General features: G+C 38.5%; 9 protein-coding genes across 16 annotated transcripts in view; 5 read left to right on the plus strand and 4 right to left on the minus strand.

The window, feature by feature from the left end:
* The first annotated feature begins 3,627 nt into the window (after positions 1-3,627).
* LOC122656094 (protein SPIRAL1-like 2) lies at positions 3,628-10,881 on the plus strand. Of its 4 annotated transcripts, XM_043850530.1 has the most exons (4): positions 3,682-3,778; positions 6,375-6,387; positions 6,439-6,831; positions 10,557-10,881. In XM_043850530.1, the coding sequence occupies exons 3-4, from the start codon at positions 6,478-6,480 to the stop codon at positions 10,635-10,637; spliced, it is 435 nt and encodes a 144-aa protein (XP_043706465.1). In that variant the 5' UTR covers positions 3,682-3,778; positions 6,375-6,387; positions 6,439-6,477; the 3' UTR covers positions 10,638-10,881. The 4 variants fall into 4 exon arrangements, with proteins under 4 accessions (XP_043706466.1, XP_043706467.1, XP_043706465.1 ...); XM_043850531.1 differs by lacking the exon at positions 6,375-6,387 and having other exon boundaries at positions 3,628-3,778; positions 6,481-6,831; XM_043850532.1 differs by lacking the exon at positions 6,375-6,387 and having other exon boundaries at positions 3,628-3,778; positions 6,484-6,831.
* A 1,702-nt stretch (positions 10,882-12,583) lies between these two features.
* Positions 12,584-37,357, minus strand: LOC122656680 (protein GLUTELIN PRECURSOR ACCUMULATION 3-like). Of its 2 annotated transcripts, none has more exons than XM_043851294.1 (11): positions 37,133-37,357; positions 36,461-36,610; positions 35,692-35,859; positions 27,966-28,118; positions 27,080-27,232; positions 19,763-19,924; positions 19,455-19,679; positions 15,386-15,569; positions 15,183-15,279; positions 12,875-13,016; positions 12,584-12,604 (listed from the first exon to the last, which is right to left on the minus strand). In XM_043851294.1, exons 1-10 carry the CDS (start codon positions 37,347-37,349, stop codon positions 12,876-12,878), a joined length of 1,650 nt encoding a protein of 549 aa, XP_043707229.1. In that variant the 5' UTR covers positions 37,350-37,357; the 3' UTR covers positions 12,584-12,604; position 12,875. The 2 variants fall into 2 exon arrangements, with proteins under 2 accessions (XP_043707229.1, XP_043707228.1); XM_043851293.1 differs by having other exon boundaries at positions 12,875-13,019.
* LOC122656681 (60S ribosomal protein L39) lies at positions 24,470-44,045 on the minus strand. 2 transcript variants are annotated; one of them, XR_006332139.1, is made up of 4 exons: positions 43,901-44,045; positions 43,708-43,811; positions 43,499-43,600; positions 24,470-24,482 (listed from the first exon to the last, which is right to left on the minus strand). XR_006332139.1 is itself a non-coding variant. In XM_043851295.1 (3 exons), the coding sequence occupies exons 1-3, from the start codon at positions 43,901-43,903 to the stop codon at positions 43,552-43,554; spliced, it is 156 nt and encodes a 51-aa protein (XP_043707230.1). In that variant the 5' UTR covers positions 43,904-44,044; the 3' UTR covers positions 43,316-43,551. The 2 variants fall into 2 exon arrangements, 1 of the variants encoding a protein (XP_043707230.1); XM_043851295.1 differs by lacking the exon at positions 24,470-24,482 and having other exon boundaries at positions 43,316-43,600; positions 43,901-44,044.
* Positions 44,046-50,378: 6,333 nt separating this feature from the next.
* LOC122655785 (eukaryotic translation initiation factor 3 subunit M-like) lies at positions 50,379-57,665 on the plus strand. Its single transcript, XM_043850120.1, has 10 exons — positions 50,379-50,535; positions 51,276-51,405; positions 54,324-54,462; positions 54,566-54,778; positions 54,890-55,028; positions 56,339-56,489; positions 56,586-56,692; positions 56,770-56,867; positions 57,033-57,102; positions 57,412-57,665. Exons 1-10 carry the CDS (start codon positions 50,443-50,445, stop codon positions 57,499-57,501), a joined length of 1,230 nt encoding a protein of 409 aa, XP_043706055.1. The 5' UTR covers positions 50,379-50,442; the 3' UTR covers positions 57,502-57,665.
* Positions 57,666-58,382: 717 nt separating this feature from the next.
* On the minus strand, positions 58,383-66,682 carry LOC122655786 (RHOMBOID-like protein 12, mitochondrial). 2 transcript variants are annotated; one of them, XM_043850121.1, is made up of 8 exons: positions 66,295-66,682; positions 63,176-63,290; positions 62,794-62,913; positions 61,943-62,050; positions 61,268-61,312; positions 59,207-59,311; positions 59,071-59,112; positions 58,391-58,710 (listed from the first exon to the last, which is right to left on the minus strand). In XM_043850121.1, exons 1-8 carry the CDS (start codon positions 66,675-66,677, stop codon positions 58,621-58,623), a joined length of 1,008 nt encoding a protein of 335 aa, XP_043706056.1. In that variant the 5' UTR covers positions 66,678-66,682; the 3' UTR covers positions 58,391-58,620. The 2 variants fall into 2 exon arrangements, with proteins under 2 accessions (XP_043706057.1, XP_043706056.1); XM_043850122.1 differs by lacking the exons at positions 59,071-59,112; positions 59,207-59,311 and having other exon boundaries at positions 58,383-58,710.
* Positions 66,683-83,722: 17,040 nt separating this feature from the next.
* On the plus strand, positions 83,723-85,540 carry LOC122653599 (cytochrome P450 78A5). The gene is made up of 2 exons (XM_043847493.1): positions 83,723-84,702; positions 84,903-85,540. Exons 1-2 carry the CDS (start codon positions 83,746-83,748, stop codon positions 85,503-85,505), a joined length of 1,560 nt encoding a protein of 519 aa, XP_043703428.1. The 5' UTR covers positions 83,723-83,745; the 3' UTR covers positions 85,506-85,540.
* A 9,483-nt stretch (positions 85,541-95,023) lies between these two features.
* LOC122655921 (serine/threonine-protein kinase dst2) lies at positions 95,024-129,638 on the plus strand. The gene is made up of 18 exons (XM_043850309.1): positions 95,024-95,855; positions 95,996-96,084; positions 96,172-96,279; positions 96,411-96,518; positions 96,854-96,944; positions 105,859-105,911; positions 107,220-107,282; positions 109,565-109,609; positions 109,857-109,892; positions 112,221-112,276; positions 115,490-115,571; positions 121,741-121,875; positions 121,972-122,107; positions 123,152-123,305; positions 127,591-127,807; positions 128,490-128,690; positions 128,782-128,867; positions 129,407-129,638. Exons 1-18 carry the CDS (start codon positions 95,126-95,128, stop codon positions 129,504-129,506), a joined length of 2,490 nt encoding a protein of 829 aa, XP_043706244.1. The 5' UTR covers positions 95,024-95,125; the 3' UTR covers positions 129,507-129,638.
* A 1,851-nt stretch (positions 129,639-131,489) lies between these two features.
* On the plus strand, positions 131,490-133,410 carry LOC122656063 (pentatricopeptide repeat-containing protein PNM1, mitochondrial). Its single transcript, XM_043850493.1, has one exon. It carries the CDS (start codon positions 131,559-131,561, stop codon positions 133,167-133,169), a length of 1,611 nt encoding a protein of 536 aa, XP_043706428.1. The 5' UTR covers positions 131,490-131,558; the 3' UTR covers positions 133,170-133,410.
* Positions 133,411-136,477: 3,067 nt separating this feature from the next.
* LOC122657062 (cleavage stimulation factor subunit 50) overlaps positions 136,478-143,744 on the minus strand; it is a 12,650-nt gene continuing 5,383 nt past the window's right edge. Inside the window, exons 8-15 of one of the 2 annotated variants that reach the window (XM_043851823.1) lie at positions 139,674-139,725; positions 139,499-139,556; positions 138,491-138,591; positions 138,188-138,342; positions 137,675-137,783; positions 136,974-137,030; positions 136,717-136,901; positions 136,478-136,552 (exon numbers count right to left, since the gene is read on the minus strand). In XM_043851823.1, the coding sequence (XP_043707758.1) occupies positions 136,746-136,901; positions 136,974-137,030; positions 137,675-137,783; positions 138,188-138,342; positions 138,491-138,591; positions 139,499-139,556; positions 139,674-139,725 (688 nt within the window). In that variant the 3' untranslated portion in view covers positions 136,478-136,552; positions 136,717-136,745. Of the gene's footprint in view, positions 136,902-136,973; positions 137,031-137,674; positions 137,784-138,187; positions 138,343-138,490; positions 138,592-139,498; positions 139,557-139,673; positions 139,726-143,744 lie in introns of both variants that reach the window. The other variant, XM_043851822.1, reaches the window with a different exon arrangement.

Here is a 143,744-nt window from a genome sequence, read left to right on the forward strand (position 1 = left end):
CAACTGTTGTCCAACCAACGTGATAACGAACAACCCAACCACGCCTATACAAATAAGAGTATAAAACATTAGGTATTCCATTACTTATTTTTTGGTTTTTTTAGTAACCAAACAGTCTCTTACCGAAAGCATATAGTACTCACAAATCACAATCGATCCATTACCCCATCACCGTCATGCAGGCAAGTACTATAGCGAGACCTGTGGTCCTGTGGAGTATTAGACATTACTCTGTGTATTCAGTCCCTTTCCGAGCAAGAAAGACAACTCATTATAGATCATCAAAGCATTCCTTCGGATGGGTTAGTCTGGCACAAAAGTCTCATACCGGCAGCTTGGCCCAACTTTCCATGAAATTTAAGACTGTGTTTGGTATGCATGTTAAATCGATTTCATATTTTTTAATGATAAAAATAAGGGGTGCTGTTCTCTGTGCCGCAGCACAGCCTACATCCAGGCACATGGGGTGGGCACAATGACCACCCTGCCCCGCACAAGCTGCCCATGTGCCTGGACGAGGTTGCGCTGCAGACTGAGAACATTCTTCCTAAAAATGATTTATGTGAACTGGAGGGTGGGTGACAAGTTCACAATACTAACAAGAGCTATGTACCAATTGCAGTCTTCCTCCAAATGTTTAGCTTATAATTTCTAGTTCCTAATCTGGATGCTTCAGAATTAAGTTCCAAGAATCTACCCAAATGTTACACCCACTCATTTGGTTCTCGTTCTGGGCAATAATTCTAAATTAGAATCCCATTCTAATGTCTCCAATTATATAAAAACTACTATTAATTAATGAGTTTGTTGAAAAGAACTAGCTTTCAAATGCTCCACCGACAAAACATAGTCAATGGCAATTGATGTCCAAAATACCTTCCATCAACCCCTCAACTATTGAGTTGTTCATGTGCTTCATAGATTCTTACCCAAAAAAAAATGTATTTCATAGATTAAAATACCCCTCTCTTTATATTATACTTATATATATATATATATATATATATATATTTGATCAATGACAAGAGTCGATATTATCTTAGAGAAAATATAACATTAGTCTATTGATAAAAGATCATTGCCAATTGTACTATGTAGAGCAGCTCAGTCGTTGCTTCTTTGATTGTAGATCAGCTTGGGTTGGTTTTTTTTAAGGGAAAATTACATCCCCTTCCTTGTACTTTGTCAAAATTATACATTCCTCCTCTTAATTTTACCATCTTACATACGATTCTCCTGTAGTTTTTAAAAAATTACTAAAACCTCTCTTGCCGTCAGCAGCTGTCTGTTAAATGCTGACGTGGTATAATTAGTTTTTTTATAATACCCAAACTGACCCTGGGTCTTTGTGAAATGATCCATTTACCCTTTTGATTTAATCCCAAACTAACCCTTGGTCCATGTGAATAGACCATTTTACCCTCCGTTCTTTTCTTCTTCTTCTCCTACAACCCCTTTCCTGCAAATGGAACCCACCAAAATCCACTTCAATGGATTCAGATTCATGAAGTTAATGGTAAGATCCACTCTGGAGTACAGGGTGAAGATCTCATGGACTCTGGAGCTCTTATATCTGATCTCTCCTCTGTCATTATCTGAAACTGAAGAATTGTGAAGAGATGGAGGAGTAATTTCTGATGGCGAGATGGGCCTCCGATGGATCTCTTCTCCTTCAGATGCAGAAATACTACTCTATAACCGATGTTGCCTTGGAACTTAGGAAGGTTGCAGGGAAAAAAATGAAGATGAGAGAGGAAAGAGAAAAGAAGAAGATTGAGGGAGCTAAGGTTTTTTTCCCATCAAGAGGAGGACACTTGCAAAGCGCAAACACTGTTTAGGTAGCGAATGGAGCATGGACAACTTGTAGTGAATCCTTCACAGAGTCATTTTCGGAAGCACTAGGCTTTGATTTATGAGAACCACTAATGGATGTTTCTTGAGTTCCAAGTTGAAATGAGAAAAAGCAGGGGAAAAAACCAAAAAAAGAAAAATAAAAAGATTTGAGTCCCAACTGAGAAACTAAAATGTAGGCAAAAAAGTTGAATCTGAAACCTATGCAATCAGATTATGAACATGAATTACAACTAATTATTTTGCTCATGCCTGTAGTAAGAATTTAAGAATTAAATGAGACTTTTTTCCGTTTTTTTTCCCCTTCTAGTTTAAAGTAGAATTTCATGGAAAAACTTGAATTCGTTTTGCATTTCAAATTCTCAAAATTAGAGATCATCAACTTGTCGGAAGTCGGAACGATCGGTGTCTTTTATGACTGATTCTGTTTCCTTCTTTGGCGGTGGAGGAGGAGGAGGCAACAGTGGTGGTGGTGGTGCTGGCTGTGGAGGAGGAAAATAATGGGTGTTTTAAGGTTGAAGATGATGAAAAGGACATCATTGTAATTTTACTTGTGGTGTTTTAGAACAAGGGTAATATTGTCTTTTCAAATCATAAACTAACAGCACCCTAGCACCGTCAGTCATAAGGGGTCAAAATGTACAGTGAAAAAACCAAGGGGAGAAACATGTAATTAGGGCAAAATACAGAGGAGGGATATGTAATTTTCCCTTTTGACGGAAACACACTCTATAGTTTTTTTAGCTTGGCACTGATGCGTGTCTGACTCTCCAAATTAAGGGTGAAAGATCTTTTTGTCAATTGCACGAAATAATCGAATTTTTCCAAACAACGTTAACAAGAAGAAGCATGATTAGAAGTTTATAAATTGTATAAACAACTTACCTATTCCAACCTTTATTATCTTTCTAGCAGCATAGAATTTAGGGCTGCAACGGGGTTAGGTTGGGCTAGGCTTTATAGAACCCTAGCCCAACACTAAGTCCCCTTAGCTAGCCCAGGCCCAACCCAACCCTGATTCAGGGCTAGAAAAATCCAACTTGGCCCGTCCTCAGGATCGGGTCAGGCTGACCTTGATTGACCCTGATCATGGGGAGGGGGAAGCAAATGCATGGGTTGGAATGGACCGGAAAGAAAACTATCAATTTTACATAAAATAATTATGTAATAAAATGTATTATATAACTTATTATCTTCATATATAATATATTATATAATAAAATATGAGTGACGTTTAAAGTTTTTAATATATATATTATATCAATATATATTTTATAGTATAACTTAAAACAAGGTCGAGCCGGGCCAGGCTGTGCTTAGCCCGAAGCCTCAACCCAGACCCGACCCGACCCTATTTCAGGGCCAAAAACTTCGAGCCCTGACCCGCCCTTAGAGTCAAATATCTCAGCTCGGGTCCTGTTCGGACTCTAGGCGGCCAAGGGCAGGTTTTGGGCCGACAGGGCCAAACTTGCACCCCTTCCTTAGATCATGCCTTGTACATGTGCTTCCACCATGTCATTGGCCAACCTTATATCCCCTCCTCAATCAAGTCTCTCTCTCATCTCTAGTGCCCAAATTCAAATTCTTACTCGATTACAAATGTGAGATTAGGCAGAAAATACATTTTGTTGAGGTCACTCCCTCAAGGCCTCAATAATACATGTGAGAGACTGTGAGAGAGTAGTGCTTAAGCAGCTGACCACGTCAATGACCATAAATACCCTTCCTTATTAAGCCTTCCAAAGCGACAGCCTGACAGCCACAGCCACAGCCATAGCCACTTCACTCACATCTCTGGATCTCCCTCTTTATAAATCTCATTTTACGCTTTGCTCTGTCTCTTGTCTCACCTCTCTCGCTCTTTCTCGTCTCTCGCGGTCGCAGAGGGAAATCTCCACTATTCTCCAGATCAGATCCGAAGAACAAGGTACAAACGAGACTCTCGAGACTCTAGATCTCTGTTTCCACCATTTTGATTCATCTTTCTGTTGCGTTTATACTGTTGTTTTTTCCATCGAATCTCATGTAGGCATTCGTTCTGTTTTAGGTTTTTAAATCATGATCTTGTGTTGTGGATTCTTCCTGTAATGATGTTCACTGTTGCTGATCTGATGTTTTCTTTGCGCATTGTGACTGGATTTTGTAATTTTTTTTTCTGCGGAGGAATTCGACCATTGATATGCTTTTTCGGTTGATTACTGTGGCTTTGTTCCATTACCTTGTTAGATTCGAAGCTTCTCTTGGATTTTTAGGAGAAATATGGAAGACTGTGAAAAATGTGATTTTGTTAAATTGACCTAATGTTGCTTTTTCATGCCGTGGAAGTTATTTTTTTCGAGTCGGTGGTAGAATACATTCAAATTTCCGTGAGTCGGAATAAAGTAGTTTGTGCGGAGGTGGTAGAGAAAGCCAACCTTCCTCCTATGTCTCAGTAATATAAAAATGTGGTTTTGGTGGAGATAATTGAAAGACTGGAATGACTGGCAACTTTGGACTTGTCCATTCCTCCTTTTGTTGTATATGATCTCAGACACGGTTGATAATCTTCAATTTCATGGTGGTTTCTTAAATCTGTGATCTCTCCTTTTGCTTCTTAATAGAAAATGTTGTGTTCTGTGCGACAAAAATGACTGGTCTTTTAAGGAGAATATACTCGATCAAACCTGTCTGGCCACTGAACTGAAAAATTTTTGAATAATGGGAAACAGAGGGTTAAAGTGTAAAGTTAAGGTAGCATAATGCATGATGCCATTTTTTTTTCTTCATGTTTGTTATTTGCTGACCATCATGACCTTAACTGATGCTAATTTGACCTGTAATTTAAGCATCTAGAGGCAAAAATAGTAGTAATCTCATCCATACATTGGGAACTACCCTCTGCATTGGATGGGATCCCCATCTCACTGTAAAGCAAGATCTCTACTGAGCGTTATTTCTATGCACATTAGCTGAATGTTAAAGTAGCACAGTCACAGTCTGTGGGACTTTTTTTGTTTTTTTCTTTTGACCTTCAAACTAAACTGGGGATAACATTAAAACTCCCTTTTTCCAGTAAAATTTAATATGTTGATTATCAAACTTGAAAGGAGGAAGATATTACTTATATCTTTTGAATCTACATATGTGGTTTCAGTTACTGGTGTTTATGTACCTTAAATCTTTCAGAGTGCCTTTCCGACTTATTCCATCTTTTAGAGTTTGCTTCTATGCTTCTGTGCCTCAATTTGTTTTGTCCTATTTGATTTTCATTGTATTTAAATTACACTTCATTTCTTGATTATTGAGGTGCAGTCTTTACTTCTTTTATTGCCATGCCATGTCCATTAATTTTCATGCTAAAATTACTTGATGACAATATGGATCAAAGTCATGCCATGATATAATTATTTGTATATTTCTTCTTGCACACATAAGAGCTCACTATTTAAAGTTTAGGTTGCAGATAGGAAACCTTTTCTATTCTTTTTCAATCCTTCTTCTTCTGTCCTAGTTCTGGTTCATCTCCTGCTTATTCCCAATCCTGATTTCATTCTATTTCTAGCACTTTTCATGAAGGAGGCAAACAGGAACCTGTCGTATTCTTCTTCTTCCCCAAGTTCTTGTTGCTACTTGTGCTTCTGCTCCAATCTACTGTTTCTTGTACATGTGGACTCTACTTGTTCTGTAGGTTGGTGAATAGAGAATTGTGAATGCCAAACTCCATGAAACAGCCCCCTTGCTTTTTTTCAGTATAAAGTTCCCAGGTGCTTAAAAAAGTCTTATTAATTGATGTCCCCAGTTGGTTAAATTCTATGTTGCTGTGAAAGGCTGCATCGTGGTTTGTACCGTAGCTAGCCAATAAACACTTCCTAGCAGGTACAGTTCCATTACAGTTTGACAATGTTCTACCAACTCACTTAGTGGTATAACCCCTAGTAAATTTGCATATGTACCAAAAATTTTAAAATTACATATCGAATAACTTACTTTTAAAGCTTCATAAAGTTAGCTTATTTTATTACCTCTACCACATTATTTCTGTTTTTTTTTTTTTTGGGGGGATATGTTTGTAGTTAAAACTTATTGTTAATGTATATAAATAATATTCTTATTCTCCGTGTAACCGGACATGGTTACACAGATTTTGTATCTGCCCTTTTTTCCCCTCATGATCTGACGTGGACCAAATAAGACAAAGGGGCTATTAAGTTTTTAATTATGGTTTAATACCATTACTGCCCCTCACGCATGCGAAGAGCGGAAAAATTTGGTATGGTGACAGTCACAGTTTAAACAAAAGTGGTTACACAGAGCAAGAAACGAATATAATATAGAAATAGGCAAAAAATTGCAGCATTTAAGTGTATATAGGGTAGGCAGCATTGGACCGTATTGCGTCCCAATTCCCAAATACTTGAATGCCTAGGCTGACTAAAAGTAGACATCATGTATTGAGTCAGGTGTCCCTTGCTTATCTTTATCCATATTTGTACTAAGCAGATCACTCTTCCCCAGAATTATTTTTGTGCCATGTGCATTTACAGGATTCTTGATAGTGATATCCTTCCAATCTCTTACTTTTTCTCCCATCTGCCTATTATGCCTTGATCCTGCAATATTCTACTGGTGTCATGCATTGGGTTTTGAATGCAGGTCAAGGTTTCCTTCTATAGGACCAGAGGAACAGAAAGAAAAAAGAAACAGGAGAGGATGGGTCGTGGAGTCAGCAGCGGAGGTGGGCAGAGTTCGTTGGGCTACTTGTTTGGAAGTGGTGAGGCTCCAAAGCCTGCTGCTAGGCAGGCTGAGCCTGTTGCTAAGCAGGCTGAGCCTGTTCAGAGCCAGGGACAGGGTGCAAATAATGGGCCGCCCCAGAAGCCCACTGTTGCTTCTCCACCGGTGGATAACAGTAAGCTGATTCCAGCTGGCATCCAAGGGAACACTTCAAAAAATGCAAACAACTACTTCCGTGCTGATGGTCAGAACACTGGCAACTTCATCACGGTATGATAATAGTTGATATATTTATATTGGTTTTCAATTTTACCAGGATCCAAAGTCTAGAATAATTCAGTATAAATTATTTGGGCCTGAATCTGCCTGATGAACATGTTAAATTACCTTATTAATAAGAGTAAATTCTTTAGTGTTTGCTTAGCTTGTTAATGTATTACTGAATTGAAGAGTCCAAGAGTGCCTAAACAGAATCGAAAACAGAGAACAAATTTCCAGATTAGGGAGAAAACTTACGTAGCAGAATCCAACCAGCATATGGACCTGGAAATCAGGTCGAGTACTCCTTTTAGAGGGGGAACCTTTGCTGAAAATTTCAATTTGATTCAATGGGTGGATCTGACTTTATGTAGGAATTCTAGTACGACTAGGAAAGGGGCAAAACTGGCAAACAAAAAATCTGATGAACAATCAGTTTGCAGAATATTAAAAAACAACTCAAAGTAGGTGTTATGCTATTAAAATTAGAAGAATCAGAACATTATAAAGAGGGTATCAATCTTAGTATTCAACCCAATTAACAAATCCTACTCAAAGTAGGATTCTAACCAACAGTCTATGAAATTTAGATCTCAGAACAGAACTGGACAGTGAATAATATCAGCAAGACAATCTGAAATTAGAACAGAGGTCTGCTCCATAAAACTATCAAAATCTAACAATCCTAGAAAGAGTAGGTTTTCTGTAATTAGCCGATAAGTTTTGGAATTGAAAGCAGCTTTTGATAGAAGACAAGATCGATTGCTGATAGAAGACAAGATCGATTGCTGAATACTGAAAACAGAAGTTGAATCAAACATGAAATTCACCTTCACTCAGCAACTTAATAGTGATTCGACTGAAGTATCACAGAAATCAAAGAGAGACAGAATTGCAGAACAGAAACAGTTGATCAGTACCTTGAAGAAGAGAGAATAGAGAGCAGTGTACCTGGGCTTCATGCCGAAGGTGCTTGGTTGGATTAAACACCAGCCAAACCATAATCAATCACATGCATGGAAGAAAGCAGCAGCCTGTTTTTCACATCAAAATCGTTCGTGGGTGAAAGGATCCCCACACAAGCTCTTTATTAAAAGCCATAAATCAGTGTTCGAGTTGGTTTGGGAAGCCCCCTAGCCGACTCTTCTCAAATTTAAATTCAGCATTCCTCTTTAAATTTCAACTAGCCTAAATTGACTTTAGAAAGGTTGTGGATCCAACTTAAAACATTTGAAGAATAGACATAAATATGTAACTTTAATTGACCCAAACAAACCATTGGTTCAACCAAAACTGACTTAGTGTCTTAGACGAACTTAAAATAAAGACACTTAACTAACCTCGTATGCCTAGCCTCTACCCATATTTTAGGCCCATTACAAAGAAAACCCATTGGACTAAAGGTCCAACGCATATATAACCCAACCCAAGGCTTATTTCCATGAAAATAGGCAAGATTCTATGTTTTATCTACATCACTTGTATTCCAACTACTCATCTCCATAGTGTCTGGCAGATACTGCGTTTAAATGCTTGATATTTGAATGTTGTTATACTCATCCAAGTTGGATTCTACTAGATTTCTGGAGGTTATTTAATGTTCAATACTTAGTGTTTTCCTGTTATGAGTGAAGAGTTTGATTTCACATGTTGGCAGTAATGATATTTGAGGGAAAGACTAATGTCTCCCCCCTCCCCTCTCCCATTGTGTGCGAAACCTGAAGAGTGATTTTTGTCAAACTAGTAATTATCAGGAGAGGTCACATTGTTTTGTTCCGGGAGCATTCGGTTCTTGTACATGGTGAATCGATATTTAATGTTTATTGAGAAAATCTCTGAAGCTGTCTGATGCAGAGCTGAATAGGGTGTCGTACTGGTATGGGCCCTAAATTATGAGCCTGGGGTTTGAATAGAAGTGCTGGGTTTCATGAATCAGTATAGCTAAGACATTGACTAGTCAATGCACCATGGTTTTATATGGATATTGCTATCTGGTAATGCTAACACCAAGTTAGTCTATTACTGACTCGGGTGAAATTTTGTATATGCTTTTAACTGGAGCTGGCAACTTGAAATTTCACTCAATATTATATCTGTATGCACTTGTTCTTTGCTACACATGTCAAATATTTGAAATATGCTTTTCTCTTGGCACAGAATCTTATATATCTTTTCAATGAAAATTTTCAAAAAAAAAAATGCCATGTACATATTAATCGGGTATTTTTTCTTTTTAAAGTAATAAAATTGTAGTAATTTTAACTAAAGTATATGTCATTTGCTTCCTGATCTTGATGAACCAGTGATTATATATAGATGTAGGAGGATATATTATGTGGACCAATCAAATGGGCGTGCCCTATCTAGGGATGTAAACGGATCGGATTCGGCTCGGATAGTGCTATATCCGCATCCGCATCCGATTAGCTATCGGACGGATTCGGATAGTGCTAAACAGATACGGACACGGATATGGATCGGATATTTTATCTATTTACATGTAAATATAGTTTTTCGGATAACAATAGCCTATCCGTATCCGCATCCGTTTAGCTTTCGGATAGATTCAAATAGTGCTAAATGGATACGGAAACGGATTTCGGCTATTCATTTACATCCCTACGGCTATCAACAGAGACCCGGGCTTTCTTAGAGTGGGCTGGAGCATGTTACTAATTTTTACTGTCTACTCTTATAGGGTGGACCTCAGCGCAACGGTAAGGTTGTTGCTCCATTGCAACCTAGTGGTCACTGGTTCGAGTTGGAAAACAGCCTCTTCGGGAAGCAGGGGTAAGGCTGCGTACATGATGACCCTCCCTAAACCCTGCAGTGGTGGGAGTCTCATGCACTGGGTACGGCCTTTTATTCTCATTGGAGTCCCATCTGTATTCCTGTGGATGCTTGGTGAAAGATAACGAATGAGTTGGATCTTTCATTTGATCCCTCTTGTTTTTGTACAATTGAGGACACAAAGGGGAGTGCTTTTAAGGTTTTCATGTGAGACCAGACCACATTTAGGAGGATGCTGTACTCAAACTAGAGGTTTTCATAGTAGTAATAAATTCCTGAAAACAAAGTGTATTAACCACTTGGCTCCAGAGAAGCATTAGAGCCAATGAAAGCACCTCCTAGATCTATTGACTTTGGATGGAATTTGGTGCTATTCCCCTGTGGAACTCTTTTAACCTCGATCCAGAGCTCAGTTGTGGCAGAGTGAAACCATTTTGATTCTGAGCTGGGGTTAAGTCAAATATTACTGTGGAAACGATTTGTTAACATTTTAGAAGGTGTGGGGACATTTTACCTTGTATGCATACCATGTCTGTCTATAGGTAGGTCTATGCTTACTAGAAAGGTAAAAAGGTTAAAGAGCTTAGAACCCACACTCATCATTGCTAGGAAGTTGGGTTGGAGCTTGTGACAGCATCTCTCTCTCTCTACAGATACACAACACTGTAAAATCTGGAGTGATTCTCTTGTTCCAACAAGGGCAGGTTTGACCGATTGATATGCTTATTTCTTATCTGTCAATAATTGTATGTTCTCTGGTCACTACTGATCGTGGTCACTTGGATTTTATTCTTGGTTACCTTGCATTCCACCTGCTTAGCTGCATTTTGTTGCAAGTTTGGTTTTATTCTTGGTAACCTTACCTTCCACCTTCTTGACTGTATTGTATTATTAATAGATTAATCTGTGGGTCACCAACTTATCTGGAATGTTCTTCTTTGGTACAGGATCGACCTTCTACTAAGGTTCACGCAGCCCCAGGTGGTGGGTCTTCTCTCGGTTACCTGTTTGGTAATGGTGAAAATTGATTTCAGTGCCCCTCAAAGCATGGAGCTGCTTTACCGTCTGTCCAGGACCTCTAGTAGCTTGGAAGAAACAATATTTCATTCTCGTAGAGAATAGACTGTTTGATCATGTATTGTAATATATAGTGCTTTCTTGGTGGAACGTTTGTTGGTAGACCTGCTGAAGTGAGGGAACTTCTGAATTAGATGCAAAAACATCCATTGCAAGCTCAACCGTTGTATGAATGAGGTTCTATTTTCTGTTGCATAGTTACTCAAACTCTTAAGATTTCCAGAATCTTTTTTTCTTCATTTTAGAATTTCGGTTCCTCGTATTCTTTCATGTTTTTTTATTCTTTTTGTTTGGTGGTTGGTTGGTTGGGGGGCTGTGAATTTTTTTAGGTAGAACTGGTGTAAGGTTATTTATTTCCTTGTTGGCCCCCTGCATCAGTATTAATGTTGATGCATCTCCATCAACATTTGATTCAAACGAATATGTGAATGCAATTCCTTATGTGCCATGGCACTTTGTTCCTGTGTTGGTAGCGGTTTCACTGCATTGTTGAGTGTAAAGTCCCACCCACCCGCATTTTGCTGCGGATGGGTGAATCCTACTAGTGGATGGAGGAAAATTCTCTCGTAGTTCAGTTGTCTGGTAGGGGTGCATAATTGCAGTTTTTTCTCAGCACTAGCAATGCTTGATGTTTCCTTTTGCGCTAGTTATATTTCCCAGTGATGGGAGTGGGGCGTAAGCTGATTTGATGAGAATAGGATAAATTTAGATTTCAGTATGTGAAGGTCTCATCAACCATGATCTACCCTTGTTAAATCTGAAACAGAATAGTTTAATCCAATTTGTTCCCAAGTTTATCCCTTGTTTCTGTTTTTTTTTATAAATTAGTAACGGTAAAATTTTTACTGCAAACAAAACAGAAGGAATATTACGCAGAGCCTATCTTTGGTATCATTTATGTTTTAGCACTCCTATTGAAAACCACAAGATGCTCAAGCATCTTCTCCACTAGAAACCTTAGATTGAAATTTATACATCAACGTTAGAGAGTTTAAAAAAATAATGTTCTTCGATTTGAGATAAGTGGACAACTCGGGTGACTTTGACATCCCTTTTTTATTTTTTCGGTAAACAATTGGCATCCCTACTACCATAAAAGTAAGAAACAATGATAATTCTGTCCTAATCTAAAACCTTTGCAACTCATCGATTTTAAATTAATGGAATCCAAACTCCAAAACCTATGCAACTCATAATGTTCATAGGCCTTCAGAAGCCAACTACTTTTGAGCAGTTGATCAGGCTTTGTTGTTATTGGTTCCGTTTTATTTTTTCCTTCCCTTGCCATTCTCCTTTCTTGATGAAACTTTCTTCATCGGTTTTTTTTTATGCAAAGGTGACACTTTTCGATCGGTAGGCAAAAACTGCCTATGATCCTTGGTTTTGCTATTTGGGGCCAACAAATAGATCTAAAAGAAATAATTTGAGCCATACTATCTGAGCCATTCTATTCTGTTCCAATCATAAATGATCATTTGCTGGTGGAACAAGACCACATCCAACGGATTCTTCCTCCTGTAAACTCTTAACACCTACAAGTAGGCAATGAGGCCGATTGACCTTGTGAAGTGGGTTGAGGCCTGGGTGGTCTATAGTACGAGGGTATGTAATTATATGAAGAATGAAAAATGGCAATTTCAACATATGCAAAGAGAGAGAACAGAAAAATATACAAGAACTTCTAAAGATGTTAATGATTCCATGAGTTCAATGTAGTCTAAAATCTGTCCTCATATATAGTCACCTACTACATCTAACTGAACATGGTTGAAGGGCCGGAGACTACAATCCATATCAACGCCTGAGTATCCTAAATGATGTTCATCACCAACTGAGTTTCTTGATTGTCATGTTTGTAACTCTCCAAAAGGATTTGTTAGCCATCTGGAGCAATAACGCTACCTTGGTGCCTTGCCACCTGGTACAACGAAGTAGGTGAATTTTTCAAACACCCTGAATTACATTTACTAATAAAAGCATGATCAAACTAGAACAAGCATGAAATGTAACATGGTTGGTCTGGGAAAAGTTCAATCATCTGACCGGGGTTCTGGATTAACAGGGGCCTCATGTTAAGATACAAGAGGTTGCTCCACCAATTGGATGTAACCTTAGATGCACATATGCAGATGCTTAACAATTGGAAAGCATTATAGATGGACAAGAGATAAAATCTTATTGTCCGTACCTTAGTTTGAATTTGAAGTGACCATATTCTTGGCTTTAGCAGATTTCTCACAAGGAATTTTTGTGACGGGATTCAGTTGATTTTTGCCTTCATCTTTCACATTTGGAAGATTTGCCATTGATGCTTCTGGGTTTCCATGGACCTGCCAAAAATGACCACTTCAGCAAATATGATCTTAATTCCTCAATAAAGCATCAGTTGTTAGATTGATCGCAAAATAATATTGGTTAGAGCCATTCACTCAAGGTCATGAACAAGGTTTTAGCTCTAAGATAGTTGGGCAATTTGGATCCCACAGTGAACCTTGATGACTAGTTGAAATGAATGAAAGATGACCTACATGTTTTTTGAGTTGGTCAGCTTCTGTCTGCCAGGTAGAAAAGGCAAGCGTCTGTGTAAAACCATAGTAATAATGCTACTTGTGTTTCTCACCCCACCCCATGCCCCCCCCCCCTCCTCCTAGATTGGTGGGAGACCAACTAGGAGCCAGTAAACTAGGATCTGATAGGAATTGGTAATCCGATTAGGGCAAAACATGATTTTAAGTTAAAATTAGGGTTAGGGTTAGGGTTTGAGGTGTTGGTTATGCTAGGCAGGTGTAGGGGAGTCATCAGTGAAGGTCTTGAGATGTTTTGATAAGTGGAAGTGTATAAATGTGAATGGCAGCAGATTAGGGTTTCAGGTTTTTAGAAAGTGTAAAGTGAAGGGTTCTAGGTTTAATGGGGGAATTTGGGAGAGGGCTTTGGATCAAATTTTCCAAGTGTGGAGAGGGGCACTCGGCTAGGGTTTGATGGAGATTTGATGGTGGGAAGTATTTGGACAGAATATTAGGGTTTTGGGTTTTTGAAGAGAGAGATGGATTTTAGGGTCAGGATGGTAGGTTAGGGCAGCAAAGGGGATCGAGTGCTCCTATTGGGCAGAGGAGAGCTCAATCAGAATTTGGGCAGGAATGGCTGGGTGGTTAGGTCTGTGGGTAGTCTAGTGTTATGGGAAAATTAGGGTTGGGCTGTGGAGGATGAGAAGAAGAAGTATGGGGATGGGGATACTGTCACACTTACTTGCAGCAGCAGAGAGGGTAATTGGCAGCAGCTTGTTTGAGGATGAAACTTGAATAAAAATTGAATCTTTGAACTTGAACTTGAAAAAAAATCAGATCTTGAACTTGAACTTGAACTTGAAAGTATAACTTGAGAGGTCCCACTCGGGCTTCACACCGCAGAGTGTCGATTGGATCAAACACCAATCCCACCAACGAACCACCCGGGCTTCACACCGCAAGGTGTCGATTGGATCACACACCAATCCCACCAGCTTTGATCACACACACAAAGCAGATCTTCAATAGAAGAAAGGTTGCAGCAACTTGCAAGAGCAAATTTCATAAAACAGTGAGGGAAAGAGGAGCCCCACGGTTTGCCTTTGTTTATAATGGCCAAAGGCCTAAATTCCTATGCAGCCTAGGAATAGGAAATCCCAAATCCCAGGCTGAGTCTAAATACAAAATACTCCCTCTCTAAAACTTGTGGAGAGGTGTGGACCCTAAAATATAACTTAAGTTAAAAAGATTCTATTCTAAAAGAATATTCTAAAATCACTTAAATTGGACCAGTGGTTCAACCGGTTCAATTTAAAACACTAAAACATGAAAATAAACCGAGTATAGGGCTAATCCTGTATGCAACCTATGTACCCTATTTTAGGTCCATAAAAGTGATCTATTACAATGAAAATCATGGGATCAAAGGCCCAACATGTATATAACCTAACCCTAGATTTATTCCCATCAAACTAAGCCTCTTTTGGTGATGTATCTGCATCACCCTCCCCCCCTCAAAAAAAAAAAAAAGCTTTATGACATGCGGACATAAATGATAACTAATATGACATCCAACTTGGCAATTTGTATGTCATCATACCAAGCATTTTCAACATTTCTAACTATGAGCACCTCACCATGTTTGACAGAGTTCAACCGCAGCAATTGATGCATTCAGAGTCTTGAAATTGTTAAGACATATATTATGGTAGATTGCAATTGACTGGATTAACATAGCTGGGTCCATTAATGCAGGAATCAGTGAACCATGATTACAACAGCTAGCTGGGTAGGTATTTAAGTAGTTTGAGACTACAGGCACCATCTGTAGAACTACTAAAAGAAGCAAGCTGTAGAGACCTCCCAAGAGGGAAGAGGGGGGAGCATGAGACAAATCATATGGAATCAGGAAACATAACAAGCATTATATTGTTCAAATTCATCAGCAAGAGCAGTTTCAATTTGGAACTCATGTGATGTGGAACCCCTTACATGGACATCATTGGCCTGTCTGCAACATACTGATTCCTGGTTGAGTACGTAGCCATCACCCAACTTAACACCACCAGCCTCTAAAGCCATCCTTTTCCTGATATGAAAAGAAAAAAAGCATTTGAAGCAATTTTTAGAATAAGAATTGCTGATTGCAACCGAACCTATCAGAAGAAGCACTGTCATAATAACCATATCCTCACCTACTGTGGTAGTTATCAGCTACAGGGGAAAAGCTTGGCGTGTTAGAAAATATTAATCCACGAAGCAGCTTTCCATCAATGATAGTTTCAATGTTATGTCCATAACAGAAAGTCCCAGTAACCTTGGCTTCAAATATCTTTCCTTGAGAAGCCTCTAATTCATCGGACGAATGATTATGTTTGCCTGAATCATAATACAACTAATTAGGTACAAAGTTCAGAATACAATTATCTCAACACATAAACTGAAAAATTCTAGTGGCAGTAAGGTCAACAATCTAAACCTTTCACTGCAGGCTCTTAGATATCCTTAATGGACTAGTTCCTAAATAATTCGACATTCTATTACCTATTCTGAATCAGGAATATCATCACAAAAGTCATTACCACACATTCAAATGAGCAGTGGAACCATACAACAACCAAAGTACCAAAATCAAGGGTTTGCATCCACAAACACACTGGTATGATTGAAGTGATTTAACCACTATCAGTCTTAAGTTCTCAGATGAAAAACAAATACAACTAGATATGGGAAACAAAGAGCATGTTTGTTGTAGATACCACTCAATCTAGGTCAAAACCTTCCCAAATCAACCTAAACAGGTACCAAAAAACCAAACAGGCTCCTAAGCCATGGTTCTGCTCCATCTTTGGCTACTTCTGGCCTTGTCCTGCTCCAGTGTCCAGAAGAAGCACATTTCCTCCCACCTATGGCTACCAGTCATATAGCATACGTTGCATGGATTCTTTTAGAGTGAAATCTCTGCCTACATGTTTTAAAATTTGAGGCTAGTCTGATTATTTGGACCTCATTCTTTCTTCCCTTGTACTTACAAAACATAACACTTGCCGAAAAAATATAAGACTATAAAGTAGTGCTTACCACATATTATAAGTATTGGGGAAATTTCTCAGTCCACCATAGTCAACCTATATTTACCCAAACTCCCCTATGATAAGTTTCTTTTCTATCATCCCCAGTCAAGCAAACTTTCACCTCTTGATGCAGATTCATCACCAAATAGGGCTTGTTTGCTTAGGAATAACTCTAGGGTTGGGTTATATACATGTTGGGCCTTTGATCCTATGAGTTTTCTATGTAATAGGCAACTTTTATGGGCCTGAAATATGGGTAATTAGGTTGCATACGTGGGATTGGTGTTTGATCCAATCGACACCTTGCAGTGTGAAGCCCGGGTAGTTCATTCAAGCTTTCTATATTCTCCATTGCTGCTACATTCAAGTTCTAGTTAAAGATTCAATTTTTATTCAAGTTTCTCAAATCAAACAAGCTGCTACCAAGGGAATTCTGCAACAAAAGTGAGTTTGATTCATCCCAAGTTCCCAACCCTAACCTTTCTTCTTCTAATCCTCTAAACCACCAAACCCTAACATCTCCTCCATCTCTGAGCATCATTCCCATTACCCAAAGTACCCAGAACAAACCAGCCATCATACCACCATATCTGGATTGAATTTCCCTCTCACCCTAAGGAGAACTCTATCCAAATCTCTGCCCTAATTTCCCATCCTAAACCCTAGATTGCACCATTATTCCCTTTTCAAAAACCCAAAACTCCAGATTCCATCATTACTCAGTTTTCCCTTTATACCAGGGCAATACAAATGATTACCAGTTGCTTCTCCCTATGGTGATGCAAGATGGTTTTTGATTCATGGTAGTACTGAAAGAAACCAATACATCAGAACAAAAGAAAGGTATGAGAAAAACGATCTAAGTTGAGAGGTTATTAAAGACAGTGGAAATATGAGCAGTAATCTGGTCGCAGAAAAATGGTTGGTGCGATGAGAGTCGCAACAAGTGCGAAGAGATTGAGCCCACAACAGGGGGAGGAACTGGTTCTTGATTCATGGTTACTCACTTTCTTTTATTTTAATATCTAGAAAAATGTTTGTGCACCCCCTCCCCCACCCCTAGAAAAAAGAAGAAGAATATCTACAGGGATGATGCCTGAATCCAAGAAAATGCAAAGAATTGGGGTCATTATCAATCAACAAGTCAAAGTCAAAGTTCAAGTCCTCCGAGTTTGACTAGAAATTGGAATAAGGCAATCTACTTGTGCCCTATATAAGCATTTGATTCAGAATTTTAATCCAGTTTATGGTTACAACTTGGGAGAATATCAAGCATTTATTGTGAGTCTTTCTTCATCAATTCTCTTAGTTTTGCTTTCTAACTCAAACTTGGTCTTTTTTTTTTTTTTTTTTTTTTTTTTTGGGGGGGGTGTAAGTGTGTAACTAATGATTATTTTGAAACCTTGACTACAATGGTTATGACAAGAGTCCCTAGAGAGAATTTGATAAGTACCAGAGAAGAGAAGTGTTTCAAGTAAATATGTGGACATAATTAAAGATAAGTATGATGGTGTGGTGCATAGTTATCAAGGCAGCAAGGCGACCATGACGTTGGAGAGGGTTCAAAATCAAATGTGACACCAACAAGGCGGCAAGGCGCCCAAGGAGCCTTGATAACTATGGTGTGGTGACTAGTGTAAGAACTGTGGGGGTCAAGGTAGTGAATCCCCAATTACAATTGGATTACATCTAGGATCAGCTTTAAGCCCTTATTTGTTTGCGTTTATCATGGATGATTTAACCAGAGATATTCAAGATGAGGTTCTCTGATGTATGTTTTTTGCTGATGATATTGTTTTGGTGGATGAGACAAAAGCAGGGAGTAATGCAAAGTTGGAGTATAGAGATAAACCTTGGGATCAAAAGGTTTCAAGTAGAATGGAGTATATGGTGTTAACTTTAGTTACACTAGGATGGATAATGAGGTGATGAAAATTGATGAGAGGGAGATTACGCAAAGTGATTATTTAAGGTACATGGGCTCAATCATAAATAAAGAAAGTGATATAGAGGATGATGTTTCACAGAAAATTAAAATAGGATGGATGAATGGAGAGGTATGTTCGGAGTATTGTGTGATCGACATATTCCTTTAAAACTTACAGTAAAATTTTATAGGACAGTCACACGACCAGCTATGATGTATGGTACCCGGAATGTTGGGTAGTTAAGAAGAGTCATGTAGATAAACTCAGTGTATTGGAGATGAGGATGTTGAGATGGATGTGTAGCAAAACTAGGAAGGATAAAGCAAGGAATTATCAAATTAGAGCTGATTTGGAAGTAGCTCCGATACACGATAAGCTATGAGAAAGTCATTTGAGGTGGCATGGCCATGTTCAATGGAGCCCTTTGGATGCTCAAGTACGGAGGAGTGATTTGATTCAAGATTGAAGGAACTAAAAAGCCAGGGACAGACCTAAAATGACTCTAGTAGAAGTGGTGAGGAAAGACATGCATATCTTAAGGCCTTGTATCAAGTATGACCTCAAATAGAGCTGATTGGAGGGCAACGATCCATGTAGCCGACCCCATTTAGTTGGGATAAGGATGAGTTGTTGTTGTAAGAAAATGCATAAAATTCAGAGAATTATAAAGGCCCATAACCTGGTGTGCTGTTTGCTGTGAAAGTACACACCTAAATAAGATTCTACAGCATCTAATTTAAGCTCAGTGAGATGATCAATTTCTTATCAGATAATCGTAACAATTTATTACTTATGTTAATCTGTTTCCCCACGCCATCCTATCAGTTCAGAAAGAAATAAATCCCAGGCTGGGATCATTTTCTTGCAATTATTTGTTGGATTATATTATAAATTTCCTCAATGGGGCTCAAGGATCAAATAGTCTTAGCCCTCATATGGATGTGCACTATGCTGATAGCGGCTGGGGAGAGAAAACAGGGTTTCTTCCCTCAACTATCATACGTTACAAATTTTAATGTTTGACTTTTTAGACATTTTTAACATCTCATAACACCTATGTGTAAAGTTAACCTAAATTGCAAAAACTTGTAAGGACAAGTAGAAAAATTTTGAAGGGGTTTTAGTAGATGTACTATCACAGGGCATTGGTGCCAAGATGGCCCCAATCACACATCCCAAAACAGTGAATAAAAAAGAAAGTCCAGCATATAAATTTTCTTGTTACAAAGATAGAATAATGGTAAGACTGAACCAGCTCTTACTTGCTTGGCCAGAAATTGGCACTGGTGCTTGCATTTGTATTGGCATCTGCATTGGAGCAGGCATGGGCCGGTGCAAATCAGGCATTGTCCCATGCTGGGGAACTTCTTTATCATTAACTGGTTGGTTTGCTGGAAGATGCTGTTCTTGACACTTCCTCTTCAATTCTTTTTTGAGCGAAAATTTCTCTTGCTTCTGTCCATCTCGCCCATTTTCCATTGACATTTCTATTAATATAAACTGTAATAAGACATTTGCTTTATAGGACTTCACATTATGTTAGAAATAAACATATGAGAAAAAGGTAAACCTGTGTGTAAATAATAAATATCATGCAGGGCCTCAAGATCCCGATTGCAACCACCTATGAACACAAGAGTACCCTTCTGTGGATCTAAACAATCCCCAGCAACAGAAAATCTGGCAGTAGGCCCCTGGCCGGCAACCGTCACCTTGGTCCAAACCCCACTAACTATTTGAAGATTTTAAAAAACAGGGGCAAAAAAATAATTGATTGTTAGAAGCATTGGTATTGTAGAATGCTTAAGAAAATGGAACCAGCTAGTGGATAGTGGATAATCTATCACGAAAAAATTACTGAAAAGACTACATTAATGTGAACAACATTTTGATACCTTCAGCTTTCAACTTCAGATGTTCAGACTTTAAGAAGAGAGTTTTCAAGAAAACTGAAAAAAAGGGATGAGAAAGTATATGCTCTGTACCTCCTACCTAGTACACATTCTCAAACACCACAGAAGAAAATTATTAAGAACAACATACAGCAATCCTCAGGGAGATGACAAGGAAGGCCACAATAGTGTTACACAACTCACACATGCACAGCGGTAGGTTGGGTAAATTCTTCATGAGCACCAGTAATGAGATCTTTATAAGTACCAAAGGCATCGGTTCCAACAGGAAGGGTACAAAATCCATATCGAATCCAAAAATTTCCAAATATCAGAGGCTAGATCTTCAAAACATGTTTAATGTTTAAACATAGTTGTCCCGGCACAATGGAGCAACCTTACCGCTGCGCCGAGGTCCACCCTCTACTTTGGGGAAATAAATATGAAGTTTAAAAGAAAAAAAGTAGAAACAAGAGAAGGGGACCTTGAGGAAAGGCAATATAAGCATCATAAATAAAAAAATGCTTTCTATCAGCTTGGTTTTGCATTCCCCAAATACACAAAATCCATGCCTATTCCTTGCTTGGAAGGCCCATCTTGGTGTTCACTAGAAAAAGATCTTTCCTGGCACACACAATAGATTTTATCTATCTGTGACAGGAGTCAGTCTCCAAGTACCTTTCTCATCTAACCGGTCATGCAGGATGAACCTCCAATAGAGTAGTTGTGAATAATTCAAGCAGCAACAGGGTTGCAATTACTCAACTGAGGGAAGAAATCACCTAACCCGAATCTCCCATTGGACAGTTATTAAATACTCAAAATAATTGTACAACTATTCATACCACTGACCAGAATCACCTATTCATTAGTAAGGCCAAACTTAAACTCTAGGTAAACTTCGAATAAATTTCCAAGTTGATCAGCATGTATTTTGTATCGAATGCCTAATTGGACATGTATAGTACAGCTTGGCCTTTTAATCTGTAAATTTTCTGACTTATGAGGGGAAAAAGATTACTATGCAAGCTAAGAAAGCTCACCAGTTACTAAGAAACTTCCGTACAAAAGTACATTAAGAAACTATTTTTTTTAACTCATTAATGGCATTTGGAAACTAAAACCATGACGTATGGACACAAATATGGAGTGTTTGACAAAGCAACCATCAGAAATCTACATAAGGACATTATAAAAATATAACTAAATATAACTAAATAAATAAAAATTATTTATACGCACATTTATATATATTTTGAGTCTTCAAATTCATAGAGACACAAATTTTGAGCTTAAGTGAATAAATATATATACAGTATAGGGATATATAATTAGCAGTCTAAAGCATAAGGTAGGCAAATGTAAATATAAAGATTTAAAAGGATACAATTATAAAATTTGAAAACATTATTGTCATTGTTCTCTGCGGTTCAGGCAGAGCAGGCACGAGTTGCAGCATCTTCCGACTTTGACCTGCTGTGACACTTGATCTGCAGCAAAGTTCAAGGTCCATCAGTTTTTTTTTTTTTTTGGGTGAATTGTAATGTAGTCCTAGGTAGGAGTAATCCCACTAAGAACCAGGGTAATAGGATCTCTTAACAAGGCTGGCCGATTGGGACAGCTTAGGCTAATTAGGGCAGAATTAGGGTTATGGTTAGGGTTTCGACTTAGGGTTTTATTTGGTAATGATGTGCAGAATTTTATGAGTCTAATGGTATAAGTTGGATCAAATTTGGTTGAGGTTGGAATTCTAGGGTTTTGGGTAGGATGCCTTATGAAAATGGACTGTTTGTAAGATCTAGGGTTTAGGGGCAGATTTTAGGAAAGAGGTTTATAGGGTATTAATGGGCAGGTCTAGGGGGTTATTTTGGTATAAAGAAGTTAGGGTTTGGATGAGTTACAAAATTCTGCAATTTAGGGTAGAATTGGATTTAGGGTTTTAGGGTTCTAATGGATTAATGGAAGGGGTGATAATAGGAGTAGATGGAGCTTAGGTTAGAGGATTAGAAGAAGAAGGTTAAATGCTGAATTAATAAACTACTTACTTGAAAGATTAAATCTTCAATGGTAGCAGCTTTGAAGAACTAGAAGAAGGACCTCCCGATCTACAAGATGCAAGGAGTCGATCGGAGTCCACCAATCCCTTCACCTTGATATTACCCACAAGGTAGCCTTGATATTACTCACAAGGTTCACTCAACAGAGCAAAGCAGCAGCTATGGCAGCAAACAAAAGCTTTTTCATTAATCAAATTCGTGTGTAATGCTGGCCTCCCTTACAAGTTACAAACTTATATAGAAGACTCAAAAATAGACTTAGACACTAAAAAGGAATGGCCTAACCTTATCCCTAACCTATTAGGCAACTTAAACTGACTAGGAAACTCAAATAGACTCAAAATAGAGTCCTAATGACTTAAAAACAACTTAAACTACTTAAAATAAAGAAGATTCCCTAGTAGCCAATAGGATATAAGAACCTCTTAGCCAATAGGATCACTTCACTTAAATTAAACCAATTGAACCAATTGGATGCAACCAATTTAAACCGGTTCAATTAAAAACACACAATAAAAACAAAGTATTAGGCTAATCCCGTATGCAACCTATATACCCCTATTTCAGGCCCACTAAAGTGGCCTAATACATAGAAAACCCTTGGGAACAAAGGCCCAACATATATATATCCCAACCCTACACTTATTCCCAATGAAACAAGCCCTATTTGATGATGAATCTGCATCAAATTGTCCATCAGATAAGTACTCTCATCGAGAGATCTAATCTTCTCCTCTTCTTCTTTATGTCCTATCATCTTGATGCAGTTAAAAGTTGGGTTAATTAGGGTTGGTTTTGTAATTTGATGTTTATTTATTTTTCTTAAGAGTTAGTTATCGATAATGTCAGCAAGTAGAGTTTTAGTTATTTTGTAATTTTTATTTTATTTCTGTTGATGGAGTCATAGATAGAATTAGAATTAGAGTCAAATCCCATTTCAGTTTTAGGATTGGATTAGGACTTCATTGTTTGCTTCTATATAAGAGATTAAGAGTATGTAAGCCAACAATTTTGAGTTGGATTTTTGGAATTGAATGAAAAGTGCTTACCTTATTTTGAACTCCTCTCTCGTTTCAGGTGTGGTTTCTTCCATTCCTCTATCTCTCCGTCCTCCTTTATTCTTCTTTCCTTCCTCTATTTCCTATTGTCCTACCATTACCTGGCTTATCCCTGTTCTGTGATTGAAGGTTTCATTAGCACTCAGTTTGATTGAACTCCTTCAAGAGCATCCCATTCACCTCGAATTTTTGGTCGAAGGTGATCTTAGTAAAGGTGACCCTAACCTCAGAGTTTAGTCCCCCAAATCACCTTCTGCTCCAAGGAATCAACTAATTTTGTGCCTGAACTTGTAACAACTACCGCCTGGTATTCCGGTAGTATTTGCAGGGATTTATTTGAACAAACTGGTTGCATGTAATCAGTAGCTCATCGAGTCTCTGAACTCCTCTTAAATTTACAGCTCAATCGGAACCCATATAAGTGAGTTCCTCTACCAAACAGCAAGTTGGCTTATCACTGAGGGATATGGTTGTGAGGTTGAAGGAAGGGTTCTTCGATTTGAACCCCAAGTTTTTGTTATTTACCATTCTGCCATTATGTTTAAGTTTAAGGGTTCTTTGTTTCTCGTCTTTCTTAGTCCTAATCATTCTTCATAATTATGAAATTGCCATTGATCTCAATATTTTAAATTTTATTCACATCTGTGGGCCCATAGCGATCTAATTTAAGGGTTTTGGAATGCAGGATTGCATCATATCTGAGTCATCTTCCTTTCTCCTGCTTCTTCATCTTCTTCTGTGCAGCAACACCACGGATCAGATATGTACTTCTAAATTTCTGCACATTTCCTCCTCCCCTCTTTTTCTTCCCCAACTAGTTGCCACCCATTTTTCATTTTTCCCCCCTCCTTTGACCTGCGTGTCCAGCCCCATGTCTGTACATTTTGACACCTGTGTCCATGCCAGACACATTTTGACATTGGAAGGGGGAAAAAAACTCCCATACCCTATGCTCCCAACATCATAGACAAAAAAACTCATCAAACATCTGCCAATTAGTCTGTAGGCAATTGAAGCTAACAAACTACAGGTTCCATGCAGCTATAAAATTGATGCATAGATACTACCTTAGTAAATAGAGCTATTAATTGCTAACTAATGGGTTCAAAAGGACAAGACTAAACTCACTAAAGGGTAGGGCTTGCATATGAGCAAATGGACTGATGAATTATAGCCTTAATGGCCTAAGCTAATGTAAGACCAAGAGTCGGGCAGAAAAAAGGGGGTGGGGGTGGAAGAAGCTCTCCATTCCTGTAGCCAGATTTTCCAGAACTACAAGAATCCTTAGAATGAATTGATGGGCATAAAGATCTTAATGGGATGGACTGATGGGTTTAATCCATGGGCTATGTCACTGGTAGCCTCTAGTAGAAAGCAACCAAAGCACAAGATATCGTAGCCCAATACCAAAAAAGAGTTCCCTTGCTTCTAGGCCTAATCCCAAATGGTGAGATGTCTAAAATTACATGTGTTTCAGGCTTGCAGCCCTAACCACCACAGAAAGTAATGTAAAGTTAGGTATGGAATAACCTAACCCCAGATAGGATCACAACACAACCCCCAAATAAGGTACTGGTTTCAGACTTTATAACAGTATATGTACATGAACCCAGTAGTAGGTAATAGTAGGTTGTAACAGGCTTTAGAACTCCCTACAATAATCAACACATGTAGCAAATAATCCCAGCCCAATAGAACAACAAACAGCATCCTAAACAGGTCTGCCGCAGGGCATAAACAGGGTCAAAACCAGAAATCTCTAGAACTCCATATCAGCAATCATCAGCCACTTGATGGGCCTCAATGGCTCAAACTCCCATCGAGTTTAGGCCCTAATAGGGTGGTTTGGTCCTTCAAATCTCAGCTGATTCTAATGGTCCGATGTAGAGATATGAACAGCTCTTGATATTAGAAAGTAAATATCAGAAATTAGAAAGTAATACGTTGCAGACAAACCAGCCGTCAGATCTCCATCAAATCAGTATCGAAGAGAGGGTTTGATGCATGGATTCAAGCCTCCAAATATCAGCAACTGATGGGTAGATGCTCAGATCAGAGAAATTGATGTAGTAGCAGAACCCTTGAATAAAACAGAACCGCAGGTGTATGTATGTGTTCTCTGATCAACAACCAAAACAGCAGCACTGGGCAGTATTAATGTAGTAAAAGTGATGATCAGCAGCTTCTGTGGAAGGCTCGATTGGGGTCTCAGGTGCTCAGAAATTAGAAATCAGTATAGGGCTGAGATGGGTTTCGATTGGGAGAAAAGAAGGGATAGCAGGGGAAGTCTATCTCAGCCACGGGTATCACACCCAGAGGTCTCTCACAACTCCATTGCGCAAGTAACAATCAATTTTCTTCATTTATAAATCGTGGGGAGGACCCAAGAGGTCCATTACATATATAGTAGAAACTTTTCAAAACTGAGAATAATTTTTTTTTTTTTTTTTTATTTTAAAAAAAAAAAAAGGGAAACAAACTAGAAGTCGCTTACAAGGAAAATTGAGATTTGATCCTTAAGAAACTAAAATTCTGAGCTAAGTAACTAAAAGCTAAACTAAATTAGGAAAGAAATAACAAGAGATAATCAGCCAGCTGTCAATATTGGGCCCACAACAGTGACAACACTGTCCACGTGAACAGTGTTTTTCGTCCTTTGATATACATCAGAAAGCACCACTAGACCCAAAATGCATGGATTCTCTACAGGACAACCTTTTAAAACTAAGCTTGATGGTGATAATTATAAAGCAACATTAACAACCACCCTAGAAATTTTTTTTTTTTAAAAAAAAAACCGAAGAATAACAGGAGGATCAAATACCAATCAAATATTCCCCAGATTGGGGCTATTATTTCCCAAATCTTTGCAATATTTCAAAAGATTATTAAATATAAAGATTTGCGAGTAGTGTTCACATGAAGCATAGAAATAACCTTAAGCTGAACCTCCTTTTTTTTTTTTTTTTTTTTTTTGGGGGGGGGGGGGGTAGTTTCCATAATTTGTAGAGAAATCAGTTCCTAAGTCAAAACCTACCTAAATGCTGTTCCTTCCCCACCCCCCTTTTTGTCGTTTTCTTAAAATTTCTACACATTTTTGCAATATTTGTAAAGATTATTAAATGGAAACATTTGGAAGGAGTGTTTACAAGAAGCTTAGAAGATCTCTTTGAGCTTATCTCTTTCTTTTCTTTTTTCTTTTTTTTTTTGACTAAAAATTTTCCTCAGATTTATTGCATCTAACTTCATTACATGTAAATTGTTTTTTGGTAATATTGATAACACTAAATAATTATAATAAAAATAAATAAATATTTTTTAAAATATATAAATTATAAGTAAAGCAGTAAATATCTGTAATATAATGGCAAAATCATATAGACATTTTCAATTATTAATTTGAATGAAATTTGTGAGGGCAAAAATGAGAGATCAATTTGGAATTATATCACACAAAAGTATGAACACAAGTTGATCTTTTTGGGAACCAAATAAAGTAAAGCATTTATCAAACTTTGTGATATTAAGAAATAATTCATTTTGAAATTTACAAGAACAAAAAATTTCCCCGATATTAACAATATTGAAAGACAAGAAGTTCCAGCAAGTTCATAACTCCAAATGGTTAGGGTCATACCCCAGAATTTTTTTATATTTCCATCGATGTCAAAATTTCAAGCCTTGGTGTTACTGTTACGTTTGGGATACACCACAATCTCGAAAATAAAATCCACAGGCTTCATAATACATGTATTATGAAGGAGTACAGTTTAAGTCAACTTTCCCCAATGACTCAATAAACTACCACGGTATGATGTCCAACCTTTCTTCTCAGAGACGCACAAGTAAGGAACATGAACCATTAAGCATGAATACGTACCTACGTCAAGCATATGAATGTCACCATATAAATTTCTGGCATCAGCAAATCCTCCAAAAACGAACAGGCTTCTACCAAGAATAACAGTTGAATGGCCAGCGCGAGGTGGTAACATATGGCCAGAAGTGCTTAATTCCCTCCAAACTAGAGCATCTGTTGAAACCCACCAATGACAATTAAACACAACTCAACTCCACTCAGCCTTATCCCAACTGAATGGGTCAGCTACATGGATCCTATTTTTCCAATCAGTTCTATTCAAAGCCATAAAATATTCCAATCTTAAGCTATAGATGTCCTTCCCCACCAGTTCTTCTATGGTTATTTTAGGCCTACCCCTAGCTCCTTTCGCTCCTTCAATTTGTAATAAATCACTACTCCTTACTGGAGCATTCAAAGGCCTCCGTTACCAATGACAATTAAACTATGGAAAAATGGTAAATCTGACCATTGGATACCTAGAAGATAGTCTGGATATAGAGCACATGTCAAATTTTAGATCCAAATTCAATTTACATACATGGCAAACTTTTATATTTTTCAATGATCAGTGTTGCCACATGGCCAACTCCGTTTGGGCTGAAACTTGACATTGGGGGTTTACCTGTCCATAAAATTCCAGCCCAATCAGATCTGGCACATGACAGGAGTAGGCACCCGACCATGGCTTGGTTATGTGGTTCACCAGACCAGAAAACCTTCTCCCTTAAACCATATAGAAAGATGAAAATACCAAATTCACTCAGCTCTCTGTTCAATATTGCAAGCAATGAGAAATTTCTAAAACAAAAGTATATTTTTTTTTAATAAAAAAAACAAAAATATATTTTTATCATCAATGTTCATCTACACAATTTAAACATGGGCAATAAGCAAAGGCAGGCACCTGTATCAAGTATGTGGACATCCGACAAATAACAGTCAGATGAATCTTCTCCACCAATTACAATAATTTTGTTCTTCCAAGATGAACAAGTATGACTATCTCGTGCAGAAGGTGGATTTCCAGATGTTACAGCCTTCTGCCATACTAAACTCTCTGCAGATTAACAGGAGAATTGAAATTAGGGGGAAAAAATAAAAGAAAAACAAAGTTAATGCCCGAGTTGCTTTCTAGAATAATCTATATCAGCGTCAATGGTATCAAATAAAGATGCTTTGGTTTCTTCAAGAGAATCTAAAGCAACCACTCAAACCGTCAGAAAATAGAAAGAACAGAATATGGAAAATAAGGTGCAGAATGTTAGAGGAATTGATTATAGAGCAAATTTATACGTTCATTAAACATTTTGGTTTTTTCAAATGGAAGATCACCCAGGTGGTTGCTAAGTATTAGATCCCCAACAGTCCCTCTTGTACAGTTACGTCATCTCACCAACCATTCGTTGCATTATTATGTGCATGATCCAAGAACATATCCTCAAAATTAAGGGAGAGTGGACAAAAAAAAAATGGAGCTCGTGCTAATCAGGACCATCAAAAAAGTGATCACATGAGAGAAATATGCTGCACAAATGAGTACTGCTTGGTGCTAAGCCAAGTGGCCAGTGAAACTGACTCGTACCAAATTATTGGTGTACCACAGTACAGTGTTTGAATATAACGAGGGTTCAGAACACTGTTGAGAAGATTTATTGATGGGAATAACCAAGCCAAACCCATTAAGATGTCATAGTTCCAAAAGTCAGTCAAAGCTGATTTTACTTGGTTGACTTCCATTCCGGTGGAACTGAATTGACTTACATAAATTACAGAACTTTAGTCAGCTTCAACCAAAAACTGTCTTCAATACAACACAACAAATTTTGGTGGAAGTTGGAAGTACGTATTTCTGCCAAAATTCAAGCTATCAAAGACCTATTTTAGAAAACACCAGTAGTACTTAGTAGTCTATTATTTTCATCATAAGCTTTTTACTATACCATGCATTCAGGAATCAGGATCATAGCATACACATCATTGGATCTGGTTACCTGAAAATCACCAAAATGCTCTAAGCTATCAATGGAAAATAGAGATCAACATGGAACCCAATAACAATCAAGTCGATCAACAAAGTGTAAAGTGTTTCCTATGTAAACCCATTGGCTTGTTGCACTTTGCCTCTAAAATGAAAAAAATATATATATCCTTGATGCACAGATGGTGCAAGGTGGACAAATTGGGATCTGAATCAAGATTGTTTTGGCCTAGAATGGGTTTCTCCATGTACCAGACACATCAAGGTCAATTAACCCTAAAAGTTAACAAATGTCCTGTCATATTTACGATACAATGAAGATCATAATCATCGGTCCAAGGAGGGTTGGGTGATGCACCTGACACATCTGGGTTCATTGAGCTACAAAATGACCAAATGACCCTAGCAAATGAAGCTAAAAATAAAATCTAACCAAGATCACGATGGTCTAGGAATAGTTACCAATATGCAAAACATATAATTGGAATCCATTAATCTAGAAAAATGGCCAAAAAGCCCAAGTAAAGTTGAAGTATGAGTGTACCATCAACCATGTACTATTAGATGTACAACAAAGGAAATTCACAAAGCTATAAACTTTTTGATGTATGTATTATCTTTTATGTAATGCTTATCACTTAAGGGGCGTATCTAATGTGGGGCTAAGTCAATGAAGTCCTAGTCTATAGTAGGATCACAGGTTTCATTAACATTAGGCTTAGAAAGTAAGTTCAGCAACAGAGGAGCGAGGAATACTCAAACAGTAGGCCATTACTAACAACTGCAACAGTCTATTCTCAGGTCTGAACAGAGGCTACTAGAGGCACTCGATCACATAAAACCATAGCATATTGGAACCCACTGTTGGTTGAATAGAGAGGTCTCTAAAACTCAGAACAACATCAAGTTACCCAAATACTAAGTAGCTGACTTAGATGGCCAGATCCTTTCAGAGGAAGGTAGGCAACCTTGAGATGATGAACTCTTCAAAATTCCAGCCAAGGTTAATGGCTAGATCTTGAGAAAACCCAGAAGTTCCAAAATAGAAAGTAAGAATAAGAATCAGTAACTGTATACCTCAGGGAGATCCAGACACTGGACGACCAAGAAATTATAATCAAAGGTGGTCCACAACAAGAGGAATATCATGTCAAAACCTGGACTCGGTCAACTGGCTGGAAGCAAAGAAAATCACCATGAAGTTTGTTTTCCAGGAAACCAGATTGGAAGGTGCCGCAAGGAGTATTCTGGCTTCCAAGGCTTCAGTGCATCACCAGGGTTGATGGAGCATGCAACAGTACATTAAACATTCTCACAGTAACTCTCAGTAAACCTCAATTGCATTGGAAATAAAATAGAAACAAAAAGAGAAAATGGTAAAGAAGAAGAGGGAATAAGTAGGATATGCAGGTATCTCACCTACCGTAGAGAAGGTATCCCACCTATCTCTACAAGGGCCTCTCACCCAAGCTGTCTCTCACAGCAGCTGCATCTCACAGGCTTCAAAGCCAAGCTTTCTTTCTTTCTTTTTTCCCAGACTCAAATCATGGCAACTGCATTGGTCCCTCCTTTTATTTATAATGAATAAAACCATTACAAGAAAAATAGTAACTTCTTATGTAATGTAAACCAGTCACAACTTACAAGTGATAACCAGTCCACAAGAGGATCGCAAACTTCAGGTCCAGCAACAGTAAATACTTTGATTGGTTCTCAAATTTGCAGGAAATTTCGGAACAATAAAAAAAATTTGAAGAAGGGAAGAAGAAGATAGTGTAGTCTCTCTTAGACTCGGGTCTCTCACCCACAGCCTCTCACCATATTTAGGTCTCTCACCATACTCTCTCTTAGAGCAAAGCACAAAGCTATGCTTTTTTTTCTCTTTCTCAATATCATTAATTTAAATTTGTGTACAAGGCTGTAGCCCCTTACAAACTTATATAGAAGACTCAAAAGCATACTCAAACACTAAATAGGAAAGACCTAACTCAATCCTGAACTAATAAGGTAACATAAATTGACTAGGAAACTAAAATAATAAAAGAAACGGACTTAAAACAGGACTCTAACTAAACCAATTGAAGTAATCTCGTTTTCCTGCTTTCTACCCATATTTTAGGCCCATTAAAGTGGCTCATTACAAAGAAAACCCATGGGATCATAGACTCAACACCTACATAACCCAACCCAAGGCTTATTTCCAATTCCAATAAAATAAGCCCTTTAGATGACTTACCTGCGACACTATGGCTAAAGTTGCATTACAAAATAAAAACTACTAAAATAGTAACTGAAATAGAAACTAAATAAAATCTTAGCATTGTCATTAACTCCCAAAAGAGAAACTAAATAAAATAGTAATCAAATCTCTTCATAATCTTCTCCTTGCACAGCAGATTTGACAACTCTATATCAGCTGGAAAATACTCCACACAAGGAACGCTCTAAGGGCCAAATAATGGGCTGAAAAACTTGCCTCTTAAGTGGAACAAAGGCTGGATGGTTGGACTGGATCGATGGGCTGTTCTGAACTCTCTTTTGGTCCTTTCCCTCTCCAAGTTTCAATCTACATCAGTATCAGATCCGTAGACATATAACTTCGAGAATGAACCTTAAGTGCTCCAAACATACGTGAAGTTATCCCAATAGATGTTGATCTTCTTAAATCATAAAGATGATTCTCTTGCTTTTGTACTGATTCCTAGATGAGATTGGTATTTTCTTGCTTTAGTAATGATTCCTAGGTGAGATTGGAGCTCATTCCAGCATTTCCCCAAACTTGTCTAAAAGTTCCATCAGTTCCACGGATTTCCATGATTTATACATGATCTCCATAGACATCGAAAAACTTCCATGATGTGCAAACAGTTCCACAGAAACCAAAGTTCATACTGAGATAAGGGTTTAGTAATTTATTTAGACAAATAGCCACAGGATCAAGAGAGCTTTACCCACAATATACCCACAAAGAATCCTAAATCGTCACATGGATTGCAGCACAACTAAAGGAGCTGGCTTTGGAGCGAATTCCCTGTTAGTTTTTGCTACCTAACCTATTCAAGTCTGCATGTGCACCAGAGAGAAAATCAAGTCTAAGATTTTAAATTGGGTTCTCAAAGAAACTTTAGACTGGTAGAGATTTTTTATTTTAAGAGGGTCCAAGTATGCTTCAGAAGCTTCTATTTCATGTTAAAGATATTTTTATTGCTGTCTAGTCAGGACTTGTTATGGAATCTCAGGTCGGAATTTTCTATTGCGATTCAAGTTTCTTAGAGTCTCAATGGCTTGAGAATCAATATCAGAGATCAGATTGCTCCTGGGTGACAGTGACCTGATCATTCTGGACTGAACAATCCAAACAAAGGATCAACCAACCAACGAGAAAAGACGAAAGGTGGATAGCCCAATCCATTGTATACAATAGATTGAAGAAGTCCTGTCTGATACCAATCCAGATCGCACCCAACCCATCAAATAGAGAACCTGTAACTCCTACCATGCATCTGTGTCAAAGTAGGCAAATCTCATGTCAACCATCCCAAAGTTCATAGCTGCTGTTAAAGGATGAACTAGTTTCCTTGAACTCTTGCTTCTGTCAGTGGGTTTTTTAGACATTTTTTTTGTTGAAGTTTTTCTCTTCTGAATCCCTTGGTTGAGATTTATGCAACAGTGGTTCATTAATCAAGAATAAGAAGTCCATTCTTCCACTGACAGAATTCTCTAGTATTAGATTCAGTTGTCTCGTATCTAAAATTCTGGGGTTCTTGGTTCTATCTGATAATGTCATGTAGTAGTTCTATTAGTTATGGTCCCTGAACTTGAATCTAAATGGTTATCACAGATTCCAATTACTTCTGTCACACTTTTTATTATTTTTCTTAATCAACAAGCCAACATCCCCACGTACATAAACCCTATGACTCAAAACCCTTATTGATATACCAAAGCATTAGATTTTATCTCTGTTAAAACTCCAGATATCAGAACTCATATCACTCCCTTTAGCAGTCTATTTAAATTCCCTGAATGCACACATGACACCTCAAAGCTGGACTCTTGGTCAAATTAAGATATCTCAAATGTGCCCCTTGTAAAGAATTGAGTCGAAAGGCAAATGGACTTGGCATAGGGAGTTAATCCAATGTTGATTGGACCACATCTCCATCCAAATGAAAACCTACCAAAGGTTACTGTACCTTTATGTCATGCAAATTACAAACAAGGAAATGTAAATGTGGCAAAGTCCCCTGCAAAATCTGAGTGCGGAAAAATGGCTCATTGCTCATGCAACTCATGAGTCAATATCCCTCAAGGCTCACAGAAGACAAGGTTATAGCTGATAATCAAACAAAAATTACTAGATAGCAAAAAAATTTACAAAACTGGTAGGCATAAATTATTTACACTCACAAGTTACCATGTTAAAAAGATTTACCAAATCCCCATATGAGTAAAAGAAGCTAAAGGAACAACCTAAAATACCCCCAACATCCTTCCCTCTCCTCTTTTCTTCTTCTCCGATAAAGGAACACCATCCCAACCCCCCCCCCTTCCCTGCAACCCTGCACCACCACCCACCCCCTCCCTCCCCTACAAACCTGCCCCACCATGGGGCTTCTTTCTCTCTTATTTTTAAATTGTCGCTGCCTTGTTTCCCACCCAAGAATCTTTCTCTTTATTTCTGATTTTTTTTTAACAGGTTAGTTTTAGTCTTGTGTTACTGTTAATGAAGTTGTTTTAAGTATTCGAAAATCACACAACAACAACAACTCAGCCTTATCCCAACTAAATGGAGTCGGCTACATGGATCCTTGCCCTCCAATCAGTTCTATTCGAGGTCATACTTGATACAAGGCCTAAGCTATGCATGTCTTTCCTCACCACTTCTCCTAAGATCATTTTAGGTCTACCCCTGGCTTTTTTAGTTCCTTCAATCTAAATCAAATCACTCCTTCGTACCAGAGCATCAAAGGCCTCCGTTGAACATGGCCATGCCACCTCAAAAGACTATCTCGTAGCTTATCGTATATTTGAGCTACTCTCAAACCAGCTCTAATATGATCATTCCTTACTTTATCCTTCCTAGTTTTGCCACTCATCCATCTCAACATCCTCATCTCCACTACACTAAGTTTATCTATATGATACTTCTTAACTGCCCAACATTCCGCACCATACAACATAACCGGTCGTATTATTGTCCTATAAAATTTTCTTTTAAGTTTTAAAGGAATACGCCAATCACACAACACTCCAGACGCACCTCTCCACTTCATCCATCCCATTTTAATTCTCTGTGAAATATCATCCTCAATATCATCTTATTTATATATGATTGAGCCAAGATACCTAAAATAATCACTTTGTGGAATCTCCCTCATCAATTTTCACCACCTCATATGGAAGCTAAACAACAAAAACAAGGGGAGTGGATTTTATTTCTTAATTTTAACGACAGATCAAATCGTTGTGATAGAAAAATGATTATTGTAAATTCAGAAGCTATTATTCAATTTCAACACACTAAATTTTCCAGGAAATTGGGTTTCTATTTGTAGCAGATGTTATCGTCAACTATGGTAATAGCCCTTGAATTAATCAGAGGATAGTTTACAGTTTCCTATTATACAGGAATCTGTAATCCACAGAAATAGATGCTATTAATATAAGCCAAATGCATCCTCTTGGCAAACTGGTCGAAGGTATTGCTGGTCAAGATTGTCTCTTCTTCGTGACTTTTCATTCATTGACAAGTTTCAAGCAAGAGAGTTTCTCGAAAAAGTGTATGCTGGAATGAATAGAGTGGATTTGCTAGATTTGCCGTCTCTTGTTTACCAGCTTCTGGTCTTGGCTTCAAAGGGGTTTCAGAGAGAGGCGATCGAAGCGATTGTGAATTTCAAAAATGGCTTCATTGATGCAAATTTTAGCTGCGGCAGCTCAAATGATTCATGGGCTGTGGCATCATTGGTTACTTCCTCCCCGGAACCTCCACTGAAGAGGAGAAGAGCTCAAGAACAGCAGATTTGTGTCTCTTCGAGCTGGATGGGGGCAGAGGAGCATAATGGGGCAGGTTTGCAGGGGAGGGAAGGGGTAGTGGGGAGAGAGCAGGAGAGGAGGGAGGGGGTGGGTGCGGTGGTGATGGACCGGTGGTGGTGCAAGACGGGTTTACAAGTTGCAGGGGAGGGGGGAAGGAGGAGGGAGAGAGTGGTTGGGGTGGTGTTCCTTCCTCGGAGAAGAAGAAAGAAGGAAAGAGAGAAAGATGTTGGGGGTATTTTAGGTTGCTTTTTTAGCATTTTTTTACTTATACACGGATTTGGTAAATCTTTTAACATTGTTACTTGAGATTGTAAAACATAATTTATACCTACCTGTTTTGTAAGTCTTTTTGCTATATGGCAGATCTAGGCAATTCCCCAAAAATTTAATGCCGTAATCCAAATGCTAAATATTTTTGCTATTTTTATAAAGGCAGGTAGAACATGGTAATGGAAAATATATGCTTTTAAACAGAGAGAGCGAAAGCCCCATTACATAGACTGTACATTTCTTCATAAGAAGTCTAGATTAATCCCAAAACCATATCAAAGAGAATTCCTTTTTACATAAGCACATTAAGTTTAATGAACAGCTGACGCTAGAAAGATAAGCTTACCTGTATCCAAAATGTAGAGATCATTATAATATACTTCATATGAACTCTGCCATGATTTACCACAGCCTCCGAATATGAAAAGCCGTTTCCCAACGAGTGCTGCACTATGTCCTTCACGTGGTGTCGGTCCTTCCCCATGTACTCTTGGACACATCCATGTGTTGGTCGCTACAAGCATGATTCAACTCATTAAGATACACTATGTTTTCAAAACATTTTTTCAATTCATGATGGTCCAAGGAACTCTCAGGCGTCCTAAGCATCCTAACCAACCCAGACCCCATCCTGGAAGGAAAATGCCCAAAAAACATGGGATGGTGACAACCGTCAAGCGTCATGGATCCTGTCCCAACATCCCGTTTGAACACCGAATATAAAAAACTGGTGGTAAGAAAAAAATAGACGATGGAGATTTTTTTTTAGTGTCTAAAAAATTTTAAAAAAAATATATGAACACAATTTGCCCCAAATATGGAATAAATAACGAAGAAAAGGCAAACATAAACCACAAGGCTTGCACCATTTAAAGGTCAAAGAAACATGATATATTAGCTGCTTAATTTTTTACAGCCTTCTCCAGTCAATCTATCTATGCTTTTTTTTTTTTTTTTTTGGGTCAATCATAGACCATGTCCTAGATCTATTAAAACCATTTAATTAGTCCTAGGTTTATCTCTGAAGATGAACACAGAGAAGAACTACATTTTAACATCAAGCAAAATCTTAATGGATTTATAATAAAAGAACTGATTGTAGAGAAAGAGATTACATGTATCTAGGACGAACAAATCCTTAAGAGGATTCTTCCCATCTGTACCCCCAAACACAAACAAGTTGTTTTCAATGGTGGTACAACTATGACTGTCCCTTGGAGACGGGGCAATGCCTCTCATCGTAGGCTTAATCCATACCTGCTTAACTGCACGTCATCCAGAAGCAGAAGTTAGAATTGAAAACAATATCCATATGAACATGCAAAATGCCACCTAAGCAAACATTTAAAAAAATAAAACCCTTCATCAACTTTTCTTCAAGGCATCCTTCTGCAGAAAACAGGCGGGAAAAGAGACAACTCTTGAGAGTAGTGCTCTTAACAAAAACTCGCTAGACAAGACAGACATTATAAGGCTAAAATGAATCAACAGATACCCAGAAGAAGATCCTGTGTAACAGAGTATTGATGCTAAAAGCATTGGAAGAGATGAAGCGAAAAACCTAGAAATTTTTCCAAAACCCACGAACACTAACCACAAGAACGCCACTAAAAAAAATTATTCAGGAAATTCACAACTACCCAACCCTGCCCAGTGCCAACATCGTCACTACTTCAAAAGGAAAACATGTGAATGAATGAGTACCATTTCGAAATTTTAAAAAAAAATGCAGATATCACAAGATGAAAACATCAATCAATAATCTCTAAAAAATTAAAAACGCTCACCAGAATCAAAAATATAGACGTCGTTTGTTTGGCAGTTATCTGGACCATAACCACCGAAAACATAGAGGAGTTTCCCTCCATTAATAGCATTGCAAGAATGTCCCCATCTTCTTCCAGGCCCAACGAACTCAACCGGAAGACCCCCAACAAATCTACTATGTTCAGGATGAGTTTCTTCTGTCAGTCTCTCGCTTACCTCCAACTTCTCCCACCTCATTGTGATTACAACAAGTATGAGCTCTTCTTATCTAGACGACGCAAAAGAAACAGCATTCAACTATAGCCAGTCCATGCAAAGACTCGCGATTACAAGTGTAGAATCCCGTTATTACCAGATGGGTAAAGGGCAGGAAAAAAAAGAGGTGAGAGAGAGAGAGAGAGATAGGGAGAAACTGTAATCCCTGTGCTTGGCGAAGTTAAAAAGGTTTAAGGGCTGAGATAGGAGGGAGTATGGAAATTAATAATACGTGCTGCTCTTGTACAATTGGTGGATTTTGTTACAGCTTACAGATCTTCTTCTTTGATATTTTTAGAAGCGATTTTAGCAATACTTTCTCTTTGGTTATTTGCGCTTATATCATATACGATATATGTTACAATTTAACGATTGTCAAAAATACTTTATGGGAAAGACAACGCCATCTGGTCGCGCAGCGCACGACGTCTTTACACACTGACATAGGGGTGCGAAAGAAAATGACCAGGGGTGTGACGGTTATTTCACACAGGGGCGGAGTGTCTAGCATGATCGAGTGGTGTTCTTTCTCCCATAGTTTATTTAGTTTTCAATATGAAAGAAAAATAAAGAGGTAAGAGGGATTTTTGAGCAAACAACATAGGAGTATACCAAGAGGTGCGCCAAAACAACATCTTACATTTGAAGGCAGCAAGGCCATTTATGTGAAAAGGAGAGTAATAAATATAGAGGTCTTAGTGTACCCTACCCCAGCGGCTGAGAGAACCTTTTCCCAACCTTTTCTCAATTGAAAAAACTACGTAAGTTTCCCTGATCAGATCGATAACTTTCATCATATGGAAAGGTCAAATGGCAAACCCGACCCCTATACCTAGGAGATGGTCTAGATATTTTGCATGTCAAATTTCATATCTGAATTCAATCATTTATTTCCCAAGCAATGCCACGCCTTTCCATATTTATCAATGCATCCCTCGATGGTCCCTTGAACCTATGTCAAATTCATAGATTTTTCAATGATTTGTTTTGCTACATGACTAACTTTATTTGGGCTAAAACTTGACATATGAGCAAATGACCTTAAGGTCTACCTATCCACAAAATTTCAATTCAATTTATTACATGACAAAAATAGGGACGTGACCGTGCTTTGTTATGTAAATCACCAAACCAAAAAAACCCTTCTCCCGTAATTTTTTAATAGAAATTGAAACTTATCAAGTTGTGAAACAGTAGACCGAAAAAGGTTTGGTCTCAATGACACAAAGTTGCAGTGTCTAAGATCCACAAATAAAACTATTAACTTAATCTGAATCGATCCAATCAAAGATCGAAACGCAGGGCACATCTGGGAGAGCAAGTGGTGGTGTCTTTTATATGGCCCTCTCTATACCGGTGATGACTCTATCTATATTTTCACTTTAGGGCTTACTTATCACTCTAGTTTTAGCTGCAATATTTCATATTTATTTGTGCACCGCTATAATTGTATAGTTATTGAGTGAACAAGAAGGTTAACCCACTAGACCTTACATCGATTCCAACCTCTCTTCCATATTAAACTAAAGAATTGAAGATCCCATTTGTATCTAAAGGCTTCTTCCTATGAACTACTTCTCTTATAAAAAGAGACTCAAGAATTAAAACCATTTGAGTCCGAGCAATAATGCTGATCCAACTGCTCTTACCTGTGATCCTGTTCACTTATGGTTCAATTGCTATCATAGGTTGTTTCTTCTATAAGCCATGGCCATTGTTAGGGACTGGCTTAGCAGTCTCTTGGCTCTACTTGATTGCTCATCGAAGGAGGAAGGTCCCACTCGAGCCCTTGTGGTGGCAACTTTTGTTTCTGGTCTTTCTGTTCTTGTTAGATTCCGGCAAATTTACTAGACATGATATCTCTGTGATTTCTTCTTGGCTTGGCCTCTTCATGTTGGTCTTCCGTTGTCTTCAGGAATTGTTGCTGATTTTGATTGATTGTTTTGCTTTCTATTTGAGTGGCTCAGACCCACAACAAGAAATATCATTAATGGATCTACCAAGGATCTTGGAAGTACCAGTGTTCTTCATTGGTAATGGATTAGCAATAATGGCTGAATCTTTTCTTTGTGAAGGGAGTATTCTGTGGAAATTGATAGGAGGGTTCCTTATGACATCAGTCGGTGAAACCACATTCTATCTCTTTACCCACTACTAGTACTGTTGTCCCCATGAGAAAATTAATACTCTGTCTCACAAGTGGAATGAAATCGTTAACAGTGGAAATATTTTATGGCCTAAGTTTAAAGTTTTTAAGGGTTTTATCTTCAAGAAACCATTGTTCTTCACTAGTTCCCACCTCCATTAATATTTCTTCTTCAATTCTGGTGATGGTTTTATATGGCCCTCATGTAGCAGTGATAACTCTTTATCTTTTCCTTTGTCTAGACTCTAGATCCAGCTGCAATATACATTTTCTTGTATAGTAAGGGTTTGATTCACTAAAGACAAGCCGCACTATGGACACATGGATTTCAACTTAGGATCGAGTTTTCCTTCAGCCATAGTGAATTGGAATCCATTTACCGAGGCAGGTTCATATGTCATGAGGGTATTGGGAGGGTATTTTGGAGAAGATACTAAAACCTAGGAGTTTGTGAACCCTAGGATGGTGGCTGAATGTTCATCAGGTCGTGGAGGAAAACTTCGTCCTAAAATTAATAGGTGGGGTCAATTGATTAGTGATGATGACTTCGTCTTTTCTTTATGAAGGGAGCAACATTTGGAAATGAGGCGTTGTTTCATACGTGGGATGCAGGGGCCACATCGCACGCGCCAGTCAATGAGATCGCACAATGTGACACAGCAGGGGGCAGAATTTCCACCATACATGGGGACAAGGCGGTCATTCCAGCCCCTGCATCCCACGCAAGAAACATTCTCTCTTTGGAAATTTATAGGAGGAATTCTAATGACATCAGTTGGTGAAGCCAGTGTCTATCTCTTCTCCCTCAACTACCGTGGTACTGATAGGGTCCAACTTCCACTATCTTAGATTAGATATAGAATCTGTAGCTGCCCGAGGTCAAGTGCCCAGGTCTTGGCTTCTTGTCTGAGTATGCAATTGTGCAAATAATTTGAATGTACTTAGTTGCATTTCATGTATGCTTCTTGAATAGATAGCATATCATCTTGTTATCATGGAGTACGATTTCTCCAATTCATCAATAAAATTCCACATATTTCAGCAGCATTTCACCGTCTCTCTCTCTCTCTCAAACAAAAAGAACAATATCTATGGGTCATGAGAATCAAGATATCAAAAACAGAATCAGGAATCGATCAGAGTCGATTCCAATCTGGATGTCAAAAAACGAAGTAGAATAGCAGGAATCCGACGAATCGGTCAAGGCCAGTTCCAATCTGAATCAGCCGATTCCAGATTCTTAAAACCGTGACGGAATGCATTGCATTGCAAAAAAAATATCTGATATTCCCTTTTTTGTGTGGGGTTTTTTTATTTTTTTATTTTTTTTTGGTAAAGAGTATATTTATTCAACGGAAAGCCGGTTACAAGCAATGGCCTCAGTCAGGCAAAGCTGGGAGAGCCAGGGAGTGGAGCAGGGCCAAACAGTCCTAAACCGAGAGGATTGGCCTTTCCTAGCTAAGGTATCAGCAATGCCATTAATAACCATAGGGATGTGAACAAACTGACACTGATTGGGGGGGGGAGGGCACAAAGAGATCTAAAGTCCTCCACAATAGGACAGATTTCAGTTGGAGGGGTTCTTGAAGGATCAGACAGGAGTTGATTTACGTCCAACGCATCTGCTTCAACAATAAAACGAAAGACTCCTTGATTCAGCACGAAGAAAACACCCGATCGAATCGCCTCAATTTCCCCAGCTAGGAAAGAAGGCATATCAACCCAATCAGAAACAGCGAAAACAGGGATACCATTATGGTCTCGACCAATGAACCCAGTGCCTCCATGCGTGTCTCCAGGGATAAAGGTGGCATCAGGGTGGGTTTTTTTTATATGATACCTTTTTTGACTAGGTTAATTTTGTTTCTTTTTACCTCATTAGTGGAGGTTTGCCCCCAATGAAGCCTGCTTGAAAACTTCTGGTTTTCCCGAATTGTGGGTTTACTTCCTGATCTTATTGGGTGGTAAATTTCTTTCTTTCGATAATGGAGTTTACCTTACTACTAAAGAAAAGACCAAAAAGGATCATTTTCTGTGCAGACCAAGAAGGCTACAACAGAGAAGTAACACATTGTGGATAGAGAGCCTCGTAACAAATTCCCCAGCAGAGTTGACAGACAAGGCATTTCTTCCAGGGATTTTAAGTATGAGTATCAGATCGACTGATCGAGTAAACCAATCCATGATTCCAACTCATAATTCCTCAATTTCATCTCATAGTTCTAATAGCATTCCATTCAATGAGCTACTTCGTGTTTTGCCAATACGAAGTTGAACAAATTTACTACATTAATGTGCTGCTGCACTGGGGCAAGGCTTTGTTGAGATGAATGCAAGCTGGGCTGCAAAAGCCGGAATGCATGCATGACTCTCAGTTTGATCCACTGCCACAAGACATTCACATGCAGCAGCAATTGATCTCCTCAACAACGAAACTAAGAAAGAGGCTAGACCAAAACAAAAATTTTAAGACAAATTTAAGGAGGATTCAAACCAGTTTCAAGACAACCATCCAGTACAGATTCAAGTTTGAACTAAATCTAGTAATAAAATTTCCACAAGAAAAAGAATCTAAAATTAAAATCAAATCAGCTGATCCCGATCCGGCCCTGGCCAATTCTGTATGAAAACTAAGTTTTCAAGGCGATTCTGGGTTTTTAAACACTGAACTAAAATAAAACACACCTGGACCTCTAATTTCAATCAAAACAGTAATGCTTTTGAGTGAAAAGATGAGCAATTTGCCCAGTTCATATTGGCCTAACGATCCAATATACACAGGCAACATACTGGACAGGCTTGCCACAATTTCATTTGAGATCCCCTCACTGGTTTTGACTATAGCAGTATGCTTTATCCACACAAGTGACAAGTTCCTGAGAAACTATACCATGAGTTCCAACTTCCAAGGATCCTCATGATTATTGAAAAGAAAAACTCATACATAAGTCCAAACTAATGCCAAGACCAAATAACAGGGGAACCTAAAGCTTCATGATCTTGTAAGAATATGAAAATCCACTCACTGTGTGCACTGTGCAGATCTTTTATACAAAATTTTGAACACCACAACTTTAAGCCCCAAAATATGTCTTGTAAATAAATAAATGGAGATACAGATCATCAGTTACCTGATGAGAAGGCCACACAAAAAAGATGGTGGAAAGCTTGGTACAATAAGAAATCATCCATGGTGAGATGGCATTGGCACTGTACAATACGAAATCATTCATGGTGAGATGGCACGGGCAATAGCTAAAAAAAAACCACAGGGAGATAGAAAAGACTGTGAAGTAGACCATGGATAGGACAAATTCGAACAGACCAGATGAACTTGAGAACTGTCTCACCCAAGGGATAGTTCAGTACTACATGTCACATATAAGTTTTGAGACAGGGCAGATGAACAATCCCTGACTTCCCTACAGCATTGCTAAAACAATGGCATTAAGCACATCCCTAGCCGGGTAGATAGTAATCTATGAAACTAAATGATGATAAAGACTTTCAATGCGTTTCAGACTTTCAGTTACAACAATACAGTTATTCGACAACCGTTTTTCATCAGATAGAACTGTTTAAGACATGATAAACCGTGGATTTGAATATAGGCCAAAGAAGGAGATCAATGATTTGACGGTTTGAGCACATAACCAAAACATCGCAGATCTACTTTAGATTTTGACCAACAATATCAGGTGCATCTTAAGAACAATAGCCAATTAGTCTAGCATCATGACCTAAAAGCATAGCTACAGAATAAGGTATTAAAAATCAAAGCATATCAAACAAGAAAGCAAAGCTAATCAAGCAGAAAATGCGAATATATGAACATTATGAAAGCAAAATATGATCTCAAAAGGAGTATCCACTTAAAATCGCCCCAAAATTACATAGATAAGAAAGGTCTAAATGAAAATCCAATAGATCAGGGGTACACAAAATCAAAAAGTGTCCCTGTCAGTTTCATCATGTACTGTAAAACCTAATTCAACCAAGGAACCAAGAAAAAAAAAAGAGAAGAAATCCGCATCGACCTCAAAACCCTAGCTTAGTACGGCGCCAGTGCCTGCGTTTCGCGTTATACCTGAAACAATGTGAAAGCAGAGATTGTTTGAGAAAATCCGTAGATAAAAGGGAAAATTAGTTAGATATTCAAAGAGACATAGATTATAAGAAATAACGAAAAGCAACCTGATAGTGTTATCGGTCCTCATACGGATCCAGTGAGGGATGGGCCTGTTCTGCCTCATCTTCTTCGCCAGCTTCTTCTTGATTTTCAAAGTCTTGTGCGACGGCTGCAAAATCAAACAATCTCAACTCAATCAACTGTTGTATCAGAGAGAGGGAGAGAGGAGCAGAGAGAGAGAGAGGGAGAGATATTTACCATTTTCGCTCCTTGTTCCCTACCGAGCTCGGCGACTCTGTGATGTCTTCGTTAATACAAGCCTACAACAACGAAAGGTGATAATAAAACCCTAACGACGCAAGGGCAATAATGCAACAGTCGCGCTGCTGTGATATCTCACCGTGGTCTTTCCCATCTTGACCGTTCAATCTTCAGACTTAATCTGCAGACCTGTAGGATTAAAACATCGTATAGTTTCAGACACGTGTCACATATCTATTGGTGTTCAAATTTTCACATATATGCCAATGTAAACACCAACAGATAATCCTCAGAAAATATAAGGACACCCCCTCAACTATGGCCCGTTTTCATGTACCCCATCTTTAAAACTTCTCAAACACACCCCCTCATCTATTGAAAATAAGTAAATTAGTCCATCAAACTAATTGCCGGTAGTTTTAAACGTTAATACTCACCCAACCATTTTTTTAGGACCAAATTGCCCAAATTAAAAGTTTGAAGATGAAAAGACCATTTAGGGGTAAATACTATAACGAGAATGCTGTACATAATCGTCCATTTCTGATCTTTACCTGCCTGATAAGCCGGGGCCCACTGACCATCGACCGATTCGTCAACATCACATGATTGGTGGGTTCCTTTCAGATGATGGGACAGATGTCGATCAAGATTGGCATAACAATCTCATCGTAATCCGTCAATGGCACAGTGTCATAAGTGTGTGACACTTGATCATTTATACAACTCGGAGTCGGGAGGATCTTTTCCTTGTACTACTACTATCATGAGAATGGAACAAAAAAAAGAAGGGGAAATATAGGGACATCTAAAGGCAGACTAGGGGGGAAAAAGGCATGATTTGTATTTAGTATTTACCCCTAAAAGGTATTTTCATCTTCAAATTTTTAATCTGGGCAACTTGGTCCTAAAAAAAATGGTTGAGTGAGTATTAATGTTTAAAACTAACAGCAGTTAGTTTGATGGACTAATTTACTTACTTTCAATAGATGAGGGGGTGTATTTGAAAGGTTTTAAAGATGAAAGGGTATACATGAAAACAGGCCATAGTTGAGCAGGTGTCCCTATATTTTCCCCTTTTTTTTGGCTAACTATCTAGAAGAGACTGCCCAAGGGGACTTTACTCACACACACTAGAAGGGTAGGGGGACTGATAGGGAATGGGGGGGGGGGGGAGGGGAGGGGCACAATATAGACACACTCACACATGTATCAGGAGTCGATCCACTGACCTCCCCTTGTGCCTGCTCTTCAAGCAGAAGCTGCAAGCCAATGCACACACTGGATCCACCCAAGAGAATTACGTGAGAAAGCATCCCACGACGGTGTGCGGATCTTTTTCACTAAAAAGGTAAAGGGAAAATGATTTTCGTGCGAGAACGTGACCCTAGACACAAAGGGGGTGAAAAATTTGTCTCGACCTTGTGAAAGGCGAAAATGCCAACCTTGTTGATGTTTCTGTGTGTACTCCCATATAGTGCCTTGTACATGCAGGGGTCCCACTCCCCCCTCCCCCCTCCCCCCTCCCCCCTCCCCCTCCCCTAAGAACTCTTCCCCATAAGTAAATGAGGTCCTCCAAGCTATTGTTATTTTCATATAAAATAGGGAAGAAGAACAATATTGCCTGATCGCATGGCCCCTGCACTAGCGCAAGTGGCTGTGTATAGGTGTAGGCCCGATGCAACTTGCAACATTTTTTTTTTCCATATAAAATATTAGGGACTAGATCGACATGTTGCTAGGGTATAATGGAGTCTCTCGTGCAAGTACCTTTTCAATATGTTTACTTCTTCATCTCACTTATTAGGGTTTGATTGGTTCTTTGCTTGTTCTAATGGATGTCACTTTGGTGGAAGGAATCAATAAGAAGCTTCTCAACGAGGTGTTGGTGGTGCCGGTGGTGGAGGTAGTGGTGGCAGTGGCAGTGGTAGCGGCAGTGGAGATGGTGGTGGTGGCGGTGGTGATGCGGGTGGTGGTGATTCATAAATATCAAGTTTGTATCGTGCTCATTTTTTCTTTTAGTTTGTGTTTTTTTTTTTGTAGAATTCCCTTTTTGTGTTTCACAAAATTGTACCAAATCTGTTTATTTTTACCTTTCAATAAAAAAACAATATTTTTGAACGTTTCCATACATACCATAAGAAACCAACAAAGATGCATAAGAGAAAGGAACTTCCTCCACCACCATAGGCAAAACATTAAGCTTCGAAAACATTCAGTAGCTCGCCCATCCCATGAAGCCCACCTGCAATAAACCCATAATCTTTAGGAATCCCTTTGAGCATCATTTTTTTATCACCAATCTTATCAATATTCACCAGACTTCCTATCTAATAATAAAAAAGGCAAATTACATGCACCTTCCTGATGTTTGGAACAATAACAAAACACCCCTTTAGTTTCACCTTTTACCACCCCTTGGATGATTGGGAGGCTTACAAATAATCCCTTACCGTTAAGTTTAAACCATTAGGTGTAATTAAACATTTGAAAATAGCCATATTACCCTTCAATTTTTGCCATGGACAATTTTATCTTTATAGAACATAACCATAGTCCAAACCCTATCCCTTTCTTCTTCAGCAAACTACGAAGTATCTTTATCATCGTCGGTGCAACTGTTGCCGCCATTGAATTGTATTAAACGAAAAAAAAAAGGGGGACAGTCGAAGGCCACCATGATCATGGCTGCCGTTTGAAGTACCTTAGCAGGTGTTGTAGACACTGATTTTTGTCACCACTCTCGATAAGGATAACAATGGGACACGGAGGACGGGCGACGCACTTTCCCCCTTCATGGACCCCAAAACACCTGGCCCATTAAGCCCAAATATCTTCTAGAACCCCAAAATGGCCCATTAAGGCCCAAAAAGTGAAATGAGGGGGACCACACTGTCCACGACACCGTGGATAGTGTCCCACGGCACTGAGGAGGGGGCCCACGACTAAGGTGTACTGTTCCATGCCATCGGGAGGGTTTTCGACATCAGATTGTTGACGTCGCCCACGGTGCCGTGGAGGGCTTTTCTGGCCCAAGGGTGGGGCAACCCCCTCTATAAATAGGAGGGTCCCCCTCCCCTCTAGAGACAGTTTTCTCAGGTAGGGAGACCCTCCAGAGCTGGTTTTCATCCCCTATTCCCTTTTTCCGCCCTGATTTCCCGCTGTGAGTGTGTGTTCAAGTGAAGTTTCCATGCGTGGGTAGATCCTTCGATTACCCACCCCCTTTCCTCGTTCGAATTCGTTATTTTGGTCGTGCATGGGTCACGAATGAAACCCCCTGGACCACAGTTATTCTGTCCGTTTGTCAGTAGTGAAAACCACCAAAAAGGAACCGTTATTCTGCCCAAGGAAATCGGCGTCGCTCCATTCGTCCGTCTCCCCTGAGCCGAGGGAACACATTTCCACAGGTATAATAACTGCATTTTTATCGATTCAATGTAGTCCTTCATTGTTTTGTCGTTTTAATGTACATATCGTAGATATAATGTAGTATATATAATGTGACCCTGTCGCGGTAAAAGGGGAGAGAGTATTTGTCATTTGGTAGCATCTATAACAGAGAGATCGGTTTCGGCCGGGCGAGGTGGGTGCCTAACACCTTTCCACACTCGTAACCTGACCCCTTACCGAAACCTCTAGTCTGACCATGTGGAGTCATGTAGCCCGACTCCGTTCGTAAGGGACAAGGGCTACACTTATTGGGTCCTAGGCCTTAACTCTAGGTAGCGACTTCATTTTTCTTAATATATGATCCTAACCTCCGATGTCATTCTCATACATTGACAATATTATCCATACAATCATCTGTCGCCAACGAGGCTGTGGAAACCTCGTCACGACGAGGACCACGGTACTTACAAGCGCATATTAAGGCCCACAAAGATTGTGCAGCCATGACCGAACGTAGCCGCAAGAGATCAATCATCAGTGGTCTCGATCCGATCAGACCAACAATCCAACATAACCTTGAATCAGTCAATAAAAATTCTGAAAAATTCCAACAATTATTTAAGAAAAGGGAAAGAGATACATATTCAATCAAATACATCTTTCGAACATCAATTTACAAAGATCCATGAAAAAAGATCAGAGAGATGATGGGTGTCTAGAAGCCTAAAGGATTTTAGGTTTAGAAAACTCAGTTGAAAACTAGAGTTGCAATAAAAGGGAAAAAGACCAGATCTAGAAGAAATTAAATATTTGATGATCAGCAACTCAGATTGAAGGGAAATGTAGGTCGAATGTCTGATTTGTAGAGGGGAACAACTCTTCAAAAGATGAGTCTATCCAATGGTTTGATATGTACTAATAATGATATCCTATTAGGGTTAGGATTCTTTAAAACAGAATTTTGCATTAGAACGACGATCGGTCACTAGCGTCAAGTTTGTCGGAGTCACGTTATTGCTCGCCAGAATCATGGAGGTTGATTAACATCGGCAGAAGCCGGAATCGGTGACTGAAAATCACAAAACCCCCCCTGCGTTTTCTGATTTTTCTGTTTTAGATGGAGGTGAATTTGTTTTAGGGGTTTTCACGTGTGGAGAAGAATGAGAATAAGGGTAAAATGGTACTTAAAATAAGTCACTAAACTAAAATGATAAGATGATCCTTTTTACTTTAAAAACTAACAACTCACTAACATCGAGAGCCATGGGGGTAAAGCGTAAAAAGTAAAATTAGGGAGTGTTATTATTATTTCAAACATCAGGGAGGTGCATGTAATTTGCTAAAAAAACCAGACTAGCAACATATTTTTTTTTGGATGATGGAGATCTGAAAGATAAAGATAAGATATTAGTATGCAAATTAACAGAAATCCAACAACATACGCATGGAACTCATATTGGGTTCAAGAGCGGCATCTAAAATCTCTGGGAGCTTATAGCAAGAAATTTGGGAGACATATTAACAATCACATGAATCATCATTCACAAAAGCAACAGATAAAGAGTCCACCTTAATCAAAATATCCCCAAAGGAAAGAGGGAGAGTGAAAATCCCTTCAAAGGAGGAATTCACTTCGCTCTTGGAGAAGCACTCAAAAGTGCAATGGTACATTTTGCCACAAATTTTGCGAACCGTAAAAGCCTCATACTTGTGTGTGTGTTTGCGTTTATTTGCATTCTGTGACCTGAAAGGTAAAAGGTTGGTTAATTCCTTTGAGCTGGCGTGTACGTAGGGATGTAAATGGATATTCGTAAATCCGTATTTAATTTGCGTTCGTATCTGTTTAGGAGAATCCAAATTCGTCCGAAACTAATCGGATACAAATATGATAATCTCCCTATAAATATGATAATCTCCCTATTCGATCGATTATTATCCGATTCGTTTAGTAGTCCGACGATAATAAAATATCTAAAATATAACTCTGTGTTTGTCTATCCTTTTAAGTTACCTTATTGGATTTTGTTATCTTATTTTTATAAATTTATAAATTAAGATAATATGATTCTTTTTCTAGATTTGCTATTGGTTTATATATATTGTTTTATGCAATGTGATACGTGGAATTACATATCTATTAAAAAATTCAAAATGAAAAAACGTAATAGAATAAAAGACTAAGAAAAGTAGAAGAAAGGGTAGTTACTGAACTCTCTAGTCTCAACCCTAACCCTCGTCATAAAAACAGTAAATATGTCAATGGATAGTCGAAAAATTGTATTCGATCCGTATTCATATCCATTTAGGAGAACCTGTATTCAAAAAATCACTATCCGAAAATTATCCGAATCTGTCCGAAAGTCGATAGGATATTATCTGAATCCGTCCGAAAGCCGATAGGATATTATCCGAATCCGTCCGAATATAATCGGATACGAATATGATAATGCCACTATCCGACCGAATTCGATCCGTTTACATCCCTACGTGTACGTTTGACCAAAAGACCAGAGTTTTGCCAACTCCCTGGTCTAGGGTTGTAGCGATGCAAATCGTTATCTCCTCCAATTCCTCACATAGGAGTAGAAATGACTACCCTACCCTTGCCTGATCACACTGCCCAAGGTGGGGTAGGGTGGTCATTTCAGCTCCTATGTGAGGAATTGGAACGGACAGCCTCGGACACGATAACACCCAGCCGAGCCTTGGCTGTATGCCTGTATTGCGATCCACGATAAGCCCAGTGTGGTTGAATGGGTGTTTGCCAAATAATGAAGGGCATTTCCGACTTTCACTATATCTTATGTATTTTTTTCCTTCCCCACACCACAAAGATCGAGACAATAGGTATTGATTGGACGGCTACGATTGGAGAATGATTACTTAGATATTAGTAGACGGTGATCACCGTCTATAAAACTACCAGACTCCTTGTATAAACTATGAATCAGCTTCGGTGACCATATCGTCTATAGTATATGCTCCATCGTTCTACACTATAGGCCTTATTACCGTAAAGCTCCTTAAGGCAAACTTCCTCTCTTAGTTCTGTTGACGGCCTAGGGTTTTGTTGCTATCGCTGTGTGGTGTTTGCAGCGAGGAACAAGACGAAAACCTAGGGCTACGAAGTTCTCCACTAAGTATCTTCAATGGCGACTATTGTGGTAACATCGGAGGAAGATCCGGCGCTTTCTATTGTTCGTTTCACGTCGGAACTTGCTTGGGCTGATGCCGGACCGGAGGTACTAAATCTTCTCTATTTTTATTTTTTTTGGGGGTTGGGGGGGGGGAATATATTTGTTGGTTGCTCTGGTAGCAATTCAATTAACAACTCGCACACAAAGCCGTAGATAGTTTAATTCTATCCGCTTCTATGTTTGTACTGTTTTAGTTTTTCTGTTTGTTATTCTAGAGTTTGGTAGAAAAACAATGTTGTAAGAAATCACTTTGTTCTAATACTTCTTCAGATTAATGGTTAGATCTTTCAAAATTTGACCCTGTTAGTGGTGTTGGTAGGGTAACATCATAATGACAAATAAAACGTTTCGTATAGTTAATTGTAAAATTTGATTCACTGCTAATTACGTCCAGTGCTGGCGAGTATTGTGTAACACAGATGAGGATGATGGTGTGAGTTTCTGGTATTTACGTAGTGGATGGATGAAACAAAAGCAGCTTACTTCTGCTAGTTTTTTGAGGATGCAAACTGGGAACGGGTCTTTAGTTATAGAAAGAGTGAAATTCCTGTGGTTTGTTTCAAGAACTTAACTAGCATATTCCAGGCATATACCTGTGTTTGAGCTGCAAATCACCGAGAGCAAAATAAGATGTCCTGGTTTCGGTGGTCTTGCACTTTCGATCATGCCATGTCCTTGACATAGTGGTTATGTGTACTGATTTTATGCTTTTCGCTGGCTGTGTTTTAATTTGGGCTGTTGTGTAGTTATTTGTATCTGACTTTCCTGTTTTCTTTGTTTTGTAGGTTGCAGAGCCACAAGTTGCTAGATTATGCATGGAGGCTCAAGAATGCATAGTAATGGGTAGATGGTTGGACTTGGCTTCTCTTATGCTTACTTCAGCAGACTTGATATTTTCAAAGGTGTCTGAAAAAGGTGTGGGAATTATATTGCATAGGTTCTTATTTTTTTGAATGAAGTACTTTTTTTTTTGCATGAGCTTTGTTCCTACTGGGTTACTCTTTGCAGTGCTTCGTATTGTTGTTTATCTTCCCCTCCCCCTTTTCTTGAGTTGTCAATTGTCTATGGGTGACACATGATAAAACAACTAGATGTTGATGACTGGTAGAGGAGTTCCCTCGGGAACTGTAAAGATTAACAAGGGTTTCACTTCCTTATTTCTTGAATTGTCTAGAATGAACACAAAACTTGGGTTTTTTCTCCAGTCAATCTCTTCACAGAACAGTAATATGCAAAAGATGCTTTATCTGCAGTGTATTCAATTGTAAGTTTGGTCACTAATTGATTAAAGTGTTTAACTGCCTGACTTAACCCTGGTTGGGATGACATAATTAAATGGTAATACCTGGAAATTTTTGTGTGTGTGAGAGGGGGGGGGGTTCTTGTAGATCAAGAGAGGTTCCAACACAAGTATTCATGCCGGAACATGTCCAAATCTTAGTTTAATGGGTTATATGGGCCATGGCTAAGAATTTTTATGTTTTTAAGTGTAATGGGTCTATCTTCAAAAGCTCATATATAAGGAATATGTGGCCCATGCGAATTTAAGTAGTTAGTTGTATCTAGTCCTCTAGGCGGAACTCAATGCAACAGTAAGGTTGCTCCATTGCGACCTAGTGGTCACAGGTTCAAGTCTGGAAACAACCTCTCTTCAAAGCAGGGGTAAGGCTGTAATGTAGTCCTAGATAGGTAGGAGGCCTACTAGGAGCCAGATAACAGGATCAATAGCAAAAGGGGTTGCTGGTTTGAATGGACAGCACTAGGTTTTAGGTTAATTCTAGGGTTTAGGATGGGAATTTGGGAATGGGGTTTATAGGGTAATAATGGGCAGGTCTAGGGTGCTTTTATGGCATATAAATAATAGGATTTGGGGAGGTTTTAGAATTCTGCAATTTGGACAGAATTGAATTGCAGGTTTTAGGTTTAATGGAGTGGGGGAATGGAGGGGTTGTAGTGGAGACTAAGGGCTAGGTTTAAGGTCGAGTGTAGGGAGAGGTGTGGGGGATATAGGCTGGAAGTAGGGTTCGAAATTGATGGCTAAATCTGGAGTTATGAGGGAGTCCTAGTTGAGGTAGGAGTTGCAGGTTTAATGGGGAATTAGGGTTTGATGGAGGGAGGGGGATGTGGATTAGGTTAGAGGAAGAAGGGAATAACTAAATTAACAAACAACTCACCGGATCTGCAGATCTACAGTAGCAGCAAGTTGAGGAAGCTTGATTGAAGAAGAACAAGGACCTCCCGATCTACAAGATGCAAGGAGTCAATCGGAGTCCACCAATCCCTTCACCTTGATATTACCCACAAGGTAGCTTTGATATTACTCACAAGGTTCACTCAATAGAGCAAAGCAGCAGCTATTGGTAGCAAACAAAAGTTTTTTTATTAATCAAATTCGTATCTAATGCTGGCCTCCCTTACAAACTTATATAGAAGACTCAAAAATAGACTTAAACACTAAAAAGGAATGGCCTAACCCTATCACTAACCTATTAGGTAACTTAAACTGACTAGCAAACTAGAATACTAAAGGAAATAGACTCAAAACATGGCTGGACTTATAGAATCCTAATCCAGCCCAACTTACATCACATGACCAATTAAGTTGTCACATGATCACTTAACCAAGTCACATGATCATTTAAATTGAACCAATTGGATGCAACCAATTTGAACCGATTCAATTAAAACACATAAAAATAAACTAAGTATTGGGCTAATCCCGTATGCAACCTATAAACCCATATTTTAGGCCCATAAAAGTGGCATATTACATTAGAAACCCATGGGATCAAAGGCCCAACATGTATGTAACCCAGCCCTAGACTTATTCCTAATGAAACAAGCCCTATTTGGTGATGAATCTGCATCAGGCTGTGTACATTATGACCCTCTCCAGACTAGGCAATGGCAAGAGCCTCGTGCACTAAGTACACCCTTTTTAGTTGTATCTAGTTAATAAGTTAGTTTCATTGTTAGTTGTGAAAGACCTTGAAGATGTTAAGTTCATTTAGTATCTTGAAAAAGTTTCAATGTAAGTCCTTGGTAATGTATGGGTAATCAAGTCTAGGAGGAAGTTTTAATGATGGTCTAAAACATCCCAGCCTCTCTATAAAAAGAGTTGTCTGTAAGCACATTTTGAAGCAACTTAAAAAGTTGAATGAAATTTCTGGTTTTATGCCAATAGCTGTGAGATGCAGTGGAGCCTGGTGACTAGTGAGATGCTTGGTTGCTTGGCGAGATGCATTATTTTGGACTGGTGAGATGTTAGTCAATTTCTAGGTTGGAGCTTGGGAAGTGTTGTAGAGAATTCTGTTCTTAATACTGGTTTGTACCTATATGTGAAACTGTTGCGAATGATCTCTCGTTGGTTTTATGGGTTTGAGATCGATTTTGTATTAGGGGGATTGATATCGTTTTTATAGGGCTTAACATGTGAATAATGCTCTTATCACTTCTGTGCATGAGTCGTGTAAATACCTTGCATATGCTAACATGGAGGATTCCATATATAGGCAGTGTAGATCCCTTACTTACATAATGTTCCTATTATGGAATATGGAGGGATGTTGCTCGCAATCTTGACTATTCATCTTATGTTGACATCTAGCCTTAGCCTTCGTTGGATCAATATCTGACCATTTGTCATACTGCTGAGTTTTCTTTCTTCATTATCCCTCGAATTGGTGTGTAGTATAATTTATCTCAATATTATAATGCTGTTGGTAGAGCTTGTGACCCTTGTTCTTATCAATTAATTTACCCGATTCACTGGAATTTTTTTTTCATCATTCAAACGTTTGTTCTGTTTTTTTTTTTTTTCTTTTCGGTTGCAGATCTTGAGTGCATATTCACCATTATCTGTAGCCTTGTCACAAAACCTGAAAGTCTGGATGAAGCGTTGGAGATGGCAAAGCTTATATCCGCAAAAGTTACCCAACAGGCAAACGACAAGCCTGCATTACGCTTGAAGATGTAATGGGAATAAATACTTTTCCTTTGGGTTTCTTGTTTTCCCCCTTTCTTTGTCCTTTCTTGTTTTATTGTCATTGATGTCTTATATGGCCTCTTGATCCAGCTTATTCAATCTGTACAATCTGTTGGAGAATCCATATAGCAAGTTCTATGTTTACATGAAGGCCCTTAATTTGGCTGTCAATGGCAAAGCCACTGAACACATTATACCTTCATTCAAAAAGATGGATAGCTTCGTGAAAGAATGGAATATTGGGACCTTTGATCAGAGAGAGCTCTTTCTTACCATCTCTAATATATTAAAAGAACACAAAAAGTACGTGTGAATGTGAAATCTATCTGATCTCTCCCCATTCACCTACACATATTATGTATATTACAGCTTTCTTTGTTACTCTAACATTTGTACCTATTATTCTGATCTTAGCTCTGCAAAGGATTCATTTTCCTTCCTGACCAAGTACTTGACGACTTTTTCGGGTGAGGATGCATATACAATGAGTGAAGCTAAGGAGGAAGCAGTGCGTGCTATTGTAGAGTTTGTGAAGGCACCGGATATGTTTCAGGTATCTCATTTCCCAGTTTTATTGAATAATGAGGGGCTTTTATGAGAGGCATGTATCTTATATAAATGGTACATAGGGCTATAGTTCAGCTAATTTCAACAGATTCTCTAAAATTTCCTTAATTATGTTCTAATTTCTGCTCCACTTTTTCCATTTGCTTGTTTGAGTCTGGAATTCTAAAATTTCAACAGATTCTCTAAAATTGCCTGAAGTTTTGCTATCCTAGAAACTGTTAATTTGCTCTTCTAGCTCTGGCGTGTCAATTCTAGATGCCTGGACAACCTCATAATTGTTGCCTCTGGGTGTGCATGTGATCTAAACTATATATTAATCAAAGCTAAAGGGCATGTTGGACCTGTGTTCAATCTTCTTCTATGGCTCTCATTAACCAGATTGTTCGATTAGTGTGGCACATATTGGATGGGGCTGTGCTGCTTACTCTCTGAGCTGACCTGACCAAACAGCCTCATATTGTGCCAACTATAGGCATTTCATGTCTAAAGCATATTACTGTGGCTTGTGTTCAGAAGGGTTGTATATTGGTTGTGGTTTTCAAGGCATCACCTTTGTACTAAATTTACACCTATGATTAGCTATAACAGTTTCTGGATTCAGTTGATTATTTCTTCTGTAGTTTTTTTGGTTTGTGAATCTACCTGTCATACACTCAGGGATAACCATGGTACAGGTAATAGTGGAGACAGCTTTCCCCACCCCCGTTGTTGGTTTCAGTATGAACCTTAACAAGTTAGAGATGGGTTTGGTATTCAAAAAATTCCCAGGAACCCCTTCTTTTGCTGTGGGGTCCCACCCTAGCTACCTTTGTAATCTTGGTATGTGGCTTCCATTATTCATGCTGTAGGATCCAAAGAGATAAAATGCGTTGGATTTGTTATTTGAAAATCCCACACATTTTCCATCCATTCATCCATTTAACGTATTATTCTTGTATCAAATTGATATGAACTTTTTCTTCTTCAGGATGTTTCACTGTTGTTGTCATAGGAATGGGGTTTGGGGAACAAGGAAAGGGAAGTAAAATGGAAATAATTCAGGAGTTTGTTTCTAACAGAAGAATGTGCCTGCTACCCAAAAAAACCTTTTATTTGTTGGTAGTATTCATATTACAATCCAAGGTCATGAATTAGATCCTAGCTTATTCTCATTGCACTCTGTGATTCTCAGTTTGACATGTTTATCTCCTTTGTGTTTCTTATATATTATATAATGTCTCACTTGTTGGATATTGAAACGTCTTTCAATTCGTTATCTCATCCTACCCCCCCCCCCCCGGGGAAAATTACTTGCAGAGTGATTTGTTAGACATGCCTGCTGTGGGGCAGCTGGAGAAGGATGGCAAATATTCATTGGTATATCAGCTGCTGAAGATTTTTCTCACACACAGGCTGGATGCCTACTTAGATTTCCATGCAGCAAATTCCACTTTACTGAAAAGCTATGGTAATTCTTTCTTTTTAATGTTGTGAGTTTCTTGCGTCCTCGCATGTGAGGGAGAGAGAGTACTGATTCTTTTTTGCTTGGTCTATGTACTCATAGGTCTAGTCCATGAAGACTGTATAGCAAAGATGAGGTTGATGACGCTGGCTGATCTTGGCTCTAACCATGGAGAGATTCCATATGATCTCATCAAAGACACACTTCGGGTTCTTTTTGTTCCCTACTTGTTTGGTTTTAGCATATTTTCAAAATTTTTCTTATTGGGGTCTAAATTCTTTTCCAGGTCAATGATGATGAGGTGGAATTGTGGGTTGTGAAGGCAATAACTGTAAAACTGCTTGACTGTAAGATGGACCAGATGAACCAAGTAGTAATTGTAAAGTGAGTTCATTATCTTCTATTTACCCCTTCTTTGTTTTTAGTCTTTGCTTTTATCTAATAGAAGATCTATTGGATTTTTCATTACCTGGCCATTTGTTTCTTCTTTTGATTGCCTGACCATTTCAATTCTTTTTCTTTGGGGGGTTGGCGGTCGGCTTTGTGTAGTCGCTGTACGGAGCGTGTGTTTGGGCTGCATCAATGGTTAGCACTTCGATCCAAACTCACATCATGGAGGGTAAGGAAGTTCCCCTGCTGTTTCATCTTTGTTGAATCTGCATTGTTATGACTCAGAGCCGAAGGAAGATTCAGTCTTTTAGTGTTTATCTTTTAGTCCAGCCCTGGTGTTGTCCCAGCTCATCACATTTGTTCTGTTCAAATGGGGAACGGGCTGTGGGGCTGTTGCTGGACCTCTTTTTGTCTAGTGTTGGTCTCTGCACTTGAGACCAACTTAATCTAATGACTAGTTAATGAGCCGGTGAAGACCTAGATCACACTTGGTTCCTACTAGTGCTTGCTGAATCTTTGTCTTAATGTTGCTTCTCAGGGTAATATTGCAAATGTTATAAACACCGTCCAAGCTAACAAGGGAACTGAAGATGGCACACAGGCAATGCAAGGTCTTGCAATTCGTTGAGAAAATTTCTGGTCGAAGGCTGTTGGTTTTTGATATCTGCTTTAACCCTAAAGCTGTCGAATTTTGATATCGGATTTACCCCTTTTTTTGGGTCATAGATGAGTTCTTGACTATTTATTGTACTAATTTCCATTTGTAGTTTCGAGCTGTCTAAATATTGCTGAATAGATCTATTGCAATTGATTTCGTGGGTCTATAAATTTATCAGAATTTCTATTTGTAGTTCCATTTGTATGTTTTTTCAAGTAAACATTCTTTGCTTTCTGGACCCTACTTGAACACCCCCTGCATTTGACCCTTTTTTTCAGGTAGGTCTTGTCTTTATTCAGTCACCGTTTAGGGATGATGTCATGGATTATAAAAATCCTAAATGCCCAAATTACCCTTCAAAGCTAGTGAAGTGACCATTTTACCTCCTACACTGAGAGCTCAAAGTTTTTCTTAGCCAAAGAGACAGACTTTGGGATTTATTGAAGTCTAAAACCATTGATGGAGGGTGCAGGGAAAAAGGTTACGTCGAATCAAACAAAGCAAGTAAAATTTTGCACGCCGAAACAGATGGAGGGTACAGGGAACAAGTAAATTATAAATAAAATAAGGGGGACAGTTCTCTGAGCAAGTATGGTACATTATATCGCACATTGATTAATTATTTTTTTAAATCATTGTTTTTCGCCTTGAAACAATTTATTTGGGGAAAAAGGTCATGTGGCCTGTGTGGCTGCTGCACTTAGACACAGAAGCGTGCGAAAATACCGTGCATCATATGCAAGTTTTAGATGCCCAGTGTACACCTTAGGATACAACCACCAAACTTCTCCGATAGAGGTGTCATTAAGACACAAATCCAATGCCCTTGCTCAAAATTTGGCAGCGTATTACCACTAAGATTGTCTTGCTTGTTCTAAATATGTAGACTACAAGGGCAATGGAAGGAAACTAGAGATTGAGTTGTATGATGCTGCATTTCAAGTAAATTTCTTTTCTTGGACAACAAACAAAACGTGATGTAAAATCCGTCTACACTTCAATGAAATGTTGGGTAGTCAACTAAGGATGGGGAAAAAACCCAATCACTGAAGCAAGGGAAAGTTAGAGGCAACGACTAGAGGAAGAAGATCATATCCATCGCTTTTTAATCCGGGCCCATGCTAGAGCAGCAACAACAGCACCTCCCAGGTGGGCTGAACCTGAGATTTCACTATTCCCCTGCAACATTAATATGGTACGAATTTAGAGCCACAAAAATCAAATGGAGCACTCTTATGAATGCACTACTCTGGCTATGGCGCATACAGAAACCTGATGCCAGGATGCTTTAATGAGTAAAAACACAAACATTCGGATGACTAAGAGGCATCTGGGTAGAACAAGCTGCACATTTCCCTACAGTCCCTATTGAAATGATTGAAAAAATGGAGATGCTACTTCTCTCTCTCTCTCTCTCTCTAAAGGGGGCTATAGAAAGAGATCAAAGTTCTCTGTCTCTCTCTCTCACTCCAACGGGGGCAATAGAAAGAGATCAAAGTGATGCAGGCATGCAAACAACATCTGCATTCATCCACGTACCTCAATTATCCTCAGTATATCTTTTCCTATTAAAAATGCGCCCTGAAATTGATGAGGCAGAGAAATTTACAGGAAGAATTATATCTGCACCTGAGCATTACTTCATATTTAACTGAAACAAAGAAAGCTAACTTACCAGTAACATTGCTGGAACTGGTATGATGAATTCGACATAAAGGGTGGCTGTTGGAAAGAGAAATATATCAAGGAGCATAATAGCATTCACAGCCCCACTCGCACCCTGTATCATGTCAAGAGACATGATAAAATCACAAGTTAATCAACATTTCACTTTTAGGAAGAACTGGTAAACTGTGCACCAAAGAGACCATTTTTTGAATTCCTCCATGCTGGCCACGTCGTATTTGTACCATGCTCAAAAGGGATACTGACAAAGTTTTATGGCCAAATGTTCTCTGTGCCGCCTGCGCCCAGACACATGGAGATGGGCGAAATGACCACCCCGCCCCCCTGAATGGCCAGCCCATGTGTCTGGGCGCAGCCTGCGCTGCTGCACAGAGAACATCAGCCCTAGTTTTATATATAGGTCTATACAATCTTCACAAAGATGCTGTGTTGGACAACCTGTATCTGTGTTCAATTTCAGGTTCAAAGAGGTGGGGGGGCGAGAAGGCAGCCAGACTAGATGCATATTATGCTGCATATGTAGAACCCCTCGATGAAGGATATATAAATGGGGATATTTCTGTTAGTCTCCTAAACCTAATCTATATTTACCCAAACTCCCCTATAGAACACTTCTTTTCCGATTCCCCCAATGAATCAAGCTCTCACCTCTCCTTCTCCCCTGGCCTTTTAAAAGACCCAAATTACCCCTCAATGGCATATTTTCACTATTTTTCCACTTCAGCTCTAAATCTACCTCCTAAGTACGTATTAAGATTCACTGTATATTATATAATTATTAACGATATATTAACCCTTTCTATATTTATTTATTCACTGTGTACATTATGACCCTCCCCAGACCCCTCAGTGGCGGGAGCCTCATGCACTGGGTACAGCCTTTATGGATACCTGAATCACATGGTACACATTCTCTAAAATTTATCAGTGAAGCAGTGGACTAAGTAAAGCATCATATTATTCTAGTATGTACTTGGGGCTAGATTAATATGTAGATAAAAAATATGGACGTTAGAATGAAATATAGGCATTAAAGGATATATCATTAATTATTCTATAATACATAGATCATCTTATTACGTACTTAGGTGTAGATTTAATGTTGTAGTGGAAAAATAGTGAAAATCCTTGGCTTCTTGATCTTTGTAATCAGGATGCCTCGAGCTCCACTTGCCCTCCTTTGCAATAAAATTTCTTCTCATCAAGAAAAATAGTGAAAATGTGCCAATCCAGGTCTTTTAAAAAGTCGGGGGAGAAGAAGAGGTGAAGCCTGATTCACTGGGAGGAATCAGAAAAGAAGTGTTCTATAGGGGAATTTTGGAAAATATAGGTTAAGTTTAGGAGACAGACAGAAATTTCCCCTATATACATTCACCAAAAATATGGTCATCCAAACGCATGTTAAATATGAATCCTAAGGATGAAAACGTTATGCATAATACCTGACAACATACATGAATTTGAGCTTTTCTGCTTTAAAAAGTTAAGATCCGTTAGGAATTACACAAAAGATGAGAATGTGTCAACGTTAATGGAAATCATCTTACTTCTCTTATGATATCGCATTTCTATGTGCAGCATAAACCCAGACTATAATTAATAACTAATAAAACCTATGGAATGCATATGAATTTCTGTATGCTACACAAACTATAGGTTATAACCAACTATGGTGTATAATAACATACAAAGAATACACAAAGCCCCTATGAATCGCCCATTAGTTTTGATATCCCAGTATGAGGAATCATACATACATATCAATGTTAACTAGTTAAATGAAGTTATATATGCATATTTTATGTGCAGTGGCTTGGTTGGGTTAAGCTGGAAATGTTAAACACAAGCCAAATATTATTTTTGGTTGAATAAGGCAACCTGGACCAGGCAGGTTAGCTAGGTTGTTAAACAAATGCTCAACTCTAGAACAATCGAACTGCTATATAATGGTAGGTCGTTCAATCAGGTTACGAATTGTCCCAATGTTTATGTATTTACCTAATTGAATGAAAACATTAGTTCAATAGAAAAAGGATGAAAAGAAACAAACCAGTCCTGGAATTCTCTTAGGATCAATGCTCCACATTCCTGGGTTCTGCACAAAGGAAAATAGGAAGACAGTAAAAATGATGTTGCCCCCAATTCACATTTTACCTCAAGTACAAGCATCATGACCATAAAAAATCCAGAATATGCCGAGGCTTTGTCAGGAAAAGAAGAATGGAGGAAAGTAAAATTACACCCCAAAACAAAAAAATTGGTGGCCCACAGAGGAAAATGTATAAAACTGGGAAAAACTAACTTCTGTACCCTCCCCCCCCCCCCCCGCGGCAAAAAAAAAAAAAAACACTGGTTAACAAGAGAAATCAGTATAAATTCTTTCAGACTTGTAACCATTTGTAAGTGCTGCTGCTGTACTGTGAACCTTTCTGAGAAAATCAGCTTCAGTAAACTTAAATGGAAACTTTGACAGTCAATGGCAAGGGAAAACAGAGATATTGGAAAATTGGGGAGAGGGGGGGGGGGGGGGAGGGGTTGTCAGAATCTTCGTTGTGCATCAATCCATGGAGAAAATCACATTCTGGTGGAAAACCATCTTACTTTCCAGCACCTTTTCAGAACCAGACAGCCTGAAGCTAATGAATGCTGACTTTATCTTCATAGATAGCCAGCCTCTCTTTGAAGAGAAACAAGGATCTACTTGCTTTGAGATTTTCTTTCATACCTGGGGAGGGGACATAAAGGCATGGTGCACCAAGAAGAATATTGATCCAGTAAGTGCACCAGCTAGATACAACTTCAACAGGAATTCTGGTCCAAAAAGCCTTCCAATCTGGTAAATGCAACTAAATATTAGTAACCAGAATTAGTAGTCTGATTAAAAAAGGTATTCATTCATGAGGGGCATAAATGATCAGGCTAAGTATTGTTTGGAATGGAATATAGCCCATCTGCCAGTTTTTTAATCAGGGCATGGAAAAGGATTTGGAAAAGATCTGATCAGTTGACAGCCCTACCAGACAGGCATACCGCATATTACCACCCCTGACTACAAGCCACAGCTTTAGCAATGACTGTTTCTTGCCTCTATAGCTGACCCTTATTATGATTGGTCCATTCACTGTTTGAATATGGGCTAGTTATTCGGCCTGTTACTTTTCAAAGAAAAATAAATATCCAATTCTCCCAGTTCAATTGGATGGTTAGGTCCTCTACCTAAATCCCTTCTACTGCAGATTCTAGGGGGAAAAGTTGAGTTAGATATACTTGTGGGGACAATTATCAGAAAATGGACAACTCGCTCACATTTTGACTGGAAAAAGGGGTGGGGGGGGGGGGGAGCAAGGGCAATAATAAGAGAGGTCCCTGAGCAAGTTCAGACCTATCCACCTCTCTCAGTCAGGTCATTGCAGAAAAAGCCCTTTCAGCCGGGTTCTGGTACCCCCAGGTTGACCCAAACTGCAAGGGAACAGTTTTTGGGTGTGGTTCAATTGACCAGACCAAGTTTTATAACTAACTATTAGTAGAAGCAGAAAAAAGACCCAAAGTGAGTTATCTGAGAAAATTCATTCATACAGTTTGTCCAAAGAAATAAAGACCAATCATGTTAGAAACAAGATGTCCGATATCCTTATGACTGAATGCAGAAGTGATCAATGTGTGTATACGTCCACTGGTGACGTTATCCACTGAAATCTGCACAAATAATACCAAGTCAGAACAATACTTCAGCACATCTTTATGACGAGAACAAGACTAAGCAGCGCCAAATTCTGTTTAAATATCTTTCAGGAGTTAGCTTAATTAAGGTACAATAGCATAATTATAAAAAAGAGAAAAAATTTAACTTTTTTCAGTTTTCAGGAAGAAAGTATTTTTCCTAAATGAGTACATACTTAGGTGCTTCACTACTATTTGGAGAAACTTATTTTACAATATAATTTCAATGATGACTGACCATAAAGTGCTTCCTCATAAATGTAGGATCAGCAATCCTCCATAGCATGAAAACAGCAGCATTAGCTACAATCAAACCCAAAACAACGTTTTCGGCTGTTGGTAACCATGATCTCCTGTAAACAAGAAGTGACAATAATGACATCAGATTTAAGATATACTAGTCCAAAGTAAAACAAGAGAAAATATACTGATTCGTTAACCGAACAGAACAATAAAATATTTGGTTTTCAGGCAAACTGGCAATAATAGATGACACATATTCAGTCTTTAAACTCAACTCAATTCAATTAAGCATTATCCCAACCAATTGAATCAGTGATGTAAATCCTATTTCGGCATTCAACTCTATTTAGAGTCATGTTTTTTTGTTAATCCACAGTCATCCATATCTTTTCTCACCACTTCTCCCTAATTCATTTTCACTTCACACTTGTTCTTCTAGCTCCCATAATCAGCAACATAGCATTCCTTACTGGCGCATTTAAAGGCCTTTGTTTTACATGCCCAAATTACCTCAAGTGACTTCCCTAACTTATCGCCTGTTGGAGCAATTCCTAAATTACTTTCAACATGTTCACTTGTAATTTTACCATTTTAGGTTTGCCAGTCATCCATCTTAATATTTTCGTCTAAACACTCTTATTTTGTTTATGCTTTTTTTTCTCTTTGCCGCTCAACATTTAGCTCAATACAGCATTGCCTGTCTCAATGATATACCTTTTTGCATAAATCTCGAACATTCACCGATAGTCTTTAGGGTTTAGAAATAAATGCAAAGTCATTCAAGCAAAGCATACTATGAGACAAAAAGATATTGGATACACCTTACACACAAATGAGCTTCCAATGCTTCTACTACAAACTTCTCTAGCACTTAGCTCCCCAATATCATATCAATCCAAAAGTAGAGGTACAAAAAAAATTATTCTGCATTTCCATCTGTTTCTAAAGCATCGCCAAACAGTACAACTTGAAACATGCAGAAGCAATCTGTTTGGGGGACATATTACTTTCTGAAACATTTATTGCAACATTTAGAACCCATGTGTTCTGCATAAACCCACACCAGAGGCCCAACTGAAAAGCACAAATCTATTCCATAAAGGTGGGGAAGAAACTACCACTGACAGTTTCATAAATAAGAAATCATACTAACGGAATTTAAGCTTGCTGTAAGCCCAATTATTCTCAGGAATTTGTTGGCAATAATAGATGCAAAGAATTGTTTGGTGAAAGTTGGTGTTCTGCTAAGGTAGAACAGGTCTCTTGTACATAATATGAATGAACTGCTTATTGTTGCAGAGGGAGAGAGATTACCGACAGCATAAGATTCCAATGAACCCATAAAAATCTAGAACCTTTCTGTTGTTAGTAATCATTCACTCTTGGGGAAATTTATCATTAATCCATTAATTGTCACATAGCAGCTGATGGTGCATTTCAAAAATCTTGGATTTCATGTTCGGTCTTGTATCTGTTTCTTTTTTTATGTGGTCTGTAGCACATCCGGTCATTCTTTTTAGTCATCAACAGAAAAAGAAAAGGAAAAGAGATGTTAGGACCCTGAATACACATATCAGGAGCCAGCTTTGGTAATGTTTTTGACCTACTTTATTCTAACAGGGAAATATCTGATTTTTCATATCATTCAAGCCTGACCTTTAATTGATTTGATTTAAGTCATAGATGAATCACTTGCGATGGGTGTAAATGTTAAACCAACCATATATAAAAACTGTAAGACAGTACCACCAAGTGACATGCACATTGAAACAAAAATATTTGACAGATCATAGAATGCTAACTATTTTTAATTCAGAAACCAATTAGCAATTAATTCATAACTCAGTCCCATGCTTCACAGTGAAATATGTTATCCAGGATTACCATATTTCTGTCAACCTTCTAAAGGAAGGTGTCAAGTTCTAAATACACCTACAGAGCTTTCATTTAGACAATCCCTTCTTTAATCGCTGCATTTTTCAAATTCTTGCAAGATATTTGAAATGTTCAAATTCTTGCAAGAGTGCCAAAACGAACAGAAAAAAATCAGAGATGATTACATTTCACTCTTGAGTTGCATATGTCTATACTCTTGGAGGTTTATTCTCTTAAGACAACTCAAATTAGATTGCAGTTAGTATAAAAAGGAAATTAATAAAGTTTGGGCATTATTTAATTGCAAATAATCAGTTAACCCTTTAGTTTATATGTTTTCTCATCCATCTCATGCCAGGTCAATACTCTGTGGAGCATGATTGAGTGAGTGACACTAATTAAGGAAAAGGAAAAGGGTCTCATCCTTAAGACAGGATTATTTTGGATTGATTCTTCTACCTCAATATATAGGATTAAAATCCTGGTTGTAGAACTATCCTGTCAATAACCAAGATAAGAGTTCCCAGATGCCAATCCCATTCAAATGGGTTTATCATGTCCAAGAAGGTTAAGAGATTGGTTGCTTTTTGTTAGTACGGAGAATTTTTACCAAAAAGATGAAAAATTGGAGAGAGAGAGAGAGAGAGGGGTCATTGGCTGCTTTTTAATTTGAACAGAGAACAGCTACGGCTATTTACCAAGGATATGACAAAACGAAAGAGAAAGAGAGAGAGCTAGCTAGCTGCTTTTCCACGGTACCGAGTACAGTTATGGCTGTTTATCATAAAGATGGAAAGAATGAGAGAGAGAAAGAACTGTTTTACGTTGTTCACAATCATACTATGACACGTGTTGTCCTTCTGTGTACGTTCATATCAGTCGTGCATTTCCAAATTCTCGCGAAGAATTTCGTTCTCGGACGATTATTTGGCCATGACTCGAAACCTGCACATTACTGAATCCTTTTTCTTTTGCCTAAGCCTATTTTCCCTAATATTATTAGTGAAAGTTCGTCGAAAAATAATAAAAAGATCAAAGCCAGAAATTAAACATGTATAAAATGAATTTGGCTCACTGTAACAGCGAAGCCTCTACTGAAACAAAATAAATTTAAGAGAAAAATGAAGGATCAGAATGGATCAAATTTGGAGCAGTGAACAATATGATCAAATATCAAGAACTAAACCCTCAAGTTGAAAACAATAATAAGAACTAAAATACAAAAACAGGGTAGGGTACCTTGATGAATTGAAATTGAAGGAAGTTCGATTGAGTTGCCGTCCACGAAGCTGAGCTTTGAAGGATTGAACCCAACGATCAAACATGATTCGGCTTCGAATTTTGTCATGGGCACTCGATGCCATTTGTTTCACAAGCGCTGGATTCGCCAGAAAGTAATAGATCTTCTCCGACACACAATGTTGGGAGCGCCATGAAGGGGTAGTAGAACTGAAGCTGAAGGAATGGGGTTGAGAGAGTGTAGACTGTTTTGGGCATTTCTCGGCGATAGACGTGAAGTTCTTACAAAATTGAGATTGGGAGGAGGAGGAGGAGGAGGAGTGGGAGAGCTTTCTGGGGATTTCTGAGACAAGTTTGAGTTTGAAAGAAAGGACTCTCTTCATTTTTATTTTTATTTTTCTTCTATGTATAAAATGTTCTAAAGACAACGAAAAGCCAGAGATGGGAAATTTGGCTATTAAATAGTAGTAGTAACCGCTCGGTTGGTCCTTTTTGCTTACAAATTTGCAAATTCTTCTATCAAAAGTTTCAACCTCCCGACCCGAGTGACTACAGATGGGTCACACCACACCGCAGGGACACATACATTGACGCTGATGGACTTTGGTGCAGGGTTTGAAAAACTCGGACAGGTCCGATTATGCAGGGATTCTAGGGTTTAGGGGTATTTTAGTCAATTTCAGAGTTTCTATCTGAATCTCCATTTTACTGTTTTGGTACAATAACAAGGGAGTCTGGAATGACCACCCTACCCCTGCCTAAACACTCTGCCTGGGTGGGGTCCACCAACCCCTATTTAGAGGAATTGGGGAATTGAGCCGGGTAGAGAATTGGGGAATTGGGTTAGATCTTTATCACCTCCAGTTCCCTGCCCGGCTCAATTCCCTAGTTCCTCTAACAAGGGGGGCTGGAATGACCACCCTACCCCTACCCATACCCAAACACTCTACCCAGGTGGGGTCCACCACCCCCTATTGGATCTTTATCCCCTCAATTTGCCTGCCCCTCAATTTTCTCAATTCCATCTAATAGGAGGGTAGAAATGATCACCCTATCCCCTGCCCAAACATACTACCTGGAGTGGAGTCCACCTCACTCTATTAGAAGGAATTGAGAAAATTGACGGGCAGGTAAATTGAGGTGATATTTTTCCCGGGGCAAAAAGTATAGTTTTAAGGATAACCTTGACTAGGGAGTATAAGCCCATTAGTGTATGTAGTTACCCCTAATTTCCCGCTTATTTTTACAGCCTCAGGTTACTTCCTGAGGTTTGGTCAAGTTGAGAGAGAAAGAAAAGTGATAGTGCTAGGGTTTTATAATCAAATCTGAAATGTTTTGGAATTTAGGTACATAATCTTGCTAAGTAGTGGTTACAAAGTTTTCATTTTAGTTTTGATTTAATTTCAATTCCCTTTTCCTTTTTCTTCTGAAACCAAACAGACGCATGGCAATTGACAACAGTTGAAGTATTTTGATTGCAATCTTGTGTGTTTGAGCAAGTCCTAACTCCTATGCTTCACGAGATAGCAATTGTTTATATTGATGTGAACAGGTGCGACATACATCTATCCATGCTATTAAACATTCCATAAAAGAATCAGACAAAACCCACTCACCTTGTCTATAAACTTAGTGATTTGAAATCCAAATTTCAACAGCCGAACCATTCTTTCTTTCTTCGAGCCCAAGTCTTATTAGAATCAGAATCAGCAAGAGAGTGCTAATTAAATTGGATCACTATATGCACTCATGAAAGGATTTTCAGCCTTCCCATTTATATTGATTATGTGATGAAGGTGCTTTTTGTTAAGGTAGTTTGATCCGAATAGGGACACAACCCTAGAAACCAGGATCTACATAGACCATTCACGCACACACTCACATAAATAATAGAGAACAAGGATAGAACCACTAACCTTGTTTCGCATCTATAGTGATGATGATCGCAGCGAAAAATAAAGACCAAGGATCTAGGTGTTTCCCCTCTATTCCTAGAGTACTTGACTTTATGAGAATACCGAATGCACAAGGATGATGAATACTGAACATCTCCCTCACTTTCTAGAATGCACTTCTCAACAGAGAATAATTAGTTGTAATGGTTAGAGGGAAGACTTAGCTCTCTTTATATAGTAATTCCTAAAGGGCCTCACTCATCATAGTCCCAATAGAAATCTATTTACCCACACTAAAGTCAGTCCACATAGGATTCCTAATATAACCCAATGACCCCCTTAATTAGACCAATACTATAATTAGTCTGAATTTTAGGTTATTTAATATTAGTCCACAATAGGATTATTAATTCTATTCTAAATAGAATTCTAACACTTTTTGCATTCTAAAGTTACTACTGGTGGTTTCTCTTGCCATTTTTATTACATAGGACATATTTGTTTGATTTGGTTTTACCCTAACAAAGCGGGAGAGGGTTTGCTTCACCGACAACGTGCAGTTTCATGCTTTGAAAGAGGGGCATTATAGGAAAACAAAAAAAATAGGGAGGGCAAATGAGACATTTTACAGGGGGTATGCTATAGTAATCTGTGTCTTGTGAGGGACTCCACCATGCAATTTTGAAATTAAACTGACGTTGTGCAAATCTTTTACACTTAACAAATAATCTTTCAATTGCATAGGACATTGTGGTTCAGTATCATTGTATGTATAGGAGGACCTTGGTTTGGGTGTTGGTTTTAAGCTCAAGCCCGACTTAAGGTAGAAAAACTTGAGCCCAATCCAAGATTTTGTTATATTAAAAGAAAGAAAATTTTCGGATTTTCAAATGGGGCCCATTAGCCCATCAATAAATGTTTTGAGAAATTTATGGACCTAGATAGGAAGCCCGTTAAAAAAATGCCCATAAGTGATTCATTAAGGACTGATTGACATAATTATGGACTGAAATCACATAGCCTGATTGACTCGATAATGAACCAAACCAAACCGAATCAATTAAATTGCTTATATCACGTTTGGTATGGACTGATCAAAGATATGCTTTGGTCAAGGTCTGACCTTTGAAGACTGATTAGATAAATGGTCCGGTCATGGTCTTGAGGCTTACAGTGGTGTGGACCAGTTAGGCTCAACCGAAACCAATGGGACTAACCGGTTGACACCCCTACAATCAGAGCTTTTTGAGTTAAGATTCTTCCCCTTCCCCCTCCAATTCACTAGAGAGTATTTTAAATTTTCTTTTGATTATCTTTCTTGCAATTAATTTTTGGGAAATTTATGCATACCCCCCTGAGGTTTGACGAAAGGATATTTTTACCCCCTAGGTTTGGAATATTCTACGTACCCCGCTGAGGTTTGCAAATGGTAACAGATAGGTCCATTCCGTCAGTTCAGGACTAACACTGTTAAAAAATAAACTTGAACTGACGGAATTGCCCTTACCAAAAAAAAAAAAAAACCTGCAACTCATCTTCCCCAAATCGATTGGGAAGATGAGTTGCAGGTACATACAACTATACAAGGGGAGAAACTAGAAAGGGAGGAAGCCACTGCAATTTCACTATTGCTTATTGGTTGGATTATTGAAGAAGAAGAAGAAGAATGAGGGTTGGAGGGAGGGGTGAGCAAAGCCTTCGCTTGCGGTCATAGATTTCATCAATCTTAGCAAACCCTTCTCGCCCCACTTTCGAGAGATCAGCCCTTCTCTGATATGCCATCTATTCTAAAAGAAAACAAGAACTTTCAAACTAATTAGTCTTGAACGTACACCACCAAGGCCTCCCTGCAACTCATCTTCCCCAAATCGATTGGGGAAGATGAGTTGCAGGTTTCAAAACCCTTTCAACCCTGCAACCCTCAGTTGTGCTGTCGATTCTGCCCTAGAAGAGTAGGAATACCTGATGGTTAGATCTTTAGAATAGGACAGAATCGATTCTGCCAGAAAAGTGCCAAAAAAGTGAGGACCGCCTACCAGTTAAGAAAGTATAAATTACTATGCAACAAATTCTTGGATCAGGGCCATATTGATGTTGAGGAACCCTTGCTGATTGATCTTCCAAACCCTATATTATGGGACTGATCTGTTGGACAGATTTTGGAATTAATTTCACTATAAAAAAATTGCCAAAATTTTTCAGAAAACAGAGCATCGCAGAGTTCAGTTATTTGGGGCCTTCTTCTTCCTCCATCTGCTTCTTTGTTAAAACTAACAAAATTCATCTTTTGTTCTTCTCACCAGAGATGTTTCATTAGAACCCATGGATGGAGCAATCAATGGGGATACCTGTAACTCAGGTCCAATTAGGAATCAAAGCTCGTGTTCTCAGTGGGATCGATTTCAGTATCTCAAATCCTAGGGTTTCTACAAGGACTTTTGCTAATCAAACTTCAATTTCTCAAACCTAAGCGGTGGCCCCTTGCTTTCCTACAGCTCAATTGGGTGAGATTAAGTTGGGTCTTAAAGCATTAGGGCATTCCTTCATCTGGGTCTTGGGAGGAAAAGAGAACCAGGGGCGATGGCTTCCAACAGGGGTTAAAGAGAAAGAATGGAAAATGAGAAAGAAATGGACCTCGACCTGCCAAGGCTCCCATATTGATTGTTTGAAATCGAACTCTGTTAATTGGGGAAATTCTATTGGGGGTAATTCTCAAGTGTAGCTGCTACATAGTTCCTCTTCCCATCGAAAAACCTTGAAAGGCCGGCGCCTTAGTTCTGCCCCTCAGTGGCCGGTTTTCGCCTTTAATTTCTGGAGCTCCACAGCATCCATCGGGCTTATCCTCAATTGTATCCGCTCCACAGATCTTCTTCCCAGCGAACAACCTTGCAGGCCGTCGCCCTAGTTTAGGTAAACGTGGTTTTCACCTTTGATTTCTGAGTTCGAAATCGAACTCAGTTAATTGTTCCATAACTGCAACTCATCTTCCCTTCCCCAAAATCGATTGAGGAAGATGACTTGCAGGTTTTTTATTTGTAAGGGCAATTCCGTCAGTTCAAGTCTAATTTTTAATAGTGTTAGTCATGAACTGACGGAATGGACCTATCTGTTACCATTTGCAAACCTCAGGGGGGTACGCAGAATTTTTCAAACCTGGGGGGTAAAAATATCCTTTCGTCAAACCTCAGGGGGTATGCGTAAATTTCCCTTACTTTTTAAACTTTAGGGTTGTGATTCTTCCCTTTTCCTACTTTTCTCTTAAAACAAACAATTACACCATCATACTAATCTAGGAAATTAGCAAAAAAAAAGGACACTAAGTTAGAGTTTGGTTTGCATTCTAGGTCGATTTCGTATGGATGATAAAAATAGTTATTTTTATTGTTCGAGAATACGAAATCGACCTAAAATGTATACCAAACACAGCCTAAATTCTAATAGACCTAACCTAGCAATTCTTAAGAAGAGACTTAAATCTATTACTGTATTCTGGTTTTTATTCCCACAACCAATGGTCAGCCCACTCTCTCTCTCTCTCTCTCTCTCTCTCTCTCTCTCTCTCTCTCTGTGTCTATGAATGATAGAGGTTGTGGTCCATTATTGAAATTACTAAATTAACTTGTAACTTTGCACTTGGAATGTGTTCAATTTGGTTAAAGTTTTTTTTTTTTTTGGGGTAAAAATTTGGTTAAAGTTAAAGAAAGGAAAAAAGGAAACTTATATGGATGAAAAGGTCTAGGCCCTTTTTTTACCAAAAAAAAAAAAAAAAAGGTCTAGGCCCCAACAACAGCTAAAACAGTAGGGACTTTGTCCAGTAATTGGGCTTTTCTTGGTGAGTTTCAGACAAAAAATAGGAGAAATAAATGCGAACAAAAGCAAATCTTAATGGATGCATTAATGAGTACAAGAGAAAGATGCAGAAACCCTTCTAACTATGATCTTATTAGGAGGAATAGGAAACAAAATCAGCACCACAGAGTCACAATTACAATTGAAGGAGCAGAAGAACAGAAAAAGATGAGATTTTTCCTTGGATGTTCTTCTAACCCACCTGACCAACACGGCCCACGCACTTAACTCCCAAATAAAAGGCCTGCTATGCTAATCCTTGGGCCCGCTTGTCTCTTCCATGGCCATGTGAAGCCCATAGACTCCATTAATTTTAAGCTCAAAACTACCTCTGAAAAATGCACCCATCTCCCATGTACACAGTAATACCAACTACCAGCTTTGAGATTTCTAGGGATATCTGATTTATTTATGATTGACCCCAGATATCTGATTATTTTAGATATTTACAGGGATCAATCATAAATAAAGAAGGCGATATAGATGATAATGTTGCTCAAAGAATTAAAGTGGGATGGATGAAATGGAGAGGTGCATCTGGAGTATTGTGTGATCGACATATTTTCTCAAAACTTGAAGGAAAATTTTATAGAACAATCATACATCAGGCTATGATGTATGGGGCAGAATATTGCATGGGTAGTTAAAAAGCGTCGTATAAATAAACTAAGTGTAAATTAGAAAGGATAAAATAAGGAATGAATATAGTAGACTTGATTTGAGAGTTGCACCGATACATGATAAGCTCTGTGAAAGTCGTTTGAGGTAGCATGGTCATGTTCAACAGAAGCCTTGAGATGCACCAGTATGAAGGAGTGATTTGATTCAAACTGAAGGAACTAAAAGAGTTAGAGGCTAGCCTATGACCCTAGCAGAAGTAGTGAGGAAAACCATGCATATTTTAGGCCCTATCTCAAGTATGACCCCGAATAGAATTGTTTAAAGGGTAGAGATCCATGTAACCGACCCTATTTAGATAGGATAATGTTGTTGTATCCTTTTCTTTGTACTATTATTATTAATATTTGGCTTTGCAAGGATCCATGTGGCCGATCCCATGTAATTGAGATAAAGTTGAGTTGTTGTAGTCAAAATTACTAAGGGTTAAACCATCTTAGACAATAGAAGAGAAAGGCCATTGCATTCTCCCCACCACCTACCCCAACTTTAATATTTCAGTTATATTTCTCTACCTAGGCATCAGACCAAAAAGGTATATCTTTACCAGGGCATGCAAAATGTGTCACTGTACTTTCCACTTAGAGGAGAAGGGTTTTTTTGATAGCTGCCATGTGATGGTGTAGTAATTGACACTCATAGGACTTTTTTGTTTTTTTGGTAGGGGGAGGGGGGGGGGGGGGAAGGGTTGGTTAAAACAGAACTGTGTTGTCTACCTCAAAATTTATGAAATGTAAAATTCAGCAACAATGCAATTCACTATGTGGGTATCTTAAAGCGTAGAGAAAAGTTAAAAGAATGTAGTAAGTCCATTTGGTAAAAGTTAGAAAAGCATATCTTGAATAGTATCTCTTGACAGACCCTATAGTTCTACCAATATATAGGGGGGGCGGGCGGGGTTTAGCCATTGCATAGAGAGGACACCACCCTAGGAATTAGGATAGTGTACATCCCCCCATCACGGCCCATCTCAAATATATAGTTCATCGTGCATAACATTTATATCAAGGTATTAGGGAGAATGTTCTCTGTGCCGCAGCGTAGTCTGTGCCTAAGCACATGGGCAGCCTGTGCAAGGGGACGTATAGGGTGATCATTGTACCCACCCCCATGTGCCTGGGCGCAAGTTGCACTGCGGCACAGAGAACAACGTCCTAATTACTATTTTTTTAAAACCATTTTTAAAGGTTTACTCCACCATGTAACCAAGTAACCAAGTCACCAAGGTTATTGGAGCTATAACTTACAATAGAATAGAGTGGATGATTATAACTCATGATCACTAAACTTTGAGCATTATATAAGCTCTCATTTAACAAAAATTGGGGTTATTTAGCTAAAATTTTGGTTCTAGGATTTATATTTGTTTCACTCCATGGAAAAATACATGATCGTGTCTTCAACCGTTCGATGGAAGATAGGGGCAGATGTGTAATAACACTTTAAAGATGTGAATTTACACTAGTCATGTAAATTGTAATGTCATGTTAATGCAGTATTATAACAATTCTTTTCTATCAAAAAATATCGAATCATTTTTGAGAATATAATCTTGACAACAGCAAGTAGACAAAACAAAAGTGACAAATATTTTTAGGAGAAAAGTATTCTATTGGAGAGTGTACTGTCCATGCTCAGACACAAAAGGAGTGAAATGTTACGATCATATTTATCCCACATTGATTGTATGAGAAACATAATGTTGGTTGATGAGTTCTTGGGTTCCCTCACCTTGTAAGCCGGTTTATAGGGTTGAATTCTTTCAAACTCATATCAGTGGTATCAGAACTAGCACCACATCTTACAGCTGCAATTGTGCGACGTGGGTGGTAACGTCGATATTGAGTGTTCAACCATGATTAGTAGCTAGTGCAAAGTCAGCCCATGTGGACGCCGGACCTGCAGATCGAATATAGAAAGGACTTGCTTCTTTGTAGCTGAGCACCCAAATTGCATAAATGAGTAGAATAAGTGGAAATCCCCCCTCCTAGCATTGCTTTAAATAAAATATTAGAAGAATTTACAAGAACAGGAGGCGGCTGCAACCACCACATCTTAGAAAACTTAAAAAATAGACTTTGATTATATACTAATACTAATGCTAGTGTTTTATCCACTAACATCAGTCTCTATCTAGATTAATCTACTAATCCAAATCTAAATCTAATCTTAAGCATTACCATATTTGCGTGGCAGTCCTCCCTCCTAGCAAATAACATTTCTAGACATAGTAACCAGTTGACTAAAACTACCATTTGTTCTTTGTTATTGACAATAATAGAATAAATTTGGATTAAACAATTGGAATTAATTTTAAACTTACTTCCGTACATAATATAATCTTACTAATTCTGTCCATAATAAGATCTTATTCTAATTGTTTGGTAATGAAGATCTTATCTTAATAAAGCTCTATCTTTCTTTAACTAAATATCTAGTCTAGTCACTACTCAGTGTTTTTATTGAAGGAAAGTCCACAATTTGCATGTAAATGAGTGATGCTTAAGCTAAAGGTCACTCTCTTAGATTAAAATCTTAAATCCAAATCTACTTTTTCAAGTACGCATTATGCAAAGAGACAACAAACGTTAAATAAAACGATTGATTCTTCCAAATAATAAGAAGGTAGTTCAAATGTTCAATCACAAGGGTCCGGATAGGTAGAAGTAGAACATGTCGCAATCCTCCCTCCTACTAATATTGGAGGTTGGATCAGGTTATCGTATAAGAACCATTCTTGTACGCTAGATGATGCACATATGGAATCCACTCACTCTCTTGGATTCTATATGTGCGCAATCTAACATACGAGAATGGTTCTCGTACTAAGCATAAACATTCTCCTAATATTGCTCTAAAAGTAGAATCTAATAATTGACTACAAGTGTGTTTAGTCATTGACAATAGACTTTTATTCAACATTGGAAATAAATTTACTTGAATGGCATTCATGATAAGATTAATTAAGAAGATTCACTTGAAATTCATAATACATACTTAAGCTAATAGGGAGTGAGTGCTTATGATATGGATGGATGGGCTAAAGTCACCAGACCCATTTCCATTATGGAAATTTGTCATTAACATCACTCTCAAAATGAAACCTTAATTCAAATCTAACCTTTAGAGCATATGCGAAGAGACAAATGGCAAAAACAAAATGATTTATTGTTTTGCCACGTGACTGACTTACGATTTGATTGAAACTTGACGTTTTAACCACACCCTCTAATTCAAAAATAACAATGAAGGTTTATTTTTGTTTTTGATGCCTTTATGAGGATTAGGATTCTTCTAAAAAACTATGTCTAAGGTATAGCAATGAATTTAATTAGTCATTTGCCCTTTCAGGCACTCCAAAAGATATCAAAACACAGCCTCATATCATAATATGCTGAAAATGTGCACTCAACCATAAGCTCGTACTCCCTAAATGTTGGGTATGTTGTCGAGCTGTCCAATCATGTGTTTGTCTTTCTTCTTTCACAGTAGGGTTTTAGAAATTGGTGTCGATTTCTATTGATATTGATCTCGATCGTAGGTTTACCCCTATTTTTTTCAAATTTTTTTTTTTTTTACATTTTTATCCTTATCCGTATCAATCCATTGATTCAGGGTCGACTAGGAATTAGTAACACAGTCTCCACCCCTATCAATATGAATTGACTGATCCAGTACCGTTTCCTCTAACCATGTCTCTTAATAAAATGATCCCTACCCATGGTTGCCTCTCCCTCCCATGTGTCTCCCGCCTTACTTGGAGTAGGATGCCCCTTGCTCTCCCTAATATTACTTTTGGAATGGAGGATCACACTGCACCAATGACTACTTGCTGCTTGCCTCCATGTATTTCATATGTATATTTTTTTCGCTTCCAGCTGTCACAAACTTTCTCTATTGATTATAAATAGAAGGAAAGGGTTCTTTGAACATGAGGCATTTCCTATGCCTATTTCAATAAATATTTTTTATTTATTTTTTCAAAGAGAGATAACAAATAATAAAATATTCAATTACATTAGTCTTTCCATTTCCTTTCTTTAGATGTCTAGTTGACCATATAAAATATAGCTTTTCTTTATTAAATGATCCATTTAGGGTACACCATCTTGGGATGGGATCTATGTATCTTCACCTTAGAAAAAACTTAAAAAATAACTTCAATCATTGACTGGGTGATTTGAAATGGACGAATTAGCTAAGGATTCATGAGTTTGGGAAGTGGGTCATGCTAGTAACAAAAAATAGATGGAAGTGGCATTCTTCCTTCTTCACTTGGGTTCTTCAATGGGAGTAGGAGTACCCAGGCACTGTCTTCATGGGTGTTTTGAGTTGTTTTTCATCTGTGCTTTTTGCAAGCTCATAACATGAAAATGTAAATCTTCAAGTTATCTTTTCGTTCATTAAAGAATCAGGTCAATCAAAGATCGATTGAGAGAGATATGGTCGATTGAGTTAGCACTGATTGAAGATGATAAGCAACTTAATCGAGTATTTGTCCAATTGGTTTAACTAGACAAATGGATTCGAGAGCATTGGAGTAAGTAGGTTGAGCATATGGTCTGACTGGATCATTGCGGGATTATTTTTTTTTTGGGGTGTCCTTTTGATTGATGAAGTGGATTCAAGAATTCAACCAAGGGTTGTTATAAATGTTATCTAGGGTTTGTGCTGAAGACTCAAGAAAGATTCTTTTGCTTTATTGCTCCGGATTGAAGCCCGGCTTGCATTGAACAGAAGATAAAAAGGGAAAGGAGTATAAAAATGGAGCTCAAAGCATGAAACACATGCGAGCTAGGTTTTTGCCTATTGCGAAATGTTTCTAGCACGGTTTTAGGTATAAGCATTGGATTGATCGTAAATCGATCATGATTCGAGGTATCAATATCGGTTCATCTATGCCAATAAGTATCAATTTAGTAAATGATCGATCCCAATATTGTGTTGATACCGTATCCTGATACAATAAGGACAAGAGGTAGAATAGTAAAAAAAAAAAAAACATTTTTTAAGAAGAATCAGGGGTTTATTTTTCTAATATGGCCGATCCATGTCGATATTGTATCCGTTTCTAAGTTAATCGATACTATGCATGAAAACTATGATATTGAGATCGATACCGATCTGATATTGGAATGTATTGATGGTAGTGATAAAAAAAAAAGTGGCATCTAACACATGGTTTAAGGTATCGATATCGAATTACCCGATACAATCTGATTTTAAAGGTCGATACAGTATTGGTGGGATGGTATGAATAAGGAGTAAAATAATCAGGAAAATCCATTTTTAAAAAAACCTAGAGTTAAATTTGTTCGATACAAATAGTATACAACCGATCTATGCCACTACCGTATCAATATCGTATTGAATTTGAAGATCGGAAAACCCGATCCGAAACCGTGCCCTAAAATCATTATCTAGCAGTCCCAACAAGAGACCACTTTGACATCCACTGCGCAGCCGTAGCCGTAGCCGTAGCTCCTTAAAGGTGTCTGATGATTCTGCTTAGAATCTTTTTCGAGATGCAAAAACAGGGCAGTCTAGGGAGGGGTTTTGTTATAGGCATTAGGCAAAGCTGTTCCATCACATTATCCAATAACCAATACCAGAAGCAAAAGATTTCTGTATAGTTGTACCATAATGACATCCTCTCCTGTTTCCATTAAATAAAAGCTTCACCTATAAACTATGTATAGCTACGTAGGCGTACGCAACATAATTAAACCCGCTGGATTAGAATCTTCTTCTCCCTGGATTAACAGTGATGGGTGTACTGAAAAGACGTTGCTTCTCAGAAGCACTGGATTTATAGCACCACGGGGCACGGGGGGTGACTCACATTTGTAGCTCACCTCGTAGGTATCACATTACCCATGCAGCACTACCTCTACCATAATACCGACCTGTGTACAGCTGGCACTAAGTATCCGCCAAAAGTTGGCGAACCTGTATGTACGTGCTCTCTAGCCCTTTATGCTACACGTGGATATATGTGGGCCAGGGGAGGAGATTGATAAAATCATATTAACGTAAACAATTGGTCCAACTGACACCGAAAGGATCTTCTCATGCGTCCAGGGCGGCGCCTTAAGCCTTACAGGAACGAGCAGCAGCACCAGAAGAGGTCCCAGAGAGCGACTGTGCTGTGACCACCTGTAAAAAGTGGATGCGCTTTTTTCTCGGTAATATGAAAAGTGGATGCACTTTTTTTTATTTGGTTGACACGTGTAATATAAATTAGGGTTCCAAAAAGATCTTTGTGCCGTTGAGACTTTTCAGATTTTTCCTACCAAGGGTAAGAGAGTCATTTCATAAAAATAAGGAACAGAGACACACACAAGGACATAAATGTTAACCAAGGTAAGGGTTACTCACAAATCACAATCTTTACTTATTCTTTGATGCATTTCTCTTGTCCTTTTTTGAAAAATTGAAAACCATTGCCATCCATGCATCGATCAAAGGTATATCTTGAAATATTTATTATAATAAGAGTATGGAAAAAGAGTGGCACGCGGTCGGATGTCCATCTTGTGTCTATCTCTCTCCCACCACCATGGAAAGGATCATCGTATCTCTTCCATCCCACTCTGTCCATTGGTCAAGGCCACCCGCATATTTGGAGCGAATGACGTGCTCAACCTTTGCCTTAACTGTATACAATTCAAGTACAATGAAGAGTTATTTTTTTAACCGATTGAGGAAAAAAGAAGAATAATAATGGTAGTGATATTTCAAAAAATTGCATGCTGCTACAAATATTCATTTTCTTCCCTATCATTATTCCAACAAAAACACCACATTTATAATGCATAGTCAGCCTAAGTTATCCTGATTCATTTACGGGACTGCAAAGTGGAGACAATTGATAATAGAAGTCTAGCTTATCCCCGTTAACCAATAAAATCCATTTGCCATAAAGATACTAACTTGAATAAATTTTATCAATATGAAGACCAATTATAGAGAAAAAGATATGCATGGTTTTGGAAACCTCATATCGATGGCCACAGGAATAGAAGTTCTGCAAAATGCTTTGTCTATTATGGAGGCTTTCAACCCAGAGAACGGATCCAATTAAGTTGTTATACGTGATTGCTGCTTAGATTCTCTTTAGCTGGATTCCTATTAAGGGAGAAAGTTCTCTGTCTGAGAGTGTAGCCTACGACAACACTCCCATGAGTCTATCTCTCTCCTCCCCATATGAAAAGACACTTCTGCTCCCTTGTTTTGAGGAAGAGAGAGATAGACACATGTGAGTGCTAGCGTAGGTCACACTCCCAAACAGAAAACTACTTCCCTTCGATTTTATATTGATAATAATAATGATGATGATGACGATGACGATGATGATGATAAGGGCTCTCTTTAGTATGATCATTATCATCATCATCATCATCAATGTTGTTGTTGTTATTTTTTATTATTTACCATCACTTTTAATATTATTTTATCATTATAAAAAATTTAAGTATTTATACATTATTATTATTATTATCACCATTGTATTCTTATTATATCATTCTCATTCTCATTATAATAATAATTATTATTATTAGAGAGAAAGTTCTCTGTCCGGGAGTGTGGCTTATGCCAACACTCCCAAGAGTCTGTCTCTCTCCTCCCCATTTGAAAAGACACCTCTATCCCTTTGTTTTGAGGAGGAGAGAAACAGACACATGGGAGTGCTAGCGTAGGCCACACTCCCTGGCAGAAAACTACTTCCCTTATTATTATTATGTTGATCCCTACTAAATCCCTCAACTTTTTAAGTCATTAATAAATAAGCGATTCCAATGTTGGGTGATCTATATATTGACTAATGACTTGATACTTTTATAACTCAAATAGGTAATAGTGTTTACCAATAAATTTAATTGGTGTATTGGCTAGTGTCATGCTACTGTGCTAAACTGTTAGTTGCTTAAGTGATTTGACCCCTCAGTGATGACTGTCTATCAACTCTGAAAGGGATTATCCATAAACAAATAATAAACTAGAAAAGATCTAGTAATAGATCTTAATCCTTCATGATTGGCACCTCTTAAGTTGGTGTGAACCAGCCTTAGAAATTGATCATATGAACAAGCATAGAAAAATCTTGCTATTATATGCCCAAATATTTATTTATCTTTATGTACGTCGTTCTCTACATTTAAATTTAAATTTTGTATCACTTTCAATATACATTATATTAATATCCAAACTTGTTACAACCACCACATCAATACATAGAATTCCCAATTTCATGTTCTCCCTTTTTATTATGAGAAACTTGTCATTCCTTGTAGTGTCTATAAACATCTTCATGCAAAAAAATGAGAAAATGTATAAAGAGGTAATTTCCCTTCACTCACAATAAACGAAGAATTCCTTCGTCGATGGGTTTGGGTGTTTTGGGATGGGTATCGAAAATTGTTGGGAGGGCAATATGGACTTCAAACAGTAAGGGACATAGTAGTAATATAATCCTAGCACGAGCCTAGTAAGTTGCGATTTAGCCTAAGTCTTTCCATAAAGAGTAATTTTATTGAGAAGTTCCCATAATAATACCTTTCTCATCAAGAATTTACAATAACTGAAATTTCAAATGATGTGCACGCCAAACGAGATAACTCAATTGGCTTAGGATTCATAATGATCTGGAACATCGAATCCAGTCTTCTTTGCCAACTAGATTCTTTCCTTGGTTATCAGTTGCATATAACTAGCTAATGCTGTTGGGAATGCCCTTGGCGGATTCAATCTTCTCTTGATGGAGTAACTTGCTTACAGTGCTTTGGGGCTCTCTCCACACAGAGCATCAATCGTGAATCCTATATATGCCTAGATATATATATAATGATATGGAAGGGGATTGTCAAGTGAAAAAATACCATTTGATTCGCATGTTGTAGGCTCAGAGAATCTTTACTCACACATAATTGAAATTAGAGAAGTTCATCTTGAGCATGCAATAAATTTTTGGGAGAGGGTTCCTTATACTGCTCGAATGCAGTTTCAGGCGAATAAGGGAGCCTCCTTTGGAATTTGACAAAAGGGGGAGGGGCATCTATGGACATATCATCTGAACAATGATATATGTGTACAGAACTTTTTTCCAACTTCGGGAAAAAGAATGCTACACTGCCTTTGTACAAATTTATTTATACTATTATCACACATAATAAATAGTAGGCAAGAGAAAGATAACCGGTCGTGTAAGCCCCTGCATCAACTCGGTAGTCAATGAAAGTGTGCACATACGCATTGGTTTGGATGTGATTTTCGATTTCATTGGAGGTTGAATGTTTTTTCATGCACAAAGGCATTGGTTTGTGTCTAGGTGCAGAATATCAATTTAGAACCAAAATCGAAAATTGAAAACCCGCCATTGAAAAACTGAACCGAATCAAAGTAAATCGATTTGGTTTTGGTTTCCAAAACTATAATCTTTTATAGGTTCGGTTCGGTTTCAATTTCATGCCTAAAACCGTTAAACCAAATCAAATTACCTATTTTCAAACCGAATAAGGAACTGTATAAAATCATATTCTTTTTCAAAATTTTAATCAAATGTGGATGATAAATTCTTTTCCATTTTAGTGTTTGGGAAAAGTTTGGTGGACTATGATCTTAACAAATAAGGATTTTTTATTGGTTAAGATGTAAAAAAGTTAGTCCAAACATTTAAAATATGACCTAAACCGAATATGAAAACAAATTAAAACTCACTAAGAAATTGAATACAAAAATGAATAAAAAATCCAAATCGAACCGAAGATTCAGTTTTTTGTTTTGAAAATGTATTCCTATTTTTGTTTCGATTCGATTTTGATTTCTGTATTTTTAAACCCGAACCAAAATCAAACTGAATAACTGAACCGATTGACACCCTTACGCTTTAGCAACCGATTAGGGTTCTTTTCCCTTTTGCCTCCCAAAAAAACCAAAAATTAGATTAGGGTTATTTTCCCCTAAAAAGGGAGACTCACAAGACCACAATAACAAATGTACCTGAGAGTCGCATTTGCATGAAGGACCCATGACTTCAAAAATAGTTATTTTCAGAGGTCATACATCAAAGTATCCGATGTCTTGGACTACGAAGAAAGAAAGATGTAACAAATGGACGTCTGTAGCTTTAGGAGAAAAGTTTTCCCGGGGGGGTTGGGGGGGGGGGGGGGGTGTTGGATTAGAAAGTGAAATGACCACCTCATCCTAATGAAAGACAGAAATCCCCCATGATGCTCTAGCATGTTTTCTCATTGGCCTCCCTTATGTGCAGGGGCCACGCTCCCTTACAAAGAATACTCACCCCTGATTAGTGTACGCAGACTGCAACGCACCATAGTTTTCCTCTTAAATAAGGAATAGTGGCAGAATCATAATTCTAGAATAGAGAGAGATTTTCCAAAATCGAAGATACGCAGAGGCGCTCTATAAACTTCAATAAAACATTTTACCAAAAAAAAAAAAAACTTCAATATAACATAGTAGCGTCAGGGGCATATCTGTCAATTAGATAAATCAGGATTTTCTTTTTCGTAGAAGGTAAAATGGTACTTCTACCCAAAAAAACAAAAACAAAAAAGGTAAAATGGTACATAGTACATACCGTAAATCAGTGTTGTCTCCTAAATTAATTTCGGGTGTTACCAAAAAAAAAGAGGAGAAAATCGGAACTCGAGCCACGCCAAATAAAAGACTTTTCTGGAATCTGACAAAATAGACAGGGGTTTTGATGACATTTCACTTTTCACATAAACATTGATAGTGTGCAATTTCATTTTTGAGCTGCGTTATACAAAATCTTTTCTTTTTCCCTGAAACTTTGGCCAAAAAAAACTTCGAGCCTTTTTCAAACCGAAACCCTCCATTTTCTATTTAATCCGCCCTTCCACTTCCTCACGACTCATGTACTAGCTGCTCTCCGCCTCTCCCTCTTCTTCCGTAACACACACACACACACACACCTTCTCTCTTTCTCTGGGTGTTGTGCTGTCCCTCCTCCTATCTCTTAGCTACCAACCTTTGAGCTTCAAAAATGTCTTCCGCTTACCAGCTTCTCTTCTTCCCCCAAACTGCTTATTCATCTGTTCTCAGCATCGAAGTGGTAGCTTGTGCACTCCTTTTGTTCATGCTCTTTGGTTTCTGGTTTGCTCCAGGTGGGCTTGCTTGGGCTCTCTCGAAAGCTCAAGCTCGAATGGCAATCCCCGGACCATCTGGGTTTCCTCTCCTTGGGTTGGTATTCGCCTTCACTGGCCCTGCGACTCACCGTGTTCTTGCTAAGCTCTCCCAAGGGTTCAATGCCCTTCAACTCATGGCCTTCTCTGTGGGTTTCACTCGTTTCATCGTATCAACTCACCCGGAGACTGCTAAAGATATTCTTAACAGTTCGGCCTTTTCTGATCGACCTGTTAAGGAATCTGCTTATGGTTTGCTCTTTCACCGAGCCATGGGTTTCGCTCCCTTTGGGGAGTATTGGAGGAACTTAAGGAGAATATCGGCTACTCATTTGTTCAGTCCAAAGAGAATCGCTAGTTTTGGGACTTCCCGGAGTGAAATCGGTTTGAAGATGGTTGAGGAGATTAAGACTTCGATGGTGTTGAAGGGAGAGGTCGAGATGAAGATGGTTCTGCATTATGGATCGCTCAACAACGTGATGATGAGTGTGTTCGGGAGGAGTTATGATTTCAAGAAGGGTGGAGACGGGTTTGAACTGGAGAGAATGGTCAGTGAAGGGTATGAGTTACTTGGGATCTTTAACTGGAGCGATCATTTCCCTATTCTGGGTAGGTTGGACTTGCAGGGAGTGAGGAAAAGATGCCGAAAACTTGTCTCTAAGGTGAATGTGTTTGTGGGAAAGATAATTGAGGAGCACAGGAGAAGGAGGGTTAATGGGGTTCTGGGTGATGATAGTGTTGGTGATTTCGTCGACGTTCTGCTGGACTTAGAGAAGGAAGACAGGCTCAGTCAGTCAGACATGATTGCTGTTCTTTGGGTTAGCCATCTTCTCCTTCAATCTATTTTCCTCTCTTATCTCTGTTTTCCTTTTAATCATTATTGTAATTTGTTTTGCCTTGCCCAATATCTTTCTAAAGTTCCATTTTCCCATTTTAGATGTGTTGGTGATTTCTGTTTCATCTTTTATTATTTACAGCTGTGACTGATTAAACCCACTCTGTGATTTTGTTTTTACAGGAGATGATTTTCAGAGGGACAGATACTGTAGCCATTATTCTGGAGTGGATTATTGCAAGAATGGTGCTGCACCCAGAAATCCAGTCTAAAGCCCAATCTGAAATTGATGCTGTTGTGGGCACTACTCGTATAGTATCAGATTCTGATCTACAGAACCTCCCTTATCTGCAAGCAATAGTGAAGGAATCCTTGAGAATGCACCCTCCGGGTCCCCTTCTCTCATGGGCCCGACTTGCTGTCCATGATGTTCACATTGGGAACTACTTTGTCCCTGCTGGAACAACTGCTATGGTGAACATGTGGGCGATAACCCATAATGAAGCTATATGGTCAGAGCCCAATGAGTTCAAGCCTGAGCGATTCATGGAAGAAGACGTGAGCATTATGGGTTCGAATCTGAGGTTGGCACCTTTCGGGTCTGGGAGAAGGGTCTGCCCTGGTAAGGCTATGGGTCTTGCTACTGTTCAGCTCTGGTTGGCTCAGTTGCTTCAGAACTTCAAGTGGGTTCCTTCTGATTCTGGTGTGGACTTGTCCGAGTGCCTGAAGCTTTCTCTTGAGATGAAGAATCCATTGGTATGCGGTGCTGTTCCAAGGAATGTTTGATGTTTGCCTTGATTCTGGGTCTGTGGTTTCTTTTTTGATGGGTGTATGGAAGAAGTTACTTACTCTACTTAGTTGTAATAGATGGATTAAGATTGGAACTTAGGTTTAGTGAAGAAAAAACTTGCTAGTTAATTAGGTTTTCTTGTTTTGAGGCTTTTGTTCTGGGGCCTTTTTTACCTTCTTCCACCTTCTTTTGTGTATTGCTGATGCTGCTGATATGGTGGAATGTGGATGTTGGGTTGGGCTCATGTTTCATTATATACAATGCCAACTTGCGACTGATTTTCTATATTGACAAGTATTTCTCTTCAGATGTGATGGTAAATGGATCTTTAATTTGTAATTTTAGCTATCAAGTGGTCATGGGTTTGAGTCTGGAAACAGTCAAGTCTCTTTGCGAAAGTAGGGGGAAGGTTACGAACATTATGATCCTCCCCAATAATGTTCCTCCCCAGACCCTGCGGTGGCAGGACCCGAGCGGAGCCTCGTGCATTGGCAATTGGGTATTCCCTTTTAGTTTGAATCAATAAATTTTCAAGTATCACTTTAATACCGAAACTTGGAAAATGGAGATGAATGTTTCAAAGTTGGTCTGCTCATCTGTTTTGCTCTTTTATATTCAAAGTTGGAAGTGGGACATGAATGTTTCAAGAAACAGAATGACCTTTTTGCTGATTATGCATGGGTTCTACTGTAACTTGTCCAACATAAAAAAAGGGTTACCACCTTCTCTGAGTAAAAGCTTTACGTGTTGCCTTACTAAGTTAGCTAATTGGTGAATGGTGGTGGCCTTGTGGGTTGGCTTTTTTTAGCTGATCACGGCATTCATCTTATGCCCAACCTTAATATCACTTCAAGTCTTTGCTACTGTTTTAATTAGATATCGCATGCTCTGAATCAATTTCCTTATTTCATTGTGTATTATTACTCATGATATGATAGCTGTGCCTTCCTAAGTAAGTAAAAGTGAAAGAAAAATATGGTTGTGTTCCTCATGATATGATGCCTATGCCTGCCCTAGCAAGCAAAAGTGAAAGGCACCCCAAAAAAAATTCTTGGTGTTCATATTGGGGGGCTTTTGTTAGGTGAAGGTTTGGACATGTTTAAGTATTTATCATTCATCCAACATGTGACAATCTACATGTCAAGTCAATGTAAAAAATTATGCTTGAAGTGAATGAATGAAAGCTGATACATTGTATTTTTGTTTTGCCTTCCCATGTTGAATGTTCTACCATTTTAGGGTTGAAGAATTTTTAATGAGTGAAACCATTCTCTATATATGTTTTTCTTGTTTAATCAATTGATCGTTAATCCTCGAATTGAAAACCTTGATTGCAAAACAACACGAAATCGAATAAAGTAGAAACTTTGATCTACAAGAACAAAAGAGATGGCAACAATTAAAAGGATCAAATTGGAAAAATTGAGCAATGAAGTAATTCAACTTCTTCACACTTTAGAAAGTCAAAATAAAGGACAGAGAGGAAAAAGAAAAACTAAGAAAAGAGAAAGAAGAAACTATAATATAATTGATAAGAGTAGCATGAAGCCATGAACCCTAAAGATTGTTGTAGGAGTGTTGTTTGAGAATCCTGAAACCCTAAAGAATTTCAGACAAAAATAACCTTGCACAATCAGACAAAATGAGAGAGAGAGAGAGAGAGATGGTGGCAGCCGGCTAGAGGTAACGGGGCAGTGGGGGAATCAAGGCGGAGCTCACTGCGGGTGATTGGTTGGGAGGGGTAATTAGGGGTCATAAGGTATCAGGGGAGAAAGGATGGAAGTTTTCTCGAGGAGTTAGAAAAGAAATTTTGAATAGGAGAGTTTGAATAATTACAAAGCAAGTATAGAGGACTGATAGAAAATTTCGCTTAAAACAACCACCTGAGTCAAATTATTAACAAAATACCATAGCAATGTATTAATTTTTTTTTTTGGGGGTTAAAGAACGCCACCTGATTGTGTCCAAGGTGTGGACACTATGCCTAGACACAACTGGGCATGAAATGACCGCCCAGCCCTTACCATGGCACTTGAATTTTCTGCCCTGGAATGGGGGCTGGGTGGTAGTTCCATGCTCAATTATGTCTAGGCGCAATGTCCACGCTTTGGACACGACCGGTTAGCGTTCCTTATCCTTTTTTTGTTTTATTTTGGGGGGGGGGAATCTATATAAAAAACCCATTTCTTTAAAACAATTACTGGCCAGAATTCAACAAATTGGCAAAATACCATGAGATCCAGAGTTTATTTTAATACTCCTTAACACAATTGAGTCTCTTAATTGGTTTTGATTCTTCATGAGATCTCTAATGTGGTGCCATAATGGGGTTGATTGAGGGAGTACCTGATCTCTTAGAAAGTGAAAGTTAAGAAAAGGAATTAAGCCCTATACAGCCCTAAAATTAAGCACATGTTCGCACTCACATGCCTCAATTAACCATTGGTTATATGATAATATTATATCCTTATTACTTTATATATGCTTGCATGCCTTTGTGCTCCTTTATCCCTTGCAAAACCTTTTGAATGAAACATAGTTGTTTAATTATTCACTAAACATAATATGATTCATCAGTTTTAGGGTTTGTGGTCATTAACTAATTAATATGAGCTTTTTTCTTTTGATTTGCCCTTTACAGTACAACCACCAAATGATTCCAGAATAAGAACTCAAGCCCAACCATGATGTGGTTAACCTCTTTTGTGGGTTCCAAATCCTTGACAAACTAAATCTTGGAGGTGTCTCTCTGCCCCTTAAATGCTCTTCTCCTTTTTAACATGCTTAGGGGATTTGTACAAGTTGCTTTGTTTTCTCCTTCAACTGATTCTCATTCTTCTTCTATTTATGTTCCTTTGTTAGCCATTGCATTATTATTTTAAAATTGAGAATATCATTTTGTAAATCAAAATTGGTGAAAAAAGAATCGTAATCTTAATTTTATTTGCCCTTTTAGATAACGTATTTTTTCTTTTAATGATGGTAAAATCCTATCATTTTACACATGAACTTGAAAAGCATGCAAATTAAAACAATGGCAGTTCTTGAGATTTGAGAATAACATTAGCTTTAGGACCAAGTATTGGAATCCCTTTGTCCAATTTTTTTTTAATTTTTTTGGGTATGAATGAAATTATATTCAAAGGAGCAAAGAGAATCTTTCTCCTCAAAAAAATAGAAGGAGAAAAAAAAAAATACGAGGAGAAAGCTTTACAACAAAACAATAGACTAACATACAACCAAATCAAACTGAAGGGAAACTACTTAAGGAGGAACAAAAGGACATAATTAACCCTAATAGCCAATCACCTGATTATGATGATAGAATCATGGGTGGATCTTTCACAGTGAAGGAAGGAAGGAGAACTTTCCCCCCAAAAAAATAATGGTAAGTTACTCTTAAATTTTTTTGAAAACATTTTTTTTCATTACTGTCTTCAAGAATTTTTGAGAATAAGACAAATGGCAAAGAAAAGAAATTTACAATTTTTTCTACCACTTTAGTTACAATAAAATAGTACCCAATTTTTATTTTGGGTGCAAAAAATGTAGTACCCAAATTGAATTTTAGATATGGAAGTTTCTAATTGGAACTATAGTGGTTAAAAGTTGAAATCTGACCATGACACTGATTTTACTACGTGGTTGAAAATTTATCGACAAATATCACAAGGTCCCTCTATTCACATGTTAAACTTCAGTCCAATCAGAGTTTTTGTATGATAAAAATGATTTCAGGACTTTAAGAGTGTGGGTGCATGAAACTATAGTGGATGTTTAATGAATATACATGAGAAGATATTGCATTACATTGCAGGGTAAATGATTGAATTTGAGACAAAAATTTAACTTGTGATCAAGCTAGTGAATTCCCTAAATATCTAACGATCAAATTTGTGAAAGAATCAGATCATATAATTGTTATTTAAATTTTCCCAATTGCAGCTCAGGTTCTCCTATCTTGTACATTGTAGTTACAATCACACATGCAAGAGTGTGCAGTATCAGATGGATTATTAATTAATTCCACTTAAATGAGTGAATCCCATGTGTGCATTTAAATCATTGGAGACTCTACACAATAGCAAACTCAAAGCATCTCTAAATAAACATGCAAATTATCAAAGGCATTGGTGCTAAAAGAAAAGAACGCTAGAGGGCATCTATTATTTTATATATATATATATATATATATATTCTTTGACCATTAACTATATAAGTTGCTAGAGAATTTAGAGACTGTAGGCTTTCTCTAGGCAGCATTATGAGAATAGACAAAAAAAAAAAAAAGAAAAAAAAAAAAAGAGAAGGAAGGGCGGGGGGAACATAGTGAAGATAGGGTTGGGGGCCTATATGTGTTTAATTACGGTCAAGGTGCACTAATATTATGTCAACTAATTTAAAATTTACAATGAAGCTTTCTCAAAATTATTGTTGAAACAACATTTTTTTTTTTGGAATATTAAAAAGAGCTTTATTCAAGAGAACATGTAACACACATGGTTTCTAAATTACAAGCATCAAGAATCGGGACGTGGAGCGATAATGGTTAATCAATCCTACACATTATGGACCAGCCTTTCCTAGCAAGGGAATCAACTTTATTTCATGATCGATGTTGGCTTTGTTGAAATAATATCGACAATTTTACTTCTAAAGTACAAGCATCAAGAATCCATGGAGTAGATAATGGTCAATCAATCTTACACTTTAAAGACAAACCATGCGTTCGTAACAAGAGAATCAACTAAACTATTGAAACAACATTGATAACTTGTCGAATCACGTATATCCTTATTTGCATTGAGTGATTATTTTTTTTATTAACCCACCCAAATTTGATCCGCTAGAACCCCACCCATTACAACCTCTAAAGTACTAAACTACCCACCCCTGACCCCACTACCATCTTTTTCATTCTCCATAGGGCCAATGAAAACATGAAGATTCTACCAAATCTGTTATATTATGAAATATATAAGCACATGGAGTGGAACTAAACTATTCAAGGACTGACTTGGTGAAGGTATGATTTGGGCGGCCATGCACCTTTCCTTTACCAAAACTATAATAAACTAAATGTAAAGAGAGGTGGCTGAGATTTTAGTCACTCAAAGCTACTTAAGAGAATGATTAAAATTAAGAAGAAAAGAAAAGTGCCTAAGAACATTGTTACCCTTTAGCTTTCATGCTTAGATTGGATGATTAGTGTGATCATCATATTCTCCTGTTGGATTCTTTCCAAACATCTCCAAAAATGGTTATCTATTGGATATTTTGGATATTATACACTCTACAATCTTTTGTACATGTGGGTTAATTAGGAGTTAGGAAGTATATCTATATTAACAAATCCAAGTTGAGAAATCTAACGGTTTTTAAAGCATCAAAAGTCTCTTAGGAATGTGATTTGATTTCAGTGAATTATGGTTTCCATGCCTTCCCTCCTAGACCTTTCACATATAGGCAACTGTTCATATGAGGTGGGTTAAGCTGTCTAACAAGCTCTCTAATCATACATTCCTTCATAATCGTTGCCACTAGCTAAGTACTTATTGATCATGATAGGTTAATTATATAAAGTTCCAGAACATGTTGAGTCAACTTGGCGAGACAATAAGGCTGTGTTTGATATGCATTCTTGGAATGCATTCTAGGTTGATTTCGCATTCTCGAACGATAAAAATAGTTTTTACTAATTTTCTATCATAGGAATTTACGATGACTCTCTAAATTTCTGTCGCAAAAGAAAGACGATATGTGCATGTTATGTGGGTATATATGCTTGCGGATCTTTATCACCTCTAGTTGGCTGCCCGGCCCGGTTCCCCAGTTCCTCTAACAAAGGGGGGCTGAAATGACCTCTCTATCCATGCCCAAACACTTTGCCCGGGTGGAGTCCACCATCCCCCTATTAGAGGAACTGAGGAACTGAGCCGGTCAGCAAACTGGAGGTGATAATTTTCCATATGCTTGCATATCTGGGTTGATTGCTTTGGGTTTCAGGCGATGGACACTAACATTGGAACACTTATTGCAGCCCAAGCAAAGGCAACATCAGTTTTAACCAAAGAAATTGTCAAAGGCAACATCAGGCCTCCACTCATTCATGCCTGTTTTTGGACCTCCTATAATAATAATAATGCTAGTGGATGATAATGAAAGTTGTTGAATAATTTAATTTTTTTAAATATTAGTATTATTTTTTTAATTTTTTAAAAGCATGTGTTAGAGGGTTCTTTTTCGAACAAGCACCTAAGTGTTCATTAAGTGTCACTATTGGAAAATAATGCCAGAATAGTCAACAAACATGTTATAAGAAAATACACAGTTTAAACGAGTGCAGCAATTACCAGAGGAGCTTGCGAGGATGTTTTATTATGAAGGACAATTTACATGTACTCGATTGCACCAAAAGGGACATCTAGAGAAACAAAAGTCCAAAGTTGATATCCTTAATTACCATGCGAAACCTAGAAAAACTAAGTAGAAAACCACAATTGGGAGAATTTTGCATCGGTAGTTTGTGCAATATACAAAGGATTTTTTATATCCATTTATTTCACTAGTAATATGGTACTTGAATTTACAAAAAAAAAAAAAAAAAAAGATTTCTGAGGGAGAGTTACCGCCCAGGCGTCCACACCCGGTCATAGAGGGAGCAAAATGACTGCCTCACCTCCCATGAACGGTGGACATAACGTTTGCCTGATGCTTCTGTGCGCCAATCCCATTGGACCCAGGGGCTATGCTCCCCCACAGGAAACACTTCATAGGCAAAGGAATTTGGGTTTGTGGTTACAAGTCACATAAGTGCAAAGTTTGCCACTTGCATGTTGAGACATTGTAGAATTGAATATATTTTTTGTGATTCTAAGTTGTGTATTTCTGTGATTTTTTTTAATTTTTTTATGGGTAATCAGAAAAGTGAATCAAAATAAAACAATAATGTTCTTAAAGAAAAACAAGGAAGACAAGCCAAACCAACAAAAAGAAAAACATAACCAGGAACCTTACAAGACAAGTCTTATGACAAAATTCCAAAATCACCAAATTATGCTAAAGAAGGTGAAAAGGGATAAGACCTAATCAGCTTTAAATAGACCTACTACACAAATTAAAACCGACCATTGAAATAAAACAAGGTAAAAGATGGCTCTAATAGGGAATAATCAAGACAATCCAATCCTTCCACTAAGTTTTTTCTCCCTTTGACACATCAAGACAATCCAATCCCTCCATATTGCTCCTTCTCACTTTGAAACTGCAAAAAGAAGCATAAAAATTTAGGTACTATACTCAGATTAGAGCATTTTGTTTCCATTTCTGATGAAATCTGGCTCCCAATGAGGTTAAATGATCTAGCATGTTACTTGAATCACACTTGAAAACCAAAAGGATCCTGTGCAGTACCCTGCCCGGGCTGCACGTGCAACGTCGGACACAGCGAGACGTGAAAAGACCACCTCAACCTTGTTCGGGCAAGGCGCTTGGGCAGAGGTAAGGTGGTCTCTTCACGCCTCGCTATGTCTGATGTTGCATGTGCAGCTCGGGTAGGGTGCTACACAGGAGCCGAGTCCACTTGAAAAGCGTACTTGCACGATTCCCAATTTTCCATTTAACGTGCTTCTCAACTATAAATTTGTATTTAATAATTTTATTCCAAACATAAGCAATTAGTTGGTTTCTTAATGGTCCAAATAGAACCCACTCTCGAAGATCTTGAATAAACCCAATTAACCCACATGCTATCATTCTTAGAAGCAATTTTCCAAATTAGCTTCATGATGGATGCCTTATTAATATTTGTCGCTCTTCTTAAATTTAGACCTCGATCAGTCATCTAAAGGTAAGCAAACTCTTTCTTAACTAATAGAATGGAAAAACTTGTTATCATCAATACCTTTTCAAAGAAGAGTAGACACAAGGGATTCAATCTTTTTATGTATGGAACTAAGGAAATAAAATACCAGACCACTAAATGAAAAATTCTTGCATTACAAGTACAATTCAATGACTAGTATTCTGGCAAAGGAGAGAAGACTAGCTTCCCATAATTATAATCTTTTACGAAGCCTATCAAGAATAGGGGTATAATGACAAGCAATTGAGGCTTATGGAATAAAAGAGAGAGAGAGAGAGAGAGAGTAAAAAAGGGAAAACCTAAACTCATCGTCTGAGTCACTAGATTTTGAGAAGGGCAAGTCGAGTAGGAAAACTTGTTTTTCAACTATGCTTTAAAATACATGAAAATGATATATTACGAACAAAATTATTTATACATATGAATGTATGAACAATTGATGGAAATTGAAAGTATTGTCTGGCCCATGTTTTTAAAAAAATACGATACTGCAACTTAAAATAAACATAACTTTTTCATTCTGAATCCAATTTTTATGATTCTTAATGCGTTGAAAAGCTTATATCTCGAGTATTTTATAATGGAATAAAATTAAGAAACCAGTTTAACTAAATCATATTGGAAAATCTAATTTAAAATAGGTCCCATGAGGCTAATAATGGAATCTTTTATAAAATTATGGGAAACAAAGTCATATTCAAATACAAAGATTTTAATAATAAAAATCATATAAATTATAAGAAAAGTAGTGTCTTTGTCCATTAGTGTGGCGTACGCCAGCATTCGCATGTTTCTATCGTGAGCGGGGAATCTTCACGTACATGAGCGCACGTAAATGACTCACAACCGTTCAGATAGAATCAAATCTTTGAGAATATTCCATCTGAACGGTTGTGAGTCATTCATGTACGTGAGCGTACATGAAGATTCACTGAACTGGGTGTTTCTATCTCTCTCCTCCTCAAAACAAGGAGGCAAATGTGTCTTTTCATATGGGGAGGAAAGAGATAGACTCATGGGAGTATTGGCATAGGGCACACTCTCGGGCAGAGTTCTGTTTTCCAAATTATGAAACTTGAACAGATTTCAAGATTGTTTGACCCACCATTGACATGGTCAATTATTTTCTAGGCATTTTGAGAATTTATAAGGTTACATCTCTCAACTATTTTGAGATGTTTCAAAACATTAACGAGGAGTTAAATAAAACCTTTAAGGCTATAAAATAGATCCCACACATTATCCAAGAGCATCTGTTCATACACAAGCATTGAATGACAAAATGAGATGTCTACATTTACATTTTCGAAACAACAAATAAATCGACCAATGCCAAAGCTGTCTCTGATCGACAACCAAGTGGTCAACAATCCATCTTCAAACTTTGTGAAATCCAACTTTTGTGTTCCATTATCACATCCATTCTAGCAGGCCCAACTAAGTAGGACCAACAGTACCTTCTTGGGAGGTACAAGTACAAGGCCGTGGTTGACCTTTAAGCCCAGTCCAGCACAGACTCGGCCCACACCCATTGACGATCCTTTCCAGAGTGCAAAAGTCCAGAGTCCAGACAGACACCACTCCACCATAGTGGCAGTGTCCCTCTCATCTCTCCCCAAAAGACGAGACCAGATGCTTTGCTAATTGCTTCCAACCTCCAGCCTGGCCAGCTGGCCTTCTAACGTCTTTCTCTTTCATTTCACATTCTTCTTCCGAGCTCCACAGAGTCACGCACGGTCTCTCGCCCTCTCGATGGATTTCTCAAGTCCTCCAGGTGCTCGCAAAGGTTTCAAGAGATCCGAATTGTACTCTACAGTCCTCATTCATGGCGACGGTGACGAAGAAGAAGAAGAAGAAGAAGAAGAAGAACAGCGGCGAGGATACAAGCGTGCAGACGAAGAAGAAGACATTTACGGAACGATGCTCTACAAAGACCAGAATGATGATTCATCTCTTCCTCCTCTTCTTCAACGTGTTCCGAAGGACTTTGGGGCCATGGTGGACGACGACGATGAAGATTATGACGGTGGAGATTTCTCAGGTACCATGATTGTTAAAACCAATCGCAATCGATCTTCTCCGTCGACCTCATCGGCAGCTTCGGCTAGGCGTATGCGTAATTCGTCTTTTGGAGATCGGAGTCATGTCAGTCCGAGGAAGAGAATGGAAGAGGAAGACAATTACTCGACGTTTGTGGTGAAATCGACGGTTCGCTCGAGTGAGGAGTCCTTGACGGGGACTGTTGTTAGGAGAACTGGTAGTGGTGGAGCGGGTTCTTACTCGTCTTCCACCATGAGTAAGGCCGTGGTGAGCATGCAGGCTGTAGGGGAATTAGGGTTCGGGAAGCAGAGGAAAGGGAGTTCTTCGTCACAGGGCGAGGAGAGTCGACAGCAGCTGCCTAGGAAGATGTCGGTTAGTTCAATACCTGAGAGCATTACGAGGGAAGATCCTTCTTCTAAGTACGAACTGCTCAACGAACTAGGTGAGTCTTCGCCCCATCAGGAATTGGAGTGGAATGTGAAATTGTTTTTAGAATGTTTTAAACCGAGGGGAATTGTGTGGGATTTTGTTTTGCGTTTTGTTTGTTCAGTGACTGTGTAATGAAATTGGCATGGTTGGCAGGCAAGGGTTCGTATGGAGCTGTTTACAAAGCTAGAGATCTGAAGACTTCTGAGCTGGTTGCCATTAAAGTTATATCATTATCTGAGGGGGTGTGCACCGAAATTTCCCCCCTCGTCTTCCTTTTTAATGTAATAATATGGCAACTGATTGGATTAATCACGTTGTGCTCTCTGCAGGAGGAGGGATATGAAGAGATTCGCGGTGAGATTGAGATGTTGCAACAGTGTAGTCATCCAAATGTGGTGCGATACCTTGGAAGCTACCAAGGAGAAGAATATCTTTGGGTACTGTAGAAAAGCACTGACTTATACTGTTTTCCTGTCCTTACGTCGTCAAGATTATGTGGTGCTCAAAAATCTTATTGGTTTTTAGGGGCACATTTTACATCTTATGCTTTAGTGGTAGTATTTTGCAGATAGTTATGGAGTATTGTGGGGGTGGTAGTGTGGCTGATTTGATGAACGTCAATGAGGAGCCTTTGGAGGAGCATCAAATAGCATACATTTGCAGAGAAGCATTAAAGGTGCTATTCCTATTAATTGTTTTAAATATGAAAGTTGTTTAATGCAATCTACATAACACGAAATATATAATTCATCCATCAAAGTATTATTGGAACATATGGATGTGAGGTCCAAAACTTGTACTTGTTATTTTGTAGAATGTACAACTCCTGTTTTGCTTGGATTTCTTTTAGCAAAAGCTTGTCTGATCTTGCTAACCATACAACTGAGCCATCTCTGTCCGGAGTGGACTCACAAACTTTCCTGCACTTGGTGTTTTTGATAATTAGCCTATGGTTTATGTATTTGATGGTTGCATTGTTGTGGAATTGAAGGTTTATTCTATTTGATGTAGGGTCTATCTTATTTGCACTCAATTTTCAAGGTTCATAGAGACATTAAGGGTGGTAATATCTTGCTTACCGAACAAGGAGAGGTCAAGTTGGGTGAGTATTCTTCAACAGTATATGTTATAGACTTATAGGTCTTAATCAATTGAAATAATTGTTAGAAACAGTGGGAGAGGACGGAAGGAAAGGAAAGAACAAAAAGAGGGATTGTGCTTATTTTCTTTCAATTGTGCAATTTCCATTCTATCTGATGTATTCAGTATCTAATTTTATGAGAGAAAACCTTATTTATATCAACAGCCAGTATGGCTACTATGATATCAAGATATAATTCCAAAGTTTGGAACTGGAGCCATATATTTTAATTTCACCAATCCTGCATGATGAAAAGAAGTTACCGTGAGGGTCCATCGTGCAATATTAATTTGTAAAAACCTTTGCGATTTATCCTAGTGATAATACCAATTAGCTCCCCAATTTCTTGAAGTTGGCCGGATTTTCAAAAGTTCTATAGTGACCAACAAGCATTCAACAACAACACGAGTAGAACAATAAGTATTGGAATCCCATGATGTCTCGATAGAATAAAATTAGAGTTTAACCTATCAATTTCACTCAAATCCGGCAAGTGTAGGTCTTTCAGTCTTATCATTTAACCAGATTGTTTATAGAATCTAGAACCAGAAAAGTATGCAGGCTGACTTGTATAGAAAAATATGCAAAAAGAAGTCAAAATTTATGAAACTTGGTATATCAACTGCACTACCACTCTACTACTTCTGTGCAAACTTCCTGCCTGAGGGAGAAACTGTAGGTGGTCTTAGGATTTTCTATGCGTATCTACCCTTCTGGTATTTTCGGGGAAAGAATAATAGCAGTTTCATGATTCAAGTAAAATCTGATAATAAGAGTACTTAGCTGTGCTATTGTAGGGACTGAACCATCTAGTTGCTGTGTGGCAAGAGGCCAAAGGGCAGCTAGCCCTTTGACCTCTGCAAGATCCATTTAGGGTTCAATTCGCTGGCTCGTTCAGTTGGTAATGTTCACTGATTTGTAATGCGGTCAAGTTAGACGTCAGTATCTTTATGTTGAAAAACATTTTATGAAAGATAAGGTGTGTTGATTTGGAGGTATTTTAGAATTTTTAGTCACAATTAGTAAGTTAAGGGCTGGGGAGATTTATCGTTGGCCTTTATTTATTTATTTTTCTAAACAAATCTCAAGTTTATGACCCATGTTTGGTTGGTAGAAGTCTTAATTGGTCTTTGGTTTTTCTAAAACTGATATATAAAAATGTCAGTCCAAAGCTTGCGAGTTGAATGAAATCTAGTTGGAATTTTTTTTCTTCTAAATTACCCCAAGTAGGATTGGATGAAAGATCCTTGAATAATCAGAAATTGTACAACATTGAAGAACAAAGAGAGCTAAAACAAACCACCCAGGCTTCACACCGCAAGATGTCGACGGATCAATCAAACACCAATCCCACCATACTTGATCAAACACTAGACCAAATCTTCAGCCAAGAAGAGAAAGTTGCAGAACAGCAACTTTGGAGAGATTTATTTTCAAAATTGTAAGGTATAGAGGAGCCCCACAAATTTATTTATTTATAAGGGCCAAAGCCCAAATTCCTATTCAACTTAGGAGTATAAGACTCCCTAGCCGACTTTATTACATAACACATCCTCCCTATGAAAACCGTGAGGAGGAATGGATGACTTAAAAGTTATGTGATCACTTAAAAGTGTCACCTGACCACTAAACCAAAAATAAAACTAAGTAGAGAAGCTAATCTCGTATGCAACCTAATTATCCATACTTTAGGTCCATAAAATTGACCGATTACATTGAAAACCCATGGGTTCAAAGGCCCAACATGTATATAACCTAACCCTAGACTTATTCCTAAGCAAAGAAGCCCAGTTTGGTGATAAATCAGCATCAGGTGGAGTTTAAAAGGAGATACCTTGAAATCATTTACTAATAAAGTGGTAAAGTGGTCAAACAAGGAAAGTGGGACTTTGGGGGAGACACTAATACGATATGGAACGAGGTAACTACTTGTATTAAGAAGGCCGCTAAAGATGTCTTAGGTGAATTGAAAGGAAAACGTCATTCCTCTAGGGAGACTTGGTGGTGGCATGATGAGGTTCAAGCAACATTAAGACTAAGAAAGCCAGTTTTAAGGCATGGCAAAGGACTAAGGATGTAGAGGATCTAAAAAGGTATAAATTTACCGGAAATGAAGCTAAGGAGATTGTGGTAAAAGCAAGGGCGAAGAAATATGAAGATCTTTATAACAATTTAAGCACAAAGGAAAATGAAAAGCTATCTATAAGATAGCTAAAACAAGGGAAATGAAGAGTAGAGATCTCGACCATGTTAGATGTATTAAAAGTGAGGATGGTAAAGTGCTAATAATGGAAGAGGACATTAAGGGGAGATGGAAAGATTATTTCTGTAGCCTACTAAATGAAGACATTTCGAGTAATAGTGTCCCGGAAGACTGCATTACCCACCAATACAGCACATGTTGTAGTCTTGTAGATATATATGAAAAATTTGGGTGTTAGAAGTAAAAAAAGCTTTAAGGAGGATGAAAGTAGGCAAGATATCATGTCCAGATGAGGTCCCAATTGAAGTGTGGAAGAGCTTAGGAATCAATGGCTTGGCTAACCAAGCTGTTTAATAAGATTATGGGCATAAGGAAAATGCTAGATGAATGGAGGAGAAGCATTGTGGTTCATAGTTGTCAAGGCGACGCCTTGGCGTCCAAGCGCCTTGTTCCCGCCTTGATTTCTGTTGTCACCTTAGTCACCTAGGTGATGCCTTGTCGCATTGTTGGTGTCGACTTGTTTTTTAGCCCTCTCAATCGCCTTGATTCGCCTAGCCGCCATAACAACTATGTTGTGGTTTCGATATACAACAATAAAGATGATATTCAGAGCTGCAATAACTATAGAGGCGTAAAACTAACGAGTCATACTATGAAATGGGCTAGAATGATATTATCAATTGTACCTCGGCCAGGGATAAAGCTGCTTTTCTCCGGAGCAATAAGATTAGGCATAAGAGGGCGAATCCTGTTCACCAAAACCTTAGAAATAATTTTATACATCACATTGCAAAGCCCAATAGGTCTAAATTGACTAAGAGAGACCGGGTTAGCCATTTTTGGGATGAGCGTGATGAGAGTCTCATTCAGCCTTTCTGGTATTCGACCAGTACAGAAGACCATTTTGATGATAGAGTTGCCTACTACTTCCCAATATTTTTGGAAAAACAGAGCTTGAAACCCATCCGGACTTGGAGCTTTAAAGGGACCAACAGAGAATAAACCAGCTCTAATTTCATCCTCTGTAATCTCACAAAGAAAAGAAGTCTGAGGAAAGAGAGTTCTTTCTGGCATCCGTTGTAAATTCTCATAATCTTTGGAGTATAACTGCTTAAAGTGATCGAACGCCATCTGTTTCAAGCACATACAGTCTTAAGATATTTATCATTTGCTTTTGTATTTCCCGTACTCGTCCGTAAGTAAGTAAGAAAATGTTTTCTTTTTGTTTCTGACTTGACTGTCACTATCTTATCTTAACCCTCTGATTGTGTGACGGCTGTAGACAGTTTCGCGAGGAAGGTAACGATGGCGGGTGGCCAGGTAGAGGTAACAAGGTACGGTGAAGTAGAGTTGGTCTATCAACTAAAGCTTGATGGGAGAGGGTATTGAAAACAACTTAAAACAAGACTCTACTATTACAGAGAACCAATTTGGTTTTATGCCAGGAAGATCAATGACAAAATCTATTTACTTACTTAGGAGAGTCATGGAAAGACTTAGAGATTGCAATAAGAAACTCATATGGTTTTTGTTGACATGGAAAAAGCTTATAATAGAGTCCCTAGAGAGTTAATTTGGCAAGTACTAGGGAAGAGAAGTGTTTCAAGTAAATATGTTGACATAATTTATGTATGATGGTGTCGTGACTAGTGTAAGAACTGTGGGGGGGGGGGGGAGTTAATGTAGTGAATTCCCAATTACAATTGGGTTACATCAAAGATCAGCTTGGAGTGCTTATTTGTTTGCGCTTAGCATGGATGATTTAACCAGAAACATTCAAGATGGGGTTCCTTGGAGTATGTTTTTTTGCTGATGATATTGTTTTGGTGGATGAGACAAAAGCAGGGATTAATACCAAGTTGGAGTTATGGAGATCAACCTTGGAATCAAAAGGTTTTAAGATAAGTGGAACTAAGACGGAGCATTTGGTGTGTAACTTTAGTTACACTAGGACGAATAATGAGGTGGTGAAAGTTGATGAGAGGGAGATTCCGCAAAGTGATTATTTTAGGTATCTAGGCTCAACCATTAATAAAGAATGTGATATAGAGGATGATGTTTTACAGAGAATTAGGATAGGATGGATGAAGTGGAGTGGTGCGTCTGGAGTATTGTATGATCGATGTATTCCCTTAACACTTATAAAGGAAATTTTATAGCATAGTAATACGTCCGGCTATGATGTATGGTGCGGAATATTGGGCAGTTAAGAAGCATCATGTAGACAAACCCAGTGTAGATGAAATGAGGATGTTGAGATGGATGTGTGGCAAAACTAGGAAGGATAAAGTAAGGAATGATCATATTAGAGCTGATTTGGGAGTAGCTCCGATACATGGTAAGCTACGAGAAAGTTGTTTGAGGTGGCATGGCCATGTTCAATGGAAGCCTTTGGATGCTTCAGTATGGAGGAGTGATTTGATTCAGATTGGAGGAACTAAAAGAGCCAGGGGCAGACCTAAAATGACCTTAGGAGAAGTGGTGAGGAAAGACAGCATAGTTTAGGCCTTGTATCAAGTGTGACCTCGACTAGAGCTGATTGGAGGGCAAAGATCCATGTAGCTGACCCCATTTAGTTGGGACAAGGATGAGTTGTTGTTGTATAGGTTTTTAATAAATTTAAAGAATTTTATTTAAGGGTTAAACTCCTAAGCCCCATAAACCTTTCTGAGGTATTACAAACCTCAAAATCCAAAGCAAGCTACAAAAAAGCTTGTCTGTTACATCTCATGTTGTTTATATTATCTTCTTTGAACTCTTAGCATCAAGAAGTCCAAAATAGCAAAGGGTGTGGGTCCTTAGGCTAGCCATTACCCTACAAGCAGCTTACCAAGTGACTTTTTTTCCCTTCCTCTTTTCATAAATAGGTTCGAAGTGATTTTTAAGATGCAACTATTTCTTTCAATGAAAAATCGACTTAGTTATAGTTGCACAATAGCCACCAAGTTCTCTAGCTTTGAAGGACGTCAGACTTCCATGTTTGGCAGCATGTCCTTGAAATAGGCTTTCATGTTCCAGTCTTCTCTTCTTAGGGTTTGGTTGAAGCCTCGCCCTTTTTATCTATAGGTCAGAGGCACGGATGTTTTAATTTTAATTTTTTATGTAGTCACCCATGAAGTTGGATTTTTTCTATGAACTGTGCTTGGATTGCTATTCTCGAGTTTGTCATGTGATTGAAGTCTTGAGCACTTAACGGGAGGTATTTGGGCTGAAATGATGGGGCAACCTGCATCAATCTTAAGCCGTAGGAACTAGATAAGACTCTCCAGGGAGTACTTATTAATCCAGAAACTAAAAATGATGTAGCATTGTTTCAATTTGCACTGATATGGGGGCCAAACACCAATAGCCTGGTGCGTGGAATTGCTGATCAAAATTATAGCCAAAACCTCAAAACCCTGAAAAAGTAACAAAATGAGAACCCCTGAACTTGACCTCCCTTTACCATAGTTTTTCCTGTAAACTCAAATTTGTCAAATTAGCTGGAACTTCAATATGTTGAAGTTGAACCTCACTCCTAAACACAAGAACCCTAAGATTTGCAGTACATCAAAGAATTATAGTGCACAGAGCAATGGCTGATAGAAGTTCTAAATCCTTGAATTTCCATCTAGTTGGAGTTTCTAAGCTCTGTCAGGTCTTCTGGATCTGCAAGTGTGATTTTTCTGCCCTAAATGAATCTAATTCCTCTGATTCTCCAAATAAATTCCAGAAATCGATTGATGTTGAAAGAATTTATGCAATTTAATCCCCATTTAGTTGAGATAAGGCTGAGTTGTTGTTGTTGTTGTTGAATAAATCTATGAGCCTACAGCAGCTTGTGCGAAGAATTGGAGAGATTGACATAAAATCCTCCATGTGTGTAGAGAAGATCTGTAGAAATCCAGCAACCATGCATTGGGCAAGTGGTGAGAAAGCACCAAACTAACAATAACTAAATTTAGTTGAAAATTCCTCAAATGGCAGGGTTTCATTCTTTCTTTTTTCCCTTTGCTTGATCAGAAAAAATAAAATCCAACAGAATAAAATAAGAGCAAACTCTCATTAAACAAAATAAGCTTACGCTTCCTTAAAACAAAAAAAATCATTGGGCCGTTAAATAAAGAATGACCTTGTTGTTATACTTGTTGCCATCACGAATTGTTTTTTCTTGCCATGTGCAGACTTGAATGGGTGTGATGCAGTTACACGTTGGGGTTATTTAGAGGTTTATCTTTTGTTGATATCGTTTTAATTGCTTGTACAGGTGGGAAACTCTTGTAACAGTTCCACACCTTTTCAAATTCTGTTGGAGAGTTTTAGTCTAGGATGAACTCTTCCTTATCTTACGGTAGAAATTCTTTTTGTTTTGAATTCTTTTTTTCCTTAAATATGTAAACACTCACCAAAATTATATTGTAATGGATTTTAATTGAATTGTTGATTGGGTTACCTGCTGGTTGCTGGTACTGAGTACTGTTATCTCCTCCTCTTTCTTCCCTGCTTGATTCAAGTTCGGCCTTCCTCTTTCTTGGTGTGCTCTTCCAACTCTCCTCTTTTCTGTTCTTCTTTATTGTCTATTCTTATTCCTCCTTCCATTGTTCCTTCTTCTGTTGCCCTGTTCTGTTCTAACGTGATTTACAGCCCCAAGCGTTGGCATCGATCTCTGCTGATGCTCTTCAGATCAGTTTGAGATTTTAAGGGATCATCCCTGTGATAGAAACAATTTCACCTGCACAGTTTCGAGTCGAGATTTGATCTCTGCTGGAAATTCTAACCAGAACTTCAAATCTGGTTCCTGGGTTTTTGCCAGATCTAGTTGCAGAAATTATCTCCATCGTAATCCCTGTTTTTTGAGTTTGTTATTAGTTGAAAACAAGAGGGTATTGTGTGAGCTACCTAATCCCAATATTTCAGTCCATTTGACTTCCATAGGAGCGAGATCTCTCCAAACAGGGCTGGTGCTATTGCCCTTTGAGTTATTTCGGGAAGAAGAAGAAGATATTTCTTCTTATTTGCCTTTAAGGACTGGCCTTTGAAATTGTACAAAGCCTCCCATTCTCTGAACTTTGTTTTTTAAGTTCTCCCTAGTCTGAATTTTAATACTAGATTTGTCCTCTTCTTCATAATCTTATTTATTGTTACATCCATTAACCTGTTTACTTCATTATAAAGGAATGTCCAGAAAATTACAAAATTGCCATTGGTCACATTATTATGAGTTTCATTCATTCCAGTGGGCCCATAGCAACCCAAATTTAGGATTTTCAACCCCGGGATCGAATCAGTGTGTGGGCGAGTCCTTGTGATAAAAGGCCTCGTACCCATCTCATTGGTAAAATTTCTGCCTGAGGCTAGTACCAAACGCTTTCATAAAATTACAAAATGCCATTTCACTATGATGACATCTAGTCGCAGCTTTTGTAAATTTTTTGTTGCTCTCAACTCACTTTTAAGGAACTTTCCCTACTTGTTTTTAGCTGAAACTTGACCTGTGAGATACTGTGGGATCCTTTATCACATGATTCATCCATGCTCTGCTGATTTGCCAATTCGTAATTTTGTCTTTGGCCGGGGGGAGGGGGGTAATCAACAATTTTTTTTTTGTCGATAATGAAAGAAAAGGTTAGTTGTACCTATATTAATAATTGGATTATGATTCCTCAACAAAATCCTGTAATACTTGGACTTCCTGCTGACTTTTTTTTGCCTTGACTTTCCTGAAGCTACTTGGATTTGCAAGATATTGGTTTTGTTTGAAATGTAGCTGAAACAAGAGCAAAAATCATGCTAAATTGATAAAGTTTTGACCCTCAAAAAGCTGAGCCAATAAAGGAATGGAAAACAATAACTTAGGATGGAAACCCATAAAGAAGAGCTTCTCGGCAGATATAGAACTATTATCCTATGACATATGTCCTCTTCTGCTTGGGCTATTCTGAGTGCTGCCACTGGGCGGTGGAGTTTCCTGCAGTATAAGATAGATTATGACCACTCTTATGTGGAGGGATATCGATTGAGGCCTTTTTTTCTCACTTCCGAAAGTGGATTCATTGCCTAGTCTCAGAGAAATAGGACCTTTATTCTGCTTGCACAGTCATTCTGCTGTTTTCATGTATTCTGTTCACTTTGGAACAAATGGAGTTCTATCATTGATGGCCTTACCAGGAAAGAAAAAGAAAACTTGAAGTGGGCAGGATATAAACTATAGCAGCAGTCTTCCATGTGATGTGGAACAAAGCTAGCAATGGTTTCGAAGAGAGAGTTCTATTACTCCAACCTATTGACCAGCAAGGTCTTGTTCCAGGCAAAACCTCAGAGAGACTGCAATTGCATCCCATGTATCAGAAGCTTCTAGATGAATTCATTTTGCAGTTTTTGCCGCCTATGTGGAACTTTGATAATGCTCAGATTTCTAACATCCTGAACAGAGAATGAATGCAATTCTGTGAAAGCTTGGGGTTCATCTACTCTAAAGTACGCAGATTAGAACACTCTGATCACTTCTCCCTAAGCGCATGCCATCCTTCTAAAGGAGAATATTTCCAACTCCTCAGAAGTCGATTTCTTTCGAGGATAATGCCATGTTATCAATCTGTGCCTTTAAGATGTTAAACTGGTCGTGTCTTTACTGTTTCTGTATTAGCATACTGATGTGGGAGACATGTTCTTATTGGATCATTATGTGACCAGGTGATTTCGGTGTGGCAGCACAGCTTACCAGGACCATGTCAAAACGCAACACGGTATGTTTTTATTATTAAATAATTTGCATATTTTTATTATTAAATAATTTGCATAAATATTTACCATGGAAATGAATCGTCAATAAAATTGTAGAGAAAGTTTTATTCCTCTGATTAGCTAATTTCTTACCTATATTTCCTAAGGCAGTACATGCTATTACCACGAGAAAATGTGGTCTAGTTTTGATTTCCAAAAACATTTAAATTTATTTCCATGGTTAACCATGTTCATCATCTAATATTTTCTAACAGAATTAAGTAGTGGAAATGTCTCAAACATAGAAGTCATAAACAGAGGGTGGGCCTTGGCGCAACGGTTATGTTGCTCCATTGCGACCTAGTGGTTGTGAGTTCGAGTTGGGAAACAGCCTCTCTGTGAAGCCAGTGGTAAGGCTGCGTACACATGGCTCTCCCTAGACCCCGCAGTGACAGGAGCTTCGTGCACTGGGTACGCCCTTTTTAAAGAAGTCACAAACACGTATCAATATGAGACTGGCTAGGTTGTGATCCATAATTGATAGCTGATTTCTCTCTTCCTCCCTTTTGTTCATATGTTCTTCAGGAGTGTCCATTCCCACCTAGATTGCTCCAAGAATTGGCAACTTAATTGTCAAAGTAAAAGCTAAGGGAGGAGTGCTATTTAATGAGTTTAGGAGAGAGGAGATTGGGGTTTGGATGTGAATGTACATCCACAAGTTGCTATTAAATTACTGAGTAGATCCACATCTGGGCACCATCAAATTGCTCTAGTCAGTTAAGGGTTCCTGGTGGTGATTTAGATGCCTTTTGCTGCACTGGGTGTTTCCGAGCAGTGAGGCTTACACCCATTCGCATTAGTTCATCCAAAGAAGTTATTTCTTTTCTTCATCAGGGGACCATCTATTTAACCAAGTAATTCACTAGCCCTTTTCATGGGAGCTCCATGGATGAATTTCTGTAAATAATTTGTCTCTTGTTTTCATTTTGTTCATGTTCTATATTCTGCTTAAGACAAAGAAGCTCTATCTACTAGTATTTCTTCATTTTTGCCTTCTTGTTATGCGGGCAGATCCCTACTTTTAAACTGTTTTTGAGGTATCTTTGCAGGTGAGTTGTGTTGCTATACTGATCTGAACTGTTTGACTTGAACTATTTGCATCTTATCCATAAAAGAGGAAAAAGAAAACAGAAAGTTTTGTCATCTTATCTATAAAAGAGGAAAAAGAAAACAAAAAAGTTTTGTTATAGTGCCCGAAGAAATTTTACTGATTTCTCAGCATATTTACTTTTCTCTCAGATATTTTGAAATTCTTGCTTTGGGCTTTGCAGTTCATTGGCACCCCACATTGGATGGCTCCAGAAGTTATCCAGGAAAGCCGCTATGATGGAAAGGTATTGTATGTTTTTGGTGGTTCTTGTCCAAGGTGATTTTCATTTTATTCGATTTCTTCCATCAATAACCCAGTTTATTGTCGGTTAAGAATAAATGGGTGGGATGCATGGGTGGTTGTTTTGGATTACTAATTTGTTTCAGACAGAACCTATTGGAGGGCAAGGATCCATGTCGCAGACCTCATTTAGCTGAGATTCTCCTGACGTGCTGGGCTATGCCTCTTTCCTCTTACTATCTTTCATCGTTCATTTTTCTATTTATTTCCCATCTTTTTCATTTGTCCTTTTCCTTTTTCATCTCTCATCTCTTTCCCCATCTCTCTTTTCCCATCTTTTCTTTCCCTTTTTTGGTTAGAACTCTGTTTTCCCTACCTTGTTTTGTTTGGATCCATGTAGCCGAGCCCATTAAGTTGGGATAAGGCTGAGTTTGTTGTTGTTGTTGAAGAATGCCTATGCATTACTGATGCACGCATGTTTTGATGGCATATTACTTAAGTAGGGAAGGAAGGTGCCCTTGGAGACCCAGAGGTGCTGACTCCCTAGCAGATGCTCTAGCTTTTGAAGGATTGGGAGGGAGTTTACATATATGGGTCCTTATACAATTGTGCAGTGAGTTTGGTTTTTGAGGGCTGGGGGGGGGGGTTGGGGGAATTTGCATGTGATGTAGAGCCTTCTATGTTCATGCATATCCCATATCAGATGGTCAGTTTTTCTCTGCTCCTAGCCCAATAAACTTTTGTTGTTTCATAAATAAAGGCTAGGGGGCCAGATGATCAGATGAAAGATTTGAAACATGAATCTAAGGTTCGGGATACCGTTATGGTACACTGCACATATACCCCATACCGATACCGTACCGTATCAATGCGGTATTATTCAGTACAGGTATTCGGTATTTTTAGTATTATGTCCACACTAATATCGTACCGAATACCGACTCGGTACAGGTATCTCATACCGATACCATACCGAATTTATTCGGCACGGCTCGGTATAGATAATTCGGTACGAAAACGGTATTGGTATACGGTACTCGGTACATATTGACACACTTACATGAAGCCTTCTATGTTTATTCATATCCCATGTCAGATGGTCAATTTTTTATCTGTTCCTAGCCCAATAAACTTTCGTTGTTTCGTTGGCCTCCCAAAGGCAGACCCTCTCTCTTCTCTCATCTCATTTGGATCTTGGACCCCCCCATCCCTCTCTCAACCCTGCCATCCTCTCTCAAATTTGGGCAACCCTTCCTCCTCTTCAGTCCACCCTCTCCCCTCGTGCGGATAAGATTATTTGGCCCCCCTCCCCCAATGGTCTTTTCACCTCCTCTTCAGCCCGGAACCTCACCAAAGACCCTAGCCCCACTGTCTCTTGGCACAATCTTGTCTGGTTCAAAGGCCATATCCCTCGCCATAGCTTCATTGTTTGGAGATCCCTCAGACTTTGCCTGCCCACCCAAACCTTCCTCATCCACCGCAATATCCCTTCCCCCCCCTCTTGGCAACCTTTGTTGAAACGGCCATGAAGACCTCCCCTACCTTTTCTTCGCCTGCCCTTTCACCTACCCCATTTGGAAAAATGCCCTTTCATCGATCTGGCCTCGTAGCTAGAGTATCCAAGTTTTTGACCGTGAATGGCTTTGGCTGATCAGGACTTTCCCTGGGAACTCTATTTGTGACGCTATGGGGAAGCTTGTTTTTGGCGTTGCTATTCACCATATTTGGTTGGAAAGGAACCTCAGGAGATGGACTTCCAACTCTAGATCTTATGATGTGATTTGGAAAGCCATTTCCTTCGATGTGTCCTCCAAGCTCAACTGCATCCGTCATAGGCACTTTTTGGACTCCCCTAGGAACAGGCATATTATAGTTTCTTGGGGTCTTGATGTACATCTTTTGCAGTCTTCCACCTCTGCGTAGGTCCGGTCGGCTGCCCCCCCTCTCTCCTTGTATATTGGCTCTCTTTTCCCTGCCCCGTCCCCTTGGGGTTCGGTAATATATTTATTTACGAAAAAAAAAAAAGGCTAGGGGGCCAGATGATGCAGACGAAAGATTTGAAACATGAAGGCTGATTTGATATCTTTCTCATATCAGCATGGTTGAAAACTTGGGTGACAACTTTGTTGAGTGGCTTGCGTTTTCTCATGACCTCTTTCTATTTAAGAGTTTTTTTTTAAAAAAAAAAAAACCTCTGTAGCGAAATTCTGGAAGCTTTCCTGGATCAGATTTTGTGTTTTTTTCTCCACAACTAAGTTGATGTTAACATGTCTTACAATTCAACAGGTGGATGTGTGGGCTCTTGGTGTGTCAGCGATTGAAATGGCTGAGGTATTTCTGGTGTACATAAACTGATTAGTAGTTACTTTCATGATATTTCTCCCATATTTTTAGTTCTGAGATTACTTAATTTGCAGTCTTTGCCTTGCCCCCCCGCCCATATTACAGAATTTTCTGTCCTGTATTAACTGACCATTGAACCAGATTGTTGGTTTGTGCACCATGACTTGCCGCCATGCTTAACAAAAATTCTTTATGCCTAATATGTGTTCTTTTTCTTTTTTAATAAACTTTTCAGGGGCTCCCACCAAGGTCAACCGTGCATCCAATGAGAGTTAGTACACGCACTTGATTGCTGTTAAGTATTTTTTATTTTATTCTGTTCTCACAATGTCTTTATTTCCGTTTGTCTCATGCTCTTTTAGAATGTTAAAGTCTTAGTCCCTCATTGATTTCTACACTATGACATCTTAAATGTCGAATTTTTATTCTTCAAAACTGCTTATTTCTTTGAATTTTGGATGAAACACTGTTCAGTTTTTATGTAAGAAGCAACACCAAAGGCTTATCAAAGTTCATATCGCCTTTTTTTTTTTTTGAAATCAAGGTAGTGGTCCATCAGTTCTCAGTAGTTGTGTGTTACTTGACCATGCATACCATTACCAGCATCAAATGTTGATATTGGAGTATGACCGGCATAAAACCGATATCTTATAATCAGATAAAGAAAGTATGAAAATTCAATATCCTGAAAACTCATGATAGGCTATTGCCTAGATACTTCAGGGCATAGATTGAAATTTCGATTTTGACTCAGGTCGAAACTGAAATATTTCAGATTGCAGTGGAAATTCGACCAAAATCTGGTACATTTTGGTTGGCCATGTCAGTGGTCTAATGGCCATATTGTGGCCCGAAATTTCAGAGAGCCCTAATTAAGCATCTCTAAACATATTCAAACCTTAGATATAAAAACACACACCCAAAATAGTAGTTTTCTTTGGACCCCAAGTTGGTACTTTCCGCCATAGTTGTCACGTCGTCACGGCGATCCAAGTCGGTGGAGGGGTGTCATGTCGATATATCGACATGGCGCCCGCCATATCATATCGACCATGTTTTATTTTTTATTTTCTATATTTTTAATGTCATTTAGTATGCTATAATATATACCCTATAACGTCAAAAATTAACATGAAAATGTACTACTAATCTACTATGGTTTAATTCATGAAAGTGTGATATCCATTAGTGTATATGAAATCATGGATTATCAAATAATTGATAGCAATAGTCTTGCTGATAATAAAGTTGAAAAATCATGAGAGTTGAGAGATGATTCATATGAAAGTGACTACAAAAGTAACAAAACCAAAAAACAATTACAAGAACGTAATTTATATTGAGTGAATAAAGCTAATAAACAACCCATCTAAATAAAAAAAAAAATTTGCTGATGTGAATATGTGATTGTGTATTAGTCAATAGTGTATTAGTGTTTTCTGTTTGATGTTTTTTTTTTAATTTTTTTATGTTAAGGAAAAAGCATTAAAATAAAAAATGGTTAAAAAAAATTATTGTAAAAAAATTAAGTTTTATAATTTGAAACAGCCATGTCGCCCGATATGGCCATATGTTGTGGTATGGCGTCCATGGCGGTGCCATAGCGACAACATGGAGGCCATATCGGTCGATATTCTTACATCATCCATATCGGTGGTCAATATGCCCATTTCTCCAGCGATATGATGCCATGGCGACGCCATGACAACTATGCTTTCCGCTGTATGTTTTGGTATCTTTTCCCCTATATAACTTATCCTACTCATAATTTAGTGCTAGAAAACACAATATTCTATAAAAGCAATTGAATTATGTATTAAAAATGAAGAAAAATCATTTAATAGTACACCGATGTCAAAAATGTTATATATATGTTTGAAGCATTAGATTGGAAAAAAAGAACACCCAAAGTGGTAGTGTGGCTTTAGACCCTATAACGTATGGCGGCCATGTTATCTTTTACTTGAAGAATCTCTCAAAGTCCATCACAACTGGTCTAATGATGGAAAATTTGAAATTTGTGAAAATTTAGCCAAATGATGCTTCAAAATCCCACCCAAATTTTGAAGTGGATGCTCCACAGTTCGGTACCAAAATTAACGACTTAGCAAACAACTTGAGGTTTTCTAGTTCTCAGGCAAAAGGGGGAAAAAATCTCAAACTTTTGTTGAAATTCGTCAAAATTTCATCGAAATTTTGCCGAAATGAATTGAGATGACCAAACTGAAATTTTTGTCAAAATCTGGTATGCCTGTAGAGTTGACCCTTGTTTCGTTTCGAGGCTTTTCGAAAACAAAATATTGCAAAATTTTGGTCTTTTCGTCCTTAATGTCCAAGTTAGTAACAATAACCTTGGATGCATTATAAAGGGCGTACCCAGTGCATATATATATATATATATATATTCTATAATGCTCAAAGAATATGACATTCTCATGAAAAGATGACTTCGTTATCCCTATCTATTGTATACTTCCCATATTTATGAGTGCTATTTATTTTGTTCGATCTTGTACTCCCTTCCCTTTTTTTCCCCTTATCTCCTTTCTGTCCTGGTGCATGATAGTGGTATTTTAATCCGCCTTCATCTTTTTGATAGGTATTATTTATGATATCCATTGAGCCAGCTCCAATGCTTGAGGACAAGGAAAAATGGTTTGTTTTTGTCTTCCACTTCGAGAATGCAATTGTATTGCTTATGTTTACAACAACAGTTGAGCCTTGTCCCAACTAAATGGGGTCGGCTACATGGATCCTTGCAAAGACAAGATAATAAGAATAATAGAAAAAGGGAAAAAGAAAAGAGCACAACAGCATCAACAACAACTCAACATTATGTTTCATTTATGAAATAATACCATGTCAGGTTCTTGGGGTTTCCTTTGGAAGTGAGTTTAGTGATATAAATAAAGTTCAATTATGTACACTACTTGAGCCTTCTGTTGTATTGAGTCATTGGTTTGTTTAAATGGCACCTGTTAACCTCTTGATTTTGAGGCGTATATGTGCTTTTGCCTTTGAAATAATACCAAAGCTTGTGACCAGTAACAGAGAAAGAAGAAGAAGATGGAGATCGAGTTGGGAAGAGAGCTGTGTGATAGAGATGCCTTCTCTATCTTGACAGCCTTATATTTATAACAATCAGAATTGACTCTTAGTAGTTAGTCTACTAAGAGTCAAAGATCTATAACATCCAAAGTTAAAATAGAAACAAAAAATTTATCAAGCCTAGAAAACCTAATTACAAAAGGAAAGATAAACTATAAACTTAGCTAAGAACCTAGATAGTAAGCAATGCGGATGTACCTGTGTGGGCCAGGGTGGCTATGGATGAGGAAGCGCCGGTGGATGTCTGAAGATTTTGGAGAAGTTTGAGTAATTGATTGTAGTCATTTTGAGACAAAGAACTTGATGAAGAAGCTCCAGATGAGGATGCAACAGTTGTGTCACCGGAAGACACCTTCTCAGACTTATCATCAGGTACAACGGTATTGGCTAATGGTGGAACCCACTCTGGTGGGCCATGTTTTGCCAATATGTATCAACTGTATGATTTGGCTTCCCACAGAAGGAACATTGTCTGCCAGGTCTGTCACCTTGCGGTCTACCTGTACTACGATCACCACAGCCACGACCTCCGTAGGAGCCATGCTCTCTCCCACAGAAGTTAGAACCTCGGCTATGGCCAGCAATAAAATGCAGAATTGTCTTTAGGAAAGGTATCAGCTTGGGAAGGAGTGACAATCCACTGAAGACGGGCAAAACATTAAGAGTAGGCACCTTCTCCCCAGCAAGAAATTGGCTTTTAACAGATTGATAATCTGAGTTTAAACCAGCCATACTTGTAACATGAAATTCTTCCCGTTGAAGTTTCAATTGTTCTAGATTAGTAATAAGAGGCTGAGAATGTTGAGCTCCTCTGACATGTCCTTAAAAATGCTGAAGTACTCATACAGTGACTGGTCCCCTTGTTTCAAGTTAAAAGTTGTCATATCAATCATAAATACAGGATAGTGGGCAAGCCTTGACGCAATGGTTAAGTTGTGCTTTGCAACCATTAGGTTGCAGGTTCGAAACATGGAAATAGCCTCTCTGCAAAGCGGGGGTAAGGCTGCGTACGTCTGCCCCTCCCAGACCCTGCAGTAGTGGGACCTTGTGCACCGGGACGCTCTTTAAATCACAAATACAGGATATATTCTTTTCCTGGGAGAAGGTTTGCTTCAAGTCACTCCACACTCCTTTTGCAGTGATGTGGAACACGACACTGGGTGCAATGGTAGGATCCATACTGTTCAAAAACCATATGAGAAGGGTGTCACTCTCACGCATTTACTCCTTGTAAACTTTCATATCAGAGGGTTCCTTGGAATCAGCAGACGGAGGATCAGATTGGAGATACTTCAATGTACCTTTTGCATTAATATAAACTTTGACAGCTTGAGCCCATAGCGCAGATAAGTGGTGATCTGGACATTGACTTTGTCTGTGAAGGATTTGGGATCAGCCATCATGCACAAATTGAACCGAGGCAAATAGCAGCACCTGATATGAGTTAGTATAATAGGAGGAGACAGACCCCTCAAAGCAGCACCTGAACTGAGAAGTTCTTCACCAAACAGAAGTACCTAAAAAGGGAAGAAACCCTTGAAACAACCCAGTATTGGGGTGAATATCAATACTCAATAGTAGCAAGAAGTGGTGTCCGATAACCACCGCAATAGGATCAAAAGACCCACAAAAATAGAGAATACCCTAAAACCTCAGATTAATCTGATAGACAGAATAAAAATAACTGCAGAAATTGATTGAGAACAACAGCACATAAAACAGGGTATCACAGACTGAGAAGGAGATTTCAAATTTCCCCAAATCCATAGGCCAGATTGGCTCCATACCTGGATGGAAGGAGGCGTTTCTTGAAGGGAAACAATGCACAACAGCTGAAGGGGATCTGCTGGACAGATAAAAAATAATTTCAGAATGAGGTTTTCTGAAAATTAACCCCAAAACAGGGTATCTCATGGAGTGGATGAGAACTTCAATTAAATCAGATCGGCAAGTCTGATCAGCTTGAAACCCTGATCGAGTTGGCCTCCAAGTAGGGTCAATCTACCCTCAAAACTTGAGAAGAATCCACAGCTTGGATAAAAAAATAATTGAAGATCTCGATATTGAGAAAAATAGAAAATAAAAATCCAGAATCTTGCCGCAAGCTTCAGTGGGCAAAACCCTTGACTCCCATCAATTGTTCACTCCATGGAAAGTAATAATTTGGTAGTAGAGACCCTAGTTTATTTTCATCCCCATCACTAGGGCCTAAGATAGATAGTAGTCAGCAGAGGTTGGTGCAACGCTCAAACAAGAACCTTGTGAGACTTTCAAAACCAGAATCAGTGTAGAGAATAATTATTGAAGGAGCTCTGATACCTTGAAATAATACTATAGCTTGTGACCAGTAACAGAGAAAGAAGAAGAACAAGATGATGGAGATCAAGTTGGGAAGAGAGCCGTTCAATAGTCACCTTTGCTATTGTGACACAACCTTACATTTATAGCAATCAAAATTGACTCTTAGTAGTTAATCTACTAAGAGTCAAAGACCTATTACATCCAAAGTTAAAATAGAAACATAACACATAACAAGCCTGGAAAACATAATTACAAAAGGAAAGGTAAACTATAAACTTAGCTAAGATTAAACTTAGATATGATCCCATGGTACAAGGTCAATGGACCCCCAAACTGAGACACACTCTAACGGCCTCCTGGTCTATTGCAACTGTAATTACATTTTAGTTTTTTCATTGCAATGTTTATTTAACTTGAGACAATTTTATTTTATTGCATTTCATTTGTTTTCTTTTTCAGGTCTCTTGTGTTTCATGATTTTGTTGCAAAGTGCCTTACAAAAGAACCACGTCTACGTCCTACTGCAGCAGAGATGCTGAAGGTATTTAAGATGATCTTATGAGTCTTTTCTAGTTGAAAAATATTTAAATTTTTTATGGAAGTTTGACAGTCCATAGTCCATTATGTTTTCCTTGCTATTTAGGAATCTTTACTGATAGAAAAAAGGGGGTTTTGGCAGCACTATATTATATTTGGTTCCAACAGTTGTCTAATGAAGTGTCTCATGAATGTGGAAGTCCCGGTTGGGAAAACCAAGAAGCTGTGAAACTATGGAATTCACAACAAGGACTCAAGGAGTATGATGCACAATGCTGTGGCAAATTGAAAGAAGAAATTTTTTTAATCTTATATAATTGGCATCATTGATTATATATTTTTGAAATGTTTTGCTAAATGAATAACCTAAAGGAAGAAAGTAGAGAGCACGTACTAGAAACTTGCTAACTAAACGCTCCTAGACCACCCTGACCTTGTTATTGCCACCTGACCTTAGTACCCCACATCGGACAATTCTTTATCTTATTTCCATCCTTACCACACCTGTAACAAACACCAGTACTTTTCCTGCACTGCCGAATATATATTCTACCACACTCGGAACATCTTGTTTCCTCCTGACTTCTATTTCCCTTTCTTGGTGCCATTTTCTTCAGACAACCAAAAACATATAAAATCCATTGGACAGAATAATTAATATTCTGTCTAATTCGAAGAATCTTAATTAAACAAATCAATTCTGTTATGCTCTTTTATCTTATTAACCGATCCTATGCCCACCAGTTCTAGTTCTCATGACATCAGAGTTAAATTTGCTCTGATACCATCTGTAATGACCCCAGACCTGGACAAGGTATATGGTATTGCCCTCACGGGCATTGGTCAGAAACCACCATTTACATTTGTATAGTAAATTAATAACCCAACCCCCATACATCACATACATATACAGTGGAAGATTTAACAATAGTTGGAGCTGGATTTAAGGTTTAAACATTGTATATACATCTACTGGTGGCAAATACTAAAGCATAGTTATCAAAAGTTATATTACATTAATAGATTGTATTATCACATTGTTTATCCAAACATCATAAGTTCTCATGACCTGTTTCTAAGGTTAGTGCACCACGTGCACTCACAGCCTATAGAGTCTGGAGCTACGCACCTCTCCTCTGAACTCATCATCTGAAAAGAATATTTATAACATGGATGAGTCAACAACTCAGTGACGAAAACATATTATATTACAATCAAGTGCTCATGTGCTTCATTAACATTGTACGGATATGCATACAACGTTTTACTGTTAGGTTAGGTCTTAGTCAATATTGTGAAATACCGATTGTGCACATTATAGTTGAGGTTAACCTATCCTCCTATCATCTATTCAACTCTTTATCCCAGTACCTACAGCCTGGGAGAGGAATGACATGGCTCATATTCATACTTGTGTTCTCGTAGTCCCGAAGGATAGCTCGTAGTCTCAAAGGATAACTCATAGTCCCGAAGAATAGCTCGTAAGAAATCTCATCCAATACCTAACCCCCTACTGGAAAGGGACAGTATTCACAGGGTCATGTTCTCATAATATTAGTACTACTAGACTCATACACTTGTTCACATAACTTATACTCTTGTTCACATATCTCATACATATATTCACAGTTCTCGTTCACATACTCACACTTCTTGTACACACACATAAACTCAAACAAGTTGTCATATAACATCTCAACATATACTTAACATCATTTCATTCACCCCATAATCCTATCATTCAAAATGTACTGTGTCAAATAGTTCATTACACCTCATTTAGCAACACATATACAATTCTCTCATATTCGTTAATCATGCATACAAGTCATCCATTCAATAATCTATATCATGCTCATACACTACAATACACGACTTAAGACACATAGCCATGTTCATACATTTCAAATACTCAACATATAGCAATACTAGTATATGATCCCTCACCTTGCTTGTTACAATGCTTCGCAGATTCAATCTGTTTATCGTAGCACCTAAGTCTCTCAAGTCCTAAAATATCAAGCCAAAAGATCATGTCAATACATCTTACAATCATAGAATACCTACCATAATACATATAGATATACCTTCGTCTATTAAATTGCAATATATTCATGACCTACTTGTGGGATGTTACATGGAGTTTGCAGACAAACATTAATATCAGAGTTTAGTTGGCAAACTCATATATCTTACTCTTTCCCGACCTGATATATCTTTTGTTGTTGGTATGATTAGTCAATTTATGGAGAAGCCTAAGTAGGCTTATTGGGAGGTAGCATATGTCGTATCATGAGGGATCTTAAGTGTGCTCCAGGAAAAGGACTTATTTATCGCCATCATGGTCATACCAACATTGTTGGTTTCTGAGGCGGATTGGGCTGGTGCTGATGGTGATCGGAGGTCTACTACAGGCTATTGTAAGTTTGTTGGAGGTAATCTTGTTACATGGAGGAATAAAAAGCAAACTACAGTAGCTCGATCTAGTATTGAGGATGAGTATAGAGATATGTTACATGGAGGAATAAAAAGCGAACTTTGCTGAAGAATTTGGTTTTCTGGTTAGCAAGCCTAAGGAAATATTTTATGATAATCAAGAAGCTATTTATATTGCTATTAATTCACTCTTTAACGAGAGAACCAAACATATTGAAGTGGATTGTCATTTTGTCCGGGATATAGTGATGAAAAATTTTATTTTTACTTTTGCATGATGTGGATATGTGTTGGCTCTCATAAGTTTAAAAAAAAAAAAAAAGCAAAAGAAAAACCAAAACAAAGCTTGGATGATGGAGATTAACAAACATATACATGGAAGCCTCATGCGAGGCTTTGAAATAACCAAAAAGGATAGGGGCGAGAAGGTGCTTGCTTTGTTAGAGAATTAGGGGAGGGAAGGGAAGGGAGGGGAGAGGGAGGGAGGGAAAGAAAATGTAGATTGGGAGAGAGGGAGGAGCGCAGGGGAAGAGAGGGAGGGGGAGGAAAGGAAGAGGGAGAAGGAGGGGTGATGCGATTTATCACCAAATTGGGCTTCTTTTATTAGGAATAAGTCTAGGGTTGGGATATATATATATATATATATATATGTTGGGCCTTTGATCCTAAGGGTTTTCTATGTAATAGGCCACTTTAATGAGCCTAAACTAGGGGTATATAGGTTGCATACGGGATTAACCCAATATTTAATTTATTTTTATGTTTTTTAATTGAACCGGTTCAAATTGGTTGCATTCAATTGGTTCAATTTAAGTGATCATGTGACTTGGTTAAATGGTCATGTGACAACTTAAGTGGTCATGTGATGTAAGTTGGGCTGGATTAGGACTCTATAAGTCCAGCCATGTTTTGAGTCTATTTCCTTTAGTATTCTAGTTTCCTAGTCAGTTTAAGTCACCTAATAGGTTATGGATAGGGTTAGACCTTTCCTTTTTAGTGTCTAAGTCTATTTTTGAGTCTTCTATATAAGTTTGTAAGGGAGGCCAACATTGAATACGAATTTTGATTAATTAAAACTCAGCTTTATGCTTGCTGCCTTTGTTGCTACTATTGCTCCCTTGTGTGAGTGTTGCCTTGTGGATCTCAAGGTGCTAGGGTGAGTGGACTCTCACGACTCCTTGCGTGTGTCCAGTACCGGGAGGTTCTTCTTCTTCTTCAATCGAGCTTCTTCAAGTTGCTGCTACTCCCTTTGAAGGAGATCAAACCAGTAAGTAATTTTAGTTTCCTCCATATATCCTTCCCCTCCATCCATCAAACCCTAACCTCCATTAAACCTGCAACTCCTACCTTAACTAGGACTCCCTCATAACTTCAAATCTGTCCATCAGTTTCAAACCAAACTTTCAGCATACATCCCCACACTTCTCCCTACACTCGATCCAAAACCCTGCTTATAACTCCCACTCTATCCCCTCCATTCCTTCACTCCATTAAAAGCCAAAACCTGCAAAATTGCCGAATTTTAAAACCTTCTCAACTCCTATTATTTATATGCCATAAAAGCACCCTAGACCTGCACATTAAAACCCTATAAACCCCATTGCCATTGTCCAACCCTAACCCTAGTTTTGCCCTAAATTACTAAACCCTAACCCAATCGGCCAGCTTGTGTGTGACCCCATTACCCTGGTTCCTAGTGGGATTACTCCTACCTAGGACTACATTAAGGGGGAAATGAAGGGAAAGAAAATTGTAGGGAGAGAGAGAGAGAGCAGAGGAGGGGAAGCCGGAGTTGGAGGGGGGAGACGGGGAGAGGGTTGTCAATCGATGGTATGGTGGAGGGCTTCTTACCCATAGCGAAGACTTTGAAGCGGAGATGTCGATCCTCCATGTATTAATAGAATACATAGAAGAGGAAGCAAGTAGGGCCATTGCGCAACTCGTCCATGAATCCATCTTCCACGAGTCGAACAATAGGGCTACTTTCTATCCGTCATGTGCATCATCTTGCCTAGCCGGACCTTGATGAAACAGAATCCTTTTTCCTTCTCTCCATTCCTTCTATCCAAATTTGAAATGTAATTGTCTAGCTGGCCCTTGATGAAGTGGAATCCTTTTTCCTTCTCTCTCTAATTGGAGAGGGAGGGTACTTCTCCTTGAGAACATCTTTCATAGCTTCCCAAGTAGTTGGTTCCATGCGACGGCGAGTCAATCTTCCTTCGTGTGTGCGCCACCAATCCTTGGCCCCTCCGGTAAGTTTAGTATTGGCCAATTGCATCTTTTGATCCTCGGATAATCAAAACCACTTGAAGTAGTCGTCTAGAGCATTCAGTCAGTCATGGAAATCAATGATATCGTGCTTCCCATTGTACTCCTTGAGATCCAACTTCACCTTATGCTTGTCATCTCAGTGGTGTTGCCCATGTCGGTTGCCATCGTACTCCTCACCATCTTCAAAGTCATCACAGGTGGATGTTGGTATAGTTCTTCGTGCTTGGCGTAGAGGCGGCTGAGGAACATTATTCACAGTGCTTTGTTGCCCCCTTTGTATGAGTCGACATCTCCCTCAACTCCTTCATCTCCCTATCCATGGATGCTATCTTCTGAGATAATTGTTGGACAGCTTGAAGAATGGCAGTAGGAACATTACCAGAAGCTTGATTGAAACTTTCCTCCATAGCTCTGATACAAAATATTGTAAGACTAGAACCTGAAGAGGTCTAATCCCAGATATGATCGAAATTGGAGCCCAAAAGTAATTGAAATAAGTGAGCAATAATATCTCACAAACCAGCAGTCTGTTGAGGCTGCAAATTGGATCGAGTAGCTCCTTTAGATGTAGGATGAAACCCACAAAACATGAGCACGATCAGATCAGCAATAAGGGAGATCAATCAGCCTTCATGGTTTTGAAAACACCGATTTCTCTTAAAATCGATATTGGGGATTGGACCCTGCTGTGATGGCTGATGATGATGAAACCTGGCAGCAACAATTGATGATGTATACCCAAGAGAATGATGCAAACAACTTGCAGAAAAATCCCAGCAAAACTTGGGGAGTTCCCTGAGATCGATTTGGGCAGATTCAGGGTTTGAAACTCTGATAATCTTCGAGATAGATGGAAGGGAATGGGGGAAAAGGGATGGGTATCTCACCCTAAGTTCTCACCTATCCTATCTCAGGATTTTCACAATTGCACAAAGCAAAATACTTCTATTATTCAAAATCGTGGGGAGCTCTGAAGAGCTGATACATATATATAGCCCAATGGCTGAAACAAAACAAAAAAGTAAAGTCTAACTAGGATTCCCAATTAGGAGTACAATTCAAAATATAGCTAGGAACTAATTTCAAAACATAACTAGGAATTAAAAGCCTAACTAGAAAAAAGAAATAACATAATAAAATAGGCTGCAACATAAGCCCAAACATAAACCCTCGATTTTGTTGTGCGGCTGTATTTCTTGGCATACGGCCTAGATACATCACTCTGCTATCTTGTTACTGCTTGTTAAATGATGGTTTCACAAAATTCCGTCCCCATTCTTTATGTTAGCTATGTACTTGAAGGTGTTATTCTTTGTCAAGGTCTCTATGCAATATTGAATTCCACTAATTAGTTGTCAGATTTTATCGAGGGCTAAAATATTCAGGATTGTTTCACTGTTTTGTGTTTACCTATGATACTTCAGATCTAATTCACAATTTTTGGTCTATTAACTTTTGAACCACAGCACAAATTCATTGAGAAATGCAAATGGGGGGCTTCTTCAATGTTGCCAAAGATTGAAAAAGCGAGGGAAATAAGAACCTCATTGGCTGCACAAGCACAAAATCAAGTTCCAGGGACCGTTATAGCACGAGATGGCGTATGGGCACTTCCCTTTTATTTGTTTTCCTAAACTTAATTGTTTTATTTTCAAAGCTTGACTTTTCTTGTATTCATGCGTTTTAATCTGAAGCAGCTTTTAGAGGAAAGGAAAAGTCCAAAATTGAATGAAGACTATGGAGACACTGTTCCATCAAGACCATGGAACATTGGACTTCAGGGTTCTGGCTCAGAGAAGCATCATCTACCAGGTGTGGAACACCCTGGGGAAGGTATAATCATAAAATGTGTTTTTCAATTTGATATTTTTTATCTTACATTTTCTATTTAAATACCGTAGTTACATATACTAGTTTTATGGTGAAGAGATAAGTAATATTGATAAGGAAAGTTTGGTTTAGATACTTTTATCTTCTCTAGTTTTAGTTAACATTTCATATTTATTCTAAGTTTTCAGTTTTCAATGTGCTAGACACTGGTTAACCTTTTGGGATTGGTGTGTGGTTTGTGTGATTACACTTTCATTAAAAAAAAATATATATTTTTTCAAGTATATTTATATTATTGTGTTGTGTCAACTTAGGTAGTTGCTGTTGTGAGTTAATTTTTTCTTTCATCCTTTAGTTTACTGGGTGTATTTGGGTTTGTATCCTAGGAGGGCTTAGAAGTGATTCCTAGTCTTTTTTTAGGGAGGTTGTGAAAATAGTATTGAATATCAGGGGTTTTCCTTAAAAAAAAAAATTGGGTTATGCATGTTGGGGAGAATGATGTTAAGTCAGTTCTATTTTCATTGCCCATAAGAATCTTACGGTCTAGTTTTGTTTCTTTGTTTTGTCTTTTAAGTTTTAAGTCTGGGGAATCCTAGTAGTTGGGTCTTAAATGGTTTATTTCTAGTTGGATCAAGAGTGATTATAAAACAATCTAATGTATACATGTAGGTGCCCACGTTTGGGTAGCTTGTTGTTGGAGTTGTGTTTTTGTTAAGAAGTGTCGCTACTCTCCTTTTCTCGTCCACGGTGGTTTCTATGTGAGATTTATGCTGGTTGAAACTTGGTTAAATGGTTGGTTGCTTTTTCTTGAGTCCCACCTACATGTTTGGCTGTCTGTTGCTTTGTCTATTTCTTCATTCTATGCAAGCTCTTAAAAAGTTGTTGCTTATGAAAGAAAAAGAGAGGAAAGATTAAATAGTTATCTGTAGGCAAAATTTCTCTGTTCTTCTTTTTAAATTAATGGATAATGAATCTTCCCTGGATAAAGGTTGATTCCTAAGATCTTGAGTGGATAATATTTTTGATACTGATATCTATATCTAACAGGTGACTTTGCAACTGTAGTAATTCACAGTGGAGTAGATGTAGACAAGCCAGTCCCTCAAATGCCAGTTTCCAGCATTAAAGAATCTACAGATGTTCTTAAAATTTCTGAAAGCCCTTCGTCTAACGCTGCAGGAGGCAAAACAGCTAAACTCTGGTAGACTACTTCATGCTTACTTCTGATAATGCATTTGTGCATCAAGTTCTGACATATTATAGATCTGATTCCTAATGTTAAAAGATCCATTATGCTTCAGAACAGGTGGTTTTTGTCGCTAACATTGAGAATTGAATAGATAAGGTATAACTAGGTCATAATGCAGCTGGTCAGGTCAAATATCTGATCCAACTCACATTCGTTTTACTTGTTCTGGATATGGGCTTCAAATCTTACAATCTTTGTCAGTGGATCCTGCAGCTTGGATCCTGATTTATGTGTAAAACTGACATTTTAAGGGGTTGCAACGTTGGGTTGGGTTCTTCAAAACCCAGATCCAGCATGGGGTCCCTATACCTAAGCGGAGGCCTGGCCTGGTCCGAGATTAGGCTGGGATATTCTCAGCCGAGGTCTATCCAGTTTGGTATGGGTTCAAGTTTGGCCTGAGAGTCTAAGCCCACCCAAAATTTAGTTGCCTGGGCTGGGCTGGGCTATACTAGGGTTGGAAATTCCAGGCTTGAGGAGGTAGTGCCGGTGATGCAGTTCAAGGAAGAATAAGATATGTTGGTACTGTTCACAAGGAGTTGTGTTGGCCCCTCAATGTACAGCTGTGATGGAGCTTTCTTTTGATTCTAGATTTTATTTAGTTTCTATTTTGTAGAATACTCTTAGTCATTAAGTAATTACGACTAAGAGTATCTTGTTATTTTTGAAAGTTTACTTTTCTTGTAATAGCAAGGATCCTCCCATATCTATATGCAATCGGGCTAGGATGGGCCGCCCAAGCACTGAGATCTCAGGGCTTGGGTTCTTCGGACCAAACTTGCACCCCTTTGATATTTTGTCATTGTTGTTCCTCCCCTTTCACCCCAAAAAGAAAGAGAAAATTGTCATCATTACCAACTCATGCTTCGTTGCCACATGGCAGACATGGATAAGCAAGCATGGGGTGCATGTGATAGAGGCTCCATACCCATCTCATGTGTCAAATTTCAGTCTGAAATATGCATGCCAACAAGATGTGGGTGCGGTCCTCTACCTTATGGATCATCCATTTTGCTGCATTGCCAGGTCATGACATGGCGATGACAAAATCTTAGCTGCATTGTTAGATTTAACAAGGCCCTCTGTTTCTGTGTGTGTGTTGCATATGTATCCACTGTCATGAATGAGTCAGATCTGCAACTAGGCTACTAGTAAGAAACTGGATCTGGGGTCAGATATGTGTGGATCCAATGTAGATCTGACCACTTTATGCCCTTAGTGCATGACTTATTAATGCATTCTTCTTGGTTTATCTTCTTTTGGCATAATTTTAACATCTAAAGTTACTAATGCATATTACATGACATTCTGATACTTGCTTTGGATTTAGCATTAGAGTGACCATGATAAAGTAATTTTCCCATCTAGTCTTACCATCTTAATTTGGAATGTTTGGATTCAACTTAAGATCCTTCATGTCACCACTTTATGCCCTTAGTGCAGGTTTCGACCAAGTTGTCTCAGTTTTGCAGCCTACCAAGACTAGATGTGGGTCGACGTTAATTCAACGTAGTTTCGACAGGTTTCGACTATGTTTCGGCTATATTTCGGTAATTTCACAAGTTTCGACCTAAACACCTAAGTAAATTCACTTATCCCCATCGAAACTTCAGGAACCTGGCTTGAAACCAGGAAAACCAGGACAAGCACTTATTTGTGCCAAACAATTTATGCCTACCATCCCTAGGGTTTCAAATAATTATGTCTACCACCCTTGGAAATTCAAAAATTACTTCCATACCCCTGAGTACTAACTCTGTTAGTTTTGAAAGGAAATGACAATCTTCTTCTTCTTCTTCTTCGTCCTGCAACTCCGCTCCCACCCTGCTCCCTTCTTCCCTTTGGACAGCAGCCCCCCAGCTCCATCAGCGCACCAGCCCCGCCACCCCGTTTCTTGCGGCCCCGTCTGCAAGACACACCACAATCAGCTCGGCAACACCCCAGCCTGAACTCATTTGAGCTCTTGTTGAATGCCACGACATTGCGCCCCCACTCTGCTCCCTTCTTCCCTTTGGACAGCAGCCTCCCAGGTCCATCAGCGCACCAGCTTTGCCACCCTGTTTCTTGTGGTCCCGTCTGCAAGACACACCACAATCAGCTCTGCAACACCCCAGCCTGAACTCATTTGAGCTCTTGTTGAATGCCACGACATTGCGATTGAACCAGGTGGCGGCGATGGTGTTGGATGAGCCGATGGCAAGCAACTGGTTTTTGGGTACACCAACAATGACGCGGATCTTGGTGCGAGCGAGGGCTCGGAGGATATCGGTGTCAGCGTCGTAGAGGTGGACATGGGTAATCTTCTCCAATTGAAGAAATGAAACGAGGTCCGCCAGAGATAAGAGATTAGAAACATCGGTACCGATGTTTAACCTCACAAAAAGCTCGTCGTCCGAGCTTTGTTGCTTCTTCAACTCTGCCACTACTACTGCCGCTTCTGCTGCAAATATACCACAAGAGAAATGGGAAAAAAGAGGAAAGCTTTACTTGACAAGAAATGATGGGAAGTGGGATTAATTTAATTTACCTGTTATTGCCGAAAGAGTAGCTAGAAGTAGTAGTAGTAGGAGTGAAATTGCTGGGGGTAAGCTTAGAATCCGCCATTGAACTAATTTATTAAAAAGAAGAAACAGCTCTGTAAGTCATTTGAGCTCTGTAATTTACCTGTTATTGCCGAAAGAGTACCTAGTTCTCTTTGAGAAAAAGGGAGAAATTTCAACCCACCATCTAAGCTTTTCAATCCAACAAAAATAATGGAAGAGGGTTTACACTTCATCGCTGTCCAGCTACTCCGGCAATATCAGGGGACTCCGGCAGCAAGAGGAAGGAGTGAGAGAGGAGAGAGAAATTAATGGGCTGGGGCTGGGGGTAAATATGTAAAAGTACCTTCATTGAGGGTCAGGATCATGAAAACTAAACTACTTAGGTTTAGGTCGGTCAGTTAGAGTGGAATGCATCCGAAGAGACGAGCTCCGCGCCACACAACGGTGAAATTGAATTCTCCGTGAAGATGCGGAGTACCAATGGCTAGACGGTAAGACCCTGTGCACCTTGACTATAGCTTCGCAGTTACAACCTTGATCGATTATGAGCATTTAATTAATATTTGGGCGATGACATCATCACTTACCTGTTCTCATCTAATGGTAGGGGTACACTTGTAAGAATCTTTTAAAATACAGGGGAAGTTTATGAAATAGATGAAATCCCAGGGGTGGTAGATGTACTTGTTTGAAACCCCAAGGGTGGTAGACGTAACTTTACCTTTAAGTAAATGTTTTCATGTACTTCAGATATTATTCATAAATAAGCAAATACCCCCTAGTTGATCCAATAAAAATAGTTAAAAAATCGAATTCTAAAAGGATAAAAAGTCAACCCTCCAATTCAAGAACAAAAGCTGGATTTTCGGTAGTAGGTGCAATTCTCAACTTTTAAATGATGGGGTTTTTATCAAATCTAAAAATTCCATAAATCTTAATATGATAAAACATTGCTAAAAACCAAAAGTGCGGTAAAATATTCATTTGTTAGATATCTAAAAATTATTTCCATTCAAAGCGATTTTAAACACCATTCGCATACACAAGTTTGACCGGAACATAACTCCTTCAATATAAATCAGATTTAAGCAATCTTGGATTTATTGGAAATCTTTGCAACAAAGCTTTCAAACAAATCCAAGATTGCTTAAATCTGTTTTATATTGAAGGAGTTATGTTCCAGTCAAACCTTATTCGGTACTATGTCTAAGAACAATATATACTATCAAACTTGGGTCAAAACTACAAGTATTATTTTGAATGTTCTTTATGTGAAACTAATGCATGGATTGGGTTCAAAATGTCAAAAATAGGCAGCACAACAAGAATCAGGGCAAAAAAACAACTTTTGGGCCTCGAAGCCAAGGTTTCGAGTTGGCTTGGAGAAAGTATCAGGTTTTGACCGAGATATGGTCGAAACCTGGGAAATCTCGGTTACTAGCTGGTCGAAACCAGTTTCGGTTCCTACACTATTTTGTTGTGCAGAAAAAAACTCTACAATTTATTTTTATCTGAAAAATACAGTTATTACTTCTAAGACCAGTGCAGGTCCACAATCGAACAATACAAATAAAATAAAGAAGTGAACTCTAAATTGACTTGAATATTGTTGTTTTAGATACTTAATTTGTTTTCTACAAGCTTTTGTCTGTCTCATACCATCAAGAGTACACCAGTTCATTTGGATATTTTGTCAGGTCTGAAAGTACAACACAGGCTGTGGTGAACAACCTCCAAGATGCAGAACCAAACTCCGATTCCCAAACCATGCTGGTATCATTGCCTTCTGCTTTTCGATCTCCTGAACAAAACCAAAAGACAGAAAATCTTTCTGAGTTACAGGTTGGAGGTGGCAGTAGCACATTACAGAAGAGTGGTACTGTCGGTCAAAAAGCCTTTGCCTTGCAAGATAAGGTAACTTCTTGTTCTAGCTTACATAGTCTCTCAATAAATAGCAAGCTCTGTTTTCATATCAAATTGTAAGAATTGATTGATTTTTTTAACTGTCAAAAAAAATTATAAGAATTGTTGGAACTTAAGTGTTTCCAACTTCTAAGGAGTTATTAAATTTTATTCATCAAAGAGATGATTGTTAGTGTTTCTTCTTCGGGGGCTACATGTTCTTTTGAGGCTCTTTGAAAAGCTTAGAACCTTAACCTGAATTATTTGGGACAATGTAAAGTTTCGGTAAATTCTTTGTACAGTGTATATGGGTGGTTCATTTTGTTCATAACTCAAGAAGATAGATTTTAAAGCGGGTGCTTTTACTTTTTCAATGGGAAATGTACAAATATTGGAATGATGAACCTTCACATTCCTTCCTATTATTAGAATTGTCTTTTTTTTTCTTTTTTCAGTTAATCTAGTTTCCTTTCAGATTCTAGTTGTTTTGTTTCTTGTCCCTTTAAGTAGAAAAATGAAACAAGGTTTATCACACATGCGCTTAGTTTTCCTCTCTTCCTTTTTCTCCTCTTGTTTTCCTTACCATTTTTTTCTCAGGGGATGCCGGAGTGGGGTGGTAGTGGGTTTTGTGCCACAATAATGCCTTGTATTCTGTGTTTGAGATTCCTAATTATTGGGATTCATGTTCTTTTAGCTTTGGTCCATCTATGCTGCTGGCAATACAGTACCCATACCATTCTTGAGGGCGACAGACATATCTCCCCTTGCTCTGGTGTCGGATAATGTGCTTGGGGGCAAACAACAGGGTAACGGTGGTACCATCGCAATGGAAGCCATACAAGAGCTTTTTAGTGGTGATGGGCAGTCTAAGAAAGGCCGAAGGGGACAAAATGAGGTTCCATTGCTATTTCTTCATCTCCTCTTTTCTGTTTCTTCAGGCCATTTATTGTGGACTTTATTATATCTGTGACTCTTATTGGCTGTAGATACCTCTTCCACCAAGTGTATATCGAAGACTTACTTCAAGCTCCACGCTATTGAATCTGGCACAGGCATTGGCTTACCATAAAATGTACGTGTTCAATTACCCTGGTCTGTACCCATAAAAAAGAAAAAAAATTACCCTGGTCATATTTGGAAAATTGTAGCTTGATGAATTTTTATTTTTTTTGAGGGAGCCCATCAGACAACAGAAAAACAGATTAACCTTTGCTTTTGTAGCCAAGAAGCCCAAGCCCTTCGTCGGCCCTAGCAATATAACTGTAGGTTGCCATTCAAAGTCTTGTGGTGCCTCCGTCCAAACCATGAACCATTGTGATGTAGCATTTCTTGCAAACCATTGTGATGTAGCAATCTAAACTGTAGATTAACCTCTTTCTCTCTTTTTGTTTTTTTTTTTTTTTGGGTCTTTGATTACAGCTACTAGAAAAAAAAGGGAAGGGAGGGGAGGAGGGGGGGGGGGGGGATGGAGACAGGGTGCCTTAAGGCACAAGGTGAAGACAGGAGAGGCAAACCCATGACCTTCCGGGATATCTGTAGTCATGCACTACTGCACTACCAGTTGTCATCCATGTGGTTACCGTGTCACTAAGTTTATTTATTACCTTGCAGGTGTTATGAGGAGATGCCTCTCCAGGAGCTGCAAGCAACGCAAGAGCAACAAACAATTCAGAACCTCTGTGATACTCTTCGAACAATTTTAAGGTTGTAGATATTGACAACGACACCAAGAGTGGTCATCACTCAGTTCAATTTTGTTTTCCTTCTTTAGATAATCTATGGCCCTGGATAGTTTCTGAGAGTAGAGAATGGTTGATGAAAAAACGGGGGAGGCAGGAAAGGTGACAAATGATTTGACAGGTTCATCCTGCTGGAATGCCGGGATGGAGAAATCCCTGTCTATGCCATGTTTATTTTTTAAGTAGGTTGATAGATAATCTCTGGGTGCCACTAGGTTACATACCTAGTCCTTTTTATTCAACGTTTTGTTCTGAATCCAAAGAAACAACACAGGTGAGAACTTATTGTAAATGGATTAGGAGCGAAAGGCTAAATTACTCACTCAAATTCCCATGTACATGTACTTGTCTTATATTTACTCAAATTACCCTGTACTTGTTTTATGTTTACTCAAAACTCCCCTACCCCAAACTTCTTTTTGAAGCCAGTGTAACATGGATTAAGAGCAAAATTTATTTAAGGTTTAATTACTACAATTACCTATACTTAGTCTTAAATTTATTTAGACTTCCCTAACCCCAAGCTTATTTTTTGATTTCTTCGAAAAAATAAACTTTCTTCTCTTTTCTCCCTTGTTATTTCAAAATTTCTAAATTAACCTTTGGCAGAGGGTTTCCTACAAGGATAGGGTAAGAAGGAATGTGCACACAACCATCAATGAGGGGTTGGAAAATGGTACCATTCATATGCCCCTCACATGGTCAGAATAGGAGAGACGGATCGAATTGATGTCAATCTTAAATCCAAAATTGGAATGTTAGGCTATCTGGATATTGAATGAATCTGATCTGAAAGGGCATTCCCGAACCACACTGATTGGGAAAATGAACACCTAACCAAGATATGAGAGAGAGAGTTATAGCGCTCTCCTCCTCCCCCCCTTTCGGTTCAACTCAGTTGGCAAAAGTTCAACTCTTCAAATAAAAGATCATGAGTTCAAAGTTCAAACCACCTTGGAGCTTATTCCCCCTTATTAAAGCTCTCCAATCTGATTCGATCCCCAATTCCGTGTTTTGAGATGCTGCAGCGAACCAAAAACATTAGATTAAATGTTTTGTAGACTTGCAACATGTGGAATTTGGCAGTCCAATTTTTCAGCCCTATGATCCTACCATTAGACTTCTCTTCTTAAATTTTTTACAGCAATTTCTTTAGCTTTAACCACTACTCAAGGATTTGTTTTGCCATATGCCAAGGTTGTCTACTTCATGGTATCGGTGTTGGCATCGGTCGCTACCTAAATCCATGGGTAGCTCTACTTGTACCCATATCGGATGCAAAGAATACTAGCATCACAACACTGTAATAGTTTACAATTGTATAATCCCCACTGTTAGAGTGGGCTCCCTTCCATAGGCGTAAAGGATTGGGTCCCCATAGCACTGAGTTAGGCTCAATTTAATTGGTTGAGGTGCCGGATTCCTTAACCCAAACCTTTGCAATTTGGATGAATCTTCCTTCTGCACATTCTTGGCGGACCTCAGACACAACAAATTGAACACTAGCCCTTGGATTGACTGATTTAATCGCAACCATTGAAGTTCACCACTGCACTTCTCCTAGGGTTTTAGTATGTTTTAACAACTAATGTAGAATCAATTTTTATTTAATTAATTTGATGCATAGGGGAACCCTTGCCCTACACTCGTCTCCCCTCGTCTCCCCGCTCCTCTGCTTCCCTTAATACTAAACACTCTTACCGATTTCCACCTATTCAAATGGACACAAGGCGAATTCACACCCAAAAACCCTAGAAATTTTCTGTTTTTGAATCTGCTGACCACCGATTCAGATCCGGATCGGAATTGCGAATGACCGATTCCTAAAACCCTGGTTACAGTTACAGAGGAGCTTCAGAGAAGAGAGACGACACAAATGAAGTGTAGTGGTTCACCTTATTGCGGGAGTTTTTATACACCGTTACTACCATCCATAGTCAACATTTGGGGTTATTGAAGGCTGCTGACTGCAGGCAAAGAGTCGACCTTGCTCTCTCTGCGCTATTTCTCCAAACACTTGGACGATGTCGAGACCTCCGTCGACGTTAACGGCTCTGCAACTACGAAAGCTTCTACTTCGTTGCTTCTCTTCTTCTTCGGCCAGAGCTCATGAGCTCTCTCAACTTCCGCCTTCTCCTCCCTTGCTCCAACGCTCTTCCCTCTCTTCTCTGCTTGGATGTCCATTGACTAGAGGTGCTCATGATTATCTTCTACACCCTTTCTTTTCTTCCTCCAGAACCCTTGCAACCCAACCTTCGCACCACAAGAGCAAAGTGATTCAGAACGAAGATCAGATTGCTCAAGCAATTTCACAGGAGATTCTCAAAGACCCCAACGCAGAGTCTCTCTCTCTGAGCCAGAGACTTGATCTACATTTCTCTCACATTCGTCCAACTCCTTCGCTGCTACTTCAAGTCCTCAATCAATCTCCAGATGCTGGACGTACAGCCCTGGGGTTTCATCAGTGGTTTTCGACTCGACCCGGTTTCAAGCAAGACGACGAGACGACCTCATATCTCGTCGATTACTTAGGCCGCAGGAAGGATTTCAAGGCAATCCACGATGTCCTCGTCAATGCTCGCGGCGTCACTGGTCTCAAAACCCTAGCTTCAACCATCGATCGCCTTGTCAGAGCAGGCAGACCTACGCAAGCTGTCTCTTTCTTTGAGAAGATGGAGGTGGAATGCGGTTTTGTTCGTGATCGCGAATCTCTTAAAATGGTCCTATCAGCACTCTGTGAACACGGTTTTGCCAGTTATGCGGAGAAGATGGTGAAGGATCTCGCTAATCAGTTCTTCCCCGATGAGTCTATATGTGATATGCTCATCAAGGGATGGTGTGTTGATGGGAAAATCGATGAGGCGAGGAGATTAGCGGGAGAGATTTATCGCGGAGGCTTTGAGCTTGGTCCAATGGCTTACAATGCGATGCTTGACTGTGTATGTAAACTTTGCAGGCTTAAGGATCCTTTCAGGCTCCAGTCTGAAGCCGAGAAGGTTCTCCTTGATATGGATATCGCTGGAGTGCCACGCAATGTGGAGACATTCAATGTGCTCATAACTAATTTGTGCAAGATTCGTAAGACCTCAGAGGCACTTAACCTGTTCGACAGAATGAGCGAGTGGGGTTGCTCTCCTGATGCCACAACTTTTCTTGTCCTTACGAGGAGTCTCTATCAAGCTGCGAGGATTGGTGAGGGGGATGAGATGATTGACCGGATGAAATCTGCAGGGTATGGGGTTGATCTCGACAAGAAAGCATATTATGGATTCCTTAAAATCTTGTGTGGAATAGAACGAATTGAGCACGCAATGAAAATATTTAAGATGATGAAGCAGGATGGCTGCAAATCTGGGATCAAGACTTATGACTTGCTAATGGGGAAATTGTGTGCTCATGGTATGGTTGATAGAGCAAATGCTATATTCAATGAAGCTAAGAGGAGAGGGTTACCTGTGACCCCCAAGGTGTATAAATTGGATACAAGATTTGCGAAGAAACCAAAGGTCAAGAAAAGTGAGAAGCCGAAGAGGTTGACACTGCCAGAGAAAATGGCATTGAAGAGGAAGCGTCTTAGAAAACTTCGACTAAGCTTCGTGAAGAAACCAAAGAAAATGATGCGGCGGGCCTATTGATCACATCCAGAGTTTGTGTGAGGTGACAGTCATCAATGAAATGCTACAAAATGGATCAAAGTTCTTTTGAAGAATTTAAGCATTGTGTGCTTCGTCGTGCTTTTCTTCTAGTCATGGAAACAATAGTGATCAGTATTTAGTTCAGAATAGATTCATTCAGCTCACAATATTTTTTCTTCGGTATGCATTTTGTGATTTCATACTAAGCAGCTGATAAATGCCTGTGCCAGCATTTTAATCCCTGCCTCACTCTATACATGGGAAGGCACATGAATCTTGCCTTGCCAAGTGATGAAATTTTTTTTGGCAGTTTAATAAGTTGATGCTCGTTTTTTGGAGGGGACCCAGTGCTATGTATGAATGTGTTGGTTTAAATTTGTTGTTAAATCTGAAGGAAGTGTTTTTTTCTCTTCTTTTCTTCTTGTTGATGGTAATCATAACTCTCAGCTATCAATGATATTGAAGTACTGCATCCTGGAGTAGATGTTAGTCATTCTTTGGCTTTCTAGTGAAAAAAGTCAGTCTTCCTATTGTTCTAGTGTATGCCATTAAAAAAATATCTGTCATCTTAAGATTGAAACGAAACTAATCTCAGGGGGGGAATCTTGAAGACTATATGTCTGCATCATTTTTTTACTGTACTTCATTTAAGTATTGGATACTGTACTTCATTTAAGTTTTGAGTCAAATACAATAGAGGTCCTACAGCCCTGCTGTCGAGAGCGTGCCGTGTCACTTGGCTCCACAAGAGTGCTTATTTATTTAATTTTCTTATTAGATACATCTGATCTCCTTTTGAATCTTCATGAAGGTGTGGCATTGCTTGGTCTTTGGCATAGAACACATCTCATGAAAGGTTTGAATGATTATGACTTAGTTATCTCCCTTCTATGGCTTGCATTTGTTAAAAGTTTTTTGCAGAATCTCATGGAGTCATTACACCTGAAAGGAATTGACTACTACAACTTGTAAAGATGAAGGGCCTGCCACCTGTGTTTGAGGGGAGGATTGGAAGTCTAGTCTGCTTCAGTTTTTAAGTTCTTTTCTTCAAAGAGAGAATCAAACGGTACGAGTTCTTTAATTTGAAGGTGATTATGCAGCAAGGGGTTTGTAAAGCACCCCTTGTGTCTTTTACAGGAAGAAAAGAAAGGGCAATTATGTTTGATCCCACGAGAAGAACAATTCAACCCCCCTCCCTGCTTGTCCGCCCTGCCCTGAAACCCCTTTCATCTTTTATCGAGACAACAATCCTTCCTCAAGAAAAACAAAGCCCCCCCTCCCCCTCTCTCCCTGATCAGTCTTTGTGTCAGAGTAGTGGTGTTCTGGATTCACTGTCCAACACAGGAGTAAATGTAGATCTTTACTTAAACAAAACACAGGTTGGGAATCTGAGAAAACCCAAGAGTTCAGCAGCCATTTCATTGCTCAAAATGCACCTTGCCACCGTTCTTCCTCATGTAAACATCACAAGCATCGTAGTTGGTTGAAGCCATTATAGCTCGGCAACAGTATGTCAGCTTCCGTCCATCCTACCCATCTTGAGTTCAATACATTCATCACTCAGAGGCTTTAAACTGGAATTGTGGATTTTATTAAGAAAGCCAATTCCTTCGTCGTTGTAGTGAGTGTCAATCACAGGGAACTGAGCATGGTGGACCAGTTTGTCCGGTTGATGATTGAAACAGCTACCAGAGAGACTACAGCTCTTTCTTACATTGATGCCCCGATGGTCGGAGTAGTCCACAGCTCTGCTGTCCCCAGTGCAGTAGGGTTAGCTGGATTCACCTCCAAGATCATGAGGTATGTGGAGGATAACACTCGAGTCCAGTTTGTTGATGGGTTAATTATTTGCAGAAATTATCACCCTTCAAAGAATCAGAGAGAGAAGAGGTGAGGAGGATATAACTTTGCCAAAGCTTTTTTACGGTCTCATGGACAAGCAAGCAAATTCAACAAAATTGCTTAAAGATGTGAAACAAAATAGTAGATCTTGTCAACTCCAATGTTAGAAATCATCCTAATTTGCAGGTAAAACACCTCTTTCCTCAGAAAAGGAAGGCCTACACGGTGATTAACCCGTTCATCCATCCTTCAGTAATGTTGTTAGACTTAGAAGTCATCACTACTAGTACATACCCACCTTTCTCTCCAGCAAAAGATCAAAACCAGCAATATATAAGCCTACATGCACTGATGCTGGTCACCGTACGTTTCCTTTTTATAATCTCAACTTGGGAATGGTTCTCTGAGCAGAAAATGGTACACTAGCACCTCTCTCTCTCATGAAATGACCTCTCTGCCTCTGTATGAAACCGTTTCACCGCTTGGAGTGCTCCCTATCCTTTCCTGCTCAGAGAACCCTCTCCTCATCATTTTTGTTAAGAATCTTTTGACTTCAAAATCACTGATTAAATACATCACTCAACCCACAGCTCATCCAGATAAGTAAAATCTTTCATGAACTGTTTAGTCATCTACTTTCTTTTTAAATGAGAGTGAGATGTCACGAGGAAGACCTGAGATTTATTAGGAGACTTTTTATGGGGATCAGGAACCTTGGGAAGATCCAAGATGAAATTAAATATAAGACAATACGAACTCAGTTCAAAGTCAACAAACTTAAGAAACTAGCAAATCCCCAATGTTATTTTCTCGATAACTAAGAGATACTGGACATGTGGTACTAAGTAATTGTTCTCTCTTCCAATGGTTGGAAATTTCATTGTACTCTACACAAACAAGGTCTGATCATAGGTTTTAAAGGGGGATTAGTTACTTCAAATTTAAATTTCTGCTGCGATTTGAATCAACCCTACCAAAGGGCTCCTCTGAGTTGATTGCTTCTTCTACAGCAAGGAAGATATGAAGCTGCACTCAGATGAGTTCAATCGATTAGGCTATAAAAGCTACCGTGGAGAGCAATACCAAAGACAAATAAGCAAGGTGATGAACTCTTTCTTTTCTACCGTTTTGGAGAAGCCATTTAGGGGTAAGACACCCACATGTAAAGGAGTGCAAAGTAACCATACGCAGACAATGAATTCTAGCACTTCCTCCAACCTACTTGAAATATTTCCAGGAACTATTTTTTACGACTCAACAGACTGAAGTGGCATTCTGAACATTTCAGCATGAGAATGGATAAAGAAGTCATCTCCATAAAGAACCACAAAAGGTCCTCATTTGAGTCTGACCAAAATATTAGGTAAAGCATCCTGGACAGATACAAAAAAAACCCCTTTTCTTTAGTCACAATTAAATGATAAAAATAAGGGAAAGAAGAAAAAAAAAAAAAAACTGGCTTGTGCTTGTTTTAAGATTATATATCCAATTCCATTTTGCTCCTTGTAAAAATATATCTTGTTTCTCAACAAGATTTGAAAAGTAAAATCTTGAGAATTCCACTATTAGACCACATATTTGTAAAATTTCGTTCAATTATGAAACTACAATTAATTCTGATCTCCTAAACTAGAGGCATTATCTCGAGGTGCAACTTAAAAAATTTACTTCAATTAAATGCTCCAATGCATCTGCATATCCTTAGACCAAAAGGAGAAAAGCTCTTTCGCACGTCTAAAGAATTTCTTTCCAGAACCGGACCGACCTGTCAGTTCCACAGGTTGTGAATGCTGCCTCCGTTGGTGAGTGCTCAAGCCAGCGAGGTGCACCAATATGATTGGACGACCATCTAGCCACTTTTTCAGCAGTCAGAGCATCCCAAATGACAATCTGCCAATTCAATTAAATCAGTTTTGAACTACTGGGCTAAACAACTTTATTAATAATTCAGGAAGTACAAACCTCATTACTTGGTTCATCTATGCAAAGGACGAACTCCTCAGTTTCATTAAAAACAGCCTGGATGCAAGAATGAGTTTAAATGTTTAATTAGTAAGCTATTTAATCAACTTAAATCTATTTAAGCACTGAAATAGTTGATGCTTTTCTTTTTTCATACTGACAAAGATATGGATCTTTGCAAAATGGATGTTGCTTGGAATAATTCAAAGAAATTTCAGCAATCAGCATGATTGTAACTGCTAAGATGCATGCATCATTTGAAAACTCTCTAGGATAACATAAAGAAATACCTGAATTTTCAAGAAAATTAAAAAAGAATAAATGACTAACCTCAATCGAGCATGTTAGTTTAAAATTTAAATTGGCTAAAGATTCAAAGCCTATGTATAGAACAAATACAACCCCACATTGAAACCCATAAAATTGAGTATTCAGCAAATAGCAATGCAGACATTTTTCTTTCTTCTTTTTTGTTTTGGGGTAGGAGGGGCTAAGGAAATATTGAGGGGGAGAAGGCCCATAAAAACAAGAGGTACACGAAGGATTACGGTAATATGGTCATCTTTGCCATGATGAAAACATAATGGATTTCAAGTCAAGATTTAAGCAGTAAATGAGATTATAGGAAACAAATATGCAAAACATGTCCATGGACGCACACACAAACTCACCAAATAATAGCTTCTAAGACAATAAATTACCTGGCATCGCAACTGTGTATGAATAGCTCCCACATATTGTTTGACCAGTCTCCCAGTTCCAACTTCCCAGAGCTTCACTGTAGAATCCTTCCCACATGAAAGTACATACCTAGATTCAAGTCGTATAACGGAATTTTAGAAAAGAACGATTAGAGAAGTCCACCAAAAATCCAAAATAGCAAGAACAGTGCATTAAATCAATATGGCACATTTCAAAGTAAACCTATACAATAATCTTGACTGATATGGGCATGTACTTCCTGAATGATACAATTCACATACTGCAATGCAAGCATATATTCTGTGCATATCAAAGAAATACTGAGCTGCACAGTAGAAATATATACCATAAGACTATCAGAAGTAATTAAGGTCCCAGCTTTTCATCTTAGTGTACATTAATAAAATATGGAGGTAAGAAGTTAAAAATTACAAAAAGTCAATACAGAAGAAATCATCTAACATCAAGCTGTAGATATGTCATGCTTCAACCAAGCGAAAGACTTCCTATACCTTTGGTCCTTTGTGAAACTTGCACTTGTTGCCTCTGCTGACCCATGTGCCCCAACAATGGAACGCACACACTGAGCACTCACCCCATCCCACACCCTTACAGCACCATCTTTAGATGCTGTTACATACGTACCACCGCTAGATGAATACCTTACCTGCATGGCGAAAATAAATGTCTAAATAGAACAAATTGCCTTAATTGACCTTGATTCATCTTATAAACTGGACCACCATATATCTCTTGTTTAAAGAAGTAAAGGGAGTCAATTTGATGCTGAAGATGTAGGTAATAAATGAACATGCCTGATTGATAGCACCATTAACATCTATCTCAGGGGCATTTGCTGATAGATAACACTGAAAGGTATTGATATCATATAAGTGGGCAATTGGATGATCCGTCCCTGTAAAATTGTCACATATTAGTGCACGCATGCTCATACACACTAGTGCACACGCCCATACACACACACTCTTTTGCGTGCACTCACTCTCTCTCTCTCTCTCACACACACACACACAAGGTTCAAGCATGACAGAATCTTCTTAAGGTATTACTATACTCAATCATGTGCATCGTGTGAGCTTTAATGACAATTTGAAACATATGTCATGTTTGCAAAAATCAGCTTTATGTAAATAAAGAAGAAAAAAAATCCCAAGAACCGGTTAAAAATATTAGAACATAAAATAAATATTAAAGGCAATTTACAGCATTTATCAGGCCCATGCTACCAGAAGCAACAAGGGGAACCAATCACACACATGGTTCCCCCATACAAAATAACTTGGTGGATCAGGGTCTATGTATAACATTGTCTCCATTCACCTTATCCCCAATTACTTGAGAAAAATATCTATTTATTCTCTGAAAATGATAAACACATATATATTAAATTCAACTGCAACTTAAAAAAAAAAGAGTAAAAGAATTCCTAAAGTTCGACAAGAATTTCATCCAAATATTTAGGTATCATAGATATAAATGGACCAAAGCAACAGAATACAGAATATAATCTGCATTATGGCCAAGATGTGGTAATCATTGTTAGGTTATTTTTAATCCAAGCACAATTTGATTTAAGGTTGACACAATGATATGTAATAAAAATAAAAGGAAACAATAATAACGTAGGCAAAGGAAAGACAACAGGTAACATCAAAATGGCAGCACGAATGGAGATAATGCAACAAGTACAAGCATTGCCAAGTTGTTGTACCAAAGGCAGTCTGATTTATAGTTTGGACAAAGTCCTGTAATAAGGTTAAAAAAAAAAAAGAATAGTCATGCATAGCAAAGACAAAAAGTACCTGCTAAGAGAAATTCCCCAGAAGGATGGAAAGAAACGGATCGAACATTGTGAGTATCCTGTGCCATTTCAAAAGCAAAGTACGCAAAAAAAATGTCAACTAGATGAGGAAAGGTATTAAGTCTTTTGAAGCTTGAAGACCATGCCAAAAATGTAGAACACAAAGTTCTAGGTACCTGGATGACTCTAAAAGCTCGCTTTGCCACTGTTTTTGAAAAATCAAAGAACCTGAAAAGCATAAACATTAGGTTGGAAATATGAAAATCCTTCATAAAATACAATGCCAGATTACACGACAATTTGACGAAACCAGAACCTTAACCACTTGGTTACTCAAAACATCTTCAAAAAGGGCGTACCCAGTGCACGAGGCTCCCGCCACTGCGGGGTCTTGGGGGGGGGGTCATAATGTACGCAGCCTTACCCCTGCATTCGCAAAGAGGCTGTTTCCAGACTCAAACCCATGACCACTTGATCACAATGGAGCAACCTTACCGTTGCACCAAGGCCTGTCCTCTTACTCAAGACATCTTCAAAAATCAAAATTCAGATGCTCCCAAGAGGCCAAGAAGACACAACGCCAGAACAAACAAGCAAAAGACTTGCATAGGGAATTCTATCTAACATACAAAAAAGCTGCAAATCATGCTCCTGCATATGTGTCCACAATCATATCCTCTACTCACATCAAAGCACAGCGATCTCAAGCACTTCCTCTAGATGAAACATAGGGATTTCTTAGAACTGGTAAGATAGGTACAAGTAATTAAGGTCCAGAAAAACAAAGAAAGCATTTTATTAATAAAGTGAACCAAGGAGGTTCACTACAATACAAAAGAGGGGATCCTTCTATATTGTACAATGCCAATTTAGTTTATATATCCTTAAGCTGCACAACTCTCAGTCTCATTACAGTCAGATGCCCATAAAGTAATCAGGTCCTTAGCCTTACCACCCAACTTGTAAGTGGTAATAAAGTTACTAAAAGCCCTATAATTACTAACACCACCACCCCAACTCGCAAGAAGGAAGAGAGACCAAGTCATTTTCATCTTTTGAGACATAAACCAAGGTGTCCTGTCCAACTAACCCAGCTTATGAAGAAACATTGATAATCAAAAAGTGGAGCCAAGTAAGGTCCATTGAAAAGGATATTACAAACTTCTTGTCGTAAAATGCTCACATGTCCCTTCCAAGTTCGGATGAAATCCTAGAGAGCTTCTTACAAACTTGTCCATGAAGCATCAAGGATGTTTTTTTCAAGAGACATCAGACATCCCAAAAACTTGTCCATGAAGCATCAAGGATGTTTTCTATTACATATGAATGGAGAACATAAAGGATAAGAAGAAAGGAGAAGAAGATAAAGAAGAGAAGATAGAAGAGAAGGGGGGTAGGGGAATAGCTCTCTCGGCCTGGGTCTCTCACCCACAGCTATCCCAGCTGTTGAAGCATGGAATTTCTCCCATAACCGATGGCAACAAGGCCTGAAAATTCTTTTCTCCAAATCTGATCCCTCCTTACATGGGGCCTATTAATAGCTTAGGCAAGCTTACAAAATAAAAGGTAAAAAATAGAAACTTCTTAAACCAAAATAGAAGGTAGGAAAATAGCAACTAATGAAAAATAGAAACTAGCTGAAAATAGAAACTACTGAGGCTTTATAGATCCAGCCTTCTAAACAAGCAAGGAAAAAAAAAAAAAAAAAAAACAAACTGAAATTAGAAGCTACCTAATACACTTTCGAAAACTGAAAATAGAAACTAAACTATGGCAGCATTAGAAGAGAATCTTTCTCCACTTGATGGGCCCAAAAGATCTTCTAAAAAGCATCCCCACACAAGGCAAATATGGGTTGTGACACTGTTCACGTGAACAGTGTTTGGTCTTTTAACTTCTACAGGCTTCACTCTGGGCTGAAGCTGCCTTAGGTGATGCTCCATCGAACCAACAAAAACTTGCCACATCATCAGACCAGGCCACCTCTCACAACAGTCAAATCCAACAACCTTGCAGGGCTGGTTTTGGGGTTTATTCCTATAGGTACATATGGCTTGAGATCTACATCATATTGTCAGTAGGTACTAAATTCTGGAGGAGCCACTAGATTGAAGCAGCATTTGGCTGGTGGTGTGGCCAAATGCACTCAAGTTCCTTATGAGGTACAGCAGGCCATGTCTAAGCACTCAAAGAGAGGAAGACCGGCAGAAGAAGAGTTTGATGAGGCAGTCTTAGAGAGATACCCATGAGTGGGGGCTGACTCTGATGACTCTGACAGTGATTACAGGCGAGAGGATTTTGAAACACAGGCAGAGTGGAGACAGTTCCAGCAGGACAGGGCTGAGAGCCAGCTCTTACATCAGATAAAGAGGGTTAGAGCTGCAGAGAGGGAGAAACGAGCAGATGGCTCTGGTTCTAGAGCAGCTGGATCAGATGCAAGGCCCACAATGGAGAGGAGGAAGAAGCAAAGGCAGGGGGATTTGCATTTCAGGTTATCCAGGAGTGTGAGGGCACCTTACCCCAGATGATGATCCCATCAAAAAATGCATACATTATTAGCTATTCTACATCATTTAAGACTCCTAAAACATTAATATAGCTATTTCTTAATTTTTTCCCTGTCTAATATTTTTTTCTAGTTAAAATAATTTTATATATTTTTAAAATAATAATACCCTAATTTATAAAAAAAAATAATGGAATGAGACATTAATCTTCTTCTTCAGATGTAAATACAACAACAATACTTTAATAAATTTTAAATAATTTATAAACTAAAACAGAAATTCTTCCCTATTTTTCTGACTTGCCTACAATTTGTGAAATAATTTTAAAAATCCCAAAAAATAAATTAATTAATTTTTGGACAGAAAAAAATCTGTAAGGCCATAGATCAGCCAATGACGTCTAACATATATAAAATTGAGCTCCAACCACTAAGTAGTAACCCTATATTTTTCAAAAATTTGTTGCAAGAAAATCAATTTTTTTTCAGAAAATTTAAAATTATCTTATAAATATAAAATTAAATCCGGCTCTGTGAAGTCATAGATCAAGCTATGGTGTGTCGGTGTGTAACTCATAAAAATTTGAAGGCCAACCACCAAGTATTTACTTTATTTTTTGCAAAAAAAATTATTTTTGGGAAAAGTGATATACCTTCAACTTTGAATCTTACACAAATCTTCCAAGTTCCAACAATGCAGCAATTTGTCACTCCCGATACGTTCCACTACTGCCCAACAACTTGTTCCATGCTTGTACGGGAGTGTGATTTGGCCAAAAATACAAATACCCAAGTTTTCTCTACCCTTTCAGTCGCATCCAACGAAGTGATTTGTTCAAAACTTTGCATTTTATTCTTAAGGAAGGTAATCGAAACGATACCGACATGAAACATTTCGGTGAAATTCCACGAAATTGGCAAACTTTCGGCAAAATTTTTGAATTATGAGGAAGCATTCATTTACTGATTGCAAATTTGATCCTAGGTTACCTACAACAGATCGTCGCTCCTATTCTTCAGATGTAAAAACAGAATTTTGTGGTTTTCATGCCCCTGATAAACTTATCGAGGATGTCACATTTAATTTAACCAAAATTAAGTTAAACAATCTTGATGAGTTCGAGGCTTTTTCTAAAAAATATATGCGCCTCCATCAGTTACTTGATTCTGCCAAGTCCGAGTACTGGAGCGATCAATTTTTCCCTAAGTTACCCCTACCTTGGGACGAACTTTGTTTTACTACCTATCCGGAATTTATCAATACTACCAAAAGTAGTGATACATTGGGAAATCGGATAAATTTTGTTTTCCGACATATTCTTGACCACTACCTTAAAGCAAGGGCAGCTAAAGCTATCAAACACAAGATCTCACCCGGTCTGTGTAAAGATATGCTCAAAAAAGGAATTTCGTAGTCCATAGGAAATTGGGTGACGAAAATACGTCTGCCGCCAGCTACAATATACCGAAAAGCGGGTAGACCATGCTGTGCAGTGAGAGTAAGGGCTTCTTTGTGTAGAGCCATGAGAGACTGCTTGAAGAGCTAGTCTGCATGGATGAAGTGATTGGCGATGGTAGCAGCTTCATCTTCATCTGTGATGACCGAAGGTTCCTGGAAGGTGTAGCAGGAGGCCGGTCGGAGGTGCCAGATTTGATATGGCTGAAAGAAGTGTTCTCTCTGTCGCCATCCCAACGTACTAGTAATGGTGAATTCGAGTCCACCGGAGAATCGCCAATTAGA

Source organism: Telopea speciosissima, chromosome 3 (assembly GCF_018873765.1).
Source record: "Telopea speciosissima isolate NSW1024214 ecotype Mountain lineage chromosome 3, Tspe_v1, whole genome shotgun sequence".
NCBI classification, from domain to species: Eukaryota; Viridiplantae; Streptophyta; class Magnoliopsida; order Proteales; family Proteaceae; genus Telopea; species Telopea speciosissima.

Coding starts and splice junctions, on each gene's coding strand:
- LOC122653599 (XM_043847493.1), top strand. CDS start 83,746: ATGTCTTCCGCTTACCAGCTTCTCTTCTTCCCCCAAACTGCTTATTCA. Junction 84,703..84,902: donor ACATGATTGCTGTTCTTTGG/GTTAGCCATCTT, acceptor TTGTTTTTACAG/GAGATGATTTTCAGAGGGAC.
- LOC122655785 (XM_043850120.1), top strand. CDS start 50,443: ATGGCGACTATTGTGGTAACATCGGAGGAAGATCCGGCGCTTTCTATT. Junction 55,029..56,338: donor AGGCACCGGATATGTTTCAG/GTATCTCATTTC, acceptor AATTACTTGCAG/AGTGATTTGTTAGACATGCC. Junction 56,693..56,769: donor TCATCAAAGACACACTTCGG/GTTCTTTTTGTT, acceptor ATTCTTTTCCAG/GTCAATGATGATGAGGTGGA.
- LOC122655921 (XM_043850309.1), top strand. CDS start 95,126: ATGGATTTCTCAAGTCCTCCAGGTGCTCGCAAAGGTTTCAAGAGATCC. Junction 96,519..96,853: donor TTTGCAGAGAAGCATTAAAG/GTGCTATTCCTA, acceptor TATTTGATGTAG/GGTCTATCTTATTTGCACTC. Junction 127,808..128,489: donor CCTTTGCCTTGCAAGATAAG/GTAACTTCTTGT, acceptor ATGTTCTTTTAG/CTTTGGTCCATCTATGCTGC.
- LOC122656681 (XM_043851295.1), bottom strand. Junction 43,601..43,707: donor AGGACCGATAACACTATCAG/GTTGCTTTTCGT, acceptor ACATTGTTTCAG/GTATAACGCGAAACGCAGGC.
- LOC122656094 (XM_043850530.1), top strand. CDS start 6,478: ATGCAGGTCAAGGTTTCCTTCTATAGGACCAGAGGAACAGAAAGAAAA. Junction 6,832..10,556: donor ACACTGGCAACTTCATCACG/GTATGATAATAG, acceptor TCTTTGGTACAG/GATCGACCTTCTACTAAGGT.
- LOC122655786 (XM_043850121.1), bottom strand. CDS start 66,677: ATGAAGAGAGTCCTTTCTTTCAAACTCAAACTTGTCTCAGAAATCCCC. Junction 61,313..61,942: donor CCTTTATGTCCCCTCCCCAG/GTATGAAAGAAA, acceptor TCCTTTGTGCAG/AACCCAGGAATGTGGAGCAT. Junction 58,711..59,070: donor ATATACTGAGGATAATTGAG/GTACGTGGATGA, acceptor TTAATGTTGCAG/GGGAATAGTGAAATCTCAGG.
- LOC122656680 (XM_043851293.1), bottom strand. CDS start 37,349: ATGAGGTGGGAGAAGTTGGAGGTAAGCGAGAGACTGACAGAAGAAACT. Junction 19,925..27,079: donor CATTCATATGCTTGACGTAG/GTACGTATTCAT, acceptor ATCTTCAAATAG/TTAGTGGGGTTTGGACCAAG. Junction 13,020..15,182: donor GACAGGCCAATGATGTCCAT/GTAAGGGGTTCC, acceptor GGTCATTTTTGG/CAGGTCCATGGAAACCCAGA.
- LOC122656063 (XM_043850493.1), top strand. CDS start 131,559: ATGTCGAGACCTCCGTCGACGTTAACGGCTCTGCAACTACGAAAGCTT.